Source organism: Sciurus vulgaris, assembly GCF_902686455.1.
Source record: "Sciurus vulgaris genome assembly, chromosome: 2".
Classification (NCBI taxonomy): domain Eukaryota; kingdom Metazoa; phylum Chordata; class Mammalia; order Rodentia; family Sciuridae; genus Sciurus; species Sciurus vulgaris.
In genome coordinates this window covers 96,656,806-96,800,984 of record NC_136462.1, presented here as the reverse complement: position 1 = coordinate 96,800,984, position 144,179 = coordinate 96,656,806, and the positions used below count along the sequence as shown (strand labels likewise).

Genomic DNA, 144,179 nt, shown 5'->3' with positions numbered 1-144,179 from the left:
CTTCTTTATTGTTGGAGGAGAGGAAGTCAAGAGTATAGTCTAGTTAAGTGGTTCTCAAGTACTAATGGCCTATAAGTCTTTTGAGAAGCTTGTGAAAAATGCAGATTTTTTATCCTCAGAGACTCTGGCTCATTAACTGTGGAGTTGGGTCTGAAAAATCTGCGGGTTCACAAACATCCTGGTGATTCTAAGTAGTTCGCAAATGAACCCTATTTTGATAAATACTGACATAGACAATTCAGCTCTGCTGTCAGGTTGGGAGCTATGGCAGCTGAAGGAAACTCTGAAGTGAGACAATATCAGGCAGTTAGGAGGACGGATTCAGTTGCGTTTGGTCGGATGGGTTTCTGACATTCACATTCAAAAAACAGATAAAGTCCAGAGTTTAGCTCAAGTTTCCCAAAGGCCTTCTACACACAAGGATTTCTCATTTTCTTCTTAGATTCCAACATTCCCAAATGGGATCTTAAACATAAAGTAGGTAATTTCTCAAACTGAAAGGTAAATTCTGAGTAATCAGAAGAGTTCTTTGGCTTTCAGTAAGAACAAGAAAACTACAAACCAATAAGAATAAACGCCATGGCTATCACAAAAGTGAGAAAATATCCTCTCAGGGGCTCATTGTTTTTCCCATATCCCTTTGCAAAGAATTGCAGGCCTTTGAAGATGTTGTCCTTGCACAGAGCCTAATGGAAGAGAAGGAGAAATTTGTCACTTATATCTATGCACAGTCATTTTCTCTAGGTGATTCAAACAAGAAGATTTGGAGAAAGATTAAGTGATACACAACATGAGGCACGAGTTAACACTGCAGTTTGTCATTCTTTATATTATTTGAATCGATCTTGACTATGTGGCAGACATAGCACTTGAGCCAGATGCAAACATTAACTGTTTCAGAAAATGATGGAAAATGATTGCCACCGAGAACAAATATTTCAGCTTGATCCACATGCAGTGGAAGCAGCAATAGGGAGAAGCACAGCTCTTGTGCCTGTATTACCTGGAACACTTTGGGTGCACTGACGAGGGAGGCCAGGGCAGAGGAGAGTGTTGCAGAAAAGATTCCAGCAGTGATGAGGGGACCAAACCCTGACACCATGCTCATGACCTTGAGAAGAAAGGACCAAGAAAGGAGACACTTCTAATAGATGTTTAAAACATTAACCCCATTTTTATGGAAATGATTCCCTCCACTTTCTGTGATTTGGAATCTTTATAAGCTAATTGCTTCTAAGGAGATTTTACCTCTTCTCTGCTTCATTCTGGAGTTCTTAATATTTACTTTTTTCAAAATGGAATCAGCATTTTTGTTATATGTAAAATAATAAACACCACAATATTTTCAGAATATACTAGAAAAAACAAAAAAGGAAATGGTTTCAAGGGTTTTGACTGCATTTTTCCCTGTTCTTTGTGGTCATATGACTTTTTTCTTTCCTATTTATTTTTTCAGTTGTAGATGGACACAATACCTTTATTTTATTTATTCATTTTTATGTGGTGCTAAGGATCGAACTCAGTGTCTCACACGTGCTAGGCAAGCACTCTACTACTGAGCTACAATTCCAGCACAGTTATGTTTCTTTGATGGTGGGAAATTCTATCCAGCAGAAAGTGGTATTTTAATAAGGTTTGGGGAGGGACCCAACTGTTTACCAGTCTTATTAGAGGCCTTTCTAGATTTTCCTGCACACAGAGCCTTTTCAAATCTTTGCTTTTTATGTGTTCACTAAACATTATTTTAGAGCTGAGATATGATGAGATTCTATCAATTTAAGTCATATTTTGGAATAATGACTTCGGCTAAGTTAATTTCTCTGCATTGGTTGTTGAAATAGACAAATGAAGACTTCACAGCCCATTTCATTCTCTCTTCTCACCAGTCATGCAGACAGTCAATGTTTCAAGTCCTACATATTTCCAACTTCCCTTGTTCCTTCTTCCTCATTTTCTCCTTCCTTTCAGAGTTTCTCTTTGCCTGTCTTTCAGGCATTCCCCGGAGCTCCTCAGAGGCTTTTCCTAAGCCAAAGTCCACAGATGAAAAGCATTCCAAGTGCCAATTGATCTTGGCTTCTCCCCTCCACTATGAAATCTTGCACTACTGATCAAAAGGTACATAGAACCAGGTGGTACTCAATCCTGGTGATGAAATTCATACCACTGCTATAGTCTCCCCACCACAGTAAATGTAACCCCAGGAAGTGCTACTGCATGATGCCTGTATCACTCTTTTACTTCCCACACAAATTGCTCCTTGCTTGCTGAATTCAAATCAATCAATAATCAATCAGTTGGATGTTCAGAAGTTTCACTATCCATAAGATTCTAAAAAAAAAACAACTAAATAAACATTTTATACTTATTATTATTTTTTTTTGGCAATTCGAACCTGGAAATTGTTCATCAGCCCATATTGACATGGTTCATGGCGACATCTTGAGAAATCATAGCCCAACCCACAGGCTGCTGACCCGTTGCAGTTCACCCCAGAAATGATGGTGTCATTCATGCTTCCGGTGGCATCACGGACCACACAGGCTGCTGTGGAAACAATTGGGGCTCATCATTTCTTTAGAAGGATTCTGCTTCTCTATGATTTTCTTCTGAAAACACACTAAGTTGACTTTGAGTCTGAAAAGGGCTATTCCCAGTCTCTGTTCATGGTCAATGTTTCTTGGGATATGGTCACTGGAGGCTCCCATCCTGTGAGTCCTGAGAGTGGCCCTGTCATTTTGACTGTCTTGGGTGGTTTAAGTTTTAGCTCTCAACAGCTATTCTAAGAGATTTGGGGGTTGAGACTGCCTTACTTTCTGATCTCTGAAAATGTACATGGCAATATTTTGCACATAGCATGTATTCAATTCATATTTCTGACTTAGTGCTACTGACCACATGTTTTTCAAACAGAAGGATATTATATTTTCTTGTCTGTGAGGGAACCAAGGGAAAGCATTATGGAATTAAATTTAATATTAATGGTCAAATGTTGTATCAAACATTTCTTTCAGTTAATCCATTTTATTATTTTCACACATTTGAATATTTATTTTCTACTACGAACATTCTATAATAAATATCTTAGTGTGTACATTTTTCTTCTGTATTTCAAAATATTTCTCTAGATTAGATTCTCAGAAATGGAATTTTGATCATTTTAAAGACTCTCGATATGTATTTTAATTACTGGCTTTCCTTATGAGTTTTCCTTGACTGTAGCCACCATTCTGTATTTGACAGGATTATTGAAATATATGAATATATGCGTGAAATATAATTGACTTTTAAAAATTACACAAAAGATAAATATTGTACAAACTAAATGCCAACCAATAAAGCTGTTTATTTTGCTTTTCGCACTTCACCCAGAATAGGTTCTAATTAAGACAGGTCCCAATGTCAGGAACTAATAGGAACTTTCAGCTTCAGTCAAGGAATTCACATTCTTTGAGTCTGGAAAAGACTTTAAAAAAATCACAGAATCTTTGAGTTGAAGGAGTCACTAATAATAATCAGTGTAGGAATCCTTCTTATCATAACCCTGGGAGGTAGCCTGCCAGCCTTGCTTAAACGGTCCAAATTATGGCTGTTGATTACCAAGCAAAATTATTCATTCTAGATTTTACCTCTTTGCATTGTTCATTTATGTCAAATTGACTTTTATGAATCATGTATTTTAACTTCTGCATAATAGGTCTCTCCAAATTCTCATAAAGCCAGGCCATGAGCCCTTATTTGCATTAACAACAGGATGTTGACTCTGGCTGCCATGGGAAGGGTCTAGAAATGCAGATTTTTTTTTCTCCCACTTATGGGGGCAAAAACTAGAAGAATCTCTGAAATCACATCTCTAACTTGCTCCTTCCCTCATCTTTATTGGGTCTAAAAAAAATGGAGAAATTTAACTTTAGGCGGTTTCAATGTCATTTAAAAATGTGTTGATTTTCTAATGCATTGAAACAGTCTCTTTACGTGTAACTAAATTTGGAAATGACACAAGAATACGTTTACCAGCATTATCCAATTTTCTCAAATAAGAGGCAGTGGGATAGGCAAGAAAAGATTTTTGCTTTTGTTTTTCTTTTTCTTCCAGAAACCAACTTAAGATATATGTATTTGCCTAGTTTCCCCTATAGGAAGCAGAGGACCACTGAGAAGTCCCCTTTGGTAAAATGGCCATCAGGCCTCCATAGTTGACCAGCCAGATCTGTATTATCTATTGTACACAGAAAAGGGTTTTCTTCTTTGTATCTTGGGAAACCACATTTCTCTCTCTCCTGGTATGGCCTAAATATGGGGCGGGTTGTGGGGGGGCAACCAGGAGTAGGTGTGACTGCAGGCAGCAGGTGGAACCAAAGTCATACTCAGAAACAGCAAGAAAATACACATATTTTCTGCTCAGTGAGCAATATGGGGGTTGGCCGCCCACACCACCTGTAGCTGGGTCTTGTTCTGACTTCCTGCCAATTGGTGACAGTGACATTTCCATATTAGAGGTGGCAGTACAAAGATGAGATACTCTCATAAATTCCACATTTTTCATACTTTTCTAAGGCCATTTCTTGTTTTGGTTTGGTTTGATTTTTTTGCTTGTCTCTATTCTTCACCTTCCTCCTGTGGCAAGGGAGATGGGTGCTGGAAGCTGAGGGCTTTTTGGCAGTGGAACTATCACCTATGGGAGCAGAATGGGGCCCTCTTTGGGTTCAGGCAGAATGACAATCTGATTAGCTCTGATCTTGTACTGACCCAGGATGCCTGCTTTACAGCTCAATTTCATTAAAACCCATAAAGGATCCAAACCATTAAGATTTAGGTACCCAAAAAGGAATTAAAATTGTTGCCTTAAAAAAACAAACAAACAAAAAAAAAATTCTACTTAGGATGTATTGAAAGCCCTCTAGACATAAAGAGTGAATGGGCTCCTTGTACTTCTGACATTCTGACACCAGAGACATACAACTTACCTACACAAATAGCAACCCCTATGTAGGCAACTGTGGTGATGAAAATGGCCAGCATGGTTCCTCTTGGGATGGCATCTTGGGGGTCCTTTCAAAAAATAATGTGGAGGAAAAAACAGGGCAGAATAATAAACATAGTTTGCTTGGAGTTATTTCAAATTTTTAAGATACCCTTCCTAAGACAAATTCTAAAGACGTGTTGGAGAAAATGGCAAAGTGGTGAGCTTCAACTATTTTGGTATGGAGATAAAGTGTTCAGGGCAAATAATGAATCCTGTAAAACTTTGTGCTGAACATAAGACATCTCTAACTGCCCCAGAGGGAAATTTCACAGAAAAGTACATTAGGTAGTTCATTACCAAGGCCTCTTCCTCTCTTTGCCTCCTATAAATTTGTGTGGGAAAGCATGAGGGGAAAATATACAAATACATCTGGCATGTTGATAATATCTTCGTATGTGTGTTTGTTTTATATTGAGCTTAGGCTTGCCTTTAAAAAATCACTTGTGAGTGAGCAGAAAGGATGGTCTACCAAATTCTCCAATCCCTATTTGGAATCTAGTTCAGAAATGATCACAATGGGAGATGTTTAATTTCCATAAGCAGGTATAAAGAAAGGTAAATTCAAGCTTATACCAGAAAATAGACTTCTCTCTTGCTTATAAACGTATATACATTCACTAAGCTGAGTTCACATCATATTTAATTTACCATTTTATATCCTATTTGGGGGCCTAAATCATATCAAATCAATTTCCAAGCAGCATATTGAATTATATTCAATTCAACTTAACAGGGATTATCAAATAGACATTTTAATGCATTCATTGTTTATACAGGACAGTGCCTGGCATATAGTAGGAGTCAATAAATATTGAACTGAGGGAAGTACAATTCCAGTAGGCATTAGTTTCCCCACTAGAGGACAAGAGACTCATCAATACAAATAAGCAATCAATATAGTCAAACAAAGTTTGAGCTTTTTTAAAAAACTCAAATATGCTAATCAAGTCCATCACAAAGGTCATAGTGACGGTAGATTCAACATGACAGCTGAAGTCATAATTTAACCAAGCAAACCTGCCCTCACATGGGAGTAAACCAGCCTGTGGAGCCACTCTGTGGTCACTACCCTCTACCCCTCCCACACTCTCCTAGGAATATCTGCACACATTACTGTCCACAACAGTCAGTGTGGCAGGTATGCAATGGGACAACTCATAGAAATAAGAAGGTAACTGTGGATTTTATGGGCCCCAATCTCCCTATTCATGCTATATTTCAAAATTTATTTACTTGATTAGAGATTTCTTGGGATATGAGTGGAATGTGAATTAAGTGGGAAGGAAGGAAATGAATATAAGGATAAGAAGGGTGAAGATGGAAGGCAGTTTTGCACCTAAAACATGAAGACTAAGTGTTTATTTATGACTATTACAAGCTCTAAAACAACAGAAGTTACATGAGGGTCAGACTTGATTTATATGTTATGTGTATTAACATAAAAATTGTGATGACACTATATTAATGTACGATTCTGTAAGATCAGAAAAAAAATGTGATTGTCTAGTCTGGTCACCTGTAGACAGGGCTTGCCACTTTGATAGATTCTTAGTTTTCACTCTAAAATATTAATTTCCTTCCTTCAGCAGTAACCCCAATCTAACCTTCTTCTACCATTTTTTATTAAACATATATTCTTTCTTAAGACAGAATATAAGCAATCTATTGCTGCTTTTTCAGTATGAAAACCACATTCTGATTTTGCATTTCTGAAATCACATCTTAACTCTCTTGATTAGACTTGGGTATTTCACAAATCCTCTCCCAGGTATATATTTACAGACCATCTATAGTATATTATTAGCAAATGAAAGACTCAGGATAAGAGCTCTGTAGTACCCTTTGTGCCAACTCTTTTTTTTTTTTTTGGGGGGGGGGGGGCCAGGGATTGAACTCAGGGGCTCTCCACCACTGAGCCACATCCCCAGCCCTATTTCGTATTTTATTTAGAGACAGGGTCTCACTGAGTTGCTTATTTAGCACCTTGCTTTTGCTGAGGCTGGCTTTGAACTCACAATCCTCCTGCCTCAGCCTCCTAAACCACTGGAATTACAGGCATGCACCACCGTGCCCGGCTCCCCCTTGTGCCAACGCTTGATGGGCCATCTTGAGAATTCTGAGTCTGAGCAGATGTGAGCAACAACTTGTACCTTTCTATAGAATAAATATTTACTCAAACTGAATCTCTTATTTTTAGTTTCACCTTCAGAGAGGAATAATATCTGTATATCTATACTGAAGGTCTCTTGTTATTTCCCAGCATATGGTCACCTTTCAGTACATAATGTACCTTTTCACTCTGGCTTTTGGCCACGTTACTATTTCTCAAGGGATTCCCCTCTTTTGACTGTCATGACCCTAGTTTTTCTTGGCTTCCCGTTCCTCTTAGAAAGCTCTTTCTCTTTTTACATCATGAATTTCTTTTCACCCATTAATTTGAATGTCAGTGTTTCCCTGAGTGCTGCATTGGACCTCTTCACTCCTCCCTCTTGCACATACCTGGGTGAGTTCATCCAGGCTGTGGCTTCTACTCCTGCCCTCTCTCCTTTCCAGAGTTCCAGGCTCATCAATCTAGCTACCTATTAGACATCTCCACACTGGTGTCCTCCTGCCATTTCAAACTCAATGGCCAAGTCTGTTTATTTTTCCTCAACTGCTATGCCATGAATTCAATTCAATAGATTCCACTAGTGCTAAAAAATAGAATAGAATAGAACTGATGTGAAAATATCAGGAGACATTATTTGCAATGAGGAACCATTTGGAGAAATTTTTTAAGTGTGCCTTTGGTTGTGATGTATAATGTTTTTTACTGTGGATCACTATGAAAACATTCTTTCCATTTTTTCTCTCCAACTCAAATTAAAGATGACCCCTTTGGTCCTTTTCCTCTGCCTTGGTCTTAATTCAGGTACTTAGTGCTAGCTAAGCTGAATTGACTACCAAGCATCTGATACAAACTGGTTTTTAAGGAATCTAAAAAAAGCATAATAATATTTAATTTGAAAGTATGCTTACAGTTGGCAGAAATTTAAATCAGTGACCTTTGATTTCCAGTGCTGAGAAACCAGAAGTTCAACATCCATAACTAAATTTCATTAGGTCGTTAATACTTACTACTTGAATCATTTTGAATATGCTTCTTGACTTTTCTGAGCTTCATCATAATCTTTTTTCTGCCATTATCTGTGCTCAAAGAATTTACCACAGCACTGTGGTCACTAATAAACAAATACAAATACCTTAAATCATTAAACTCAATAAATATTTACCAAAGCCTTAGTAGATTTGAGAATGCAACAATGAATAGTATGAAGGTAAAATAGTATGAAGGCTTGCAGGGAGTCAGTCACATTCTGTGGCAAGCACCTCTCCCTCAAGTCCCTTGCATAGTTGTTTCCCTTTGCCATGTAAGGTTATCCAGCCTCACCAGGGTTTACTGCTGTTGAAGTGTAAGAGACTCCTGTTGCCACAGTTCCCTCATGCCTGACCATTCCTTGTCTTTTCTGCCTGGAATTGCTTTTATTTCCTCACCAATAGTCAGTAACTACCCTTTGCTTTCAGTTCAGATTCAAAAGTCACCTCCTTGAAATCATCCCTGAATAACTGAACTTTTTTCAATACTTTTATGTCACAATCCACTAGGACAGTGCTAATGCTTTCCACTTATACACCTGCTGATGGGGCTGGGGATATAGCTCAGTTGGTAGAGTGCCTGCCTTGCAAGCACAAGGCCCTGGGTTTAATCCCCAGCACAGCAAAAAAAAAAAAAAAAAAAAAAAAAGAGCCATCTGCTGATGACTCTTGAAAATATCTCTAATCTTCTAAAGTTGATTACAAATTTATTGAGGTGAAACCTGAAACTTTTATTTTGCTTATTTGTGTGAGGTAAAACCTATGTCTTCTTTTTCTTTAAAGATACTGCTTATTTCCCCCTAATATCCATCCTCAATTTTCTCCTTTAAATACTAGAACTCCTTCAAATTTTATCTGGGCACATAGTACCCAGCTGAAGACTACATTTCCCAGGCTCCTTTGCAACTAGGGAAGGTCTTGAGACTAAATTCTAGCCCATGGAATGCCAGTAGAAGAGATACATGCAAATTTTGGGAATTGCTTGCCTTCTACTTTCTAATGCCCTTGCCTGAGGCCTGGAATGTGACTTTGGAAGTGATTGGTCATCTTGGACCTTGCAGATGAGGGCAAACCCTAATGTAATAGTGAAATAAGAGAGCTCATCTGAGTTCCTGGGCTACCTTTTAAAGCAGAACTTTCTTTTCTGATGAATGATCTATGAATTCAAGTATTTATGCACTAGAAAAAGAAACTCCTATCTTATTTTGGCCACTGTTAGTGATCTTTAATAAAACATTAAAACCAAAATTCTAATATAATGATTCTTACAGTATTTAACAGGATAATATGAATGAAGCACAAAGTAACTATTATTTTTGTTTTGTTTTGTTTATGCTTTTCCTTAAATGTTCCATTTTATTAATTATGGCTTGAAAAGATAAGGGATGGTTTGGATAGTTTCTCAATGAACTATATTCATTTTGTTGGAAAAATGACATCATGTCAATATACTCATTTCTTCTGATATCACTATTTGAGACTTTTGGAAGAACTATTTGGAACAGAAATCCAAATTTAGCATTAAAAGAGAGAACTTGTAAATAGCCAAGAAACCTTGCAGAAATTTTATAGTTTTGAATCTGTAGGGAAATGTGGTCACATTTAATCTCTGTAGCTCCTTGGGCTGCCCATCAACTGTACTACCATGAACTACAAAGCAGAGAAAACAGCATACCTCCAAATCTCCTGAAATATTGGCACCAGCAAGAATTCCAGTAGCTGCTGGGAAAAAAATGGCAAAGACAGAGAAGAAGCCTTCGCCTTTAGTGAAGCTGGGTCCAAAGTTTTCTGCAAATATTGATGCTACAACACAAATTACAAGAAAAATATCATGCAAACTTTTTAAATTTCAGAATAGAAAACCTTTGACTTCTATAACTCTAAATGCAAATACATCTCAAGAGTCTAACTGAAATGAACTCTCAAGAGTCTAACTGAAATGAACAAGTGAGATGCTATTGTACTCCTGATAAATCTGTTAGTATTTGCCAATAGTCAAAATGTATATCGTAAGACTTTAGATCTCTATGCTGTGTCTCTGAAAAATCAGTAATTTTTGTGTCAACAGAGACCCAGAATGTCTGACTTCTTTGAATCTTGAAGAGATTGAAAGAGAAGATGAAGAATTCTTTTATCATCATACTGGCACATTCACAAATATACCATACACATTCACACATACCCATGCCCCCCACAACTACATTCTCACATGCATAAATACCTGAAACAAGCAACACTCTGTTTTTTATGCTTTTAAATTTAAATGATAGGAGAACTTTGTGGATAAGGCCACTTTAAAATGTTACTACTCATTTTCTAATCTCTTTGCCTCTTGCTGCAGAATTTGGATCTTAGATACTTCTACAAATTCTTGTCCATAAAGTAATACTATCTCACAGGTTGCCATCATATTACTTAAGTGAAAGGAAACAATCTAGAAGAAAAACAGAGAGGAAAAAGAAAAGGAGGAGAAAATGATGAATGAAAGAATCAGATGCAAAAAGGAAAGAAAATTTAAAACATTGGAAAAAAATACCATATGAATGGGAAAGAGGGAAAAGAACAGAAAGGAAAAGGATGTTCATGTCCAAAGCAAACGAGATAGATAAACAAGATAGAGATACAGGAAGATAGAGGTAATACGATTTTTTTAAAAAAAGAAAACAAATATGGACAACTGAACAAATAATGAAGTGAAATACAAAACAAACTCAGCAGTGGATTCCTGAGTAAGTCAGAGTGGAAAGGTAGGAACAAGTGAGTGTTAGAGCAGATAGGAGAGGTCAGATTCCATGCTTGGTGATGTTATCACATGATGCTACACTAAGTAACCCTATAAATCTTCATGCTTGAAAACTTGACAGTGATGTTCAACTTAGTAATGCTATAGCAAGGTAAGATGCCAAAAAATATACTAGGAAGAAAAAAAAAATGTCTTTATTTGACTCTAGTGCTCTGCACTGGTTGAACAAATTGTTCAAGCTGTGTTCTCTTTCCGGGCATGTACTTTTTATTCCCAGTACTTGACAGCAACAATTTGTTCAGTATTTTAAGGATTACAAGACACTTTCATAACCACTATCTCATTTACTTCTCAAAATCCCCTCAGGAAGTTATTATTATTACTCACATAGTTAGCAGGAAAATCTGAGAACCAAACACATCAGGTGTCCTGTCCAGCTGATAAGCAAAGGGGTTAAATCTCAACCCTGGCTCTTCCAAATCTAACTTCAGTATGGTCTCTTTTCTGGGCTCTGCTGGATTTCTGATGACTGGGATTAGGGGATAAGGAAAGTGATGTGGGGAGCAATGAAGAAGCATGGCTTGAGGAGAAACTAATTTGTCACCTGTACCTTGGTAATTGAAGAAGCCTCTGGACTTCTTTTCATTGTTGGATGGAATGACAGTCCCGATGAAGAAGTTTGCAATAGCAATGAGAAGAATAATCAGAAGAATCACTTGAGCCTGGAATGAAGTGAAAGGAGATCAAATTAGATGTATTTAACAACTTTTCACATAATTGCATAAGTTATTGTCCACTGGAGAAAGACTATCTGCTTATTTGGTAAGGCTCTATTACCCACTGTCGGTGACAAGTGCATTCTTGTGGACTATCATCTTTATTTATTTTTTTTATTGAACTTTTGTTATAATGGTCTCAAAATTCTGTGACAGATTTTTGATCATGTTGTTTCCATTAAAAAGTACTGATTTTAAAAAATAATAACTTAAAACTGCCACACACACACAAAAAAACAAATGGTCCACAAAACATTCTCCTTTCCTTCTGAAGGTTTTATGATGCATTGTGATCATTAACCAGTCTTTTACTATTAAATTTAAATGGCCAATTGAGACAAACAGTTCTGAGACCGTTCTTCCCCCACTGATTAAGACTGAGGTGGCAGGTGTTAGGGGTAATATTCATTTAGCCTTCTGAGCTTTCTGGGCAGACTTGGTGACCTTGCCAGCTCCAGCAGCCTTCTTGTCTACTGCGTTGATGACACACACCCACAGCAACTGTCTGCCGAATATCAGGAACAGCAAAAAAACCCTGAGGAGGATAGTCAGAGGAGCTCTCAACACACATGGACTTTCCTAGAACCAGATTTCAAGAATTGGACTATCATTTTAATAAGCACTCTTCTACTTGGATGTAGATGCTGCATTTTCAGTTGGAGTATGTGCTTGGGTACTTGCAGGTGACACTTTAAGAACATTTCAAGTAGTAGGTGGGTAACTGCCACAGTGCTTTTCAGGAATATAACTGGAGTCGTAAGTTTTAACTTGTACAGACTTGAGTTTTTTTTTAGGCAGAGAACTTATTAATTCTTCCTCTTCTACTGCAGGTCTACCAGAAAACAGAATGGTTCATTGAATTCCCATGATGCCCTTAATGTCGGGCTGTCATTGTGTGCTCAATGTGCACAGTCTACCGGCCAAATGGTCTTCCTTCAGTCCCTCCAACATTTTCAACTGTGTACCGACTTGGCATCACCATATGCTGTTTCCTCTGGTTGGATCTCACCCTAGTCTTCTTAAAGGATGCAGGAAATAGCTATATTTCCTGCATCCTTTAAGTCTCCACGACCTCCTCAAAGAGCACTCTCCTGGTCACTTGATCTAAACTACTAGCACTTATGTTCTCTGAGGGCTTACAGTGTAACAGAGGAAGTTTTAAATTCTAATTTTGAGGGGGAGCACTGGGGATTGAACCCAGGAGTACTTTACCACTGAGCTGCATCCCCAAACCACACCCCCCATCTTTTATTTGTTGGGACAGGGTCTCACTAAGTTGCTAAAGTTAAATAATTTACTCAGATCACAGAGATATAAACCAGATTAAAATCTAGGCATTTTAGCTGCAGAGCTGGAGTTTGAAATACTACCCTCTACCGCTGTTGAACTACATAGTCTCCCTTGGGGCATAAGTAATCTAGAGTCAGCGTCCAGTTATTTCCTCCCTCCCTTGCTTGCTGCTTGCTTGCTTGCTAGTCTGTTTGTTTTCTTCCTGGTCCTAGGGAGCAAACCCAGGGGTTTGTGCAGACTAAGCAAGCACACTACTACTGTGTTATACACCCAGCCCCCTTGTTATTTTCTAATATCCCAGCATCCTGTTATTTCCTTCATAGTCTGTTACACCATTTACCACTTTCTATTTGTTTCTCTATTTATTTATTTTCTTACTCATCTATTCATAGACCAGATACTGAACTGGGGCAGGGATCGTGCTTATTTTGGTCAAAACTGAAGGTCCAGTACCTCGCAGAATGCCTGGCACATGGCAGACACTGTTTAATGTGTGAATATTGCTTAACTTGTGAGTGCATAACCCACAAATAGATGCCATGTTGGAATGTTTCCTATTCCCTTATGTGGGTGGGAGGCTATGCCTGTCCTTCCATTTCTGGTGACTGCTTGAGGACCAGTTACTGTATCTCCAAGCTTGCAGAATATTTTCAGTGGCACTGACCCCTGTTTGGAGTTATAAAAGAGGTAGAAGACATGTTCCGTGTCATTCAGAAATTTACTATCTGCTTTACTGCCAGTTAAATTCAGATATGTTCTGGTTCCAAAGCCTATGACACACTAAAATTTGCTGGTGAAATACTGGGTTTCAGAGGAAAATAATAGTTCTGTCTCTGCTACCTTTTCCCAACATAACGTCACTTCTTTTGGGTTTTAGCACCTATGGGCAACTTGAAAGGGAATACCAGGACTTGTGGTCAAGACATGAGCTTCCAGTGTGCACTGTGGCTAGGATTATAAGTGGTCTGTGCATGAAGGTGCAAGCAACTTTGGTGGCTATGTCATTGGGATGACACAAAGGGCAAAGCACAGGCCAATCATGTGACACTGTGAGGCATGATGGAACTTGGTGCTTTGTGGGCTTGAGGTTTCATCTAGCATTAAGTGGATCCTTTCACCATGGTAAGCAGCAATTCTTTTTGAATATGGGGTCCTCCTGATATCTGCAATTTGTTCACAACCTGATCCACAGTTGTTGATAACATGATTTTGAGAAATTCACCTTTGCTTCCCATTCCATTCCAGCTACTGAAATTCCTAAAAGAATCACCACTGTGATGGAGCCTATTATCCGAATGTCATTGGTTGGATCCACCATCATTGAATCACTCTCCTGGGGGGAAAAATCACTAATGATTAGAGATTAAACCTTTTGTATATAGATATTATTGTAACATTTAACAGTAAAAAGAGATTTTGTACACTAATGCCTGGGACCACTAGAAAAATGAAGGGCTCATACGTTTGAGAAAATAAAGAACCTATCATTTTTTTTTTTTCTGTGCTAATAGGCCTTGAATAATCAAGATTCAGAGTTAGAAATTTCAGAGATTCAGTCTAGTCATAGCTTTTAAAACTACTGTAACATTAAGTAAATGCACATATACATACATTGTGCTTTGTTTCAAAGAATGACTAATTATTTTGGGATATCAGGGGAAATCCTTGAGGAATAAAAATTAATGGGTTAACAATGTTAATATTGGAAAATTAAGTATTTTCCATTTAAGAATAGACAACACAAACCTAATAATGCATTTCTTGGAGATAACACGTCTTACAAAGCACGCAGATGCTCATTGATTCATCTAATTTTCAAATACAGATCATTTTATTGAGTTCAGTGAGCACCATTGTTACCCCAAGACAAAGATCCCAAGTTAGTTGGTTTGCCAATCAATTAGCATGCTTACACATATACCATCCTAAACTGGGCATCTAAAATTAGTTTTCTGCAACAGGTTATTCTAATGTTTGAACTTTCTTTTCCTTTGGAAATCTATAAGCATAATAGAAGCATGACTGCTGAATCATGACTATCTGATTTTTCATATTTTACAGTTTCACGTACATCATTTCATCTGATCTATACCACGCTACTGGGAAATACACAGAACAGTATTATTAGCCCATCGTATAGATTTGGAAAACACATTTCAAATGAATATTAGAACTGGTTCACAGTCTCTCAGTTGGCAAAGTGAAAGCTGGAACTCAAAGTCAAACCTTCTGAGGCCATGTCTGGGGCTTCTTTCCCCATATCCAACTCTTCCCCTCTCATTTTGCCATAATAATATCCCCATAATACCTAGGGTCCTGAAAAAGAAATGAATTATCTTGCTTGGCTGTATAAAGAAAGTCCTTACTTACCTTAAGAAGATCTACTACAGTTTCAGCAAATCCCACCACATACATAGCAACAGCCACTGCATTGGCAAAAGCAAAGATCAAGCCTATTGACCCACCGAACTCAGGCCCTAAGCTCCTGGAAATAAGATAGTAGGCTCCACCTGAAATAAGAGATAAACATGTTTTACACTGTGGAAATGCTAAGAATTTAATTTACATGATCAAATGATTTTGAATGTCTGAAAAATTTAAATGTTAATTATTCTAATAAAGCATGATAGTTTCCTAATAATTTTAGAAATTGTGTCATCATAATGAATAACTTAGCCATTCTTTGTACTCTGGTACTCTGTACATAATCTACAATAGAAGTACCCTGACTTAGTGAAATTCAATTTATTGACACCTAAATGTAAAAAAAATGCTACAAGTGAGAAATTTTATAAAAAGAATACTTTGTCTTTAAAAAAAATCACTGCAGTTTTCAAATTAATAATGTGACTAGGATAAAATAAAACCTTATATCCAAAAAATTTAAGAAATAAACAGACCTAGAAGAAAAATGAAGTGGAAGAAGTTTGTCTTTATTCTTTCAACTTCCTTTTGTGTTGCATAAAATTTTCTGGGATATACTTGCTGCATAAAACAAGGTATGAGTATAATGCTACATATTACTCATTCTAAAAATCAGACTTGGCTTTTGTTTTTAGCTCAACAAGGCATGATTATTGCCAAATACTATAACTGGGGACCAAGAGGGAGGCAAAGCAGGAAGGGTATGGAACAATTGCCTTTCCCTTGACCATGGTTGTGCCCTTCAGTGTACAGGAAAGACTGAACTGACTGGTCAACAGCTTGCATTGTACCTAGAGCAAGTTAGTGATGGATTTTTTTTTTTTTAAATGACTATATGAGACCCCTGATTATTAAAAAATCATTGCAACAACTTTCTACACTGAAGTAGTCTTGGAGGTAGGCACAGTTGATGTGGAAATGACATTAAACAAAAACACTGAACAAACAGCAAAACCACCTTCTACTGAGAAGGAGTTTCTTTCAATAGAATAACTAACTGCTTTGGGTTAAGTGACCAAAGTCTTCTCTGAAAATGTGATGTATTATCTGGGTGGAGCAAATCCACACTATTTCCTTAAACAAATTAGCTAACCAGTTACATAGGTAGGCTTGGTCAAAATAAGTCAGGCAGAAGTTGGGAGAGGAGGTGTTTTGTGGGTGGGATAGTGTTTTAGAAGGCCCTGAACAGGGAGACCTGGATAAGGTACCCAAAAGAGAGGACCCAAAAAGCCAAGGGGAAGAGGATGGGGAAAAAATGAAGTTAGAAGAACAATAATGAATTTCATCCACTTCATTTTCTGCCTAGGCCTACCTGCTGCTGGATAGATTGCAAACTTTTGTCTTTATTTTCTTTTTGATGATCTTCCCATGCCTGTTGGCCACGAGGAAGATTTAGTTTGGGGTGAACCTTGAAGGCTGGGCACAGGAGTGATTTACTGAGGGGAAATCATCAACCGTGTCAGCTAGAGTGCTATAGAATACCCATGCTAAGGGAACCTGATAGAGAACCAGGGATCTTCCATAAGAGACCTCATATTTTGCTGTATTTCATACTTTCTTACTAAACAGATGGTCTTTCTAAAAACAAACATGTTTCATCACAGGAACTAGGTCAAAGAGGTCTTTTTTGTAGATCCCCTAATTTTAGTTGAGAAGCATGTTGCCTTGCTGTTTAAATTTTGGTTATTTTGGTTTGTTTTAAAACTTTGGAGGCTAATTAGCAACAAGAAAATTTCACTTTCAGTATCAAACCAACTCTAAACATTACTCTGTAACCTAAGCTTTTCAGTCATAAGTAAATTAATTGACTTACCTCCTCTTACTACTCCATTTGTGCAAATAGCAGACATAGAAATACCTGTGAGTGTTGTCACTACCACACTCAGGCCAATGATGACGACTCCAAGACCTGCAAAATCCCCCAAGAAAGGTGTTTGGCTCCAGAACTGAGATAAGTCACCAGGGCTTCAGGATGCAGCCATCAGAGAAGGGTCAGTCTCCCCATGAAAACCTGAAATGTGCTAAAAGATCCCATTCCATGGAGGTCTAGGAAGGACCTGAAATGTACTAAACTTTAAAACTGAAGCCATATCAAGGAGTCCATTTCTAAGAAACACCAGCAGTAGGTGTGTAGATTGGCCTGCAAAATAAAATGTTCACGAGGAATCTGTACATCGGTGAAGCATGACCTGCAATGTGCCAGGGAGGTCCATTAGAAAGGCTACCAGAGCTGACCAGAGGAGACCTGGACTATACTCACCATACCTGATGCTTCCCTCTGCACCCGGATCCTCCAGACACTTGGTCAGGCTAGAGGATATAGAGCTATGTCCTTGTTCCAATAAAAAAGAAATATATAAAAAGTTTTTGCCTACCGGTAGCAAGTGATGAGGGTATTAGATATCTTAGAAATTTTACCTCCACGAACAAACCCGTTAGTTGCTATTGCAGAAGTTGACAACCCAGTAATAGAAGTTACCATGGTGGAAAGAAGAATTATGAGAACTCCAAGACCTGTTAGCAATGAAAGATAAAATATATTACGTATTACTTTTCTTCTTTGGTTTCCCTATTGCTGCAAACTATACAGCTTTTAATTTGAGTTTCCAGGTCCATGCCTTGGGCCCCAATGGGGTTTCTTGTGCTGAGGAGAAACTGGTATGCCTGGCATAAAGATCAAGTCAGAGAACCACTCATTATGATGAAGGATGGTTTCCAAAAGTAAACACAATCTAAAATGCAGCCCTGGAAAGGAAAAGTTGACTTATGCTGGTGTCCTGGGAGAGAGACTACCCTGGCTGTGAAAAGAGAAAACATGACATTTGACCTTCTCTCTTGTTTCAGAGGAACCTGAATGAGAAAGTTGGGGCTTTGACAAAGGTTAAATCCTTCTCCATTTTTCTTGCATCCCTTTGCCTTGGGGGAGGGGAAAAAAGGAAGCAACTTGTATTACCTTTGAAAACACTCCAGAAAGGTCAGTGGTGAGCTATTAGAGCCTGTGTTGCCTTTACCTTACAAATGATGTTGTGGGTCACAAGTTTAATTACCTCCTCTGACATATCCATTTGTGGCAATAGCAGAGGTGGATAAACCAGTGATAGCAGTCACTGTCACGGCTAAGCCGATGATAATCACACCAAGACCTCAGTTGAGAGAGGAAAAATAAAGGCAATTAAATGGTGGAACAATCTATTGGGTCATTTGCATAAAAGCTAGCAAACCTAAGGTCATCATTGAAGGACCACATTTGAGAATAACAAGTTGACCAGGAAATCATCAAACAGCAAATGCTCAGCTTTGAAGTTTTCTGTCAGTTTCCAAGAAACTCAAGCGCTAAAATGTGCAAAGCTATATTGCATGCAACTGAACAACCGAAACGAGTCAAAATGCAATGCGAACCCCGTGGTTAATGACATTCTAGACACCAATGAACATAAAAATGGATCTATACAATCCCAAGCTGTTAATATAACTGGAGATCAAATGTGATTCCTCCCAGGTAACTTTCTTTTTAGGTACATTTGCTCCTGTAGGGGTGGAAAATTACATACAGGATAGCAAACTGTTCATCAGACAGATGGGTAAGGTAGAAAGAATCAAATCGAACTACATTAACTATTGGCAGTGTGACCTCTGGCAAGTTACTTATTTTCTGAGCCAAAAATGGCAATTAAGTTAGAAAGAATGCATGTGTTAAGTTGCTACCATAGTGCCTAGAATGCAGAACATAATCAAGTGTACTACTTTTTCATTGTATGTACAACAGTCATAAAAGCTATTGTTTATTGAAAGCCTTCAATATATCTAACTGTGTGGTAGGTAGTGTGAGAACTTCAAGGAACAAGTAAAATGAAATGAAAAAAGTTGCCCTAGAGCATCTTACTGTTCAGAAGGTCAATGAGTACAATGAAACGAAGAAAGTGGTAGAGACAGAATTCAGAGGAAAGCCTGACTATTTAGAACACTCAAAGATGGCAGAACATGCCAGAATATACTGTTTTGGCATAATTTTTTTTTTCTTTTTTAGTTAAAGACACGTAACAAGATGAGGACACCAGAAAATTCTGTCCTTTCCTCTTTGCCTAAATGCAGGATATACATTTGTAAATGTCCTCCCCAGTCACTCGGAAGGACAGAAGCTAATGACCAGAGATAAAACTTCAGACTCTGCTCAACTTACAGAAGGCATCACAAGAATGCACACAAACCTTACCGCCCAGCCCTTATCTTCCAGTAGTTCTCCATTTACTTAGTTTCCTGCAGTTTGCCATCCCAGAAACTGAAAATCTTATTCCTTTGTCTTGCCACCTTCCCACAGCTTTATTGTTCTTTTGTTAAGATGATATATAAGCTCATGTTCTAATGATCCTTTTTGAATCACCTATTATTGGGTGCTCACATGTATGCACCATGAACATGTTAATAAACTTCTATTTGTTTTTTCTTGTTGATCTGACTTTGGATAGTTTAATTTTTAGGGACACAGGCAATGAACCTACGGTAGGAAGAGGGAAGCATTATTTCCCTCTCCTACAATCCCCGTGTCCAGTGGAGGCTGACCTAGAATTCAGGGAGAAGATTGTAGGATCACGGACGCTGCACTCACTCCAGCTCCGGCCTGGGCTGTTTGGTGTGTTCCCATACATAAAGCAGATGCTCTGCAATTGCTGACGGTAGGCTCTTTTGCCCCAGGAATGTCTTGGCTGTGATCTTCCTGGTGATGCCCCAATAAAAGGGGAAGTGAAGGGTGGTTAAAGGCAGAAATACTGAGATGCTCCCAGCTATACTGTGGATCAAGCAGGAGTCTCTAGGCTATTTTGCAGGATAAAGTGCAGTGGCAAGAGGTTAATAGTGGGGTAAAAGTTGCAAACTTGGATTATACTGCTTTGGCCTCTGTAGACTCTTAAAAGCTAGGGGTTTTAAGAAACAGTTGCACTAAATGTGTTGTGTCTATTGCAGGAATCCTGTGGTAAGCATCACTATGTGACCTCGGGTCCTCGCGCTACTAAATGTGATTTATTTTTATCCTCTGTACTTTATTTTATTCTTGACTTTGTTTTGAGGAAGTTTAAGATTGAATGTTTAACATACCCAGAAACTATAACTATATAAAGCCATATAGTTTGCATTTCTTGACATTAAACCTACTCTAACTTTTTTATTTTCCTATCCATATTTTCCTTTGCCTCTATTTTCCCCCAAATTCTTAATTTATCTTTTCACATTGTATATATTTCTGTAAGCCATTGTCCTGAAATCTCAGAACAATGCTTTATATTCTTACATAGAGAGGAATTGCTTCTCTCTCACCACACATAAAATCCCAGGGTAAAAGACAGCGTAGGGGAGTTCGTTGTTTTCTCAGAGTGTGGCCCTCCAACAGTCTGCTTCAGGAAATGCCTGGGGTGCTTATTAAAAATGCCCAGACCTACTGAGTTGGAATCTTTAAAAGTGAATCCCAGTATTTTGCAATTTTCTAACCTAACCTCTCAGATAATTCTTGCATACCCTACAGTAAGATGACTAAGCTACCCTCAGCTTATCTCAACTTGTGTCTGCCTGTTCAACAAGGTCCTTTAGGTTTATCTTCAAAGAACTGATTGAGAAAGAATTAACCTAGATCCCTAAATTTTAGATGTGAAGTAAAGCTCACAGGGTATAAGTGACTTGCTTCAGGTCGTGCTTGCCTTTCACATCCATCTCACCTGCCAAATGGGTAAGTTTATTGGAAACCAGCTTGCCTCAGCCAGTGTCTCCGAAACAGAGAACAGCTCGATGGCATTATCAGCCCTTCCTTCCATTTGCTTTCAGGAATAAAGCTGCCAGAACTCAGAGCTCCTGAATGGCTACCCCAGAGCTGTAGCTACTGTTGCTGCTGGTTCCAGATTCCTTCTGGCTTTATCCACAAGATCTGAGCTTGAATATTTTGTGTGAGGATTTCATCTCCAAACTACCCCCCAAAGCAAGAAGAAAGTCCTTGTATTTGTTTCTTTTCTGTCCCAGGACAGAAAACCCAAATGGGAATAAATGGTGACTTACTTATTTAACTTTAGGTTTACAACAAAGGCCAGTGAAACAGCATGGTTGATAAGAAGTTTCTACTACTCACTAAAATCTATTTTCTGAGAATTAAAAAAAGAAAGAAAAGGAAAAAAAAATGAGACAAAACAAAACCTGTAAACCTCCACTGAAAGGAAAATTCACTGAACAACCATTGGGTAGAACTCCAATCACTTCGAATATGTGATTTAACCACTTCAGTAAAGTATTCTTATTAAAACAACACTAATGTCTGAAAGTGTAATAAATCGTTCAGCAGAAAACAAGATTCTTCATATTTTACAATTTTGTAAGAAACTTGAAGTTGGGCTAACTGTGAAGAGTAATGTAAGATCTGATTAAAGTTCAGATTATTGCCCAAACATATGGCTGTTAAATAAGTTGCATTAAAAAGAATTACTCTTGCCCTTGGCTACTCTCACACCTCCAAACAAAGTAATGTTTCTTGATGATCTCAATAAGTTACTAAACTGCCCTTAAAAACCTAATTTTGCATGAAACCCTGAAGCAAAACCTTGGCAATATTAAGATGCAGATTTTCCATGGAACAGCATATACTTATTTTAGACCCTGCGGCTGTACGCATTCATTTGATATGCATCATAAAACCAGCAAGCAGCCCTTTGTCAGGAACTTAGCAGTTGCCAAACATGAAACATGGAAAAACTATGGGAACTGGTTCCACTTTTCAATTTACAACTTTGCTCTTTCGTTTTTTGAGTTAGTCTTCTGGTGGTTCTGTGTGAGTTTTGAGGAGCAAAGGCAGTAAAATGGTCACCAACTACTTTTTAAACATGAATTGAGATACCTTTTGGAGTAGTCTCTGAGAACACATCTGAACTTCTATGTTCTTTTTAAAAAAAAAAAAAAATTTTTTTGTAGTTGTAAATGGACAGAATGCCTTTGTTTTATTTATTTATATGTGGTGCTAAGGATCGAACCCAGTGCCTCACATATGCTAGGCAAGCACTCTGTGGCTGAGCGACAGCCCCAGTCCTGAATTTCTATGTTCTTGATACTCATGATTTATAAGTCTTCCCTCGAAAGTGAATCCATGATGTATTTCACATATACAGAATAGAACATCATTGATTTTTATTACATTAAATCAGGATCTTTGATAAAATATCAAGTAAGTATCAAATAAAATTTTTATATGAATTTTACTAATATGCTCTCAAAAAAAAGATTTGCTAGAAGAAATAATATTTTAAATGGAATACAGCGATTTAAAAACTTAAATAATCACTCCTAGAATAATATCCATGTCTTCCATTTTCCCATTTAGAAAAAAATAACATCAGTTATATACATTATTTTAGTCATTTCCTCCATCATTTTAGGCTTATATCTTATTAACCTTTGTTTTCTAACTGCTGGTACCTGAAGGTAACACAATTATTTTCTCTGGAAAATGTTCAGCAGTTCACATTTTCACCAGTCTTCTCACAAGTAGTTTTCAGGTATTGAAGTTTTGCTAATCATAACAAGAGGGACACTGTTCAGCAAATAAAGGGCAAATGTCAACATATCCCCAAACATGAATATTATTATCTAAAATGAATGTGCTTTTGTGTACCTGTTTTGCTTTAAACTCTATCAAAATATAGATTTACATGAAAATTCACCTACATGGCGATTTGGAAAATTCCAGCCTTGCAGGAGCTAACACCTCACCTGCCCTCTCCAACAAACACTGTTAAAGAGGCAAAGGAGCTCAAGCGTAAGTCATTTCTGTGACCTTCATCTCATAGTCCATATGAAAGGTGAAACCCAGGTGCTCCCTGGGTTTATAATTTACATCAAAAATTATTGAGGAAGAGAACGATGCTTACCAATTCCAGCTTCACCAACAATCCAGGAGAGGCGAATGAAGAGCATGACTCCCCAGATATTCAGCATGCATCTTACCTGTGAGTAAAACAAGGGGCATTGAAGAGACATGAGAAGCAAATATGGGGTAAAATTCAGTCATCTTTGTAATTCTAATGTCCAGGCCTTGCTGACACTGGATCCACTAGATCACAGAGTGGATGGGTTTCATTTGTAAACACAGGAGCTTTCTCACCAGCACACCTTTCACCCATCCAAACTTCACGACACCAGTTTTATCTCCTTCCTCCTTGTTTTCTGCTTGTTCGTCTCCAGGCATCCCGTCGCCATTAGCAACCCTGTCAGCTGAACCCGGGGCCACTGTCACATTCTGCATTTTCAGATAGCAAAAACATTGAAGTCAACAGATACATGATTCCATAAAACTTCCAAAGGCAAATCAAAACAATTCACATAAAGCTTTAGACAAGACAAAAACAAAAGCATTCTTCCGGTTATTTTTGTAAAATAACACTCCCCACAACCCACTCTCACTGCCCCCTGCCCAGCTGATGTGACTTTGGGCGTGGTTAAACCTACAGGGGCGGTGGATGGAACCTGGATGTCCTTCCACTAATGAGATTATGTCCTTAAATCTGTAATTAGTCGGATTTAGATGAGTTTGAAACACAAGAAGAACAAGGAGAAGAGATGAAAGAAAGGAAGCCTAGTAGGAGTAAACCAGAATCTTTTAGGCAGTTTTTTGGGAGGACCAGAAAATTAACTTTCCTCAGTATTGCAGAGTATCTGGAATTCTTTCCCCATACTCCATTTTATTCACCCAAAATAATGACAATAAAATGTCTCTACTCACCTCAGATGGTCTTTAAGAGAATTCAGTGAAAACAAAAACAAAAACACATAGAAGTGATTTCTTAAAAAAAAAAAAAAAAAAGTAGTTTAAAGTTTCCTCCAAAAGTTTAAAGGCATTATATAGCTATGTGAGTGCAGTTCCTATAAGACTACTTTGTTATAGGGTTGATGCGTCTTTGCCTGAGAATTGTGGAATGTACTAGCATTGTGTAGAAGGTAAAAAGGTCTCATGACCAACGAACTACCAGGAAGACTTGCTAAGAATAAAAAGTAAGTAGTATAAAATGATTAAAACCTTTATGCAGTTTTTTCGGTGACCTAATTTTGGGAAAGAAAAAAAAAAAAACAAAACCTTCTTTTTAGTGCTATAGTCTCTGAGTTCAATGGGGAGAAAATGTCTGTTTAAAGTTGAGAAAAGCTCTCAATCTCCATTTGCTCTTCTAGATAGGACTTTGAATAATTTCAGATGCATCTACTTAATTTAATCTATCTGGTACCTGCTTGGTTCTTTACTCAGTAAACTACATCTCACTCAGCTCCCCAAAAGCAACTTTTCCAGTAGGGTTTTGAAATCACTGAAGTCCCTTTGATTCAGCACTTAATTATCATTATTATAGGACAAATTTATTTTATTTTAGTGATCTAAATTTTTTTGGGGGGGAGTGTTTTCATGAATTGAACCTGGTTCAATTAACACATTCAGGAATGTGTTAAAATATCCATGAATTGAACCTGGGGGTTCTGTATCACTGAGCTACAGCCTCATCCTTTTTAATTTTATTTTGAGACAGGGTCTCACTTAGTTCCCCAGGCTGGCCTCGAACTTGCCATCCTCCTGCTTCAGCCTCCTGAGTCACTGGGGTGTGCCACCACACCAGGCTCTAAACTGGCTTAGACCTAGGACGCTATGTTCTGGCTAAGAAGAAATGATGGGACTGTTTTTTTCTTCTAAAATGAGACTGGTGTATAATAAACACTTAGTTTTTATTATAAAAACTTTATTTTGGAATAATTAATGTTCTCTTCTATCTTTGGGCTTTTGTATTCCATTAGCATGACTACTATAAATTAACTCTAATTTGGGCTATTTAATTCCAGAGACTTTGACTTGTCTCTTTTCTTCTAGCATGTTCTCTCCTTCATTATGTAAATAAGAATGTAGTTGGGCTTGGTGCATCTATAATCTTAGCAGCTGGGGAGGCTGAGGCAGGAGGATTGTGAGTTCAAAATGAACCTCAGCAAAAGCAAAGTGCTAAGCAACTCCCTGAGATCCTCTCTCTAAATAAAATACAAAATAGGGCTGGGAATGTGGCTCAATCCCTTGTACCAAAAAAAAAAAAAAAAAAAAAAAAAAGAAAGAAAGAAAAGAAAGAATGCATACCTAACTTTCTTCTCCCATAGACTTTATTCATAATACTAGTGTGACATTTAGATAACGAATCTAATATAATGTGATAGAAGTCACTCCATGACAACTGAATCAGAGGACAGTAGTGTTGGTTGCTCTTCAACATCAACCAACAGCCTATCATACAAAGGCACTAATAAATGATGTTGAATCCATAAAATGAACCTAAATGTCTCTGCTCTCCACCACATAGGAGCAGTTGTCTTAGTTTCCTATTCTTTCTTACCTCCTATCTCTTTTCTCTTCCTTCCCTCTAAGTCCATTTCCTCTGTGCAGGTCACATTTAAAAGAGAGAGGAAGAAAATAAATCCCAATTCAGTTCATCTTATTATTTTCTGACAGTATTGGTGAAGAAGTTGAACAACAGAGGAAATTGAAATTAACAGTTAAACCAGGTGTGGTAGAGCATGCCAGTTACCCCAGACTCCAGAGGTTGAGGTAGGAGGATCTCAGGTTCTGAGACGACCTCATCAATTTAGTGAGGCCCTAAGCAACTTAGCAGGACCCTGTCCCAAAATAAAAAAGAAAAGAACTGGGGATGTAGTTAAGTGGTAAAATGTCCCTGGGTTCAATTTCCAGTATCAAACAGTAGCAAACAAAAAATCCCACAAAACAAACAAACAGCATGAAAATTTAGTTTTGAATTACCTAAGTAATATCTTAATCTTAAGCATCTTCAATTCCTATTTGCATAGATAACTAAAAGTCAATAGGGCTGGGGAGATAGCTCAGGTGGTAGAGTGCTTGCCTTGCAAGCACAAGGCCCTGAGTTCGATACCCAGTACTGCCAAAAAAAAAAAAAAAAAAAAAAAAAAAAAAAAACAATATATTCAGACCAATGTAAAATTCAAAGAAATTGAGACCAGCCTGGCAGGGCAGAAACTGGTGGTCTATGCTAGCTACAAATGCAAGTTATGTATGTAACTCAAAATTTTCTAGTAACTACTTTTGTTTATTTATTCATTTACAATTGGTGTCAGGAATTGAACCCAGCACCTAGCACATGTTAAGCATGAGCTTTACCACTGAGTTACGCTCCCAGCCCCTATAGCTATGTTTTAAAGAGTCTTAAAAAAATTCTGAAAATGTATTTAACTCATATTGAAAATCATTTTATATTTCTAGCATTTGTTATATAAATATTTGTTAATAGTAGTACCTTGTGGAAGGGAACTGAATCATTGTTTTAATACAATATTTTATTTAATAGAATCTCTAAAAAGTATTATTTAAGCATACAATCAGTATAATAAAATATTCATGAGATATTTTATGCATTCTTTTAGTACTAAGCCTTTGAAATATGGTGTATATTTTCCATGACAACACATTTCAGCTTGCACTAGTGACATTTCAACTGCTCACTAGCCACATGTAGTTAATGGCTACCATATTATAGGACAGAAAGGATTTATACAAGGTAGTCAATTTTGGATGAAACATTTGATGCTATTTTCAATTCAAATAAAAACTATTTTCTCTTAATGAATTCTATATTGATAAAGCAGCTACATGAGTCAAACATAACTCTCTCTATAACTGAAATTTATAATCAATAAAGGCAGGAAATTCAGGAATGTGTTAAAATATCCATGAATGTTGAAGGGATTATTTGGTTAGAGGGTCAATTTATTTGACTTAATTTGGAAAAAACTTCCAAAAAAATTATCAGTATTCTAGTGAATCAAGATTCTTACGACCAGATCATCATCAGGTACTCATTCAGGAAGAAGGCAATTTCCTTTGCCTAGTTTAATTGGGGATCCCATGAGACATAGCCTCAGTCACTTGCTTTTTTAAAGACAGTTTTGGGAATAGAACCATGTTTTCTGAAACTGAACTCGAAGGTTTGGGCCAAGAAATTGCTCTGGTCTCTGATGAACACCAATAGTGAGTGTGACCCCTAGAGTCTAGATTAATGAGAATACCAATGACTGAAAAAAATACAAAGTAGGCTTACGGATGAATAGGGTAGTTAACATTTCCCTTAAATGAACATTTCTTCCTGATGGATGCCCTTTTTGGTCACAGTTTAGTTAACAGTTCTTTAATTTATCATAGGACTTCACAATATGAAGTAAAAAGAATTTTCTATGAGGACATGACAGAGAAACAACCACATGTGGAAGTCAGTAAAGCAATCATTTTCTAAATTATTCAAAAATAAAGCCAATGTAGGGTTTCAAGTCTCCTCTAGGTAAATATGTGGGACCTCCTGGAGTTTCAAAATTTTAAATACATTTATACTATGTATACTATGGGGGTGGGGGGAAGAACCTGAACACATACTTTTTTGCATACTTCCCCCCCCCACACACTGGTCAGGTTTGATAGTATAAATACAAGTACAGATGCCATTTCCATTGCTTACTCTAACGTTGGAGCTGAAAAATCCTACATCTTACAAACTAGGAAACTTGGAATCTAGCTTTGACAGTGCAATTAATTTAGGGTGTGTCCTCCAGTAAGTTACTTAATTTTTCTTGGAAGCTGCCAATGAGAATAAATTCAATGGGTTTTTCTGAAAATCTTATCTGGAAATAATTTACTCTGAGGCAAAATCATTTTTCTATGTTGGCCACCTTTCTGTTCTGACACGGCAAAGCAAACCTTCATCTCACTCTTTAATAAATGCCTCCTTTTTAGGTCAGAACAACAATGATAAACTCAGTTCATCATCAAAATACTGAACCTGACTTTGGGCTGAGGGTTTGTGGGATTTGATGACTATGAGCTGTGACTAGTGGCTCATAGACTCCTTGCTGATACATGCTCTTGAAACCAAAGTCTCAGAGATCAAAAGTTTTATAATTGCTCCCTGAAACCAGATTTTTCCTTTATACTTTGAATTAATTTGTTTGTTCACACTCCATTACCATAAATGATCATAACCTTTCATAAATGCATTTTAAATTATATAGCTTTAGGAAAAGATTATTTATTTACCAAGAGTTTTACCTGGGCATTAAAGATTCAGAGAAGTTTTTTTTAAGTGCTAAATGCACTTTAAAGAAAGAAGGAGCATTTGATAAAAGATTTTTCCTCCTTCAATATCGACAAACTAGTGAAGTTTCAATCACATGCAGTTTAAGGGGCAAATCACTAATGAATTCTTCCAGATAATGAAAGATTATTTTATTTAATATATAATGTGTTTTTTCAGATCCCCTAAAAATGTCTTTGTAGATATCATCAAAACAGAGGAAATTAAATATATTAATTCTTTAAGTTCCAACAGGTAAGTTTGCTACTTATACATGCTCTCTAGCTTTGAGCCTTTAATCTCAAGGTAATAGAATTCTCATAAATATTTAGTCCTAGATGATCTCCCCATTGTTTTAAACTTTCTTTTATTATTTAAATATTCAAGCATGTGAAGAAGTAGAGTATAATAAATCTCATGTATGTATTACTCAGTTTCAACAATTATCAACATATGGCCAATCTATCCCTCCTAAATCTCTCACTCTCTTACCACTGGATTAGTTTAAAACCAATCACAGTAAGAACCAGAGAGTCCTCAAGTTTCATCTCAGAATGAAAAACATATGATTTTAACTATATTCAATATCTTATTGAGCAATATTATTATGATTATACATTTTTTACTTGTTTGTGATAAAGGGGAGTTTCAAATGATGAAAATGAGAGGGTTTCTTTTTCTTGTTTTAACATACTATAAACTATGCCTATAAATCACCACTGATTGTCACAATTTATAATCATAGCATTTTTGCTGTATCTGAAAACACATATTTCATACACAGACTGACTTGGATTTTTGATAACTTAGGTGGAAAGTTAACTATATGCAATAAACTGGCATGTGAAAAGGAAAATTGAGAGTTTAAAAAATATTTTTCCAAGTATACTTTTAAGAGAACACTCACTTTACTCAATATTTATTACTAAACTATATGTATAAAATGGGAAATTAATCATATTTTGGTTTTTTTTCACAGATTATTTTAATAGCAGGAGTTCCTGGGGAACTGGCCTTGGATACTAAGAAACTCAAACAAATATCAGAATGAACTCTTAGTTGCAGAGTTTTACTCTAGCAAATATTTTAGGAGTAACCTCTGATCATCACTGACCTCTAAGGCATCAATTTCAATGTCTATTTTCTTTGTTCTTAATTTAGTGATATTTCTAATTTTGGATATCCCCAAGTTGAATGCTGAAGTTCCAAACTTGAATTTGGAAACATTTTTAGAAAAGATTATTTTCTAGGGAAAACATTTGTACATTGTTATTCATCTAAGCATTTAATACACTGATTTATGTGGTATAATATTTGGCTTGACTACCTGTCCTTTATTTTTATCCATAACAATGTCATTTGACTTATAAAATTCCAGAGAGTATAGGTCAAATCTCTTGGACTCACTTTACACAGCAGCTCTTGTAAATAAATGCCTAATAAATGCTTTTGATGACAATGAAAATGATTGAGATCTGTAATTAATTCAGTAGAAGTAATATTATCTGTTGGTACAAGCTAGAAACAAGGAATGAATTGGGGCTTTCTGGTCAACTCATCATGACTTATATAAGATTTTCTTCATTGTGCCTGAGTTCCACATTCTCTGTGGCAGTTGAATGAGCCAAAGCCATGTGCCACTGGAGAGCAGACTGACCCTTGACAGCAGTGACATAGAGCATGGACTCTGGAGTCATGCCACCATGGGTTCAACTTGTCAGCTATGTGACCTTGGTTTCTTGACCTTGGAAGTTTATTGACCTTAGTCTTTGTTCTCTTTTCTAAAAGACCCATAGCATTTGGTAAAACTTTTCAACTTCTCTAAAATAGCAACAATAATAGTACCTATCTTGAGGGATTGAAATAATTTTTTTCAAGTGTGAACATGGTGTCTGATATACAGGAAACTCTCAATAAAAAGTTGGTTATTATTACACTAAAGTTAATCTTAATGCTCTTATTACAAATTATTTTTAATTGCAAACAGACCAGTGTTCCAAATGTGAAGTCATTCCATTGGTTTTCATTTGGATCAGTTTGTATACGTTTGGCTTCCTTAAGAATAACCTTTTCATTCTAATTTTTAAAATATTATTGTATTCTGTACTTTCTGTAGTTGATTTAAAAGACGTTAGAATGCTTAATGGTTTTGCTGAATCCTTTAAAATTATATTTTACTGAAAAACTAACAGCAATGGTGGTTAGTTAGGCTGAAAAGAAGTTTCATTTAGGTCAGCCCTGCAGTTAGGAATTGTTTATGAATAGGTGGCCACAAGAATTAGGTTGGATAGTGGAAGCAGAATTCTCTTAACAAAGCAAAAATACTACAGCAAACCTTGCCAGATGTCAAATAAGCATTACATATGTTTCGATATGGAAAGATCTCCAAAGTATATTGCATGGTGAAAACAGTAGATAACAGAATGAGTAAAATAGGTCCCATACGTGTTTGAAAAACAGAATACAAACAGAAAGTCAGTTAGAAATACAGGTATTTATCGAGTTCCTGCCCACTGTGTCATTATGCTAGACTTTATATGCATATGAACATATTCATAAGCATTTTACAAGACAAGTACGAGTTATGTAGCTTGTACAATATTGTAGAACAAGTAATGGACAGGCTTTTTTTTCTCCACTTTTAACTAGAGTATTCAGAAATCTATCATTCATAGCTGCCTAGATGGGCATTTCACTCTTTACTACATAGAAAATTTAAAGGATTTTTTGCAACTATGATCTGAAATCATTGGGACTACAAATCTGTCAATATCTATCACTATTGGAGTTTCATTGGAGGCAGATACTTAGAATAATGTCTTTCAAATCTATTTTTCGTTTTGCCTATTAGGAAAACCTTTGTTTATATTTTTTGCATACAAAATCTGTGAAGTGTCTGAGCATTATAGAATGAACATAACACAATGTGTTCATTCTACAAATCATTTCTTGTTGTGATTTGAGGAATTACTATAAAAGTTTCAAGGAAGTGGCATCATAGATAAAATACATTGTAGGTATCTCTTATTTGAGGGAGAGAAAACAGGGAGTAAATAATCAATTTTGCTGGCAGGAAAGAAGAAAAGAACCTGAAGAAGTCCCAGATTGCTCTGTCTGTCATTTAAGGAGAGCCTGGAGCAGCACATGGGGAGAGGCATACAGGTCCACAGAACTTCAGCAACACTACAATGTCCCAGCTGCAGGAATGTGCCTACTGGAGATTCTGTGGTTGCATTTAAATTTTACTCCCTATTTGACTGTGTGGATACTTCTACATGACTTAATCAAGTTGAAATCTCCCAGGTGAGGGTAAAGTGCATCAAAAAGAGTAACTTTTTACTAGCTCAAAATGATCATTCAGGTTTGGGGATATAGCTCAGTTAGTAAGCGCAAGCCCCTGGGTTCAATTCCCAGCACTGCCAAAAAAAAAAAAAAAAAAAAAAAAAAAAAAGATCATTCAGGGCATTTGCAGTATCCCAAACAGCTATCAAATGTAGCTATAATATTTCTTATGTGTTCATTTAGATGGTTTGCTAAGGAAATAGTCCTTCAGAACCTTTTTTCCTCCTTAAAGTTTTACCTAAGCCGTGGCTTAAAGATTATAAATAAGCTATTTTTCTGTCTCTGGAATGTCAGTCCTAAGAACACGTGAGTTTACTCCATTTTTTTTTTTTTCTCATGGGGGCTAATATCTTATTTTCTTTTGTTGTAAATAGGAAAAGGATAAATGAGAATATTTAAATTCTGGTACCCACTTTAACAAAGGAAGCAGTTTTTAAAATTATGTGTATTGTAGTAGAGTATGGTGAGATAAAATTTCAGGTTTTTTGTGTGTCAGGGGCACATTAGTTCATTTTGTCGCCTAATATAAATTGAAATCTCTTGCCCTACATTTCTCTTTGAGCCCCCTCCACATCTTGGAAACTCTTTGTGCCGCCTTCTGTTAACCACTTTTCCTTTTCTTTCTTCCTCTTCTCTTTTCTGCCATTGTCCTTTCCTCCCCCTTCACACAGAAAAGGAAAGTGACACCATGGTTGGAATTTCAGGAGTGTCAATTACCTTCCTTCTCAAAATATTCATGGAGCTGTCATTTTGTCTGAAATAAATACATCGCTAACTTCTTTTGAGTAAAGTACCAAGTATTCCAAATAAAGTCTAAATCTTAAGTCTATGAAGATACCAGCCATTTAGCAATTCAATAATGGTACATAGGATAAATAAGGTTTGGTGGGGCTAGGGGAGAAGGGAGAAGCGTTAAGGACATGTGTTCCTCCTTGGGAAGCTGCGGGACTCAAAGTCAGGTATCTAAGCGGCTCAGGGAGATGTGTATCCCTGGGGAAGGAAGGACAAGCAGAAACTAAAAGGAGATCTCTTTTACTAGCATTTTTCCTGAGAGCAGTATTTCTAGAATCTCTAGAGTGAGTAATCATTTAATTAAAAGAATTTTTGAATGGACAAATATAAAAGGAACTGTTCCAGCTATTCTTTTTTCTTCTCAAAGCTTGAGCAAGAGTAAACTACCTTCAATGTCACATTGAATAAGTGACATCTAATTATTATTTTTATTAAAAAATTAAGTTCCATAAAGAATGATAGTCATTGCAAACTGTCTAATGGACGAGTAGGAGGGTAAAGTTCATCTACATATCTTAGAGCAAGTTTTGGAAGAGGAACTATACCAAGTTTCCAAATGATGTGCTACAAGTTTAGAAACAGTACTGCTTCATAGTTTTCGCAGATATGGGAGCCCTGGATATGTTCCTTAAATGATGAAAAGTTTAGTTGCTTCTGCTGCCTCTGTACTTAAATTGAATTTAGTTCTTTTTATATGTGTAGTTGCATTCGGGAGCCTCAGGCAGTTCTGAAAAGGAAGGGATAAATGCTGTCTTATAAATTTCTGCTCTTTCTTTAAAGAATATAAAAAAATAACTCATGCACACTGGAGGCTGGCACCCTCTAATATTAACTACAGCAACCACGGTAATTTTTCTTTTTTTTTTAACAATTGGTTTGGATGAATTAGTTCTAAGGTGTAAGCAGTTTAGTATTCAGTTTGACATGTTTAACTAAGTGTGAACCAAATAACTATAATTGTAAACAAGATGTGACGTATTGCCTAACTTTGAGAGTTAATTCTTTAAATCTCTATCCCAAGTCAGTAAACATTTGTGAAGCACTCTTTGTGCATTTGCTGGTTATGGGGAACTAGGGACAGTGTGTAAGTAAGATGGATGATTTGGAACAGACCTCTTCATTTGATTCTGTCACACTGAAGAGTATTACTAAAGAGGAGGAAATGACCTGGAGGAATACATAGGCAGGACACGCGCCTGTGGCTTCAAGCTTACCTTCGCCAGTTGCTCATGAATCTCAAGCAGGCTGGGTCGGTTGACCTTGGGCCCACTGACGCTGCCAGTGTTGCGGTAGTATTCAATCTTGGGCACGGCGTCCATGGTGTTGTGGCCGAAGGTTTGCAAGTAGTATGTGTTTGTGTGAGAATCGTAGGCATGAAAACTGGCATCTGTTTTAGCAGTTTCTCCATTTTGGAGGAAATTGTCATAGCACTCCTGATTTCCAGGCCTAAAGCTGATTCTCAATCTGTTCTGGGCTTCATCCCCAAAAGAGGTTTCTTCGTAATGTGGTGGGTCCCTGTTGTCATTAACTGCACTATTCTCATGGCTCTCATTTATGACATTGACTTGAAAGCGACTGGTATTACTGGGCACTGAATCCAGAAATACATTGGAAGAGTTGTTCAGTGACATCTTCCAAAATGGATTTCTTGGACTAAGCTATCTACTATACAGTTGTTTTTATTAAATTTCCGCCTCAAAGCAAACACCAATGTGGTTACATTAGGTAGCTCTTGGCTTTTGGTCTAGATGAACTCAATAAATAGATTCTTGATACGTTGTCTCCTATATAATCTTCAGAATGTTCTTCAAAGCTGTCATTGAAAAAGAAAATTAAACTTGTTCCAAGAAATACAACTATATTTGAGTAAGGTTGGGGAATGACGGAATGGTTTTCTTTTATAAGACATACAATCTTAAGTTCATTTCACTAAAAATTACTTGTGCAGAAACCCTTGTCACCTGAGCAATTAAATCCTATAATAAATAACTGGGAACTTGCTTCAGCAAACAGAATGTCCAATGGGGTCATTAAAATGTTACTGTGTTTGTAGTATTTGCTTGGATTTCATGCAGTTGGAGCCAGCATGACTCTTAGAAAAGGTAACTACCAGTAGTATACAGTAAGGACAGATGAGAATATTCTCAACCTGAAATATAGTTCATTGACAGTACTAATTTCTGAAACTATTGAGTATTTAATGATTGTTGAGAATATACCTTATATGATAAATAAAATGAGTATTGAAAATTTCTAAAAAAGGCATTCTTGCTACTTTATAAAAATCTGTACATATTCGAGTAATAAATTTGTCCCAGAAATATTTTGTTGCCTGTGCAACAAGAGAAAAATCACATTTTAGAACAAGAATTTAAAAAATTACAACCCTTCAAGATGATGTCTCTGTAAATTCTTGCCTCTTTTATTAACCTTCAGGATGTTTCATTTGCTCATATATTTGTTTGTTTACTTTTCAAATGCCATTATGGAACCTTTAAAAAATCCAGGTATTTGGGATAAGAGATAAGTCATAACTATTAATAAAATACTATGCTTTATTTAGTTAAAAATCATGCTCTTCTGACTTCCTTTTATGAAATATTCTCAATAATTGAGATATTTATATTTGACCATGAGATAAACAGACTACACAATAATTTTCATAATTCTACAGTACAAACCCACTTAAAACACTTTTTATAGAATAATATTTCTTTGACAATACCTTAAGTTTTGTTTTTTCACGGAAAGTTCTAGAAAGATGAGATAAATACAAAAGTTGCCTCTGTCATGCAGATATTAAGCCTATTTCTTTGACTAAAAAGAAGCCAACAAACTTTCAAAAAAATCTTTCCTTGTGAAATTATAAGTGATGCTGTTATCTTTGTCGTTTTTGCAGATCATCTCACTTCTCAAAGTCCTTGACACCCCTTTACTCCACTCCTCAGAATCTACTTATGACATAGTATTAAGAGCAATTTTTAATTCTGTCCAGAAATGTTTAACTTACCACCAAGGGGCTGCCTTCTGAGGAAGTGTAAACCTGTTCCAGCATCACACAGGCATATATGGGGCACTTAGCTTTCAGCCCAGAGCAAGAAACTTTTTCTCATTGGTTAGAACCTTTCTTGAAAGAGATGACTTTGCAATGATTGGTCTGGAATAATACTGGAGGCCCCACCCAACTCATTAGCCCTGAGGAACCTTAAGTACCACATCAACTAGTAACTAGTAGTAAACCATTAATCCTTTTAGACAGGATATAAAATAGTTCCTTTAATTCATAAGGAGAATTAGATTGCTCAACAGCAATCATTCAAAAAATATTGCTTCAGTTGTTTGGCACTAGATTAATTGAGTCCCGTGTTTTTTTATGATGAGTCCTAGAGACCTCCTATTGTTCAGCCCTCCAGAGGTAATTCCTATATTTTTGTAACTAGAAAATATTAGTTGAAACTATTTTATCTTACTTATAGTAAACATTACTTTGATTCTTCTTTGCCAAAGTATTTCTATCTAGTGGAAAAATTTTCAAGGAGAAATAGAGCTGTGGGTACACTCCCAATGGCACTACTAAATGGCCATTTTGTCTCCATCTGGGAAAACATTTTTATCAAATTTGTTTTTGAGTTTAATTGAGGAGAAGGTTTTACTCAAGTCTTGTGAGTTGGTGATTATTAAGACAGCACAAATAATTCTTCTTGCAGGTTCTGTTACTGGCTTTTAATCAAGTATGATTGAACGAGTCCTCCTTGTGTCTAATAAGAAACTGTCCAAGTTATTTCCAGTTGCCTGAGTAGCTTGGTTGTAGTGTAATATAGAGGTTAAGAGTAAACACTGGCATTAGAATGCTGAGTTTAAACTGGCCCTGCTACTTCCTATCTGTATGAACTAAGGGAAGTGAATCTCTCTGTGTCTTAATTTTTTTATCTGCAAATGTAGATGTGAATAATAATGATACCTACCTTGAAGTGTCATTATGAGGATTAAATGAGTATATTTCTGTTAGGGTTTAGAACAGTACATAGTCCTTGTTTTACTATTTTAGCAATATTTATACTTGGCTTGTGGTTTACTTAGTCATATCTGAGATTCTGAGGTTAATCATTAGAAGTCAGGATAGGTATTAAGCCTGTGAGAATAGAGGGAAAGGTAAATTAGTGAAATGATACAGAATTAGAGAAAGGGACCTTGAGACACCAAAGTAAAACCCCTTGGATGGTCCTAGAAATGTAAATGTCATGCTATTCAGTCAGGCTAATGCTATGAGGTTACATCAGAAATAGAAACAGAATTACAAGGATGTGAATATAACTCAATCCTCTCTTAAAGGTTACTAATACCAGTCATTTATCTGTTCAACAAAGGGTTCTAAGTTCAATGAAGAAAGCCTTCAGGTATAGAAATTAGTCAGATATCAAGGGCTGGGGATATAGCTCAGTTGGTTGAGTGCTTGCCTTGCAAGCACAAGGCCCTGCGTTCAAATCCCCAGTACAAAAAAAAAAAAAAAAAAAAAAAAGAAATTAGTCAGATTTCAGATTCAGCTAGATGGTGCTGGTTTTTTAGATCAGGACTGGGGACAACTGGGATGGAGCTGGGTCCCAAAACAATTTCTATTCATTAGACCAGGACAGAAGCTAGGTACTGACATCATTCGGTTAATTCCCACTTTCAGAAGACACTTATTTATTCTTTCTTTTTTGGTACCACGGATTTAACCCAAGGGTGCTTAACCACTGAGCAACATCCCCAGTCTTTTTTATATTTTTTGTTTTGAGACAGGGCCTCACTAAGTTGCTTAGGGCCTCACTAAGTTGCCTAGACTGGCTTTGAACTTGTGATCCTCCTGTCTCAGCCTCCTGATCTGCTGAAATTACAGATATGTGCCATAGCACCCCGCCTGCCTATTTATTCTTTAATCTTTTTCCTCTATCAAAAGTGGTGAGTGTCTCCAATCCCAGTCAATTTCTTTTTTCTCACTGTTGCCTGACTACAGTGTAAAGTGAATTAGTTTTAGTCTTGGTCTTACATCAAGCAGACATTTTCATTCTAAGGCTTTTATCTCTAACAGTGAAATGAACATCTTTGTTCTTTACTAAGGGAATTCAGACCTTCTAGAGCAGATGGGAGATAGTTTGGGGGATATGGATGAAATTATGCCATCCATAAAACCAACCTTGAAAGGTGAACCTGATTTAGACCTTTCTGACAGGAAAGTAGCAGGAGCCAGCCATCTGGAGGTATGTACTTCTATCTTCCCTCCCGTTCTCCCTGACAAAGCTCTTGGGAAGAGGTAGTAGGTGCTGATCCAGGTCTGACATTGGACATCTATTCCTAGGATTAATATTTCATGACATTTCCATATGGTATCCATGCTATAACTACCATTTTATATTTATTATATTAATCCTAGTATTATCTCTGAAAATACAGATGATAACCCCTCTTCTATTCCTTCAAATAAAAAAAGAACACACAATAGGCCATTAATAAAAGCCATGGGTGAAGACACTTTTGGTTAATCAATTTTTTCTTTAGTGGATTGAAACTAATATTGTGGTGAAGTTGTTATCTGAGAAGTTTGTGGGAGATGAACTTTTAGAAATAATTCACGTGCTGCATGAGGTTTTCTTGCCTTTTGTTTGGGGGACTATCTTCTTTTTTAAATGAATATCTGGCTTTGTTACATCTTAGAGTGTTTGGGTAAGTGTTTTCCCAGGGAGACAAACAGACACCTGGTATATGGACACATATCTTAGGGAGCACATTAAAACTTTGGGTCACAAAGAAGATGCTAGTGTCTCGATACATACAGCTTTCGGCAAGTTCAGCTGAGCTTGACTCAGTGAGGTGTTCTTGGGTTAAATTACCATCTGGCTATCATGTGTTCCTGTACAAAGAGGCTTCTTGAGGTGAGGGTTTGATCCAGAAGAGCAAAAGCCAACACACGTTTTAAATCTAGCAGGAGATGGACAGCATCAGGGAACCTCACTGAGACAGCTGGTTTTGAGTGCCACCGACCTGAGAAGTCACCATGTTCGCAAGATGTGGAAGAGTTAAAGACAGTATAAGGGAGAACTGCAGATGTTGATCTACCCAGGTTTAATTCTAAACACAGCCATCCCGTAGCTTGATGACCTTAGGGCATTACTCAATCTCTCTTGACTTCAGTTCCTCATCTGACAAACAGATAAAATGGAAATAATAGTCCCAAACTCAAAGAATTGATAAGATTATGAAATTAATGGAAAGCACCTAAATTAGTGCTAATTTTCAGTAAATATTAGTCTTATTCCTTCTAGGTATGTTTGGCTGTTCTGTGGTCTCAAGTGACACAAATTTTTTTGTTATTTATCTTCATTCAGCAGATTCAGTGTGGTATGACTGTAGACTATTCACCTTCATTCAGTGATCACAGTCAGAATTTTGTAAGTGGAAAGACTTAGAATGATGTCATTCTCTCTTTTCATTTTTCAAATGAAGAGAATGAAGACTGGAGAGGGTGAATAACTTACTCTATGTCATTGCTTCTTAGGGTTTGAGCACTTTTTTTACTACTACTACTCATGAAGATAGTAAACAATGACAGTAAGGGATGTTTAAACAGTGTTTTATGGTTTTCAAAGCACTTTCACATTCAATATACCTCATTGATCTTCCCACCATTCTTGCAGGATATGTAGGATGGGTTTCTTATTCTTATTTTGCATACTCAGAAAATAAGTTACCCTTAGGTAACTTTCTAGCCCAAAAAGTTAGTTCTTGGGCCAACATTAGAATCCAAGTCTCTAACTTTAGGTTCCTAATCTGAAAAACTTTTCAGGACCTCTTAAATCCTCATTCTTAGATCTCTGGGTTTCAAATTTTGCCCTAGGCATAAAATTAGACTCAGTTTAGTTTACCCTTGCAACATTTTTAGGGCACCAGGGACATTAACACTCTTCTGGATAGTTCCCAAACCAAGAACACAGAGGTAAGATGACTTGCTTAAGGTTGCATATAATGGTGGCGGGGTTGAGAGTGGACTTCTTATTCTGGTAGAATGCTCTTTCCACTGAACCTGCTGTAAATTCCCTTTAAATGTGATTTATCTAAGGGGTGGTGAAGAGAATATCAGTATGAGGCAGGTTCACTTTGAATCCCAAGCTATAGGACTTTATTGCAAGAGATTCTATAAGAAGACTAGAAGGGCCAGGACTCTGTGAGTTTTGGGAAATTTAGGGCCTGTGGATACTTTTAGGATTTAGGTGTTAGTGTTTTGATTTTTTTTTAACCTGTGAACCTTTTTGACTGATGGTTATTATTTTTTTTTTAAGAATCATATTCTGTTTATTCCTTGGATTGAATGTTCCTTATGTTTAAGTCCTGATTCTCTAAAGTTAAATTAGAGGTCTAGATCTGGAACGTGAAGAGGGTGTCTAGACTTTGCAGAGAAGAGGAAGCAGGGTGCCTCTAGCGTAGTTCACAAGTATATGGAAGGGAGCAGTGATTCAAGGCAAATGTTCAAGATAAGAATAAAGATAGTGGTTTCAAGATGGCGGCCTAGAGGGTGGCTGCATGTCATGTTGCTCCAGGATGCAGGATTCAAAAGAGGAGATATTGAGACACTTGGGACCAACTCAGAGCAGCCAGGTGACTCTCACCTGTTGGGAAGGCGTCCCGGATGGGACGGTGGTCCCGGAACGCAGGAAACTTTGTGAAGTAGAGCTGCCGGTGAGACGCCCCTCCCACCGCTGGAGCAGTGAACGCAGACAACTGGGAGCGCCGTAAAGGAGGCCGCTCGGCACAGCACTGGGACTCGGAGCAACCACTGGGGCTCCGGCAGCTGCCCAGGGGAGGAGTGGCAAGGAGAGCTGTGTGGACTCAGAACACCGGGGCCTGCCCTGAGGAGGAGGAGGAGGAGCGTGGCCGCTTGGATTCAGAGTGACTGCACCAGAGCTACAGGCGGTTGCCAGAGGAGAGGCTCCACGGCGAGCTGTTTGGACTCAGAACAACTGCTTCTGAAAACCGGGGCCTGCCCTGAGGAGGAGGAGGAAGAGGAAGAGGAGCGCGGCTGCTTGGATTCAGAGTGACTGCACCAGAGCTACAGGCGGTTGCCAGAGGAGGGGCTGCGTGGCGAGCTGTTTGGACTCAGACCACTTCTGAACACCGGGGCCAGGCCGGAGGAGTAGGAGGAGGAGGAGGGGGAGCACGGCGGGTCGTTTGGACTCGCAGTGACTGCATTAGCGCTCCAGGCGGCTGCTCAGAGGAGAAGGCGAGTGGTGAGTTGTTCGGACTTAAAGTGACAGCTCCTGAACACAGGGGGGCTGCCTGGAGGAGGAGTGTGGTGGGTCGCTTGGTCTTGAGTGGCCGCACCAGAGCTCTGGGCGGTTGCCCAGAGGACCCGTGCAGCGGGTCACGAGGATTCAGAGCCACTCAGAGTGACCGCTCCTGAACACCCGGGGGGGGGGGTTATCTGGAGAAGGAGGAGGAACGGGGAGGGTCACTTCGACTCGGAGTGATTGATTGCCCAGGGCTATGGGTGGTTGGTGGGAGGTGGAGGCATGCAGTGAGTTTCTTGGACTCCTAGTTACCGCACCGGAATACTGGGCAGCTGTCTGGAGGAAGAGGCGTGTGGCGGGTCTCTGGGACTCAGAGCTATTGTACGGGGCCCCAGGTGGCTGCTCAGAGGAGGGGCCGCATAGCCAGGCGATTAGGTGCAGAGCAGGGTCCCAGGATCTGGGAGGCTTCTTGGTGGAAGAGCCGCACAGAGACAGGCTTAGGGCGGAGCGAAGGTTCCAGGCCTGCAGGCAGATTCTCTGAGGAGGGGCAGCCTAAGGAGATTCATCTGCGAAGGGTGAGGCTCCCAGGCCCAGGAGGTAGGGCTGGGCCCCTGGGAACTTTGCAGAGAAAGGCAGCCCAGCCCAGGTGGTAGCTGTAAATTGAGGGGAACCTCTAGGAGGAAACTGACCAGCGAGACCTCCCCACCGGGTGAGTCTTCCCTGCCGGGTGAGGTTTCCCCACAAGGACGGTAAAACCAGAGACTCAGGCCCAAACAGGCCTTGCCTCAGCCCGCAACCTAGGTCCCCTTTGGATGACCATTGGTCAACAAGTGGAGTCACCTCTGCTCACTAGCAGGAATTATACCCCACCCGAAGGCCACCACTCCTAGAGAGGCAGCTTCCTTGTGGAGCACCGCATTATCAACTTCCTCCAAGACTTCAGCCTACTGAAGGCTAAGGGGGGATATATATAGAAATCTTCAGGGACATTGTAAGTCAATAGAGGAAATCTGCAATATCTCAGCAGTCCACTGATACCTGAACAATATGAGAAAACAAGGAAAGAAAATGCTGCAAACAAATCTAGATGTTACATCAATAAAACCCAATGACAGCATGGCAGAAGAAATGACAGAAAAGGAGTTCAGAATGTACATAATTAAAATGATCAGAGAAGCAAACGATGAGATGAAAGAGCAAATGCACGCACTGAAAGATGAGATGAAAGAGCAAATGCAGGCATTGAATGATCGCACCAATCGACAATTAAAAGAGCAAACACAGGAAGCAAAAGATCATTTCAATAAAGAGTTAGAGATATTGAAAAAAAAAAAAAAAAACAGAAATCCTTGACATGAAGGAAACAATAAACCAAATTAAGAACTCCATAGAAAGCATATCCAGTAGGATAGAACACCTGGAAGACAGAACCTCAGACATTGAAGACAAAATATTTAACCTTGAAAACAAAGTTGAACAAACAGAGAAGAGGGTAAGAAACCATGAACAGAATCTACAAGAACTATGGGATATCATGAAAAGGACAAATTTAAGAATTATTGGGATTGAGGAAGGCCTAGAGAAACAAGCCAAAGGAATGAACAATTTATTCAATGAAATAATATCAGAAAATTTCCCAAATCTGAAGAATGAAATGGAAAATCAAGTTCAAGAGGCTTATAGGACTCCAAATACACAAAATTACAACAGACCCACACCAAGGCACATTATAATGAAAATACCTAACATACAAAATAAAGACAGAATTTTAAAGGCTGTGAGAGAAAAGAACCAAATTACATTCAGGGGGAAACCAATACGGATATCAGCAGATTTTTCAATCCAGACCCTAAAAGCTAGAAGGGCCTGGAACAACATTTTTCAAGCCCTGAAAGAAAATGGATGCCAACCAAGAATCTTATACCCAGCAAAACTTACCTTCAAATTTGACGATGAAATAAAATCCTTCCATGATAAACAAAAGCTAAAAGAATTTACAAAAAGAAAGCCAGCATTACAGAACATTCTCAGCAAAATATTCCATGAGGAAGAGATGAAAAACAAAGAAGCAAATCAGGAAAGGGAGGAATTATCCTAAAGGAATTGTCAAATAAAGGAGGAAACAAGTTGTGTCAAACAAATAAATAAATAAAATTTAAAAAATGAACCAAATGACCGGGAAACCAAATCATATCTCGATAATAACCCTGAATGTTAATGGCCTGAATTCATCAATCAAAAGACATAGACTGGCAGATTGGATTAAAAAGAAGGATCCAACAATATGTTGCCTGCAAGAGACTCACTTCATAGAAAAAGATACCCATAGAGTAAAGGTGAAAGGATGGGGAAAAACATACCATGCACATGGACTCAGCAAAAAAGCTGGAGTATCCATCCTCATTTCCGATAATGTGGACTTCAAGCCAAAGTTAGTCAGAAGGGATAAAGAAGGTCATTTCATACTGCTTAAGGGAAGCATAAATCAGCAAGATATAACAATCATAAACATCTGTGCCCCAAACAGTGGCGCATCCATGTATGTCAAACAAATCCTTCTCAATTTCAGAAACCAAATAGACCATAACACAATAATACTAGGTGATTTTAACACGCCTCTCTCACCACTGGACAGATCTTCCAGACAAAAATTGAACAAAGAAAACATAGATCTCAATAACACAATCAATAATTTAGACTTAACGGACATTTATAGAATATACCATCCAACCAAGAGCGAATACACTTTCTTCTCAGCAGCACATGGATCCTTCTCTAAAATATACCATATATTAGGCCACAAAGCTAATGTTAGCAAATACAAGAAGATAGAGACACTACCATGTATTCTATCAGATCATAATGGATTGAAGTTAGAAATAAATGAAAGAGTAAAACACAGAAACTATTCCAACATCTGGAAATTAAACAATATGCTATTATATGATGAATGGATAACAGAAGATATTAGGAAGGAAATTAAAAAATTCTTAGAGGTAAATGAGAACAAAGAAACATCATATCAAAATCTCTGGGACACTATGAAAGCAGTACTTAGAGGGAAATTTATTTCATGGAGCGCATTTAATAAAAGAAGTAAAACTCAACAAATAAACGACCTAACACTATAGCTCAAAGCCCTAGAAAAAGAAGAACAGAACAGCACCAAAAGTAGTAGAAGACAGGAAATAGTTAAACTCAGAGCTGAAATCAATGAAATTGAAACAAAAGAAACAATACAAAAAATTGACAAAATAAATAGTTGGTTCTTCAAAAAAATAAACAAAATTGATAAACCTTTAGCCACACTAACAAAGAGAAGACGAGAGAAAACCCAAATCACTAAAATTCGGAATGAACAAGGAAATATCACAACAGACACGATTGAAATACAAAACATAATTAGAAGCTATTTTGAAAATCTATACTCCAACAAAATAGAAAATTTCGAAGACATCAACAGGTTTCTAGAGACATATGAATTGCCTAAACTGAATGAGGAGGACATAAACAATTTAAATAGACCAATTTCAAGTACTGAAATAGAAGAAGTCATCAAAAGCCTACCAACAAAGAAAAGTCCGGGACCAGATGGGTTCTCAGCCGAGTTCTACAAAACCTTTAAAGAAGAGCTCATTCCAATACTTCTCAAAGTATTCCATAAAATAGAAGAGGAGGGAACCCTCCCAAACTCATTCTATGAAGCCAATATCACACTGATACCTAAACCAGACAGAGACTCATCAAGGAAAGAAAATTTCAGACCAATATCCTTAATGAACATCGACGCGACGCAAAAATTCTCAACAAAATTTTAGCAAATCGCATACAAAAACATATTAAAAAGATAGTGCACCATGATCAAGTTGGTTTCATCCCAGGGATGCAAGGTTGGTTCAACATCAGGAAATCAATAAACGTAATTCTCCATATTAATAGACTTAAAGTCAAGAATCACATGATTATTTCAATAGATGCAGAAAAAGCAGTTGATAAAATACAGCACCCCTTCATGCTCAAAACACTAGAAAAAATAGGGATAGTGGGAACATTCCTTAACATTGTAAAGGCCATTTATGCTAAGCCCATGGCTAATATCATTCTAAATGGTGAAAAACTGAAAGCATTCCCCCTAAAAACTGGAACAAGGCAGGGATGCCCTCTTTCACCACTTCTATTCAACATCGTTCTTGAGACTCTGGCCAGAGCAATTAGACAAACCAAAGAAATTAAAGGGATACGAATTGGAAAAGAAGAACTCAAACTATCCCTGTTCGCTGATGACATGATTATATATTTAGAGGAACCTGGAAATTCCACCAGAAAACTCTTAGAACTCATAAGTGAATTCAGTAAAGTAGCAGGTTACAAGATCAATGCCCATAAATCCAACGCATTTTTATACATAAGTGATGAATCTTCAGAAAGAGAAATTAGGAAAACTACCCCATTCACAATAGCCTCGAAAAAAATGAAATACTTGGGAATCAATCTCACAAAAGAGGTGAAAGACCTCTACAATGAGAACTATACAACACTAAAGAAAGAAATTAAAGAACACCTTAGAAGATGGAAAGATCTTCCATGTTCTTGGATAGGAAGAATTAATATTGTCAAAATGGCCATACTACCTAAAGTGCTATACAAATTCAATGCAATTCCAATTAAAATCCCAATGACGTACCTTACAGAAATAGAGCAAGCAATTATGAAATTCATCTGGAAGAATAAGAAACCCAGAATAGCTAAAGCAATCCTTAGCAGGAAGAGTGAAACGGGGTATTGCAATACCAGATCTTCAACTCTACTACAAAGCAATAGTAACAAAAACAGCATGGTATTTGTATCAAAATAGAAAGGTAGATCAATGTTACAGAATAGAGGACACGGACACAAACCCAAAGAAATACAATTTTCTCATACTAGACAAAGTTGCCAAAAATATGCAATGGAGAAAAGATAGCCTCTTCAACAAATGGTGCTGGGAGAATTGGAAATCCATATGCAACAGAATGAAACTAAACCCATATCTCTCACCATGCACGAAACTAAACTCAAAATGGATTAAGGACCTCGGAATCAGACCAGAGACCCTGCAGATTATAGAAGAAAAAGTAGGTCCAAATCTTCACCTTGTTGGTCTAGGATCAGGCTTCCTTAACAGGACTCCCATAGCACAAGAAATAAAAGGTAGAATCAACCACTGGGATAGATTCAAACTAAAAACTTTCTCTCAGCAAAGGAAACTATCAGCAATGCGAAGAAAGAGCCTACAGAGTGGGAGAATATCTTTGCCAATCATACTTCAGAGAGAGCACTAATCTCCAGAATCTATAAAGAACTCAAAAAACTCTACACCAAGAATTCAAATAATCCAGTCGACAAATGGGCTAAGGAAATGAATAGACACTTCACAGAAGAAGATCTACAAGCAATCAACAAACATATGGAAAAATGTTCAACATCTCTAGTAATAAGAGAAATGCAAATCAAAACCACCCTAAGATTCCATCTCACCCCAATTAGAATGGCGATTATCAAGAATACGAGCAACAACAGGTGTTGGCGAGCATGTGGGGAGAAAGGTACACTCATACATTGCTGGTGGGGCTGCAAATTAGTGCAGCCACTCTGGAAAGCAGTGTGGAGATTCCTTAGAAAACTTGGAATGGACCCTCCATCTGACCCAGCTATCCCACTCCTTGGCCTATACCCAAAGGACTTAAAATCAGCATACTACAGAGATACAGCCACATCAATGTTCATAGCTGCTCAATTCACAATAGCCAGACTGTGGAACCAACCTAGATGCCCTTCAATTGATGAGTGGATAAAGAAACTGTGGTATATATATACAATGGAATATTACTCAGCCATAAAGAATGATAAAATTATGGCATTTGCAGGCAAATGGATGAAATTGGAGAATATCATGCTAAGTGAGATAAGCCAATCTCAAAAAGCCAAAGGACGAATGATATCGCTAATAAGTGGAGGATGACACATAATGGGGGGGAGGGAAGGGTTAGTGTTAGGGTTAGAGTTAGGGTTAGGGAGGGGGGCAAGTATGGAGGAAGGAAGTACTGTATAGAGGGTAAAGAGGGGTGGGAGGGGTGGGGGGAAGGGAAAAAATAACAGAATGAATCAAACAACATTACTCTATGTAAATTTATGATTACACAAATGGTATGCCTTTACGCCATGTACAAACAGAGAAACAACATGTATCCCATTTGTTTACAATAAAAAAAAGAATAAAGATAGTTTATAAGTGGAACCATGTTTTGTTTTATTCATTAGAAACCTTGATGCAGGGACAAAGGAAAGTGAGGAGTCCTAACAGTGGTTTATCATTTACACAGCATGGTGGATAAATCAATCACAGATGTTTATTGAATTGAGTGACTGCAATGAGTTTCTCTCCAGCATACACAGGGTAATTACAAATGTAGCCACCACATGTTCCAATAGCACAACCATGAAAAGCATAAAGCTGAAACTCATGCGAGTGCATATTCAAATGTCCCTTTATCAAACTCTTCAACTTCATCTTCCCATGTAGAGGAAGGCATGCTACTATATGGATCTAAGAGAATTTTGAAGCATCTGATAATTAGAAGTCCCAAGAAGATGCACAGAATTCCAACAAAAGCAAAGCCAGTTTTTTGCTCCAGAGTCAATGAGAAAGCTGAGACTTCGTTGACACTCATCTTAGCTGAAGAATTGCCACAGTAGGTACTACTCATTATTCACTGGCACATCATTGTGGCTCTTCAAAATTTCTGCTGCAGGCAACTTTTGGCCTAGGCATAAAATTGGACTCAGTTTAGTTTTACCCTTGTATTAATATCAGATAGGAAATCTTCATATAAAATCTGTCATATTTCAAACTTCCTTGATTTAACTGGCAAAAGATGTTTGACAACATTATCAGATATGGATCAGAACCAATTAGCATTGGAGATGAAGTAATTACAGAATTACTTTTTTGCATACATAAAACCATTCCTACATATTTAAATATAAAATCAAGTATGAAGGTGGATATTCAAGTTTAACCCTAAACACTTTTGATTAATTTCTAGAAGGTTTGTCATTGCTTTCTTTGATATGAACTGTCATATAAATTTCATTTTGATTTTGCATTATAGATAATACAATAAATAAGCACATACAGTGGTACATATACACAATGGAGTATTATTCAGTCATAAAGAATGAAATTATGGCATTTGTCTATAAAAGGATGGAACTGGAGATTATCATGCTAAGTGAAGTAAGCCAATCACAAAAAACCAAAGGCTGAATATTCTTTCTGATATGCGAATGCTGACTCACAATAGGTGGGGGAGAGAAGTGGGGTTCAAAGAATTGGACAGGGGAGAGTGCGGGGAAGAGCGGTGGGATGGGAATGGGAAAGAGAGTAGATGAATTGGACGTAACTTTCCTACGGTCATATATGAATACATGACCAGTGTAACTCCACATCACATACAACCACAAGAATGGGAAGTTAAACTCCATATATGTATGATATATCAAATCATATCATACATTATATATGTATGATATGTCAAAATACACTCTACTTTCAACAACAACAACAACAACAGTAAGTAGTAATGTTAACCAACTGGGTCCTGTGCTGGTATTGACTGTCATATTGCAATTAACTGAAGGCAACAGAGAAAATGGACGACAATTTAAAACTAACAGTTTTTTTTTTCTTAAACACCATTATTTTATTAAATGAACTTTTCAGCAAGAGTCTGAGAAATAATACCTTTAGAGACTGCTGAGCTTAGGAGGATAAAGAAGTTAAGCTTTGGGCTGAGGTTGTGACTCAGTGGTAGGCTTGTCTAGCACGTGTGAGGACTGGGTTCAATCCTCAGCATCACATAAAAATAAATAAAACAAAATAAAGGCATTGTGGCAATCTACAAAAAAAATTTTAAAAAGAAGTTAAGCTTTATTGTTGAAGTTATATGAGATTATTTTGAATCATTATAAAGAAGATCTATTGTGATTATAGACCTTCTAGGGGAAAAACATCTGAATCTAAAGTTATATTCATAAATGTATTTTGTTTGAAAATTTCTAGTACTTATTAGTGTTGTAAGTGTTCTGGAATAAATATGACCTGATTGGGGGTGGAAAGCGAAGACATATGCTATTCATGCTGTTTAAAGTCCACACTTCCAGGTTTATATTCAATGCCATTTTGCCTGATGCAAATCCCAACTCTTTTTGTGTTTGTTTGTTTGTTTTTCTGCAGTGTTGGGGATTGAACCCAGGGCCTTGTGCAAGTGAGGCAAGCACTCTACCAACTGAGATATCTCTCCAGCCCCCAATTCTTTTAAACAGATGCAGTTCTTCTTTCTCACCCTTTTAAATTTTATGCTTATGTAATTGTATTTTCTTATTCACTACCACGCCATACAATGTGAATTTCTTAGAAAACTTGTGTTTATTAAATTATGTTAATTCTAGAAGTTCCCAACATAGCCGCTTGCACAAAGCTGCAGTTGTGATGAGCCCTTAGCTACCTGCCCATCTTCCCCATTAACTTTCAGAACCTCCTAAATAAACATAAAATTCAAGTTAGACAGCATGTTTTCTCTACAAATTCAGCTTCAACCACTTCCCAGTCCTGACTATATTTCTACTCCTAAGCTCTTAGTATATTGAGATTCTAAAACTATAGCTGAAATGTTCAGAAAGTGTATGCAGAATTGGGGTTTCTTTCACATTTTACATCTTAATAAGCTAATCAAATTAATAAGTACAAAATAAAATTAGTTAATTACATCAAATGCTTACTAATGTACAACAACTCTTACTGCCCTCAAGAAAATTGTCACCAAATAGCTTGTCATGCAATAACTGAAAATGTTAGACTAAGTGTCCTCTTTTTTTGTTGTTGCTTCTTCTGACAGTTTTAAAATTATGTTTATTTTAAATGGCTGACATTAAGATGTTTTTGGACTCAATTTTGAGAAAACAATTGAAAGAGAACAAAGGGTGGGAGATAAGGAATGGAAAGAATAATAATGGCAAGAATTGTGGCTTTCAAAAGTATTTAGTACTTTCAAAAGTTTGAATTAAAAAAGAGCACTATCTTCAAACCTCAAGTTGCAGAAATATTCAATATTCTGGAGTATGCTAGTTATTTGACCCTTTGTTTAATAAAAGGGAAAGATTGAGTTAAACTCCTCTGTTGACTTTTCACTAAATCATTTTCATGCCCTGATAAGTAAGAATATCATGAAATTACTATATATATACATATTTATTTTTAAATTTAGATCACTTATGTGGCTCAGAATAATCTTTCTGAAGACCAGGTTCTTGAATTATCTGTCTTAAAAGGCACAGGAGAGTAGGCTGAATATCTAATGGCCCTGAGACTTAACAGAACTTTTTTTTCTGACTAATTCTCAATTTTTTTTTGCTTTTGTCAATTAAAGATATTTGTTGAGACACAGACACAATCTAGTCCATTTGTTAATGGATGGAGAAAATGAAAAGGAGAATGTTTCCACATGGAGATGTAAACCAAGCTTTGTCATATAACTGACTGAATGTTTTTTCATTAGAGTGAATTCTTACTATTTGATATTTCAGTTAATATTTCAGGGTATGTGTGGTAAGACGAGGCAATAAACCTGAATTATTTGTGGAAATTGTGGTATGCCCAATAGATTATCTTCAATGAAGGAATCATTTCCCAGCAGCTGGGAATGTTGCTAGCAAAAAGTTCTCAATTTTCTGTTCCTTTCATGGATTGTCTCAACCTGAGTCTACCTCACCTAAGGTCATGGCCTTTTCCATGGAAGACCACGTTCAGTGACTGATTGCTATGATAGTACAAAGGCATGGCCATCTTGACGCAAAGCAGAGTCAATGCTGAAGGATAATTCTAACTCCAGAGATCCACATGGGGTCAGCTGAGTCTGTCATTGGGTCCACATCACAGTTCAGCTTCTGCCCACTCCTGCTTAATTCTCCACTCTTCTACAGGAGTTGAGCCCAAGGGCTTTCCTTAATAAACCTCTGGCATACTAACTTCTGTCTCAGGGTCTGGTTTCTGGGAAACCCAGCAGGCAACAATTTGCATCATTAAAGTTAAACCACCTGGGTGTTTTAAAATATCAGTTCATTTTTAGCTAGTTCATTTTGCCATCATGTAGAAATAGCCTAAACTGACTATAGTTATATTAGTAGCTAAATTTATTTAAGTGTTTTTAAAAGATCATAGCATAGACTCAAATTCAGGGTCACTGAAAGAGTTAAATCACTGAAAGGGTTAAGTCAGTTATCTTTTGGCAAGTAATTAATCAACCATATTCTGTCATTTTAAGTATAACTTACCAACTGACAAAACAAACAAGACAACAAAAAGAAGCATTTTCTAAATGTAGCAAAAATCCACTCATCTTAGTTAGTTCTATTAAATTGAAGATATACCAGATAATACTCTATTCTTAGAGTCTCAGACAATATGTGAATTAATGAGTTATTCTTTCTGGGGGGGCGGGGCGTGGTACTAGAGATTGAAACCAGGGGTACTCTACCACTGAGCCACATTCCCAGCCCTTTTTTTAGAGACAGGTTCTCCCAAAGTTGCTTAGTGACTCACTAAGTTGCATTTTATATATGTGTGTGTGTGTATGTATGTGTGTGTGTGTGTGTGTGTGTGGTGCTGGGGATTGAACCCAGAGCCTTGTGCAAGTGAGGCAAACACTCTACCAACTGAGCTATATACCTAGCCCTCTAAGTTGCATTTTTAATGGAAAAATAATTATTTCACAAGTAGTGACTATAGTTCCTGTTACATTGTAGGTATTCAATAAATATTTGAATTTAATTTAAGTAAATACATTGCAAAACATAATACTTGATGAAATTATTGTTAAAAAATCAATGTAGGTCAGGAGTGGTGGTACTTGGCTGTAATCCTAGGAGCTCAGAAGGCTGAGGCAGGAGGATCTCAAGTTCAAAGTCAGTCTCAGAAACTTAAAAAGGCCCTAAGCAACTTAGCTAGACTCTGTCTCAAAATAAAAAGTAAAAGGGCTGGGATGTGGCTCAGTGGTTAAGTGTTCCTGGGTTCAATCCCCGGTACCCCACCACAAAAAATAAAATTAATCTAATGTTATAATATCCAGAAAAAACACACAAAAATGCATTTACTTTAAAATGAAATGAGTGAAAGAACTTGCATTTGATTTCAAAAATTCATCTTGAAACCCAGTATGATGGTGCACTTTTGTAATCCCAATGACTTGGGATCTGAGGCTGGAGGATGACAAGTTCAAGGACAGCTTTAGAAATTTAGTGAGGCCCTAAGCAATTTAGGGAAACAATGTCTCTAAATAAAAAATAAAAAAGAATTAAAAGTAACTACAGATGTAGCACAGTAATAAAGCACCCCTGTGTTCAGTCCTCAGTAGCCCCCCCAAAAAAATGGTCTTGAAGAGTCATATTAAAATTCAGCAACTTTTTCAGAGTTCAGTGTTTCTGCTCTTTTTTAAAAATCAAATTGATTAACATAATATTCCCAGAAATGTGATTTTTAGTGTTCAAAGGTAGAGAAAGTTAGTTTTTCCTAATAACTTTGTAAGTGTTGTTTCTTTCTTTCTTTCTTTCAGGAAAATATGTAGTCATCATGTTATTTTGGCGTTAATCTGTACCAGGCATTCTACTGTAGCAACTTTGGTTAGCATAGATTTCTGGCATAATTATACTTCCCTTTCTTTGCCCTGCCCTCTACAATACTTGACTCTTACCCTTAGGCAAGAGGATTATTGTAAGATACTTCCCAGGTTATTGGAATCAGGTAGGGGTATGAATAATGAATGAATATACTGAATCACCTAGTAAATGACTAAAGTTACTATTTTTTATTATTCCTTGGAGGAATAGATAAATGGCTATTTGATGACATTAAGTATATTTATAAGCACTGAATCTATTATTGGTATAAATAAAGAAAAAATGCAGTGTAACTAGGGTAAATGCTGAAAAGTGACCAAAAACTTTAAATGTGTTTCAGGAATTAAAGAGTTGAATGAACTTAAGGTAACATATAATATGTTTTAAAACTTACTCATTGAACAAATACATGTTGACTATGTTATGTGTCAGTGCTGTCCTTGGTGTTAAGTGTGGTGAACTTGATAACGATATATACCTATCATACTGAGTATTACATACCAGTGGAAAAGATGGACACTTTTTTTTTTTAATCTAACTCTGTATATCTTTATCTATACATTGTGCCATGTAGTCATAGTTGTAAATGTTGTGAAAGAAAGACAAGTTAAAAGGAAAAAAAATTGTGGAAGATGAGGGGCACTCCTTGAGTTTAAGAGGCTGCAAAATCTCTCTGGGGAGACAATATCTGACCTCAAACTTGAATGATGTCAAGGAAGGAGACATGAAAATATAGGGAGTGAAGAGCATGGAAGTTTCAGGAAACAGTCATTGCAAAATAATTGAAGTAGGAGGACAGATTTCATATGTGATATGCTCAGATCAAGACATTGGCTGATAAAGAATTAAATCCCTCCATTCATACAAGATAATCTAATGTACCAAGTGACAAAGAAAAGATAGAACTATTATACCTACTTTTGTCTTTTTAACCAATGTAGAATGATCTTTAAAAATGACAGAAAAATCTAACAATGTAAGGGCAAGAATGTAGTAGAATAATGTTTAGCCCCATTAAATGAGTTTAAATTCCTAGGTTCAGATGATATGTAACTTGCAAATATGCTTTCAAGATCTTTCAGAAGTTACTGACCATGAGAGAGCTGCCAGGTTTACAGGTGTGGACCTACAGATATTTCTATGTTCAAAAGAATTAAGGGGGAGCTGGGCACGGTGGTGCATGCCTATAATCCCAGTGACTTGGGAAGTTAAGGTAGGAGAAGCATAAATTCAAGCTCATTCTCAGCAGATTATCAAGACCCTAAGTAACTTAGTGAGACCCTGCCTCAAAATAAAAATTAAAAGAGGCTAGGCTGTAGCTCACTGGTAAAATTCCCCTGGATTCAATTCCCATACCCTTCAAAAAAAAGAAGTAAGGGAGAATTATGAAAATTGTATATTGATAATTTGCAATTAATCTAATTTGTCAGATTTTAAGGAGGTACTAAAAGTTAATAGGAGTTTAATAAGTAATGCGGTGTTAATCAGCTTTCCATTGCTGTGATAAAATACCTGAGAGAATCAACTTAAAGGATGAAAAGTTTATTTTAGCTCATTGTTTCAAAAGTTTCAATCCTTGTTCAGTTGACTCCATTGCTCTTGGGCAATAATACATAATGGCAGGTATTATCTGGTGAAGCAAAATACTTACTTCATGGTAGCCAGATAGCGGGGAGAGAGGAAAGAGAGACAGACAGAGAGACAGACAGACACTGGTGTCCCAATATCTCCTTTAAGGGCTTGCCCCCAATGATCTAACTTTCTTGCACTAGGCTCCACTTCCTAAAGGTTCCATTATTTTCTAATAGCTTCACCATGTGGCAACCAAGCCTTTAACACATGGGCTTTTGGTTGATACACAAAGTCTAAACTATAGCAAATGTCAAATTCACTTTCCTTTTGGAAAGTTTACTACTATCATGAATTGGGGAAATAGCATGAACATGACTTGGTGTTTTTGGCAATGCCCTTAGCAGTTGCCTACGATTTTTGTGAGGTATAAGGGAGATATTCTTGAATAATAGTATTTTTTATGTAGATTCATACTTCAGTGTACTACCCTAATAAATATTTGGTTCTGTAGTCATGGAGATAGGTCTACAATGTAGTATCACAAAGAACTATCTACATCCTCTTTAGTGTTTTTAATAGTAAGTAGGTTGAAGGCCTTTGAGTGATGTTTATTAAATTTGACACAATGCTTAGCTGAAACTATATGATAGCTCACAGAATCAGAACTCAAAACAATTCTGATGAGAATAATTCTGGGCAGAAACCAGAACATAAAATTTAACATTTCTAAAAATCCTGTGTTTAATGGAAGGAAGATGTACCATCCTTAAATGGGGGAGACATGGTGTGACAGTTTATGTGAAATAAGTCTGCAAGCTGCAATTAATCAAATACTAGTACAAATCAAAGCTGTGAGGTGATGACTTAAAAAGCAGATGCTGGCCAGAAGTACTGGCACACACCCATAATCCCAGGAGCTTAGGAGGCTGAGGCAGGAGGATTGTAAATTTGAGGAACTTAGTGAGGCCCTAAGCAAGAGCCAATCTCAAAAATAAAAATTTTAAAAAAGGGCTGGGTATGTAGCTCAGTGGTAAAGTGCCCCTGGGTTCAATCCCTAGTACCACCATCACCACCACCACCACCAAATGCTATCTTAAATTGATGGAGATGCAAATGATAGAAAGTAGTAATATTATTACGCATCAGTCAGGCATATATGAAGTAATATATATGCACTATACTTTTACCCAAAAATATTTATTGTGTTGCTACTATGTTGTACTAGGAAGGACACCTCTTACTCATAGAGATTCTGACCAGGAAAGGAGAGGAGCCATGCTCAAACAAGAATAAAACAATGTAGGTTTCTACCAAGGCAATAAAAAAGGGAAGAAAACTTGTATCTGATATAGACTATGTATCAAATAATGCCTTACTTATATTGTTTTATCCACACAACAACCATATGGGGTTGTTCATTACCCCAACATCTTGATGAAAAGAAAGAGATATTCCAAGAGGATAAACAAAATTTAGAGAGATTCAGGCACACTTTTGTAGTCCCAGCGGTTCAGGAGGCTGAGGCAGAAGGATCACAAGTTCAAAACCAGTCTCAGCAACTTAATGAGGCCCTGAAGCAACCTGGAGAGACACTGTCTTTAAATAAAATATAAAAAATGGCTGGGATGTGGCTCATTGTTTAAGCACCCTGGGTTCAATCCCTAGTACCAAACAAAACAAAACATTATTTTCTAATGTCTGGACACTAAGTTGAAGGGTATTTAGGCATGATGGGCAATGAGAATGGAGTCAGGTGATGGAGGAAACTTGACAAAGTAAGTTTTACTTGCACAAAAGTTAAAGGTGCAGAAGCTTAAATCATTAGATTTATCATTTTCAATAATAAAGACATGAACATATATTCAGTTTTCAATAGAAAAAACAAGCCAGGCATGGAGGTGCTCATGTGTATTCCCAGCTACTTGGGAGGCTAAGGCAGAAGAATCACAAGTCTAAGGCCTACCTATGCAACTTGGTGTGACCCTGTCTCAAAATAAAAAGTGCTAGAATGTAACTCAGTGGTAGAGCACTTGCCTAGTATGTATGAGGTTCATGGTGTAATCCTTAGAACTGCCAAAAAAGAAAAAAAGGAAAAGCAAACAAACAAACAAAAAAGTTGAGTACCTTGGGTTCAAAGGACTATGAAAAATTTTTTTAACATAAAATTGGGTTGGGAAAGAACAGATATTTTGTTAATACTTTAAGAGGAAAAATTTAGATTTCTATATTCATCTTAAAATTCTACTCCACACTAAAGATGAAAACAAAATACAGGTCAAGGAGAACAATTGAAAAAATAATATTCAAAAGTTGAAAAAAAGTCTGTCTATTGCTGCAGGCTGCTTCTACACAAACAAATAAAAGTTAAACACTTGCCCAATAATAGAATTAGCAAATAGATGGTCTTGATAGTTTAAAGACTATATGTAGCAATTGAAATACTGGTATTTGAGGCCTGAATTTTTCAAATAATTGCCCAAACTTTCCATTTTATTTGACTTATGAAATGAACAACTTGTCTAATTTCGGCATGAAGTCTAAAGGTTTTTTTTTTAACTCTAAGGATTTTGAGAATACATTACTAAGTAGGGTCAGCTTTGTGCCTTTTTTTTTTTTTTTTTTTTTTTTGGTTCTGGGGATGAAACTCAGGGCCTTGTGCTTGTGAAGCAAGCACTCTACCAGCTGAGCTATCTCCCCAGCCCTGCTTTGTGCTTTTCTATTGATATGGAACATAATAGAACATAAAAATACTGTTAATAACATAATACAATAAAAAACAAATAAAAGTCTTCAATTACAACACTGATTTCTTAAAAATTAATAAGGAATCCAAAGTATTTGATAACTGGAAGGAAGATACATTTTTACTTTCTCTAATTGCTGAAAGAAATTGGAAAGCAAAACATCATTAGGTTCTGCACAATAGACATTGTAATGCCTACCTCAGGAGGAAACATCATCTTAACATCCTGTTTACTAGGAAATAGAAAATGAAAGAAATATGAGAGAAATTTTAGATTATGAAGGAACAAAACCATAAATTTAAAAAATGAGAAAAAATAGTTGAGAAAATTTGATGAATAAAAAAGATCAAATGTAAAATTAAATAGTGGTAAAAATTATTTTAAATATGCTATACCACAAAAAATTGATAAAATTATTAACTTTGCATAGTTTAAATATCAGGGTTTCTATTTATATTGATTAAAATGTTTTAAATACATTTTTATAGTTCTACTGGAAATAATAAATTACTGCTTTGAGCCATATTCATTCAAATTAATGTTTAGGCACTCAGAAACAAGCAACTGGGTTGAAAGTACTTCATTTCTTTCATGGCAAATGTCAGGAGCTGACATTTGAAGTTCTGATGAGTCATAGGATTGGGCCAAGGGCATACCTGTAGATATCAAAAGGACCAAATTTCATGGATTCTGCTTCATAGTTGCAAATCAGCAAATGAAAAAACAAAATCCTATGATTAGTCATACTAATCATACCATTGTAAGTAGTCAAGAAATGTTAGTATTTGTATAGATATCGAGTCGTTCATATATGTGAATGTTGAAGGTGATATTTATTTCTTCTATGAGATATGTTTATGGATAAAGAAATTAAAATTTCACTTTTCAGAAACATAGGTATTAAACTTGCATGCAAAAATACATAATTGTGGAAGCCAATGGTGAAAGCATGGACCCATTAAAAAAAAAACCTCTAGTATTTTCATTTTAATCAACAGGTTTTTTTCCCTTGTTTATTTATTTAGTAAAGGCATTACAAACAGAAAATCTCAAATAGTTACTATTAGAGTGAAATATGATGTTCTGGATAAAAAGTTTTAGTACTGGTCATTATACATAATAATTCCTAATACCAATGACATGACATTCATAATTTCATGAAAGGACACATATAAGAAAACCCCAGCTTAAAAAAATGAGCCCTCCCATACATAGACACACACACCCTGCACCAAATAAAAAGGTTTTAAAATCCTGTTAAAAGTTAAGAGGGAAAAGAGCATTATTGAGGTCACTTTTGCACAGAGCTAGCTAATAATTAGTAATGGAATGTGTTGGAATCAAAGGAAAACCTTAAATTACAAACCCAGATGTCTTCATCATGGTGCATAAATTTCAGATTTTCCCAGAGATTAAACCTTAGGATCTTCCAGAATCCACCCCCAAACCCTTCAGATTTCAATCTTAAGAGAATTTTTCTCTTGAGACTCTTTTTGGATGGCTCCTCTGACATTCCTTCCCAAGCACTGAAAAACCTGATCTGAAAATTCTCAAAATGTCTCACTATAGAGAAACCTAGATCATCATTATTATTCTACGTTGTTTGTCTCCAGTTCTTTCTAAATATTAAACTGAAGAAGAATGGAAACTTCCTATCAAACATTATGGGAAAAGAATCAACAATCCATACACACATTTCTTTCTTTCTTTCTTTCTTTCTTTTTTTTTTTTTTAAACAAGAGGCGTCAGTAGCTGCAGAAGCATTAGGGCCCATTCCTCTTAAGAATTTGAACTCACCAGTCCCGCAGGCTCCCCCCACCCACCTCTCGCTCTCTTGCTTCAGAAAGGCAAGAGAATGAGGATATGCTCCTCATCTGGATCTGTACTGGAACCCTGTCAGTTAATGCGGGGAGAAGGAAGAGAAAGTTACTTCGCAGGCAGCAATGTCTCACCTTCCATGCTTGTTGTCATGGAGATGAAATCCAGCGAGTAGACTTAAGTGTTGGCAGGTTTGTCTGTGTTCGCTGATCGGTTCAGTAACAGTGTAATAGACGTATTCTGGGAACCTGCGTGGAGTCACAGGACCGTGGTTAGCGCTTTCCTGGCCTAAGTGTGTAAATGTCTGTGTCTGTCGGTGAGAGAGGACGTGGGCGCCCGCCGAAGTACGTGTGTGCGCGCATACGGTTTGTAGGAAAATGTGTTGATTTCTTTGGTGTGTCACTGTAAATATTTGCGCGCGCGTATGAATGTGAGAGCCTCTGACTGTATGTGTGTAAGACTGAAAGGAGGTGGAAAACCAGAGGGGGAAGGGCATCAGCTACAGCAGCAACAGGCTCTATTCTTCAGGTCTGCTAAAAAGAAAAAAAAAAAAAAAAAAAAAAAAAAGGAAACAGGCGCTCATGTTCGCGCATATCACACCCTGAAGATTAGCAATCAGGGTTCATCATCATTTTGCTTCCGAGGGCCGTGAGATTTTCGTTAATTTATTGTGACAATCCTTGCTTTCCTCTCTTTGCTGCATCCCCAGATGTGCCGCGGGCATTTTGCTGCGCGTGATGACAGCAGCCTCCGCCGATCAGTAGGCTCTAGATTTCCTTTATCATCGGATAAAGGAAAAAACGGGAGTGAAAGGTGTACTGGTATAGCTGGGGACTGAATGCGTCACTTGGAGTTCTTTACCCCTATCCTTTCCGTTTTTCTTCGAAATAAACCCAAACGAATCCCCTCCCATTCCAGGAGTAGGCGCCTAGGCGCTGTCCGTAGTCCTGAAATGTTACATAGTGAGACCTTGCTCCTAAATATCAGCTAGAAGAACGCTCCAATAAAATCTTTAGGTAGCTGCGAGGCAGTTTTCTAAACAGCGTTGAACATGTAGCTTGCAACACACCGCTTTGAAAACAAAGCAAAACAAATTTAAACAACAGAAATCTTCTTCCTTACCTCTAATTTAGGGCTCTATTTTTTTTTCTCCAAACTCAGTTTTAAGATTTCTGATTCCATTCATGTTTTGATCTATATCCAGAACCTACAATTTGCAAGCACCTGTAGGTTTCCTACAAATTATTCACCCGATGATCTAGTAAATTGTTGGTTTTGGGGGAAGATACAGATACAGAATTAGGACATCGTCCATTTTAATAATAATAATTCTTTAAAAAATTGAGAACACTTAATGTGTGACAAGTTTTAATAATAAGGTGAATAGAAATGTGATGGTTATTTAGGGTATTTAATAAGTTAGGAAATGTAATGACCTTGAAAAGTTGGGCAAAGTATACCTGGGAGTTCATAAAAAGTCATACTGGAAAAAATTGTTCTTTAATAGTCTTAAATGAAGACTATTAAAACATCCTAAAAAATAGATGATGTCATTGCCTATTATGAAAGAGAGAGGAAGATGTATCTTCTTCTAGTGACATTTTTCTCACTATTGTTTTACAAACTTGTTAAAGGCCACATAATTTATTAGTACCGTGGGCTAGAACAGTGCTTCTTGAAATTTAATGTACAAATGAATCCCCTGGGGATATTACTAAAATGCAGATTCTAATTTAGTAGGTGTGGTTTTGAAGTCTCAGATTCTTCATTTCTAACAACACTGTAGGTGTTGAAAAAGGTTGCTAGTCTTGGTGCACTTCAACTAGCAAAGTGCTAGAAATTGTATTCTGGAAACAAAGTTACTCATATAGTGTGAAAAGGAAGTAATTTTATTCCATCTATTTTTTTTTTCTTTTACATTTCTAGACTGTTGCAAAATAATCTGTTCCAATCAGTCCAGAAGTTAATTATGGAAATATTTTGCTGGCACAGCATTAACAAATTGTTTATGAATTTGATTCATTGGATTTAAAGATTTTGACCCTGCCTGGACCCATGGTACAGTTGACTTCATTCTATACTTCCATACTATGATCTGTAATCATCCATTCTTTTTGGAATTCTAGCTCAAGGGAACAGAACCGAGTTACTTGATTCTGCTGTTGATATATGGGCCCCATTCCAAGAATTTGTTATTTTGGTTAGGGATTTTGACTTATCATTCTATGACTTTAAATATGGCCCCAAGGTAAATGATCATAAAGCTGATTTTTAAAATCTAGAAGTTATAGACTTAATTCTTACATGGTTTAGAAAGAGGTATAGGGCTAGTTTTTCATAGATAATTTGTATGAATGTTGATTTGTTAAGTCACTTACATCATATGCACATACATAGATTTTGAAGGTTGCTCTGAATAGTTTTGTGTTTTTAAAAAAATCTGTACAAACATCATTTTATATGGTGCTTCCAGTTAATAATTTTGAATGGGTGCCAAAGAAAAGCTTTAACTATAAATTAGGTCTTGGTGTGTGTTAGTGCATGACCTTCACCTTTTTCAAGCTGTGTAAAAGGTGACGATGTTCTCAAACATCTGCAACGTGGCTCATTCAGGAAAGTATAATGGATTAAGAAATTCATTATGTCCTACTTCTTTTGCAAGGTTCTGGGATACAAAGATAAATGAGATTTGTTCTTTGCCCTTGAGATACATTGTAAACCTACATGGCAAGTTTTACAAAGTTCATAGAAGCACAGAAATTAATATGCAATTTATATTTTATTCTCCACTGCCAAATAAGTGAAGAATTGTATAAAGATAAAACACAGAACACTTGCTTGCATTTCAAACCCTTGCTCAACCTCTATAAAAAATTTCCGAGAGGTATGAACTATATGAATGTTATTCTAAAACAATATGGTTTAACCTATACTTCCAGAGACTCCATGATTTATTTTCAGAGCAACATAAATTATTAGAAAGGTAAATATGTGAGTGACATTATTTATACCTTTCACACAGAATCATCTTTCTTCTTTTTTGTCGTTACATTCTTATTTTATACACAAATATTCTACATAAAACAATTCCTAGTTTATACAATCTTCTCTATGTCAACAATATGGTTGTCATTAAATCTTGTTCAACATATCACTTACTATTATGATTTGGATATTAGGTGTCCAAGCTCCCATTAATGCAGGAATAATAAAAGGTGAGATGATTAAATTATAAGAACTGCAGCCTAATTAGTGCATCCAAGTTCACATGGACTGACTGACTGGTAAATGTAGGCAGTTGGGATGTGACTAGAAGAGGTGGGTCACTGGGGACAGCCCTGGAATGGTTGTTCTTCCTGTGGTCTTGGTCTCCTCTCTCTCTCTCTCTCTCTCTCTCTCTCTCTTTCCTTCCTTCTGTCTTGAAATGAGCAGCTTACCTCCACCATGCCCTTCCTCCATGATGTATTGCTTTACCTTAGTCCCAGAGCAATGGAGTCAACTGTCTATGGACTGAGAACTCTGTTTCCCCCTCTAAGTTGTTCTCACTGGGTATTTTAATCACAGGGACACAAAAGTCAACTGAATCAATCTAATGCTTATTTGACTTTAGATGACATTAAACAATTAGCTAGGTCAAAAAGTTGACTGCTTATTTTTTTGAATGCACTCCTATTTTGACTGTTATTTTTAGCTATCCATGCCTTCTTCCTATCTAAGTGGTTGTAATCTTTTTTTTGGGGGGTGGTGGGGGGAAGGATTAAAAATGACTTTGAAATTTTAATAGGAAATACATGCCACCTCTCTAAAATACATATATGCAAATGTTTTGCTCACAACTCAGGCATTCATGGACCTCCCGGAAGTTCATTTCTATAATCCAACATAATCCCTAAGGAACACTTCAAAACTTCTTCTATAAATGAATGAACCATGATCTTAGTGCCAGTTTTGCAATTAGATATTGAGTGGTTTAAAGTCCTGTACTTTTAAAAATAACTCTATTAGTTTTAAGTTTTTCTTCTTCATTTTTTTAGAATTTTTCCTCTAGGTCATTTTACCATCTTATATCTCAAGAGTAGCCAAAGAGTGCTGAAATAGGATTAGAGAGGGTGGTAATAGAATGATTAGATTTGATTAGAAAATGACTGTGCTGGATTTTGTCAACAGTGAAGAAATTATCTAAGTGAGAAGACTCATAAGTGAATTGAGTATGATGACACTTCAGTGCAGATAATGATCTAATGCTGGCCTATTTGATAAGTCCCATTGAAAATGAGATTTTATGTTTTGCTGGTAAACTTTTCTGCAAAGAAAAATGCCCTAAGTGTTTCAGTTCTGAATGACCTATTTAAAATAAGTTTCATTGATTGGTTGTAATTTTACTACACATAAGCCTTAAATTGTTTCCTAAAAGTATACTTCAAACCCTGTGCCATATTTACTGTTGAATCTAATTCATATGATAGAGTATCTTGAGCTTAGTGTCCACAAATGTGTGAGTTGTCACGTAGAAATTGGCTTAAATTATTTTGCTTGGTTAAAGAAACAAAAGCCATTTTTTTACTCTGTTACAACATATGCTTCTGTAATATGAGTCAGTTAATACATAATTGAGAAATAGGGATGTCAATAGAATGTGGAAATCAATTGTTTCATGCACAATTTTCCCCGTGTGTTAATGTTTTGATTATCAAGCAGCAGTAACTGATATTCAAGTCCACTAAGACGGCTGAATGCAGTAAGTTATGGAGGAAAGCAGCCTTGTACCCAATGTTAATTCACCTCCCTTTTTATCTCTTAGCACATGCTCTTTCTTGAAAATATATATTACATGGTTCTTCCTGATATTTGTTTATTTGCCCTTGTTCTCATACTCAGTATTTCCTTATATTTTCCTATAATTTGTTCTTTTTTTAAAAATATCTTTATTATTTTATTTTATTTATTTATTTATATGTGGTGCTCAGCATCGAACCCAGTGCCTCACACATACCAGGCAGGCACTCTACCACTGAGCCACAACCCCATCCCTCATTTGTTCTTAACTAAAACAAATTTGAAAAGTTTTACGTATAGTGTAAAATATTTCTGAACTTGTATTCTTTTTTTTTTTTTTTTTTCTTTGCAGTGACTAGGGATTGAACTCAGGGCCTTGTGCTTGCGAGGCAAGCACTCTATCAACTGAGCTATCTCCCCATCCCTGAACTTGTATTCTTAACTTTGCTAGCACTTTCAATAGGTGTGTAAAAGTTTTTGGGTTGCTCTGGTTGTGATGTTGCATAGCTTTTTCACTGTTTGTTATAGTTTGGATGTTAGGCGTCCCCCAGAAGCTCACAAGTGAGATAATGCAAGAAGGTTCAGAGAAGAAATGATTGGATTATGAAAGCCTTAACCCAATCAGCAAATCAGTCACCTGATGGGATTAATTGAATAGTAACTGAAGGCAGTTGGGGTGTGGCTGGAGGAGGTTGGGCATTGGGGGCATGGCTTTGAGGTATATATTTGTATCTGACAAGTGGAGTCTCTCTTTGCTATCTGATCATCATGTGAGCTGCTTCTCTCTGTCACAGTCTTGGGCCATGATGGAGCTGACTGTCCATGGACTGAGATCTTTGGACTGAGATCTCTGAAACCGTGAGACCCCAAATAAACTCTTCCTCTTCTACGATTGTTCTGGTTGGGTCTTTTAGTCACAACAGTGAAAAAGCTGACTAAAACATTGTTTTTTCCCCCATCATGATTTTTCCCCCCAAATCTTTTCAGTTATTTTATAAATTGAATAGACTTTAGTTTTTAGGTCAGTTTTATGATTACAGAATAGTCAGGCAGAGGGATAGAGAGAGAGTAAGTTCACATATATCTCCTTTCTCCTTCCCTCACAGTTTCACCTATTATTAACATCTTGCATTCGGGTGGTATATTTGTTACCAATTAATGAACCAATACTGATACTGATACATTATTATAAACTGAATTCTGTGGGTTATGTTATTCTTTATGTTGGTCAGTTCTATGGATTTTGATAAATGCATACTGTCATGTATCCACCATAATACTGTTAGGCAGGGTAGTTTCACATCCCTAAATGTGCTCTATTCATCCCTTCCCCTCTTGAACACCTGGAAACTATTGATCTTTTTCTACTGTCTCCACAGTGTTGTCTTTTCTAGGATGTATTTCTAGAGTCTCAGAGGTTCTGTTGCATTTTCAGACTGGCTTTGTTCATTTAGCAATGTGCACTTAAATTTCCTCCATGACTTCACAGTTTGAAAGTTCATTTCTTTATATTACTCAATACTCTTCCCTTGTATGAATATACTGCAGTTTATCCATTCACCTAATAAAGGATGTCTTGGTTGCCTTTTTTTTTTTTTTTTTGCAGTGCTGGAGATTGAACCCAGGGCCTTGTGCTTGCAAGGCAAGCACACTACCAGCTGAGCTATATCCGCTATATCCCCAGCTTGGTTGCTTTCAATTTTCAGCCATTATCAATAAAGCTGCTATAAACATTTGTGTGCTGGCTTTTGTTTGGACAGTTTTGAACCCATCTTGGTAAATAAAAGAGTGATTGCTGGATTGTATGGTAAGATTATATGTTGCCTTATGAGAAAGTGTCATATGGTCATCCAAAGTGGTTGTATCAGTTTGCATTCCTGTCAGCAACAAATGGATGAGAGTTCCTGTCACTGCACATCCTCATCAGCATTTGGAATTGTCAGTGTTTTGGATTTTAGCCATTGTAATAGGTATGTAGTGGGATCTTGCTGTTGTCTTAATTTTCAATTCACTAGTGACATATGAGATTGATGATTTTTTTTTTCACATATTTTTCATCTGTACCTTTTCTTTGATGATGAGTCTGTTTGGATCTCTTTCTATTTTTTAATTTGGTTGTTTGTTTTCTTATTGTTGAGTTTTAAAAGTTCTTTTTGTATATTTGGAATAAGTCACTTATCAGATATGTATTTCGCAAAGAATTTAATACCAGTTTATGACTTGTCTTCTTATTTTATTGTTATTTTTAGTGCATGATTTTGTAGGATATGAGATTTTTTCCTTCTTTAGGGCACATGTTGTTAAAGGAGAAACATCTGAGTACTTGAAATCATTTTTCTAAAACTAAGCTAGCCACATAAAACTCACACTTGTCGTATTTTAGGCAAAGTTAAACTACATGAATACTTATCTAGTAAGACACAAAATTAATTGAGGTAACTATAGAAGGCAATTAAAAAGGCCTAAGAAAGGGCATCATTCAATATTATCTAAAAGTCAGTATAAAATAATTTGAAGTTAGTGGCTATTGTTTAAAAGAGCATTTAAAAATATGGCAATTTTAAGGAGAAAATATAAACCTAATGTTCTGAGCACTGATTAATTTTTATAACTGTTATATTCTATATTCACAGTAGTTCTTACATGACTGTCCCTGGAACTTCAGATGATTTTCAAAGCAATAAAAAGTTGGAAAGCAAAAGGTCCAAGATTTCAGAAATCTTTTTTTTTTAAAGTTACTTACTTATTTTTAAATTTTTTACAGACTGCATTTTGATTCATTGTACACAAATGGGATACATCATTTCATTTCTATAGTTGACAAATTACTAATGCAGATGCAGAGGTCTGGTTTCAAGTACACCTAACTTTTCTCTGTGACTTTGGGGCTATCAGAGCATCTATTCTACTAGTGCTACCATGCAATCTCTTTAGGAACCTGAAGGTATTGTAGGCAACTCATACTTGAGATTTGTTAGTGCACTTAAGAGAATAGTAGGTCACAAATGTTGTTACATGTTTTATCTTATTAAGAGGGGCAGGCATTTCTAAATCTAACAGACATAATGAATGAATGGGAGACTGTAGCAAAGTAAAATGGAGACCAGGCTTGAGAATCCCTGGAGAAGACAAAAACAGTTTGACTTCCTGAACAAAACATTACTTAGGTTGTTTCTTATAAATGCCTCTGATAATCATAAGTGAAACGTCTTTCAAAAATGCATAACAGGATCACTTTTAACCAATCTTCTACCATCTGGTAATACCCAATCATTGTAAAAATTGAAAAAAACTTTCTCAGGCTGGGGTTACAGTTATGTGGGAAAGCACTTGTCTAGCATGTGTGATGCCCTGGGTCTGAGTTCCAACACAGCAAACAAAAACAGAAATGACAAAAATTTTATATTATTTGTTTTATAAACTAGCCTGCAATGCTATGCCTCTGAGCTTTCAGTTTGAGGTCTCCAGTTTGCAAACTGATCTCTGTTTGCACAATAAATTTAAATATTTTTTGATTTGATCTTATTTTATTTTGGCAGGATGAATGAACAACTGAATGAGTAACTCTCCCTTGTGCTTGAATACCTCAGAAAGTATGCTAAATGACTTAGGAACTGTGCCAAATGCTACTTGTTGATACTCAACATGATCCTTACACTTCCAAGCTTATGGGACCTTTCTCTCTTATGGGACCTTTCTCAAACTTTGTTGTCAGTTGTATTCCAACCTAAATTCTGCCAATGAGAGACACTGTTGCAAAATTTGGGAGGAGGAAGAGAAGGAGAAAACATTAATTTCAGTTGCAGTCACAAGTAACTTTGTGGGTATCAGCAAATGGCAGATGGGATGTTCTGCCAGCCTCTTCTGGACATCAGGAGTCCTGAGACCTTCCTTGCTGCCTCTGGTCACATGGATTGATGTTGCTGGTTCCTTGTAAGTCCTGTCTTTCCTAAGTTTTAAAAAATCTAGCAATAACTCCTAGACTGTGGTTCTTCCAGTTCTACTAATTGTTATTAAAAAAAAAAAAAAAAAAAAAAAAAAACTTTTAAAACATTGTATATTAAATCCTTTCTTACATGAAACATCTAAATGTTTGACCAAATTTAAAGGCACACCCCCAAACTACTGAAAAACTTAGAAGTGAAAATCAAGGAAATACATGTTATTAAGTTTGTTTCTATACATATTGCCTGTATAACATGTACTTTTAACATGTTTAAACAGTTTGTGAATGGAAATATATTGACATGAATTACTTCAGTTTATACTTTCATGATATATTATGACAAAATGAATCACATTTATATACTATTGAAAAACCATTGCTTCCAAAATCTAGGTGATGAGCAGCCATCAGGAATGGTGAAGTTCTTGCTGAAAAGGGCTATAATAGAGTAAAGAGTTCACTTTTCTTGGAATTGAAATAACAGAAATCCAATGGCCGAAATCCATTGCCGAAGGACAATGGAGGTCATTTTTCTTTCCAAACATGAAGTTTGGTTATGAGCAGTTCAGGACTGGCTCTTTGCTGTCATCAGTTTTTCAGTTTCTTATTATCCTCTCTGTCATCCTTAGCTTGTTTGTCCTTATATTGGTTAACTCAAGGTCTTGAGATGTATAATCCAGCTTTGGGCCTCACAGGAAGGCAGGCAGGCAGAAAACTTATTAGAAAAGCAAACAACTTCCCGAATTCCTAGTATATTACTCCTTACAACTCATTAGATTTGTGTCTTGTGGTCACTACTGGTATTTTAGTTAGGCACATTACTACTCTAAACAAAATTGTGGTTCTGTCAGTAAGGAAAATAAGGAGAATTGCTGTAAGATTAAAAATTTGTAGTGTTCTACAGCACAAAGCAAAGGAGCGAACAAAAACAAATGTAAATGATGTCTTCAGGACATTTATTTTTTTCTTGGTACTAGGGATTGAGTACTTCACCACCAAGTTATACCAGTCCTTTCTACTTTTTATTTTGAGAGAGGGTCTCACTAAGTTGCTGAGGCTAGCCTTGAACCTGTGATCATATTGCCTAACTTCCCCAGTCACTGGAATTACAGGCATGGGTCACCATACCTGACTTCTTCAGGACTTTTAAAAAATAGTGTTTGTATGACCACAGCATAGAAGAGAATATTAGGCAAATCAATTATTTTGATTAAAAATGATGGTCATCAGAATTAAGTTCAGGTGCGTATAAGAAAAACCATCAATCCAAACTGAACCAGTCTGGGGATAAAAATGTCAGGGTTGTTACTGTGGTTTCAAGGTGTCATCAGAGACCTGGATTGTATTTTTGTCTACCATCATCAGTACTTAGCTTTCCATTATACAATAACTTCATGGTCCAACCTGGTTGCTGTTGCTTACAGACATCATTTCTCTATTCCAAGCTAACAGCAGGAGGAGGCAAAAGAGGAGAAAGGGGTTGTTCTCAAAGTTAACGTCAGTATCTTCCAAGGCACTTCCTACATGGTCCTCACAATATTTCTGCTTATATCTTGTTGCCAAGAACATTGTCACATGGGCAAGTGAAGCTAGGAATTATGGACTTTAATAATATTCATTGCCACTATAAATAAATTGGTTTCCCATTACCAAATAAAATGGGAAAGATTGTGTCCATTATTTTCTCTATCATCACCATTATAAGATTATCTTCAAATATGCAGAGTGCATGTAGATTAAACCTTATTAATCTATCACTCTAAGAAATCTATTTTCCCTCTCAAATGTTGTAATTGAAAATTGAGAATAATGTTGCTAAAATGTGTAATTACTTAGGTTAAAAACAATATTTGACATAAAGCAATATCTTAATGCTCTTTGAGTTAGGATACTAAACTGAGGATAGTTAAAAAATACTGCTACGTAATATCCATGGCTTTGAACAGAAAATGTCTAATTCAAGGAATTACTAAGGAGGAGGGAGTAGCTATGTCTATAAGAAGAAAAGTAGAGCAGGACTCTTGGAAATTCATTCTTCTAATGGAGTTACTAGGGTGAGACTGAGAAAAAGGCAGGATGATTTAAGCTAGGAATTGGAAAGTAGTTAAAAAATTGAGACTCAAATAAATATCTAGGAATTTTGGAGTCCTTAGTCTTCAGAGAAAAAATTATGTACTAATATTGTTTACAAAAATCAAATGTGAGTCTCTCACTGGGTAATGATGCTAGGATTATAAATTTGAAAACAAAACAATTACCTAAAGAATTCAAGCAAAATCCTTGGGATCCTCTGAAGCACTTAATAATTGAAGTGAAAATGGCTTCTGCCCAGATTATTTAGATGATTGTCTTAATTCTAAAATAATTTGGCTGGTAGAGACCATTCTACAGGATGTATGTTTGGAATAATAAGTGTTGAAAAAAGAACTAAATTAAGCAGTGTGGTGGTGGTGGAATGATGAAAAGAGAGGGAGAGAAAAAAGAGAGTTGATTTTTAGAATAAAAATTCTTTCTATTGTTATTATTCTTTCAATAGCTAATATCCACATTTTTATCACAGAATAAACTTCTTAGAAGAAAAAAGGAAACATAAACGGGTTTCAAATACTCCCCATAGTATTTTTAAAAATTATGAAGTCTTTTTAAAGCTTCAGGAGTCTTGCCACAAAACTGTTTGCCAACCTCCCCTACAGCTGAATGTGTCACTTGACTATATTCTAATCCATCACTGGAAGTGCTATGTTAGACTTCTATATAGGGTGCTTTCTTTTTATTGGACAATTTCTGACCTAAATACAGACAAGATGCCTGCATCTCCAGCAGCCATCATGGATCATGGGGCTACCTTAATGATGGGAGCCTTGCAAGAAAATGGTGAAAGATTAAGAAAGTAGGAACCTGGGTCCAAGATGGTTATGGAGTTGTTATACCTTCCCTTTGGTGCTCCCTCTGTACTTCTTTTTACTACAGAGAGTGATAAAATCTTGTTTAAGACTCTCTTGTTTCCAGTCATTGTTGCTAGCAGGTGAACAAAAATCCTAAATGATGCATATATTAAGGTCTTAACTGAAAAGATTTTGGAATTTTAGGGTTAAATTTCTTGATAAATGCAATAATTTGTCTCTCTCATAAGCACACATTTCAGTTTGTAAGAAAGAAAAGCAAATTGTTAGGTGACATTGTACCAGAAATACATTTGTGAAATTGTAAAGGAAAATAATTTTGTAACGGGAACTGCAGGAAGATAAAAAAGTTAAGCATTATTTAAGAAATTTCCAATGTGCACATGTATACTAAAACAACAATGAAACAGGGTGGAGGGGAGGAAAATATAGAATTTGGATTCAGCAATAGATTATTAATAGCTATTTTTCTTTATCTTTTGCAGATATCGTTGAGTACAATATTAATAGCAAGAGAGGAAGGAAATCAATATATAAATCAATGTATACAGCAATTTATCTTCTCATCAGAAGCTGCCCCTATTCTCTCCACCTTTCAGGAGTCGGGTCTTCTAGGAAGCCCTTGGTGATCCCACAGCAGGAACTAAACTCTGCTCTTCGTGCATTTATCAAGACCAGGACTAAGGTACAGCAAGTACAGTATTTATCTTAGGCACAAAATTTAAAGGGAGTGCCCCAAAGCTCAATAATCAAGATAAATATTTGAATGGAATATTTTAATTGGCCCACTATGATATGTGGTCCAGTCTCTTGCTTTGTAAACAAGTTTTTAATTGTACTTGGCTCTTGTATCTATTATATCACTCAAATAATACTTTTTATAAAAGCCCTCTCCTGGGGCTGGGTTTGTAGCTCAGTGGTGGAGTGCTTGCCTGGCATTGCTGAGGCGCTGGGTTCAATCCTCAGCACCACATAAAAGTAAATAAATAAAATAAAGGTATTTATCTACAACTACAAATATTTAAAAACAAACAAACAAAAAACCCCCAAAAGTCCCTCTACTCATTTTGTGTTCCTTATGTATCTACAACTCTGTTTTAGGCATAAAGACCTCTTTAAGACTATTGAATTAAATTGATTAAAGGAGTTTTGCAAGAATCTACTGGACTTGGGACTGTGAGATTAAGTTTCATTGTTAACTTCAACTATAGCAAAAGCATAACAGAATTCTGACTATTTAGAAAGTATTTAAATTTTAGTATTAAAAGAATCATTACCTGGCTTCTTCTTGACTAAAACACTGCTGGAGCCTTAAGAGATAAAAAATTGTAATACACAGCACTTTGCTCTAGATACTTTCTTTTAATTCTCATCTTAATCCTGCAAGGCAGGTATTGTTGTCCTAATTTATTGTGAAGAGAGATTGAGAAGGAGTTATAGGCAGAAATGGCAGAACTGGGACTTGAACCCGCATTCACTCTGCCAAAACTCCAGTGCCCTTTCTTCTACTCCAAATACTTTGTCTCAGAGATGACTGAGGAGAAACAATTTTTGTAGCAAGTACAATAGCATTTGTTGTGTTAGTGAAACAATGTAGGCGGTACCCCAAGAGCAGTATTTTACCAAGCATTCTAATAGATTAAAATGTTGTGATTGTGTGCCTGTGAGTTTCATGAAATAGTTCAGGCACAGGATCTGATGTTTAACCATTAAACATCATATATATATATATATATATATATATATATATATATATATATATATTCTTTTTTTTGGTAGAGGGCAGGTACCTACATATAGAGGAAATTAAGTGTTGAGTATTAGTTTCTAGTTACAACTTCGCTAATGTGTGTGTGTAATATTTTGCAAAGCACACAAATTGTATGTTCTTTTATGAAAGGAAACATTTGGGAAGGTCTTTGAACTTTTCAGCAGAAAAAGGTTATTTTAGTGCGAAATATAATTATAGTACTCAAGAGTTAGGAATTAAGTTTAATGGGTTATCTTTCTCATACTTAAAGGAAAAAAAATCTATGACTATATTTTAACATTTCACATGGTAATTAGATTTAAGAGCCTATAACTGCTTCACATATCATTTCCAACAGCATATAATAAACTGATAACCAAAACCCCAAATGTCCATTATCATCCAATGTAGAAGATTTCTTATGAAAATTATGAATTCCTCCCATTGATCACCGCCCGGAGAATTTAAAAAAAAAAAAAAAAAAAAAATGCCCCCAAACCAAAAAATTTCAATCTTCTTTTTTTCCAAGCTGAAACTGAGTTCCAAAGAAATCTTTTCTCTCAAGAACAACCAATCCTCAAATTCAAAGCTATTCAATTTGGTGAATTGCAATCAGTCATCAATAACTACATATTGAATATCCACAGGGTGCTTGGGCATTGAAATGATAAGTGATTTATTTGCATCATTCAAAGGATTTTCCAAGGGGACTGAAGATATGCAGATGTCTTTAGAGATGGTGTGGTGTGCTTCTCTAATTTAAACTGCCCCTACCCGGAATGAATTGAATTATCTGGGTGTCGAGGTTCAGAGGCTTCTAATCCCGTTTTGTAAGCGAGGACACCACTGGGTGCCAAGCGACAAGGGGGATGGTGGTCAGAACCTGCTCCCCTAGGGGCTTCGGGACCGGTCAATTCCTTCCTGCAGGTGCAGGGCGGTCCGCTGCAAAGGCAGCCCTGACCCCCGCCTCATTCCATTCTCCCCTCCCCTCTTCCCCTCCCCCACCGCACTCCCACTCCCCGCACCCGGCTCACACAGTCTCCCAGTCGCCCAGCCTCGACCGGTTCTCGCGAGATCCGGGCAACTGAGCGCTCGGGGCCTTTTCAAATCGGGATCCGTTACCGCTTCCCCCGCCGCCGCCATTGTCGCGCTCGGAGCCCCTCAGCGCAAGCGGCCGAGGCGGAGCCAGCGGCGGCGGGATGGCGGACGCTGACAAGCCCGAGGTGCTCGGGGCCGCTGGCGACGATAGCCCGCATCAGCAGCCCGCAGAACCTCAGGGCGAACCGCGGCGAGAACCGCACCCCCCGGAGCCGGAGAAGCAGCCTCCGCAGCACAGCAGTAGCTCCAATGGCGTTAAAATGTATTGTCTTTTCCTCCGGGGGCCGGGGCGAGGTGGGGGGCGGGGAGGCGGCCGGGGACCGGAGGCCGAACTGGGCCTGGATGGGGAACACCCGCCGTTTGGGCCCCGGCCCGCCCCTGGGCCGTCGGCGGCGCGAGGAGCAGGTGCAACGGGCCGCGCCTAGGCCCTTCCCTGCCCCTGGGGCCCGCAGTTCGCGGCCCAGGGAATTGGGGTGGGGGCCGCGCCCCGCGCCCCTGCCGGGTTTGTCTTCACTAACTTCGCCTGGAAAACCGTTGAGCAGAGCTCGGTGACCACGGGTTTGCAGGAAAATGGTCCCCGGCTTAAAGGCCAGTAGTTACTGTTCATCACTAGGGAGTATCTAGGGGTGACATCATCAGACATTTCCTCTTAACCACAGACAACAAATTTAAAAGGAATATCCACTCTCTCCGGCCCCATCCCGAGTTTTACAAGTTTAGTGATTATTGTTGTTTTCTAAAGTGCATATTCATTTCTGAAATGTTATGTATCCAGAGGAAGTTTAATAATGTGCTGTTATACTGAATCCATTGTGTTAACCCTGGAGTTGACTCAAGCTGCTTTAAAGGGGAAATGTGCTTCCCTGCCCACCTGGTGATGTTTGTCAACTGTGCAGGCTGTTTTAAAAAACTCAGTGTGTGGTGGCCTTAATTTTGGTAAATAAATAATGGTAAAATGAGATTTTTTTTTTAGTTGAAGAAAAGCCACTACTTTAATGTTGCATCTATCATTAGTACCTATAAAGAATTTAGTTGATTCAACACCACCACAGTTTCAGTTTCTCAGAAAATGTTACAGAGGCAGGCGTATTATGCTTACCTCTTGTCATATGGGGTGATATGGAAGTCAAGCATTTATTTTCATATACCTACCTCTTTAAATCTTAAGTTGTAAGTGTGTTAATAATTTAGTGAAAATGCCCTTTTCCTTCTCAGTTCTGCCTTGAGAGTAGAAGGCAGTAAATACGCTCATACTAACATAGGAAAGGTAAATGTCATTCTGACTTTTTTTCTTTTGTGTGAAAATGTTTGAAACAGTATGATCCTACTTGGACCAGTTTGTATTAGGTTGATTGCAGATTAGATGGGATAGCTCTCTCCAGCTTCATTATGGCAGTCTGACAATTAAGTGGGTTTGAATGGGCAGTATCTTCTAGGCAGAATAGAGATGGCAGATGTAAGAGACTGGAATTCTTGAGCAGGCACCTTGAGAAACCATAAAGTGAGTGAATCTCGTTCTGTCATACCTGGCTAAGTGTGAACTGTCAGGTGCTGGCATTAAAATTAGAATTGAAAAAGAATGGAACAGTAAACTTAACAGTTGGCACTCAATATTTTTGGGTTCTGCCTCCACAGATTTAACCAATGGTGAATTGAAAAGTTACTCCCCTCCAAAGAAATGTGTCTGTATTGAACATAGAACTTTTCTGGACATTATTCCCTGAACAGTATAACAACTGTTTATATCGTACTAGGTATTATAAGTAATCTAGAGATGACTTAAAGTATATGGGAGGTTTGTATAACTTAAAATACAGGGCCATTTTATGTTAGAGATTTGAGCATCTCTGGACTTTTTAATCTCTTGGGGTAGGGTGGGGTCTTAGATCCAGTCCCACTTGGATATTGATGAATGACTGGTAAGTGCTGTTAATTAATAGCTAAACATGGATGTGCCATCCCTTCTTGTCTTAAAGTAAAGCCTTGAATTAGAGAGTAGCCCTATTACACTTGGGTAAGATTAGTGTTGTGTTGATACCAGTGAAACTGTTTTCCAAATCTCCATTAGATGTAGGACTGTAATCCCTTTTAAAGTCTATTGAAGGGTAGGAAAAGACAGAGGAGAGTTGGGAAAAAGAAGCCTTTTCTAAGTTAGGAAGAGGAAAAAATATATAAAAAAGTACAGGAAGTACAGGCCAATTTCCTCTATTTCTTTCTTTTCTTTTTCGTGGTGCTGGGGATTGAACTCAGGGCTGTCACACATGTTAGACAAGTTCTCTTCCACCAAGCCACATCCCCAGCCTGTTCTAAGGGATTTTTTTATACCGTCTATTCCATAAGAAGGTATGATGGTTTATCATGGATCATTCACATTGAACAACTGACTCTGTGAACCTGTAGAATTTGTTAACAACACATTACCATGTTTAAAATTTTTTTAAAGAATTTGTTATCTTCTTTAAAATTTTTTTTTTTTTAATTGTAGATGGACACAATACCTTTATTTGTTCATTTATTTTTATGTGGTGTTGAGGATTGAACCCAGTACTTCACATGTGCTAGGCAAGCACTCTACCACTGAGCTACAACCCTACCCCCCATTACCATGTATTTAATGATTAGAATTTCTTGTGTTGATGTTAAAAATGACCAAATATTGCCTTACAACTATCTGTTTAGAAATGAGAGTGCGTCTTGTCATCAGAATTTAAATGACTTTTGCTTATGTTAATTCATGGTCATTGAGGGTGGAGCCTACTCTCTTACACACCCATGTGCCTCACGGTCTTACATTTAAAGAGTTTTAGTGAATGTTTGTTGAAGAAATGTAGAAATGAACTTTTATGATCATGAAACTCATATTTAATTGGCATGTTCACATCTTTAGAGAAAAAAAATTGATGTTATGTTTCCCCAGGTTTATTCTTCTTTCTTTTGGCATAAGCCAAAATGAAATATGAGCTTTCCTTTTCTTAAAAGTGAATTGGAAGGAAAACACTGATATTGTTGTAACTCTTCATTGTGTAAATATTTTTAAGTAAAACCTGGGAGTATATGGAGATTTGTGAGTTACATTAAAGTACTTGTAAAATATTAGGTATTTGGTCAAGGTGAAGTGTTTGCTAGTAGAATAACAATTTTTATCATATTAGGATTAAAGACTGGAATTGGGATTAGTTTTTTCCGACCTTTGTTGAAGCATAATTGAAAAAATAAAAATTGTAGTTAATGATGTTTTGATATACTATGTGATGTTTTGATATACTGTGAATACATTGTAAAATGATTATCACAAACTAACATGCATCATCTCATATAATTAGTATTTCTTTTGTGTGTGGTAAGAACACTCATGATCCACTCTCTCAGCCAATTTCAATTATATAACAAGGATATTAACAACTATTGTCACTATATATTAGGTCTCCAGAATTTATTTATTAATCTTGTAACTGAAAGTTTGTACCCTTACACCAACATCTCCCATTTCTACCCACCTCTGATGTCTGGTAACCATCCCTCTACTGTATGAGTTTAAGTTTTTTAGATTGCACATATAAGTGATGTCATGTAGTATTTGTCTTTCTGTGTCTGGCTTATTTTGTTTAACATAATGTCCTCCAGGACATAATGTTCAACTAGGTTACTGCAAATGACAAAATTTCCTTTTTTAAGGCTGAATAATCTGTTTGTGTTTATATATGTGTGTGTTTACACACATTTTCTTTAGCCTGTCATCCATCAGCAACACAACACTTAGGTTGTTTCCAAATCTGGCTATTGTGAATAGTGCAGATAACTCAAGGAAGTGCAGATAACTCTTCAAGACAGTGATTTTTATTTCCTTTGGATAAATACTATGAAATGTAATTGCTAGGTCATGTGATAGTTCTATTGCTTATTTTTTGAGAAACCTTCATACTGTTTTTCTGTAATGACTACCAGTACACTTTCCCACCAACAGTGTATAAGGTTCTTTTTCATCCCATCCTTGCCAGTACTCGTCATCTTTTGACCTCTTGATAACAGCCATCCTAACAGGTGTTATGTGATTCCTCGTTGTGGTTTTGAATTGTATTCCTCATTAGTGTTGTTGGGCACCTTTTCTTTTACCTTTTAGCCATTTGCATGTCATTTTGGAAAAATAACCTGTTTAGGTTCTTTTTTCACTTTTTAATTAGGTTGTTGTTTTGCTTTTATTTTTTACTTTGAGTTCTGTGAGCTCCTTATGTTTTTGAATATGTGGTTTGTGAATACTTTCTCCCATTAGGTTGCCTTTTTGTTTTGTTGATTGTTTCCTTTGCTGGTTGGAAACTTTTTTGTTTGATATAGTCCACTTGTTTATTTTTGCCTTTATTGCCTGTACTTCTGGTGTCATATCCAGAAAAGTCATTGTTAAGAAGTGTTTTTCTCCTCTGTATTTTCTTGAGTTCCATGGTTTCAGCTGTTCCGTTTAAGTTTTTAATCTTGTTGTTTTGATTTTCATGTATGTTGTAAGAATTCAGTTTCATTTTTTTGAACGTGGATATCCTCTTTTTTGTCAGGACCATTTATTGAAGAGAACATCTTTTCCCCAGTGTTAAATATTAGTTGACTATATATGTTTACATCAGTATGTATGTATATGTTTTTATGTCAGTATCTTATTGTTTTGATTACTCTGTCTTTGTAATATAATTGAAATCAGGAAATGTGATGACTCTAGCTTTGTTGTTCAAGATTGCGTTAGCTACTTAGGTTCTTTTGTTGTTTCATACACATTTGAGATTATTTTTTCTATTTCAGTGAAAAATATCATTGGAATTTTAATAGGGATTGCATTGAATTGATAGGTCGTTTTGGGTAATATGGATATTTTTATAACATCAGTTCTACTGGTCCACGAACACAAAGTCTCTCCATTTATTTGTGTCATCTTCAATTTCTTTCATCATTGTTTTATAGTTTTTAGTGTCTTTCACCTCCTTGGTTAAATTTATTCCTAGGTGGTTTTTATTTTTTGTTTATTGGTGCTATTATAAATGGGATGTGCTATTAATTTTTTTGATAGTTCATTGTTGGTATATAGAAATGCACATTCATTTTGGTGTGTTGATCTTGTATACTATACTGAATTTGTTTATTTTAAGTCTTTTGATGGACTTTTATTAACACATATTCTACAATTTAATAGGTTTCACTGTGACATTTTCAAACATGCGTGTATCATGCATTTATCGTGTCCACCCTTCTTTTCCCCTCTTTCCCCAACTGGTTCTCTTCCCATTGCCTAATAGTCCTTCTACTTTCAGCATCTTTTTTTCTTTTTTTTTGTGGGTGCTGGTACTGGGATTGAACTCAGGTGCACTCGACCACTGAACCACATCCCCAGCCTATTTTGTATTTTATTTGGAGACAGGGTCTCATTGAATTGCATAGAGCCTTGCTGTTGCTGAGGCTAACCTGGGGATCTTCCTGCCTTAGCCTCCTCAGTTGCTGGGATTATAGATTGTGTGCTGCTGCACTGGCTCTTTTTTCCTTTTTCTTTCTCTTTTTGGTGGACTCTTTAATGGTTTTATATATTTAAGATCACATCATTAGCAGACAGATAATTTTACTTCTTCCTTTCCAATTTGGATGCCTTTTTTTTTTTTTTTTTTTTTTTTTTTTTTTTTTTTTTTTGCCTAATTGCTCTGACCAGGACTTTTTACTAAGTAGAATAGAAGTGGTGAGTGTAGGCATCTTTGTCCTATTCCTGGTCTTAGAGGACAAGTTGGAATTTCTGAAGTGCTTTTCCCACACCTTGTGAGGTGATCATTTGTTTTTTAAAATTCATTTTGTTAATGTGTTATACCATGCTTTTTGATTTGCATGTGTTGATCCATCCTTCATCCCTTGAGTAAGTTCCACAAAATCATGGCATATTATCCTTTTAATGTACTGTTCAATTCAGTTTGCTAGTATTTTGTTCAGGATTTTTACGTCTGTGTTCATCAGGGATATTGGCCTATAATTCTCTTTTTATACAGTGCCTTTGTCTGGCTTTGGTATCAGAGTAATGTTGGCCTTATGAAATGATTTGAAAGAGTTCTCTCATTCAGTTTTTTGAAAAAAATTTTTTTGAGTGTATCTTAGAATTCTCCCATGAAGCTGTCAGGCAGAATTTTTCATTGATGGGAGATTTTGAATACTGTCAGTTTCGCAGTCTCCATTCTCATTATTGGTCAGTTTCAGATTTCTTTCTTCAAGATTTTTTTTGATAAGTTGTATGTTTCTAGGAATTTATCCATTCTAGATTTGTTGGTATATAATTGCTCATAATAGGTTTGTATTATCCTTTGTAGTTCTGTATCATCAGTTGTAATTTCTCTTCTGTTTGATGATGATCCTTCTCTTTTTTCCCTTAGTGTCTAACTTAATATTTGTCAATTTTATCCTTTTTTAAACAACTTTTAGTTTCATTGAGCTTCTGTTTTTCTAGTGTATTTATTTGTGTTCTGATGTTTGTTATGACCTTTTATTAACTTTGGGGTTACTTATTTTTCTAGTGTCATATGGTGTGAAGTTGAGTTGTTTTGAGATCTTTTTTTCTTTGTGTAGGCATTTATCACTTAGAATTTTCCTCCAGTATTTTTCTTCTAGAAATGAGATTAATTCTGGATCTCATTATAGCATTATGCTTTTAAAAATCACACATTAATACTATGTTTCTTTCTTTCTTTTTTTCTTTGAGGTGCTGGGGATTGAACCCAGGGCCTTGTGCTTGGGAGGCAAGCACTCTACCAACGGAGCTATCTCCCCAGCCCCACTGTGTTTCTTCATTTGATGTTAGATATTGATTTTTTTCCCTAGAAATTTGTTATAATTTTGGAAGTCATAATTTAGTCTTAAGAGCAGATAAAATTTTTTTCAACCATTCTGGAGTTTTGTTTTTTTTTTTTTTGGGGGGGGGGATTGGGGTTCTTTTTTATTTACTTTTTATTGTAAACAAATGGGATACATGTTGTTTCTTTGTACATGGAGTAAAGGCATACCATTTGTTTAATCATAAATTTACATAGGGTAATGTTGTTTGATTCATTCTGTTATTTTTTTCCCTTCCCCCCCAACCCTCCCACCCCTCTTTTCCCTCTATGCAGTCCTTCTTTCCTCCATTCTTGCCCCCCTCCCTAACCCTAACAGTAACCCCTCCCACCCCCCATTGTGTGTCATCATCTGCTTATCAGTGAGATCATTCGTCCTTTGGTTTTTTGAGATTGGCTTATCTCACTTAGCATGATATTCTTCAATTTCAACCATTTGCCTGCAAATGCCATAATTTTATCATTATTTATGGTGGAGTAATATTCCATTGTATATATATATATACCACAGTTTCTTTATCCATTCATCAATTGAAGGACATCTAGTTTGGTTCCACATACTGGCTATAGTGAATTGAGCAGCTATGAACATTGATGTGGCTATATCTCTTTTGTATGCTGATTTTAAGTCCTTTGGGTATAGGCCAAGGAGTGGGATAGCTGGGTCAAATGGTGGTTCCAGTCCAAGCTTTCTGAGAAATCTCCATACTGCTTTCCAGAGTGGCTGCACTAATTTGCAACCCCACCAGCAATGTATAAGTTTACCTTTTTCCCCACATCCTCTCCAACACCTATTGTTGCTTGTATTCTTTATAATCGCCATTCTAATTGGGGTGAGATGGAATCTTAGTGTACTTTTGATTTGCATTTCTCTTATTACTAGAGGTGTTGAACATTTTCTCATATCTGTTGATTGCTTGTAGATCTTCTGTGAAGTGTCTGTTCATTTCCTTAGCCCATTTGTTGATTGGATTATTTGTATTCTTGGTGTAGAATTTTTTTAGTTCTTTATATATTCTGGAAATTGGTGCTCTATTTGAAGTATGAGTGGCAAAGATTTTCCATTCTGGAGTTTTTTAAATATATTAAGAGGGAGGTCCTTGTCAAAATGAATAGTTTGAGAATTAGAACATGGAATTCTGAATATAGTGCCAATATTCTGGTAGCATCATTTCTTTAAGAATTTTCACATGTTTTTAAAATTTCTGTAATGTATTTATGACATAAAATTCAGGTCTTGTGTAATTATGGCTTAGTTTCTTAATAATCACATGACCCTTCTAGCCACTAAACTGTTATGCCTTCCATAGATAATTTATGTGTCGTGGATGAACAGTTTTGTGTGTTTTTTTTTTTTTTTTTTTTTTTTTTGTGCTGGTTGTTGAACTCAGGGGCACTTGGTCACTGAACCCTATCCCCCAACCCTATTTTGTATTTTATTTGGAGATAGGGTCTCACTGAGTTGCTTAGCACCTCACTTTTGCTGATGCTGGCTTTGAGCTCATGATCCTCCTGCCTCAGCCTCCTGAGCCGCTGGGATTACAGGCATGTGTCACCTTGCCTGGCCAGTTTAGTGGCATTTTAAAAGATGCTGAGAATTGGGGAAAAACTATAGAAATTGCTCCCTCCGGCTCTCCATTAAGTAAATATTTTAAAGAAGAGACATAATATTACTGCTTTTTAAATGGAATTGTTAGATTATTGTAAGCAAATGTTTAGCACAATCAAGTAACCTCCACTCAGAATAGAACATTATATTTCAGGACTTAATGCATTTTCACAATTGATTTCCTGCTGAAAGAAAATAGACGGGGTGGGGAGGGAGGGGGATGGGAGGAATGGGATATTGATCTAGAGATGAAATGGATATCTGCTTACCTGAACAGAAACTTAGTTATTTTACAAACATACATTGAATTCAGCCTAAGCCTATTATGTAAATGGGTTCTTTGGGGGATTAAAATGAAGGGTTTGTTGTTTCTTCTGTATCCAGGAACCAGAGAAAAAGCTTTTGGCTGTTCCTTTTGGCTGCTTACTACCTTTTTCAGAAGTCTACTGTGTTCTGACAGGGAGGTACTTTTTGGAGTTGAACAGTTGAGAAGACCTCTTCTAGGCAATGCCATTGTTCCCCCACACCTCACATTTTTATTGGTGAATTATAGTTGTACATAATGGTAGGATTTATTGTTACATATTTGTGCACACATACAATTATATTATAATTTGGCCAGTATTTTCCCTCCATCCCCCACTCCCCCCCCCCTTTTTTTCCTCCCTCTCTAGCTTCTGTGTATGAGAGAAAAGATAAATAGGTTGTGCCATTTCTGATGAGGGAATATGTTTGACAGTGAACTTATCTCTGTCAAGGTCTGAAAAGGTGTCGAAACAAGTTTGGTCCTAATGTCTCTTGATTTTAGCGACTTTTCTGGTAGATGGCTGCATCATTTGTGCTCTGAGTATGTATTCTTTTTTTCCCCCAATACTGGGGAATTGAACCCAGGGGTGCTTTAACACTGAGATACACCCCAGCTATTTTTTATTTTTTATTTTTTGTTTTTTATTTCAAGATAGGGTCTTGCTAAGTTGCTGAGGCTGGCCTCAAAATTGCCATCCTCCTGTCTCAGCCTCCTTAGTCGCGGGGATTCCAGGCGTATGCAACCATGCCCAGCCCCTAGAAATTTTTATTAGTATGTTTATAAAAAGTGCTTTAAAATAGATGTTTTGTTAATTAAATAATTTTAAATTAATCAGAGTAATGACTTAAATTTATTGTAACTTCTGTAAAAAAGATCCTTTTGAAAAGTAAATTGCATTTTAAAATATAAATCCTGATTTGTACCTATAGAGTTTGCCATAAGTATAATATATCTTTAAGTTTGGTGTGTAGCATCATAATAGTTGCATTGTGATTATAATCTCATAAATGCTTTTCCAGTTAGGCCTTATTAAAAAAGATTTATAAATGCTGGCTCATTTTTGCATTCAGTGACTGCCTCTTCTACCCTATCCCCTCATAGTAGGTAATCTTACTGATAAAAAAAACCCTCACAATTCTATGAAATATGTATCCTATTTAACTGTTTAAAACCCAGAAAAAAATTTCAGCATGAAGATGTTAGATACCTTATAAATTTTCTGTTTATCAAAGTTGGGAATAGAAAAATTTGAAACTAATGTGAATGTATAGCATGTAGATATGTAGATATATAGCATAGCTCTGCATTTTGAGGAAGGAGAAAGTTATGGGAAGAAATTGTTAACTTTTAAGAGGGAATGTTTCTGGTACTATTTTTAGAATTTTGAATGAAGCCAGAAAGTTAATTTTCCACTAAAGGTGGAAGTTTTATGTACTGTAGAATCCACCTCCCTCATAGAGTCTAATAACATTTGTGAAGTATTAGGGGAAAATTGGGTGATTGATTGATTGCAGCTATTTAGTAGGGGGGGGAGTGATGATTGTTGCCCTCATGCCAAACCCTTGCTTTGAAATGTCATTGGGTAATATCAAAGCTATCAGGCTCATTTTCTAGCTGCTTAGCTGAGTTCTAGCTTAGTGGAAAGTTTTATGAAGTGATAAATATGAATTTTTAATATAGATTTCCATTCATAGACGCACAAATGAGAGTTTTTTTTTTTTAATTCTTAGGGAGAATGATGAAACAGTGAAAGAAGAAAAATCTGACTTAAAAGAAAAATCTACAGGAAATAAGAAGGCCAATAGATTTCATCCTTATTCAAAAGACAAGAATTCGGGCACTGGAGAAAAGAAGGGTCCAAATCGTAACAGAGTTTTCATTAGCAACATCCCATATGACATGAAATGGCAAGCTATTAAAGATCTAATGAGAGAAAAAGGTAACTATCTCTGAAATAACCCACTGCTGGATAATCTTCATGTAGGAAGGGGAGGAAATTATGCAAAACTTTTTTATTCCTCTTAGCCACACAGACTCAAAAAAATTTTTATTTCTTGACGTATGAATTAATCTTTTCCTCTTCTTTCACTTGACACAATTTCATTACACGCTAGTATGGATAAAAGAAGTTTTTTTTTTTTTTTTTTTTTTTTTTTTTTTGCCATTTTAGTGGGATAGTAGTGAGCCAGCATTTGCATGCCACCAAGAATTTTGTTAAAGCGATTGCTTTGTCTAGTTGAAGTTTTTATAGATTTTTAAGGATTATTGCTTTAGTTAAGTAATACATTTAGCGTGTTAATGTATGAATAATAAGGTCTGATTATTTTTTTTTCCAAAAGCTGTTTTGTTATTATCTTGATGGAGTCTGGAATCTGGCTGTGGAATTCATTTTGTTTGCATTGTCACGACTGCCATGATGCTGTCTTTGCAGTTCTATATTAAAATTGCGTTACTGCTGTTGCAGTTTTGTTTTCAGAATAATCTGAAAACCTTCATCTTATATACATGGTTGGTTTTGGGGAAAAATAATTTTAATACTTGATCTTGTAAAAGATAGTTCTGTTATCTCTTGAAAATTTGAGTTTCAACAGTCCTGCAAATTATGTACTTGGCTTTGAGGCTGATCTCTTCTAATAAATTTAAAAAAATTGCATTGGTGTATTATCTGTTGTAAGGTGACAACTATTTGATTGGTTTTATTCATTGACTTTATTTAGAAAGTGTGTGGCTTGCTGTGAAGCATGACTTGTAAATTTAGTTTACTGATGGCAAACATGATTGAAGACATTCAGGTAGAAAGTCACCTTAAAACAGCTGTTGTGTGTAGGCTGATCAAAGTTATTTGAAAAGTGCCAATGTTGATGTTTTTTAATATGATAGGCTAAGGGGCCATTTGTATGTATATGTGCATTTGTTCACCAACTATATCATGCTGGCCAAAATATGATCTGTAGTATGAATTAGGTTAATATGGTTGTTAGCTTTTTTTAGAGAATGTGGATGATGTACATTTCTGAAAATTAGTTAAATTTACATAGCCATTTGAGGAGGTATGTTGGTCTGGTTTTGATTGTTGGTGAATAATAGGTGCTTTTCTGTAGAGTTGTGCACAGGTGTGCAGTAAAGCAAGATATTGGTGTTTAAATGTATTGTTTCTTGGTATCTTCCTTTTGTATGTCTTATGTAGTTGGTGAGGTTACATACGTGGAGCTCTTTAAGGATGCGGAAGGAAAATCAAGGGTAAGTGCTGTGGGCAATATCTGCTTGAGGTTTAAAAGTTCCTCAGCAGTTTACTTTTTGTATAATACTTGTACCACTTTTTGGAAACTTAAGTTTCATTTTGTTTTACTTTATTACGCAAGAGTTGAGGCTTTATCCTAGCAAGTTTGACACCTATACCAACCAAACTAGCTGCCTGGAAGGGATGGGTAAATGCTCATAAAGGGCATTCACTTTTTCTAATGCTCTTAAGGTAATGCTTCTTCTTAGCCAATAAGATTTTAATATAGGATTTTTTGTTTGTATTTCAGTGTCTTCAAGGATCTTTTAAAACTCACTAAATTGATAATATTCCCTAAGAGATTTATGAGAGAACTATAGCTCAAAGGTGTTAAATTCAGAATGTATTTTTGAAACTTATTGAAAAGCTTAACTTGGTAGCCTGCAGGACTACATAAGAGGCAGTGCTCTGACCAATCAGTATGAATGCTGTTGATGATTAAATTGACAGATAAGGATTTGGTTGATAGTAGATTTTGATTTTTAGCAACAAGAGTGCAATATGTAGAAGAATACAATGGAAAGCCCTTAAGAAAAAAAACATGTAAACTTTGTCATTACGATCAAAAGGCACTTTGAACAGTAATGACAAGGAATTATTTTAAAAAATGATTCTCTTCAGCATAGGTGATTTTTAAAAAAAACGTATTTACTACTGCATACAATTGTGTAGAGCCAATTTTAATCTAATAGAGAACTTTATTAAAATTATTTTTCATTTGCAAGTTTGTGATTAGAGTTGAAAAATATATTGTGTCCAATATTTCTATTGAAAATATTTTGGACTATGTCAGGTCATATACATGGGAACCTTGAGTTCCTTGAATTACTGTTGATTAAATTTGCACAGTGATATTAGTTTTAACTCTAAAAAAGGTCCTCTACAAGTAAAAGTGTATCCCAAACTTTTATATGCATTCTGTTATTTCAGTAGTTGGACTTAAAAATTTATAGAAACTTTATGATCACTTGCCTATTATGTATTGGTGGTGTAAAAGATGAAAAGTGATTGTATTATTATTTTTGGTGACTTAAATGTTAGAATCTGCCATTAACTTCATCTACTGATTGAAAACTTTTTTTCTTTTGCATATATTGACAAATCTACCTGGATATAGGGTTGTGGGTAAGAATTTTTTTTTTTTTTAAGTATCTTAAGTCAAATTATACTTCTGATTGGAAGCAAATCTTAGTACATAAACATTTCTTATAAATTTTTCCCCATTAAGTGTTGTTGAATTCAAAGATGAAGAATTTGTAAAGAAAGCTCTAGAAACTATGAACAAATATGATCTTAGTGGAAGACCCCTTAATATTAAAGAGGTAAGATTTCTTATTTTTGGAGTTGAAACATTTGACTATAAGATCATGCTTTCTTTGAATTTTCGTTTTTGATATAATGTATTTGTGTGACTAACTTTTTTTAAGCATAGATGCTTATTAAAGCATCGTCATATATTACAATAGTTTTACCTGCATATGACTTCTTTTGCCCTTAGGTAGTTATATGTATTAGAATTATCTCAAGTTGTTATAGAGGTGCATAATTTTAGAAGAATTAGGACTCAGAAATTTAAGCATGACAGACTTTAGGTGCTGACTTTATTTGGTTTAGACATTTTCAATTTTTAGATTATGTTGTTTCATTTGGGAAATAGAATAGATGTTCTTATAGTTGATAATTAATTCTTGCTTAATAATGCATACTTATGAATTTGAATAAAATTTTCATTCACTTTTTAAAATGGTTTTATTAGAGTATTGTAGTTATACATAATAGTGGGGTTCATTTGGCATAATCACATATACATGCAATATAATTTGCTCCATTTTAGTTCTCAGACACCCCCCTCCCCTGCTCCTCTGTGCCTTCCCCACATCTATTTATTGTTTTTATAAATTAGTACTTTGTAGGTATACATACATGTGGAATTCAGTATGGTACATTTACACATGCACACAGCATAACCTTATTGTGTTGTTCCTCCCCTTTCCTGTGGTATTTACTGTTAGTAAAATTTATTTAGAGATTCTACCATATTAAAATTTAAGAAGAATTATAATTCTGTTATTGAAACCTAAACTAGCCCTACAATGGAAAATGTTCTTTTTTGTAGAATTTAGCAGTATAAATTAGTTGATAAAAGAGTGAGCAAAAGATACATTGCTACTTATAGGTAGGTGTAAGTGACCTTGGGAATAATTAGCTCACATAGCAGTCATTTTCATGGATTCCTGTATTTTATATTGTTAATTTGTCCTGATAGTTTGAATAGTTCTTTGTGACCTAAAAATTCTCTACTAACACTATTGCTAATCATTAGTTGGCTTTGGACAAGATAGAGTCCCAGCTTTATCGCTCTGTATCTGGGTGACTAGGCAGGTCTAGCCTTGATAGTTGTAGTAGTACTATTGAAAATACTTAATCTAATAGGACTTTTATGAGGATTAAATGAAATACATGGTAAAAGACTCAGACTCTGGCATTAGAAAGCCTATGGGAACCCAGGGCAAATGACTTAACCTCTGTATGTTTCCTTATCACAAGAATGGGTGTAATACTAGAAACTATCTAATAGTGTTATAAGGACTCAAAACAATTAATGTATGTGAACTATTTAATTAATATTAGCTATTTATTTATACATGTGATATTATTATATAAAGTCCTTAATGCAGTACCCAGAATATTTAACTATCTCATAAATATTAGCTGTAAAAATAATTATAATTCTTATTATTCCTGTTCAGGGCTCATTGGTCTCATGTTCTTTTTTGTTGGTTTCTTGTTCTTGAGTATAGCAGTGGTTTGAAATTAAAGGCCGTGCCATGAAATACATAGGGGTATCCCATGTCCCTTTGTTGGAATTTGCTTCCATATTCCTCTAATCTGTTTGAGCCTAGAGGTTATTATTTTAAAAAAAATTTTTGACAGGGGTGTGGAGAATTGATAGAGAAGGTTTAGATTTTGTGGTTTGTGCATTTATTTGGTGGCTCTTTTGCGTAAACCAATCTCAGTGCTTCAGAAATATGTCGGCATCCTAAATAATTTTCCTCAATTTGCTGTTTGATTTTTCTCTATCTCCTCAGAGGACAAATATGGAATCTCAGTGTTTTTCTGCTTTTAATTGAAAAAAAATAAATAAATATATACATATAGGATGCTAAAGCAAGTTCATGTTATTGTGTTCTTTTAAATTTTAGCTTATTGTAAATCCTCAGTATATTTCAGAGACCCCCAGAATAGAATTATATGATCCAAGTTGATACAGAATGCCTTGATTTTTTACTTTCTTTTAAGAGGAAGAATGATCAAATTTCGCCTCACTAAGTGATGGGGAATTTATTTAAGTTTTTTAGATTAACATCACTAAAGGCAGTCCCTCTGATTATCTGATTTACAAATGGATGGCTGGGGTAAGTGCTTAAATGAAAATCTAAGACAAGTATATATCCAGTATTCCTTAACAAATCTGAAAATTACATTTTTTCCTTTTAATTAAAAAGAGATTAGTTGCTGTTGTAAATGCATTTATAGACCCTCTGTTAGCAATAGCAGTTAGTGACTGGCAGGTTGACGAGAGGAAAAGAGAAATAAAAACCAAGTTAAGTAGTAGGTGATTTGTTTTATATACATATATATATATATATATATATATAAATGAATCTGTTTTGTTTAATCTGTCGTATGTATGTGACAGATTAAAATATAGCCATATGCTTTATTAATGTTAAATGTAAGCAACCTAATAGTTCAAGAAGCATCTTCCTTCCTCTTTTATTATCCTTCCCATGTAGGTAGCCACTATTCTAAGTTTTATATTTGTATATTTTTGACTCTTTAAACCTGACGCATTTTCTAATTTAAGTTTTATTAGTATTGTTTGATAACTTTTCTTTACTTTCGTAATCCTTTTTATTTTTTAATAGTGAAGTCCATTGAAAGCCAGAATAATTTCATTCTTGCATTTACCTTCTAGCCATCCTAGAGAATTTATTAAAGTCATCCAAATTTATTTTTATTAATATTTTCAGACTGAGGCCAGCAAAGTAGAGTTGATGGTTGTTTAGCATAATCATTTGTCTTTGCATATGGTAATCTATCAGTGTGTTTATGTGGTATTTTGTTTTGGATGTTTTTTGCATCCTACTTAGTGGGATGAGTGAGAAGTATTTTTAAACTTCTCATTTTGTTTAAAGATAGGATATCACTCTTACAAAATTAATGAATTTAAAGAAAAGGTTTCTATCATTCTTTAGTGGACACTAGTCTTCTTTTACTGCTCCCATTTCAGATCATAATCATTGTTGAGGAAGGTAAGAAGTTAGAAGATAGATACTTGTATTTTGTTCAGGAATGAAATTTGCCAATTATAGTATCCTCCCACCCTAGTATTCCTGAGTTTTATAAGTCTGTTCCACTACTGAAAAGCTTTGGATTGTCAGTTTGACATTCCATTGGTCATCCAGTGGTGAGACTTCACCATGACAGCATTTTGGAAAGAAAAGAACCATAGTAAGTATTTTGCTTCTCTTTGAGTTACATGCTTTTATGTGTATGATGTGTATGTGCCATACTAGTACACTAAAATGAGGGCAAAATTAAACTAATTTCAAGTTCTCAAGTGACTTTAGTGACTGGAAAGAGGTATTTAACTGCCATTCCTGGGACTGAAATCTTTTGTCTGTCTACAGGTTTTTTATGGGACTCAGTTCTCTGGATGAAAAAGCAAAACAAAATCTCACTTCTCAAGAGGGTCAATAATTTGAGCCAGATGGGTTAGCTGATGTCAAATTTGAAGTTGTTATTTTAATTATGTAGATTTACTGATGTATTCAGTGGCATTTAACATTCAATGTGTGTTATAGGATCCTGATGGAGAAAATGCTCGTAGGGCATTGCAACGAACAGGAGGATCATTTCCTGGAGGACATGTCCCTGATATGGGATCGGGGTTGATGAATTTACCACCTTCCATTCTCAATAATCCAAACATTCCTCCTGAGGTTATCAGTAATTTACAGGCTGGTAGACTTGGTTCTACAATTTTTGTTGCTAATGTAAGTTTTAGTCTAAAATTTTATTATTCAGACGCATAGTTCCAATTATCAGGTTGTTTAATTAGATGAATGGGTTATAGATTTATAGAACATTGTGTTTATTTTTAACTAAATTAAGTGAAGTTAATTATTTTAAGCTCAAACCCACTTTAAGTCTACATGTTTGTGATTAGCCTAAATACAGTTTAGAACTTTTTACACAGAGAACCGTGGAATTTATGAACATTTGAGCAGTTCTTGAAATTATATAGTCTTATTATATGCCTTTTTATTTATATTGGTAAATGTGTTTTATTCTTGTGGTCTTGATATTTGTGAATGCATGTCACAGTTGGTTTTTTATTTGTTCTGAGCCTTTGAAAGTCAGTGACATGGAAAATAATTTCAAAATCTGAATTTTTCTTTGTAAAAGTAGATGTACAAGTTTCATATGCAGAAAGCAGGATTAAGCAGTTGAGAGCTAATTTTGGGAATTAAAATAATAAGAATATGGAATAATGTAGATGTGACTGAACTGATTTTAAGCAACTTGTTTTTTATTTGAACATTATTGGTATACTATTGAATGTGAATTATAGTTTTTTATAGTTTGGAGAGTTTAGAAAAGATTCTTTTGTATTTATAAATGGGGAAAGGGATTTATTAGGTGTGTAACTTTATACAATTTTACGTTAAGCTGGACTTCAAAGTTGGTTGGAAGAAGCTAAAGGAAGTGTTCAGCATAGCTGGAACAGTAAAGCGGGCAGATATTAAAGAAGACAAAGATGGGAAGAGCAGAGGAATGGGCACTGTCACTTTTGAGCAAGCAATTGAAGCAGTTCAAGCAATTTGTATCCTAATTCTCACTTAGCATTATTTAATGAAGTTGGAGAAGCTTGATACCATTTTGTGAAGGTTATGGAATTTAAGATTGTTCAGCTTAGAGATTTGTTAGTCTCCAGCTCATAAAATCTTTACTGTGTCCAACTACTAAAGTCACTCTTAAAACTTGAATTAGCCAATATTGAACAGGACTGGTGTGACCTTTTTTTCTGCTGTCCCTTCCTACCACAACTAATTGTATGTATATGCATACCTATGCTTTTGACAGTTATGTACTCCATTGTACATTAATGCAGTTGATTTAGATAAAGCCTTATTAATCTTTTTTCAATTAAAAGAACATCTTATTTATAGAACTAAAAGAAGTAGAGTTTTCTTTGGCAGAGACTAGTATGAATAAATATTAGAGACATTAAAATGTTAGATATAGTTGGAGACTTCTTTACTAAAATAATTAGTTTGTGTTCAAGAATAATTTTACAGTCATCTGTCTTTCCTTGACTGAACCAACAGCTATGTTCAATGGGCAGTTTTTATTTGATAGACCTATGCATGTGAAAATGGTGAGTTCCTATTTATCACTTTAAAACCTCTAACCTCTTCAGTTCTTTTATCTGTTATGCTCACTGTGAACAGTCCTTTTTTTGTAATATATTAACCATATAATAAACTTTTTTGCAATTAGGATGACAAGTCTGTTCCTCATGAAGACTACCGTTCACATGATAGTAAAACACCACAATTACCACGTAAGTAAAAGCAAATATTTATATTTGCAAATATTTAGAAACAACACACTCCATTGTTTTTCAGTTTTGTTATATGCTAAACAAAACTTGGTTTTGGGGTCTATATCCAGATTGTTCACTTGAAATTAGTTTAGAGTTTTAGAGATAGTTTGGTGAAATTGATTGGGAAGATTGAGAATGTAATGTTAGGGTCTTTTTTTTCCCCCCTATTTGGTAGTATTTCCTGACTATATAAAAGTATTTAAGTTCATAAAAGCGAAGGTAAAAACTCTTCTGTAATTTTTACCATGTTATCACCTATAGGTAGCCACAAAAATATTATCATTTTTTAATATTTTCTTCCACTCTTTCCATGTATATTTTTTTAGATACTTGAGAGAATCACTGTATAAATTTTTTTTGTTGTTTAACAATAAGGTATAAGCATTTTTCCATGAAAATTCTTCCCAAATATTTTTATTGGCTGTTAATCTGTCATATGATGCTCTATAACTGTTTTACTGTTACATATTTTGTCTGTTTTAACTTTTATTTCTCTTAGTAACTAACAGAGTAAAATGTGCCTTTTTGTGTAAAGATCTTTGATATGCTTTCATTTATTTCCTTGAGATAGGTATCTTGAAGTAGATTTATAGGTGTTCAGTTGAAGACATGCCCATCGTTTAGTGTTATCTTGTTGTTTTCCAAAGGATTATAAAACAGCAGTGTAATATACTTAATATCTGTGTCTTAATGGCCTGTTTGAACAATGGGGCTGATGTTGTAGTACCTTCTTCGGGGGTGGCATAAGTAGCATGTGAGTAATATGTATAAAGCACTTAGAATAGTTCTGACACAAGCTAAGTACTCAAAAATACTATTGTTCTTATTGTTTCACTATACCTTCTTTAGTTATTACTAAAGTTTTTAATATAAAATATACAGTCAAAATAAAATGATTCTTGTGGCTGTTAGATGCCGTGTGTGTGTGTGTGTGTGTGTGGCACTGGAGACGGTATCCAGGACCTCATATATACTAAGCAAGCTCTCTCCACTGAATAACACCCACAGCCATAGATTGTTTTTACCTAAATAAAATTTTTTGAAGCTTATAGTTTCCCTCTTCCCTAACTTCCTTCCAGCATACACCTTGCCTAAAGGAAATAACTTAGGAAAGCCATGTTTACCGTTTAGATTTTAATAATTTGTTTACACATTTATATATTCAAAAGCATATAGAATTGTTTTGCTGAATTTAAAATTTAGTGTGATTTTGGTGCTGTTGATAGGAAAGACTAAGATAAGTGTATTATGTTTTTTTTCTTTTTGGTAGTTTTAAAAATCATTGTATAATTTAATTCTGATTTTTTTGTTTAAAATTGTTTTTGAGATTCTTTTTTATTAATAGATGTAGCTCTAGAGTCTTCATTTTTAACTGTTGATACCACATCTTATACATTTTTCTGCTTTTTAGATTATTCTAATTTTTAATTATTAGAAATAACACTGAGTTGGGGAGTTTTTGCTTTTTTTTCCCAGTAGATTTACCTGTTCTTAGTATTTGCAAGAAATTATGAGTAAAACTTTCTGGCCTTCATATATTGTTTGGGAGAAGATTTTTAACTACCGGATCAAATTTTATGCTTCTTCTTGAATCAGCTTTGGTAATTCCTGTTTTTCTTGGGATTTTTTTTCCATTTTAAAGTTTACTGGCCTAAAATTGTCTCCTACTAAAGTTTTGCTATATCCATAGTTCTGTGTCCTTTTGAATTCTGAAGATTCATAATTTCTCTTTTTCTGTCTCAGTTTTACTAGAGATTTGTCATTTTTAATTAGTATTTTCAAAGAGTAGAATTTGTTTTCAGTATGTTTAATTTTTCCTCTTATCTTTATTGTTTCCTGTCTTATATTTTTGCAGGGGGTTTAGTCTGTTACCCTAACTTCTTAAGTCGAAGGCTTAATTCAGTAATTTCTAGCCTTTCTTTTCCAATATAAATAGTTAGAATTACAAATTTATCTACTATGCAGGTTTTGCTGTGGAGTATTTTTTATTGTAGTTCAGTTTTTAAGTATTTAAAAATTAGTGTTGTGACTTCTTTAGTCATTTTTTAATTTAAAAATAGGATTTTTTTAATTCCAAATGCATGAGTTTTTTTTTTTTTCTTCTAACTTCAGTGTGGTCAGAGAGCATGGTCTATATGATTGTGATTCTTTGAAATTAATTTGGACTTACATTATAGATGCTCTACCATATGTCCCATTTTTTAAATATTCCAAGTGTATTTGGCGGGTGCAGTTTTCTTTGTCCATTAAATCGAGTTTATTAATCAATTTAATTGTCTTAAGTCCTTACTGATAATATTATCTGTCTGTGCTATCAGTTACTGAGAAATGTTTTGTCATAAAATCTCTCATTAGGATGACAGTTGTCTGGTGTTTTTTTGTTCTTAAATGTTTTGAAGCTAACTTAGTTACTTCCAAGATTAGAACTGATATTTTTCTTAGTGAATTAACTTGTCATCATAGCGATTTTATCTTTAGTAATTACCTCTAAGTCCTCTAAGGTAAGTGTAGTAATTTTGTTATTTGCCTGTTTTATTTTCCTTTTTATTGTTTACTGTTTTAGATATACCCTTTATAAGCAGTATCTAGGATTCCATTTTTTAGAAAATTAGTTTGAAAATCTTTTCTGTGAAATTGAAGAATTAACTTATTCACATTTATTAGTTCATTTGGATTAATTTCCATTATTTTGTGTTCTGTTTTACGCATACTAATTTTTCTCCTGTCAGTTTGTAAGTGGCTATTCTGGATATTAATGTGTCTGTATAAAGCCTGAAGTTAATTTAACTATCCTCTAAGTTATAGAATGACCTTAGAATACTTTACTTCTAATCACTTTGAATTATATGCTATTGTTGCTCAGTATTTTGACTATATATTTCTTTCCCCCCCCCCCCAATTCAACAAATTAGACAATTTTCCATTTTCTTGTCTCATCCTTGCTCTGTTTTCACGGACCCTGGAACTAAATTTTTCCCTTGGAAGTGTATATTTTACAAGTTTCTTTAGTGAGGATCTTTAGCAAGTTCTCTTAATTTTGGTTTGCCTATAAATGTCTTTTTGTTATGGAGTTTAAGATTGATAGTTATTTTCCCTTAGCACTTTACAAAATTTCCATTCTTATGGTTTCTATTGCTACTATTAAGTTTGCTCTCTGTTGAATTATCCTTTCTTTGTAGGTGATCTATGCTCTTCATGGAGATGATTTTAGTTTTCGGTGGCAGTTTTACTACAGTATGGGTCTGGACAAGTGTTTATTGGCCTTTCACAATCAGAGCATAAGTTTTTAAAAAGTAAATTCTGGAAAATTCTCAGTCATGTATCTTTGAGTATTATCCCTTTTCTTTTTATAGGGCAGTCCTTCCTCCAAGTTTACCTTGTCAGTCAGATGTCATCTTTCAAGATCCTGGTTTTGTATAAGGGCTTCCAGTTCACTTTTCCATTTTTAATATTCTTGTTTGTTTAGATCAAAAATGTCCTATTATGTTCATACTTTAATATTGTCTCTGTTCTTTCAGGGACTTATATTTTTATATACTCTTCTCTATTAATATAATGGGAACTCATACATTGACAGAATCCCTTTATTTTCATTAAGCTAATTATCATAAGGCAAGGGGTGGGGGCATTCCAGGTTTGTTTCCTCTCTTCTACCCTTCCTTTTGCTCTTTGTTCAAATCACTGTGATTTGGCAAGTGGGAACCTCCTCATTCCCTGTGCTTCTGAAAGCCTTACTTTTTGATAAGAACAGTTTCCCAGATTTATTCTGATTTTTCTTGTTCCAAAGAAATGAGATGGGACTCCCTTCAAGAAGTCCTGGTTCCTTTTAGTGAAGAATGACATTAGAGATGAGAAGATGATGTATGAATAAGCATTGGTGAGGGTCACATGTGCTGTTGATTTCAGGTAGACCATTTTTTAGGGACTGAGTAGGAAAAGGATAATTTTCCTCATTTTGGTCTTTACAATTTTAATATGACATGCTTCTGTACTCTAATTTTAAAAAAGTAAATATAGCATATGGTTTTCTCAGACTTACTAATTGCTACTTTGGCTTAGCAAGAACATTTTAAAACCGTATTAAGACTTAGTAGACTAAAACAGTCCTCATTCAATTGCTATTATTGTTTATGAGGTCATCAAATTATACTTCTTAAAGTTGATTTCAATTATTTAAGAGAGGTAGTAGAAAAAATCCTGGATTAAAAGAAAGAAAACTTAAATTCTAGTCTTAATCACATCGCTAAATGAAAATGTGTAAGTAACTTAAAGTTTTAAAAAATTGCTCATCTCTGGATAATAGATATGAAAACTTTGAGGTACCATATACACATAATATTTATGTTGAAGATAAAACCAGGTAAATTTTGCTTTATTCAATATTTTACTTTCATGGTTCTTGACTTTTTTTTAATGCTAAGATTTTAAGTACTTACACAAATTTGGGTAAGATGCTTATTTTCAGATATATATGCCATTTATAAAGTGATATTATTCAAAAATTCTTTTGGCATTTTTGTTGTCCTTTATGTATCCCTTTAAGTGAGATACAAGCCGAACCTGCTTCGTAAAATATTTCTCGTTAATAAATGATACAATAGTTGAAATAAAAACAGAACCAGAACTCTTATTTACAAATTTGCAAAATTTTAGAGATACTACTATAGGTATATAGCTGTTTTTGAATTTTTTGTTTGTACCTATATGTATATACATAGTGTATGTATATATGTATGTGTGCATATATACATGCATTTATATATACATGTATACACACATATATATATATTTATGTAATATTCTTTTTTTGGTACTGGGGACTGAACTCAGGGACTCTTGAACACTGAGCCACATCCCCCAGCCCTGTTGTATATCTTAGTTAGAGACAGTCTCACTGAGTTGTTTAGTGCCTTGCTGTTGCTAAGGCTAACTTCGAACTAATGATCCTCCTGCCTCAGTCTCCTGAGCTGCTGGGATTATAGATGTGTACCACTGCTGTCAGCTTATAAATAATATCCTTATTTGTGTTTTAGGTGGTCTTGGAGGCATTGGAATGGGACTTGGTCCAGGTGGACAGCCTATTAGTGCTAGCCAGTTGAATATAGGTGGTGTAATGGGAAATTTAGGTCCTAGTGGTGAGTATTCTTTCTTTCTTTTTAAATCATACATTTGCTGTATACTGTAGCTTATATTTATTATTTTTGTCATAATGTTTAAAGGACCTTTTCTTGCTATTTTGGATGTCACTTCAGTGTGAAAAAGAAATGAGACCTTGAGAGCAGTTAACATGCAGAAGAGTAGGCAAAGTTCAGAAATGCTCCTGTGAGACCAGTTATGTTATAGCTATCTTTTTAGCACTGTGTTATTGAAATACCTTTAAGGCAGAAGGAGAATTCTCAACATAGTGTCTTGTATATGATGAGTATCCGGTATTTGTGCAAGGGCTAAAATGCTGTCATAGGCCGTGTAAATTTGTTTAGGAAGGTAACATTTTAGGTAGCTCTTTGATTGCTTTATCTGGGCTAACTTTTGTTTGTCTTTAAAGAGCGTTTTTCAAACTTTTTGGTATCAGGACCCTTTTATGCTTTCAAAATTTGTCAAAAACCCCAAAGTGATTTTGTTTATGTGACTGTGTTTCTCAATATTTACTGTAGAAAACCTAGAAATTATAAAAATTTTCATATTTGTTTAAATTAGCAATAATTAACCCTGGCTATAAATTTAACTTTAAAGATTAAATTTACCATATATAACATATGTAAACATAATATATAATATAGCACATATTTAACAACTCTTTCCAGTACATTAAAAAAGTGAGAAAAGTGGCATTGTTTTGTTCATGTTTATTAACTTAAGACAACCATGCTATTATATCTACTTCTGCATTCAGTTTATGATATATATTAATCTCTAGAAATTTACATCTTTTCTTGTGCTCATGAGAGAATGAGAGTAAAATAATCAAATGATGTCAGTATTTGATGACTGAAGTGGTTTTGACAGAATTACTTTTATTTTGATGGACTAATAATTGCCATCACATTCCTACTTTTGATGAGATGATATAATTACACTTTAAATTATAAGGGTAGTTATGGTAATCATTCTGATCCAGATTTTCTCCTTTACCCTTAGGCTATCATACCCCCATCTTCCTAAACACATCACTATTTGTATTCTTTAATTTTTTTTTACCATTAACTATCATCTTTAGAGGAATCCTTACTTCCTGATCTGATCTCTAAATCTGCTATGTAATATTTCTGTGTTATGAAAAAGTGAATGATTTCCAATTTGTAGATTAACCGAATGTTTTAGGAATGACCAGTGAATTTTGATTTCTTGTATATTGTTCAAAGAGGCCTTTTGGAGACTCATGACTAGGTATCTGCTCTTGCATAGCACTTTCCGTCTTTTCTGTATCACGCTCCTTCCCTAGTGTTCCATTGTGACTAGACCAGTGGTATCTGTTTTGCTATATGTCACTCTTAGTCATAGAAATAAGATGCACTGAAAGTACATACTGTGTATTTTATTTGAGGTATGGGAATGGATGGTCCAGGTTTTGGAGGAATGAATAGAATTGGAGGAGGTATGTATAAGTATTTGTTTTTTGCATGTCCTCATGACCACTTTTAAGAAACTAGAAACTGTGTTGAGAATTCTAAGAAAAAAAAGTCACAGTTTATTGTTGGCTCATGTCCTAAAGGGTGCTAGCAGAAATTGAGTCTGGTATATACTTAAGGGAAGGCAATCTATTAAATGAAATAGCTACACAAAGTAAGACAGATGAAGAGTTTATGGGTGAGACATGACATTTACAGAATGTACCTTTCAGCTATATAACTGACAGTCAAATCTTAGAATTAATCTTTATTTCATAGGAATTGGGTTTGGTGGTCTGGAAGCAATGAATAGCATGGGAGGATTTGGTGGAGTTGGCCGAATGGGAGGTAGGTAAATGTATACAGAAGGATGTGTATACTATATTTACTTTTCTTTATTATTAAAATACCCCCTCCCTTCTTCACTTAGGAATGGGTGCTATAGATGTCTTCAGAAGGCATATGGGCACTAGGGGATAAGGACAGGCATGGCAGGAATGGGGATTATATGTGTGGTATGTGAGGTAAGTTGGGTAAATCATAGACTTCTATATTTATGACTTTTGTTGTCTTTTCAGTTTAGTTTAGATGTGTTCCTGAATGGTTTACCATGTGTTGATATACTTGAAAAAGGGTTAATTTGTTGCACAATCTTTTCAGAGCTATACCGTGGTGCGATGACTAGTAGCATGGAGCGAGATTTTGGACGTGGTGATATTGGAATAAATCGAGGCTTTGGAGATTCCTTTGGTAGACTTGGTAGGGCTGGCTGCATACTTATCTTTTCCTTTTTTTCAGGTTATATTTTTTAAAAATGGTTCTCTTCATATTTGTGAAAAATGAGAAATTTATAATATTTTATATAATTTATACTAGCTCTCTTTTCAGTGTTATATATTTAGAATCTATTTCTGGAAGACTTTATACTTTTCAGTTATTGTACATTTTCTGAGAGCATAGTACCTTAGGAATTTTAAAATGATTATTTAAATTAATTAGTATATTATCTTTCCATCCTTGTTTAGGCAGTGCAATGATTGGAGGGTTTGCAGGAAGAATAGGAGCTTCTAACATGGGTCCAGTAGGATCTGGAATAAGTAGGTTTAAATTTTACTAGAATTTATTCAGTAATATTTGAGTGCTTACAAAGACTTTGCAAGAGTTGTGATTATAGTATAGTAATACTTTGTTCTTATGTTTATATGTTCTGTAATTTGAGAAACTTTGATAATTAATAAGCTAATAATAAGCCTTGCTGTTTGATCACTGTTTGAAATTTCTAAATTAAACTGTTTAAATTTTACTTCTTTGCTGTCTCTAAATTAACACCAGACTATGTGTTAACTATAAGCCAGTTCAAGAATCATCTTTTCACCTAAGGAATATGGGGTTTTCTCTGTGTATCAGGAACAATTTTTGCTTTAGTGTCAACCTTGCTTGCATTTTACCTTCTGTAATGGCTATTAGTTGGCTAACTTATTTTATCTATAAACATCTGTGTCTTTTGGTAAATGCAGACATAATGCTTTTAGAGATCTGGGGTTGAGGGCTAAGGTTTAAGGAGATACTTATTTCCTCTTTTCTTAAACCTTTCCCATGATAGAATCAAGAATAGTGGCAACACTGGAGAATGCTGAATCTCTCCCATCTGTTTCCATGACCACATTTTAGGCCTTACAGTATGCCTTAACACATGGCCTGTGGCTTAGTCTTTTTTTTTAAATGATTTTTTATATGGAACACTTTACAAATTTGTATGTTATTTTGTATAGGGACCATACTGTTTTTCTGTTTTGTTCCAGTTTTAGTATATGTACTGCCAAAGCAAGCACTCTTTTTTTATTTTTTATTTTTTGAGGTGCTGGGGTACCAAACTTAGGGCCTTGATCTACCACAGAGCCACACCCTCAGCCTTTATTTTTTATTTGGAGACAGAGTTTCACTAAGTTGCCCAGGTAGCCTCCATCTCCTCCTACTTCAGCATCCTGAGTTGCTGGGATTACAGGCATGCACACCTCCACCCAGCAGAAGCTTTGTTTTTGAACTGTGTTGCTGTCTGGGCCATGTATCTCCGAACCCTTCATACCTTATTAACTTTCTTTAATTGATTAAATTTCACATACAGAAAATACAATCTACTTGACCTATTCTGAGTGAATTTTTAGTCCAGTCAGCTGAAGACATTTACGTCATTGTACCTTTCTCCTCATTTTATTCCTTTTTTCATCATTTTTTAGCTTTGGCCCTTTTCCTGTTAATTTTAACTTCCTTACCTTCCTCTTTTATCTCAGTGTTTATACTTTTGTTTCCCTGATTTTGTACTTGCTGCTAACTAAAAGTCAACATGAAGGTGATGTTTTTAGACTTCATGTGTGGGGATATTAGGTACAAGAAAGAGAGGATAAGTTTTAAGAATGAATGAGTAGAATAAAAGGGCAGTGAATAAAGTCAGTGTGGAAGAATGAAGAAGGAGTGAAACTGGGAGTTAAATTCTCAAGCTTTGGTTAGAAGGAAACAATTCCATTTCTTGTTCTTATCACATTTTCTGTATAATACTGAAATTGAAATCTGTTTTTCTGTATTGAAATTCAAATTGATATTAAAAGAGCAATTATATGAGAAACAGGTGAAGATACTGAGATGAAAGATAAAGAAAATTATGTAGGAGAATATAAGACCAACATGTGCTGGAATTGCAATAATTGAACTTATCTCCTTAAATCTTTGTTCTAACAGTTGTTCTTGGTATGATTGGAAAGTAAAAATGAGGAATAAGAATAATATCTAATAAAGTGATAGAATATATAATTTATATGATACTTTTACGATCAGAATATAATTTTATAGAGATATATATGTAAATGTTTTTATGTGGTAGTTAGAATTAAGATTTCTCAACTAATCAGATATGTACCAAGTTAACTTATATTCCTTTGAAAATTGTTATATTGTCTGTATGAAAATAATTTTGTTATTATATAAATGAATTTTTCTCTTCCCTTACTCAAAAATGATTCTCTTTTTTCCCTTCTTGCTTTTTTTTTTTTTTTTTTAATAAAAACACAAAACTCTCAAATCCTCCTGCCCTTCTTGAAAATCCAGGTGGTGGAATGGGTGGCATGAACAGTGTGACTGGAGGAATGGGGATGGGACTGGACCGCATGAGTTCCAGCTTTGATAGAATGGGACCAGGTATAGGAGCTATACTGGAAAGGAGCATCGATATGGATCGAGGATTTTTATCGGGGCCAATGGGAAGCGGAATGAGAGACAGAATAGGCTCCAAAGGCAACCAGATATTTGTCAGAAATGTAAGCAAATAAATGTAAAGGATACTTAAAATTCTTTTTTTCCCTGTATATGTGTTACTAATACCTCTTTTCATTCTAGCTGCCTTTTGACTTGACTTGGCAGAAACTAAAAGAGAAATTCAGTCAGTGTGGTAAGTATGCTGATGACTGCAGATATGTTGATATTTATTGTTAAGGAAAAATTGGTTTGAAACTTTTAAACATTGTATATAGACCTTTACCTGACCCAGTGCCTATTTCTGAATGGTGTGGATAGTGTGCCAGCTCTAACTTGACTTCAAATTAATTTGCTATCTTCTGACTTAAAGAAGTGCAAATTACTGGTAAATACTGAAGTTTAGTGGATAGCCTGTTGTCCTGTCAATAAGAAGCCTTTTTTTTTAGTTACCCAATTTAAAAAAGTTTAATATATCATTGTTTGCATTAAAAGGGTTTTTTCCTCATATACTATATTAATAAGCAGTATATTAATTTCCCTGTTTATAGTGTAGTGGATTGTCAGCATGACCCACTGAGATACTGACATCCAGCTGATATGTAGTTAATAGGTGAGAGCCATTCTGTACACACTCTTTCTACAAGACATAGGAAACTTAGCTGGTAGTGTTGATCATACTGCTAGTAATGCTGTAGACACTGTACATTCTGGGAGCTCTTTTTAAAATCATTCTTGGCTCTTGAGATACTACCTATCCAACCTTAATGTATTTCTCAGTCTATAGAAGATTAGGTGGTTTATTACTTTTAAAAGAGGGCTTCTGTGTTCTCACTTTTTTTGTAAATGATGAAAGGATTAGTGCAAGTGCCACAAAGAAATAGATTTCCTGATGTTGCGTGAAATCCCAGTATATATACTCCTAATAGTAAGACATAGCATATAATGAAGAAAAAGGGCTAAAAATATTTGGAATATATCTTTAATTATTTTTACGGTCATGAAGGGATAAGTTTAGTGTACTTCCATAAAAATAGCCTTTGTGAGCCACTTGCAGTGATAATAGTATCTAGTGGGTTTTTACAGACCTTTATAACCTAACTCTGATACAGCTTTTATTGTTTTGTAATTATTTGTTCACATTTTCTTCCTTTTTTTGGGGGGGTACTGGGTATTGAACTCAGGCACTCCACCACATCTCCAGCCCTATTTTGTATTTTATTTAGAGACAGGGACTCACTGAATTGCTTAGGGTTTTGCTTTTGCTGAGGCTGGCTTTGAACTTGAGGTCCTCCTGCCTCAACGTCCCAAGCTGCTGGGATTACAGGCATGTGCCACTGTGCCTGGCCATTTTCTTCCATTTTAGATGGAGATCTTGAGGGCAAGAACTGTCATCTTTTTATCTACCACCTTTCATTGTCTCTGTACATATAATAAGAGTTTATGAAATGTTTATAAGTTAAGCATTCTGAGCAGATCTTCCATTTATTATTTATTTATTCATTCACTCTTTAAGCCTGCAAATATATTTTGGCAGTCTGCTAGGCATTTTGAAGGTGAAAAAAGTCATACCCCAGTCCTCAGAATGTATGGTGTGAATTTGTCCAGGATGTTCTTTCTGTTGGCTCCCTTTGTTGGTTGTCCTTTTATTTTGCACTAATTTTGAATTCATGGATGGAAACTTATTTTCATAAAAAAGTTGTTGAGACCAAATCAACTAGTAAATACAGCCAAGAGGAAGCAAAATAGTGAAGTTTTTTTCAAGGTGTTCATAGTCTTTAGGAGTAAATACATGTACCAGAATGAGTAAGTAGCTTGTGGTGGTGAATCCCATAGACCACAGAGAAATGAACATATTAGGGCCTTAGTGATTTGAGGAGCAGTGGTAGCAAGTATAGGTAATCTCTGTTCCTGTATTTTCAGTGAAAGTAAAGCAAAACCAAAAAACTCTAAATCAGATAAGGCATGTTAAGTAGTAGAAATGAGTAATAAGATAAAGAGCAAAGAAAACATGGCAAAAAAAGAAGTGAAAATGTAAGCAATATTGAGGTGACTGTTCTTTATCTTGTATAGACAGTTGTCCTTTTGAGGTCAGGTATAAACAAAGCTTCAGAAAACTTCTGGTTAGAGTAGCATTGTTTTGACATGAGAACAGCAATTGAAAGACATTTCCTGAGAGGAGGAAGTTTCCAAATCTACATTAGAAAAATTTTTGTGGGGCTGGGGTTGTGACTCAGTGGTAGACTGCTTGCCTGGCATGTGTGAGGTGCTGGGTTTGATTCTCAGTACCGCATATGTATGTATGTATGTGTGTGTGTGTATATGTATGTTCATTGATAACTAAAAAATATATTAAAAAATTTTTTTGTATTTTGGCTATATATAAAATAGTGATTAAATGATTATTTCTTGTTTCATTGTTTAGCTCTATTCTTCTATCCCTGTTTGATTAGTCTGTTTATAAGACTAATGACTTTCGTATTTTCAATTCTTTTCTAAGAGCTTCTGATATTTCTATTTTATTAAGGTAATACCACACTTATACAATTCCCTAGCATCTCCCCTATTTTTAACCTTAAATTGCATTGATAGCAAAGAAAATAAGTTATGACTGTCTAGAGTTAAATGTACAGATACTGACAAAAATAGATATTATCTGGCTTGTTTGAACCATCCATTTTTCTGTTCTCTTTTTTACTTTATATAAATCTTAGAGTTTTCCATTCTTAGTATGAAAAGTTTTTTTTAACTTGATACAAGCCAGTAATGGCCTCTTTGGCTTTAAAAGGCAGGGTTTTTGTTGTTTTCCAGAGCTTAGGGTGAATAAGTTAATACTTTTGCTTGCTTCTGAAAAAGAGACTATTCTTCCAAAGAATATCTTATAGTAAATGAACCCACTGGCAAGCCCCTCTGCTAATGAACTGTCTCTAGTAGTTAACTCACCTTGATGGAGCAATTATAAAGGCGGAGAAAATACTATATTATGGGTTGTATCACCTTCAAGATATCATTTTCTCAGCCTTTATAATTCAGGAAAAGTTTTCAGATCTCAAATATAACAGGAGGAGAAATAAGTAAGTCTAATTGCTGTTTCCCAGTTCCTCCTCCTAATTCCAGTAAGCCCTCAAAGGTCATGTTATTTACCCTGCCTTATGTAATGTGCATTTTTAATGAAATGCATAAGAAAGTTGAATATCAGTAAATTAACTGACCTATTCAGAGTTGGACCTCACATTAGTTCAGTTTGTGCACATTGTTCAGTTCACGTCGTTCAGTTAATGAGGTTAAACAGGTAGTCTTTCAGACTTGTTCCCCTGTTTCCTATATGCTTTAGCCATATTTTTGCCTTTTGCTCAGTATGATGCAGGACTCAAATTTTAGAACTGCAGTGCAGGGAAGGCCCAGTCTTAATTTTTTCCTTCTAGAAACCATGTAAACAAATATAACTTATTCTACAGGTTTCCATTGTGGAACATTTCTTTTTTGTGCTGGTTAATTGCATAGAATGGTGACTTGTGGTAGGTTTTACTGACTGCAACACTTACTGCTTCCAGAATGATTAGTGAACTTTGACTGTAAAATAACAGTAATAATAATGTAATAGTAAAAATAATAATAGAGAAAATTCATTGGTAGAAGCACTTTTCTTTTGTTGTGAAGAAACACCCAGTGTTTTTTGTGCCTTTTATCATGAATTGTGCTTTCTTATGGAAGAATGTCTGATTTCATTTCTTTCTTCTGTGGTTATATTATTGCTTTATTTATTCAGTAGATTTTATTGAATTATTTATTTATTTATAAATGCCTTAATTTGATCTTTTTTTAGATATGCTTTGATCAGCAATTCTGAAAGTATACCCTATTGATGTTAATAGACTGGGTTAAATAAAGTAGAAATTTCTCTTAATGTAAGATGAATAATGTTTATAGCTATTGTATATAACAGCAATGTGTTTAATCATGTTAAACACATTGATTTCTCTAGGCATACTATTTTGTCCTATACTCTTGCTAAAAGTATCAGTTTTTTTTTTTTTTTTTTGTTAAGTCCTCAGAGCATTTAAAAATTACCTGATTTCAATCAATTATATTTGAATTAAGTTTTTCTTTTGAATTATTTAACTTTAGAAAATACCTCAATTAGCATTTTTTTATGAGTGGAAAGAAAGTTGGAAAACTTAAACCCTTTTTGCTTCCATCCTACTCAGATTTTTTTTGGGTAGTCTTAACTGTGACACAGGTATCTGTGGGTCACACTAGATAACTGTAAAAAGGTTCAGCTATCTTAGCCGAGGGGTCTTGTCATCTAGAAAAGTGTCAAGATCATTTTGAGGTCATTGTGTGGTTCCCAAACTTAAGGGACACAGTTTAAGAGAATTTTTAAAAAAACAGAATCTTGTCCTGGAGGTGGAGAAACCGATTATACAATAAATAGTATATATTTTCCTTTGAAGTTTTCAAGATTTCTTCTTTGATTGAATACTACTGTTGCTTAAAAAAAAGTGTGGAATACCTAGGTTTAGAAAACCCCTTAATTTTTAGGTAAATTATAATGAAGAAGATTAATCTTATAGCCCTTAAATTCTCTACAATCCATTTCAAAATCACTGTAAAGAACTGCTATTTTCCAAAGTGTGCTTCTCTAATTAAACTTGTTTTTTTTCAGGTACAAGCTTTCAAGGTGTTATAAGGACTCGAAATTATACTGCATCTTTCTTAAAGATATTTGAATATATATTTATATATATGCTTATATGTGTATATGTGAATGTGTGTACATACACACACACATATCTGTTAAATTTATCTCCAAGTTTAATTCTGTATTCACTAGAAAGTGTGATTACTGTTTTTTAATTTTAAAAGATTTTTTTCATTTTACCAGTTGTAGGCTAAATATTATTTGGACCTACTTTAACCATTAAAATATGATTTCTCTGAAGAGTAGTCTGTTTTATAAAAACTTTGAGGGCACATCTAAGAATTATCTGACCTGTATTATAAGATTATGGTTTTAGCTTGTATGACTTTTTTATTATCTTAGACCATTTAATTAGTGCCAAGAAAGTGTGCAACTGATGACCAGTTGGATGCACCATCAAAAAATGTGGAAAAAGTTTTTTAAAAAATGCAGTGGAAAGGGGTGGATAAAAAAACGAAATAAAAATGTAGTTTAGGATGCTATAGATAAGGATCAAGATTTCAGCAGGAAAATAATTTTACCCCTGCATTAAGATTAAAAATTGATTCTCTCATCTGAAAAGGGCTCATGTAATTTTTTGAAAGGCTCTCTCTCTTTTTTTTTTTTTTTTTAAACCTTTCTTCTTCATTTTTGTCCCTTTTTAGAATTAAATATGCCTGGCTCACTGTTTTGTTGCCAGATTAAAATTAACTCATCGCTATAATATTTGAAGTCCTCTAGTTTGTTTTGACATATAGGTTAAGGGGAGGGGAATATTATTGTAGTCATATCCTAAATTTATGACCTGTTTGGATTGGGTCATATGCCTCCCAAGTTTGCCTAAGTATAGTCTTACTTTACATTTTTAAATTTATGTGTAATTAATAATTTCCCTCTTTTACTTTCACTAGTATTCTGGTTTAGATGATGAATTTCATGAATACTTTATATTTAGATAAAGGATATCAATTTACTTCAAATGCCACTTTAAAAAATATTTTTAGTTGTAGAAGGACAAAATATCTTTATTATTTTATGTGGTGCTGGGGATTGATCCCAGTGCCTCACACATACTTGGCTAGTGCTTTACCACTGAGTTGCAACCAGAGCTCTCAAGTGCCACTTTTCAGAATTAGCAGTGATATTAACTGTGTCAGGAACAATTGTCAAATGTCTGGTTTTTCTCCTTTTTTGAGAAACTTCTCTCAGGTTCTCTCTCCTTTTTATTAAATACTTCATTGTTTTTACTTTTATTAAATTTAATCTGTGTTCTCTTCAATAACTGCTTCCATAACATATATGATGCCATTCTTGAGATTTTTTCCTTGAGTTCAAATTGTGTTAGTGAATAAATGACTTTGGCATTGTGGTAAAAACAGAATTAATGGGGCTTTTTGTGGCCTGATAGAAATTAGATTTTTCAGCATTTACTTTTATTTGCATGAGATGAAGGAGCAAAATGAAGATAAAAGAGAAGGAAGATTAAGAATATTGGGCAGTGAGCAACTGTTCTAAAGACAATTTTGATTAAATGTATAGGTTTGTTTGGGGTCATGGTGAGTTGATACCTCATGCTAGCTAGTCTTTTTATCGCTTTAAAATTCATTCTAGGAATTAGGAATTTAACCCAAGTAAAACATAATTAAGTCCTAAGGATATTTATCCCAATTCCAATTTTTTCTGTACTAATATATGCATATATTAGTATACACATATTACTGTATATTAATTGTATTCAGAATATAAAATGAGAATATTATGATCATTTCTTTATGAATTGTATTATGTTCATAATATAAAATAATACTCAAGATTTATTTTTATATCATTAATGTTAATGTTTTAAGCCACATTACTCATCACTTCATTGGCTGAGGAATTTCAAATATGTATAGTAAAATGGAACCCATTTAAACTGATTAGTAATTCTGTAACTTTTCTTTTACAGGTCATGTAATGTTTGCAGAAATAAAAATGGAGAATGGAAAGTCAAAAGGCTGTGGAACAGTCAGATTTGACTCCCCAGAATCAGCTGAAAAAGCCTGCAGAATAATGAATGGCATAAAAATCAGTGGTAGAGAAATTGATGTTCGCTTGGATCGTAATGCATAATTTCAAACCACGGTTGGAACATTCCTTCATCTGTTTTGCTGAATCTACTAGTAAAAGTCAATTTTCAGTAATACTGTATGCTTACAAAAGCTGTAAAAATGAACTTCTAAAATTCCCACCAGCTTTTAACAGTATAATGTTAAAAATATACTGTGATTTTTGTTAATCTCAAGTTTGGGTTTCTAAAGACAGCAAGTCTGGTCATTCAGTTTAAATGAATGGTTATACTGTTTTTAATGAAATAAGCCATTTTCTTGTTGTTTTCAGTATGACATAGTAGTATTTGTTCTAGTTTCCCTAGCCTTTATCAGCTTATTGTAAGGTAAATGATAAATGGTTTTTTTCATAACTTGTGTTTTACAATATGTAATTATTCATGAAAAGAAAGGGCTCAGACAAATTAGGATGTGATTTTGGTTGGTTTTAAATTGCTTTTCTTTGGTGATAAAGAATTACTGTTAAGTAAGTTTTAGATTCTGAAGTTTAGGATGTTTTTATTTGACTTAAATGAAGAAATGGATTTTTCCTTCTCTACCACCCCCACCATTCACATTTTCCACATTAACACTATTAAGAATATCAATCTCCACAGCCCCTTATTTTATTATTTCCAATAATTCCGAGTTCATATAGAACTGATAATGAAGCAAGCCCCAAGTATAGTAATAGGCAGACAACTCCCAATCTTCTGTCTAGTTTCCAACCATTGAAGTGAACTGCTAAAAAAAGAAAAATAATGGAAATGTTTAGAGCGATGGTTATGTAAGTGAGTCCTCTGCTGTTGACTTCTACAGGAGCTGATTCATTTATAAATGCAGTTTTAATAAGCCAGGGAACACCTAGGCATAGCATATCAAACACATTGGATCCCACAATGTTAGACATAGCCATGTCTCCTTTACCTGCAAAAGAAAAGCATGTTGTTAAAATATGCATACAATACTGTGTTTCATTAATAATCTTTATAAGAAAAAAAACACTGGATACATTTTTGTTGTTGGTAGTTTTGGAAAATTGTTGTTAGAGCAAAAGTCTTACTGAATTTGTATTTTAAAATTTTTCTTGGGTTAGTATTTAAGTTTTAACATTTATTTAATAATGATTATCTTTATTTATTAAACCATTTTTCAATAAGATGTAGCTTACTTGTTGCTTTTCATTTTAATTTAACATAGGTAATTACCATTTAGTACACAATTCAGATAAATCATTTGGGGGATTAGATTGAATGAAATTAATTTGCTTTTAAATAATAAACTTGTCCCTTGAGTCACTTTTCTTTTTTTCTTCAAAGTATGGTACCGAAGAAATAAATATTTTTAACATTACCTTGACTCAAGTGTATTAAGCTAGGCTTAAAGAATGGGCACTGCAAGCATTAAGGACCCAGGTTTTACCTTTTCTTGCAACTAGCACACTTGCAACTGTATCTGGTATGCTTGTTCCTGCTGCTAATAGAGTAAGGCCCATTACTGTGTCTGGAATTTCTAGTGTTTCCCCTGTAAGAAATATAGATATTGCAAGTTATACATCTTACAGATTAGCTAACCACACTCTTTAGATATTTCAGCTATTTCCTCCTTGTTTAAAAGCAAAATAGGCATGTTTACATTTCTGAGCCAATGTGTATTTACTTAGTTTTTAGCTATCAAAATATTTGAATTGAGTTGGTAATTTGGGTAACCCGGGTAGTAGAGATTTTTAATGACATTTGTAAAGATATTTAGCAGCTGAAATTCTACCAATGAGAAATGTCCCCCATTTGGTATTTTTATAGAAGTTGTAGATGTTCACTGTTATCGGGGTTGTTGCTTACTTAATATATGCTAATGAGACTGATCATTTTCTTTTTTTAAAAAATATTTTCTTAAAGTTGTGAGAGTTAAGCCAACTATTTATAGTCATTTTTAAGCTATAAATGTGTTAACATGTATTTATTTTAAAAGTCCTACTTTAATGATATACCTTAATTTGGTGTTTTCTTTGGAAAAATCCATAAATCTTAGAAGAAAACAAAAACTTTTTGTTTTCTACCTCTTTCTAACAAAAGGTCCCAACTCATGAATACTTTTGTTATATTTGATGTCAGTTTAACATTTTTCAGGAATGTGCTCATTCTAGGAAACAAAACCAGAGGGTAGTTAAAATGTAACTAATTGAAAACAGTTTAGAATATTTTTTTCTCTTTCTTTTTTCCTCCTTATAATGCCAGTTAAAATAACTTAATTAGAAAGTAGCCTATTTCTTGCATGCTTATATTCTTGGTATTGGAATTGGTTGTTGATTTTTTGTTACTAGCTTTGCTTGAGTTCATATGTACGTAAATAACACTATTATAATCTTAGGGGCTGTTTTGTGATTGTTTACTTGATTTTGCTTTCTTCCTGTTTTTCTTTTATCAAATATGTTCTGACTGAGAAAATTTGGGTACATTTAATATGTAAGATAATTGGAGTTTTTCATTTTCTTCATTAAAAAAAGAAAAAGAAATATTCTGCTTTTTGCTAACATACTATTTTAAGACATACTAATTTGGATAAGTCAGGGGCAGCAAATTTGGGGTGTGGAAGACCCAGGGTAATTATTTAAACTATTCAGGCTGTATGGTTTCCATTGCAGTTATTCATTTCTACTAGTGTAGTGTAAATGCAGTCAGATGACATGTAAACAATGGGTCTGAATGTCTTTAGTAAAATTTTACTTATAAAAATAGGCTGGGTGATTTTGGCATACAGGCAATGGTTTGTTCACCTTTGCTATCAGTCAATTCAGATTAACTTTGTGGTTTTGTTTTTTGATTTTTTTTTTTTTTTTTTTTTTTTTTTTTTTTTTGGGTACCAAGGATTGAACCCAGAGGTACTTAACCTCTGAGCCATATCCCTAGCCCTTTTAATTTTTATTTTGAGACAGGGTCTCACTAAGTTTCTTAGGGCCTCAGGAAGTCGCCGAGATTGACTTTGAATTTGTAATCCTCCTGCGTTAGCCTCCTGAGTCACTTGGTTTACAGTGTTTGTCACCACACCTGGCTCAAGTTAACCTTTTTGAGAGACATTCCTAATATTTTGTCTGTGTTTATATTTAGTTCTTCATTTGAGAACCAGAGCAGATTATGGCCAAGTAGTAATAGTTAAAGTCTTAATCATGGAGATTGTAGAAATTTAAAAAGAAACTTCATTTTATATCCTTTCTGTCATTTTATGTTTAAAAGTAAAATAAAATATAATCTAGTAAAATAGCATCATTTTCTCAAAACACTGGATCTTTATTTTTCATTATGGAATAGAATTCAATATAGTTTACTGTGAATTCCTTGTAATGTGATTTAATTATTAGCATAATAGATATCCTGTTAATTTGGTTTAATTTATAAGATAATTTCTTGAACTATACCCCAAGCTTTATAGTAGTAAGAATATAGTTGATATGTAAGCTGGAATTCACAAAACCTGGATGATCCTGTTGTATTAATATTTAATCTCTCTGTAAATAACACTTATAACTCATTAATCTTGCTGACAAACAAGTATGCTTCCTAGAGTACTTTAAGTGAACATATGTAATTTGTTTTTACATGAAATTATTTTCTTGTGCTATTATACTTAAAATACATACCAGTTATTGTGACCATCCATACCAGGATATATGTAAATGCAGATATCCATAGTGCAGACATGAAAAAAGTTATCACAAAGTAGTTTTTCCAAAACTTTCTTCTGCAGTCTGGTGTTGTTAGAAAAAGTAATGTAATAATTGGAAGGGATAATACCCAAAATATTCTTTTTAAGTCTGCTTCAGGCATGTTGAAAACACTTGGTGGATCTGTTGTGGAAAAATTAAACAACTTTGAGTTTTCTCAAATGGCCAATTACATTGGAGATGCCTATTTAGAAAGCAATATTGAAATAAATTAGCTGTATCAGTTTTTAAAAGGCTATTTAAAACATTTGAATATCTCATTACTGATATTGCTGGCAAAAAGAAACTAACTGAAAGTTGAGGGCAGACAGTGATACTCAGCATTTCTTGATTTAGGGCTTTAAGTCCATCAAAATATCTTGGACAGTTCACTAAATATGTCAGAGACAATGTTTATAAAGGGGGAATTGGACATCTCTTGGTTTTCTACATTAAGAATTGTCCTCAGGGACTTTTTTGGGGGATTAACCTGGCTTCTACCCCTGCTATTTCATTTGCCTCCCTTTCTAATATTGATCTTGCCTCTGGCCTGCCTTATAATAATGCTTACTTAGGAAGTATAAAAATATTATAGCATAATCTTCTTACTGAGTTGTATGTTTTAATTCTTATTTTAAGTGGGTTTTTGGGTCCTTTTTGTAACTTACTAAATTTTGACTTGCCCACAATTCCTAGAAAAAAACCTTAAAAAGGGTTGGGGAGGTATTTTCATATGTATGTATATATGGAGAGAGAAAAGGAATTAGTATAAAATCTACAATGTAACAACTTACAACATTTGAGTATGTTCTTTTGGTCACTTTGTTTTAAGTTAGTGGAAGACAAGGATAATAATATATTGAATAAAAATGAGAATTCACTTTGAAATCATTGAAAATTTGTATGGCATTTACAAAATAATGTACTCAGAGCAAATTGCATTAAAATTAATGCTAGTAAAACAGCTCATAAAAACATTTTACCAAGCTTTAACCAATGTGGCATTAAGTAATATTAGATATAATTTCAATGTAATAAAAGAATTTGGACTTGTTCTTTTGAGTTTCTTGTTACAAAACTTAACTTAGAGATGTATATCTTATACCTTGAAGACTAGAAACTATAGTTTTTGTAAGAAGAGCAAGAAGTCACGTTTTATTTTTTTTTAAATGTTAGGATAAGTTCCCTTTAATCACTTAATTAAAATTAGAATCTGGTTTGTATAACCCCTTTTTAAAATAGTAACTTAAAATTACATATTTGTGGCCACAGCTGATTTTTACTATATGTAAAACATATACATATGTGTGTGTACATATACATTAATGTAAATGTTTCGCTACTGCTTCACATGACATGTTTAAACCTCAACAGTTTTTCCCACTCTAAACAAGCCTTTTTCCTGAATTCCCCCTCCTGTTTTTTTTTTTTTTTTTTTTTCTTTTTTTTCTCATTCAAGGTGAAAATCTTGGAGTTATCTTTGTTCCCTTTTCTGGCCCTATATAGTCCCTCTGTTGCCAAGTCTTAGTGAGACTTTTTCTACATTGTCTCACATCTGTTCTTTTATCCTTACTGCCCTGTATGTAGGCATCTGTTAAGCATGTCAGATGTTGTAATAACCTCTTAAACACCTCCCTAATATCTCAGATTTCAGTTCTTCTGTGAACATTATTTCAGTATAATATTCCTAAAGTACAGTTCTAATAATTTCCTTCTCAAACCTTCCAAGGTACAATGCTTACACAGCATTTAAGACTCTTCCTACCCCTTCTTTTCTACCCCATTTCTCATCCTACCCTAATCCTTTCTATCTACCTTTCATCTGTTTCCTTAATATGTACATACTTGATCAGACCTTTTGCTAATGTTGTTCCTTTGGCCTCAGTTCATAGAACATACTTCACTCTTCTCTCTACATCACTTATGTAATAAAGGTTTTAGTAGTTAATTACTGGTTATAAGATCAGGTCATTGAGTTAAAAATCTTACTTGTCCCATGAGCAATTTAAATGCTTTTTTCTTTGCTAATTTCCTATCTAGCCTCACTGAATTTTATACAATCTGTCCAGTTTATGAAACATGGTTATTTTTATGTTTGTGGTACTCGGACCTTCATTTTGTAGCTTTTTTTGGGGGGTGGGGGGTGGGATGTTTGTTCTTTAATTATGGAAGCTCCCTGAAGGCTGGGACTTTCTTTTCATAATTTCTGAATCTCCAGTGTTTTTTTATATAATAAGTACATAATACTTGCTAAATTAAAATGAGATTCTTAGTTTTTGTTTTTTGTTTTTGTTGTTGTTTTTAGTGGATAGACTTAATAATGGGAAGAATGTAGTTATTACCTTCAGAAACCTGACTAAGACCATGTAAACTTATAGAAAGCTGGGAATAACCAGAATCTTCATGAAATATTCCACTGTCAGTTCTTGATTGCCGACGAATGAACAGTTGGCCCTCATCTTCCCATTCCATCAATGTCTCTCGTTCACTTTTCTCTTCTAGAGCTTTGGCAAGACAAGTACAGCAACGACTGCATTTCTTTATAATATATTGGTTAATTTTAATATCAAAACACAGGACCAAAACATATAATCCATATACCAAAAGCAGTAAAGTTCCTTCATACCTATAAATTAAAAAGGAGAAATTTGTACTTTTAAATTAAAAGCAGAAGTCATTTTAGACCTTATAACTTCTGGTCAGTATCTTTTGATAATTTTCTGACAAAAGCAGCATAAGCACAATCAAAGATACTAGATATATTTTTGTAGATTTGTCCAAACTTGGTTTTGAGTGTTACAAATTCTTGGATAAAAGTCTTGACACTTTCAGTATTTAAAAAGGAGTATACATCTATTTTCTTCCAAATGTTAGGCATAAAAAATGCCTTGAAAATTGTCATTGGAGATCTTCAGAATAAAATTAATGAGTACTATTTTCCACCTCAGTTCATTGACAGTACATTTCCCCCAAATATATAGCAATTATAAAAGAACATAACATTTGTTAATTTATTTCAAATGTTCCAAATCAAGTTTTCTGGCATAGGAAATTTGGCTGGGGCTTTTCAATTTATTATGTAGAATTTTTTTTTGAATGATTTTAATGTATCTGAATTTGGCTTATATGCACAAGAAAATATAGTCTCTAAAACATAAGAGTTGTTTCCCTATACATGTGTTTCCTGCTTAACTGTGTTAATTCCATCACACTTGAACCATGCATTTACTTTTTATTTCATAAACCATGATCTCTTTATGCTACAAATGAAGGACCAGAGTTCTGGTGTCCCTAAATGAGGGAATATTCCTTAGCTTGCATAGTTTCACAATTCCTGTCCCTTGCAGATAACTGCTGAATTCCAGAGGATCCCTATTATGATATCAGGATGATTAACTTGGAAATTATCTTCTCTATTAGATTGTAAGTTTCTTGATAGTAGATATCATGCTGCATTGTAGTACTCTAGAGGAGCACCATTAACCTTGTTTTGTGTTTTTTTCTTATACTTTTTGGGAATTACACAATGTACATGTGTGGCCATGTGTTTTACATTTCTTTCTTTTATGATGCCTAGCATAATAATAAATCCTAGTAAATGCCTGGTACTTAATTTGAAAAAGTTTATAGCTGTTCAGTAAGTCACTTTTTTTTTCTTTCTCCATTTTCTTGTACCAGCTAGGCACAGAGAGATTACAGGGAAACAAATAATTTTTAATATTGACACCTAAACATGGTTGGTTCTTGGAGGAAGAAGCCTAAATGAACTGCTAAATGAACATCGGAGAGAAATTTGAAGGAATAAAGGAATTTTTATTTCCTCCATCATCTTTCTCCAGTCTTTTGTAACCATGGCCACTTCTATCTAAGGCTAAGTAAGCAATAACCTAGTAGAAGAAAAAGCCAGAAGTTGGGGCTTTTTCAGACAACAAAACTCGAGGTAATTAATAAATGTCAGCCAATGAGAAGAACAAAGAGTGGTGGTCTCCAGTGACTAGTGAGTGAAACAGGGAGGTTATGAGGTGACCAAAAAGAACTTGCAAAAGTAGGAGAACCCATCAGCAATTGTAATGAGGAAATTAGCCCAGAGACTCAACTGGAGTATGGTGTGGAAGTAGATAAATGAGAAGTGACTGACATGACATTTCTGAAAAAAATATTACTGAAGCATCAGATTTCATGAAGTCCTCTTTGTAATTGTTTCACATAAGAGTAACAATTATTTCAAGCTTACCAGTAAACTTGGTTGTCAAATATTATGCCAAAAACTGCTGCTACACTAATTGCATATGCTGCACAGTCTCTGAAAAGGGGCCAACATGATAGCGTTGAAACCTGTAAAATGATAGTTTGATTTACTGTTTTCATTATATTATAAGTAATTCAATTATAATGCCTAACATAAAACTAAAGCTGTTTGTATATTTGTAGTTATTGTTACCTTTTGCATATTGCTTAGAGAGAAAGGAATTTTAAAGAAAAATTGTTTCTAAACCTATACTGACTTTCATAAATTTGATCAAAAGCTAATTGTGGGTTAACTAAATTGAATAAATGTTTTTCTACTGATTAATAAATTTGATTGAATGCATTACTAATGCCTTGTTGTTCATCCCAGACAATAAAAAATTGTTTTTAGAACTTGTCAAGACAATTTTATTGAATAAAGTTTTCTTACGTACCACATTAGATAGCAAGCCACAGGCTGCACAGATGCCAAGGAGATTATAAATTGCAGATCCAAGAATGGTGCTAATGCCAATATCTCCCTTTGTGATAAATACACCTATGAACAAGATAGTGTAAGTTAGTGTTAACTTAAAAGAATAAAGTCACACTGAGTAAGCAAAAAGTATGAGGAGCAATATTTACCTAGGAAAGCAGTAACTAATTCAGGAGCTGAGCTACCCGCTGCCATGAAAGTTGCGCCTGCAACATCTTGAGACAATCCAAGGGCTGAAGATAAATGAAATTATTATTATGCCTGGTAAAGTGACAAATGAAAGGTTTAAAGCTCTAGCTTCATATAAGACCAATACTGATTTAAGCTGGGAAAAACATGCAGGTTTAGAAAATAAAGGGATCCACTGTTTTGCATTTTTTATGTATAACTTAATTCTGTAGAAGGAGTAAGAAGATCAAGAGACTTATTAGGAGGAACTGTATTGCAACTCAGTTTGGGGCTCATTTCCAACCCAGAACAGATTCTAGCTATAAGGGTGTAGGTAAGTAGCAGCAACAAGACTTTTGGGTGGTACTGGGAATTGAACCAGGGGAACTACTACAGAGAAACATCTCCAGCCCTTTTTCTGTTTTAAAACATGGTCCTGCTCAATTGCCCATGTTGGCCTTAAACTTGGGATCCTCCTGCCTCAGCCTCCCAAGTTGCTAGGATTGTGTGTGCCACCATGCCCAACCAAAGGATTTTTTAAAAAAAGTTTGAAAATATTCATCAAACTTGAAACAAGATCAAAGATAATAGTAGTTTTTAAGACCTATAAATGCAGCTTATTTGAACTTGTTCACAAGTTGACAATGTCAACATTGTCTAATTACAAATGAGAGGAAATTAAAAGCTCAATAAATAAGATTTAATACTGTTTAAGTATAGTGTATTGATTTGAACATGCCTGTTAAAACTTTAAGCAATATAAGAAAATACTATCATTCAAGTAATTCATGTGTATCCTTGATACTTAAAAACATGTCGGTCTATTAATTTGATTGACAGGATGAGAGTCTCAAGACAATTCTGACCTTTTCAGTGTTGCTGAGACACCTATATACTATGGTAAGGAAAAGAGAAGGCCATGATGAAGATTCAACAATACCTCCTTTGCTTTGGGAATGCTAAGATAATGCTTTATAGGTAAACTGAAAACTAGTCAATGCTAGATGTTAAATTAATCTTCCTAGGTTACAAAGCTGGTGTCAGTCAAAACTAGAATTCAGATTTCTTAGACGTGATGCTTACTCTTATAAATTCTTGATGATCTTAAATTAACTTTGTCTACTAAACCTGTAGGTTTTTGACAGTTGAGTTTTCCTGGAGCTCATATTCTGCTATGCTTAGTTCAGTCCCTGTCAGTATTTCCTTATCTGTGGAGACCATCACAGATTGTCTGCTCACAGCTCCATGTCATTTCTTTACTTCTTTGCTGCACATTGACATTTGACCTCAGAGATTCCTTTTTTGTTTGTTGGTGTGGCAGATTGAAATGCACAAAAATAAATTTCCATTCCACACGTCTTTCTAATTTCCACTTTCCTATTTAAAAAAAAAAAAAAAAAAAAAACCAAGGAAAAGGTAAAGTCTGTCTCCTGCTGAACTTGAATGTGTATTTATAACTGCTTTGGCTAATGGGGAATGACCATGGCAGAACCATTATATTTGAGACTTGGACATTAAAGATGATAAAATTTCCTCAGTTTCCTCTCTTGAGACATTTACTTTATAGCCCTAAACCTCCACATAAGTTCTTGAAACTCCCATACTGGAGTGACCTCATGAAGAGCCCATATAGAAATAGAGGTTTCATCCCCCGATTTGGAATCTTCCCAACCTAAGCAACAGATGTGAGCTTTCTAGATGATTCCAGACCTATTCTGACTACAACTATATGAGAGACCCTGAGAAGAACCACCTAGCTGAGCCCAATAAATTCCCAGAACTGAGAGGTAGTAAAAATGATTTAAGGTCACTAGTTTTAGGGTGATTTTTAAAGCAGTAATAATCACCTGGCTGTTATTTGTTCATTTGTTATATTTACCAAGTACTTACTATGCCAGATGCTTTTTTTTATGTGCTAGGAATATGGCAGTGAACAAAACAGACAAATGTTCCTGTTCATGAAGTTTTAATAGTAGAGGAAAGAAACAAGTTAAATATATGTTATTTTAGCAGATAAGTAGCAAGGAGTAAAGACAGGATAAGCTGAAAACTAGTCTGTGTCATTGAGGAAGGATTGAAAATTTAGATTGGGTAACCAGAAAAGACTGAACCAAGAAGGTTACTTAAGATTTTAAAGTGAGGAACCTGGCCACTTACACACTGCAATAAGAATATGCTCAACAGAATAAGTAGCTACAAAGGTTCTAAGGTTGAATCTATGTGTTAAAAAGAAGTTCAGTGACTGGAAGAAAAAGTGGGAAGAGAGTGATAAGTGAGATTAAAGGTAATGGATAGAACATGTAAGTCCTTGTGGATCTGAGTGAAGACTTTTATTCTAAAATCAATGGGAAGTACATGAAAAGTCACACACAAACTGCCTGCTGATACCAGCTCCATTCTTTAATTTTTATCCCTTGGGGTTATTTAGTCTCAGAAGCTCAGCCAGTTCTAGTCTGAGCCGTTTCACCACTTGATAAACTTAGGTTGTGAAAAGCTCTTTCAAGATAGTTGGAATTATCTAATTCAGGCCTTCTGATCTATTCTCCACTATTTTTACCTTTGACCAGGTCATTTGGTAAACATTTACCTGCAATAATTAATGAAGGAAAATAAATATTTGTGTAACATATTTTGCACTTCATAGCATTTCTTTTACTGGTTAGGGTGATAATATACTTATGAACCATATGTAATGCCTATATATAGTTGACCTTCCATTTCCATAGGTTTATATCCTCAAATTCAACCATCTGTGGAACAGACATAGTCAAAGAAAAAACTGCATCTGTAACAGAATTTTTCATCAATATTCCCTAAATAATAAACTGTAACGACTGTTTTGTATTAGGTATAAGTAAGTGATTTTGAAGTATATGGAAAAATGTATGTAAGTTATATGCAAATACTAGGCCATTTTATATAAGGGACTTGAGTATCCTCAGATTTTGGTATTAGAGGGATCCTAGAATCAATTACCCATGGATACTGAGGGATGACTGCATATCTTACATGTATATAATCACTCTAATCAGTATGTGTATATCATATATACAAATGCATATATTCTTATTATAACTCTTTGATGTGTAGTATGACCAACTGGTCATAAAATTTTGACAAAAAGACAAAGATTGCTTTGTGATTAATTTTTTTGAATGGAGTAAAATCTTATGGTATATGATCCACTCATACATATTATCAACTATGTTTAGGTGTGAGTGGTGGAATTTTTGTTTTATAGATAAACAGTTCTAGGGGCTTGGAATGTAGCTCAGTGGTAGATAACTTGCTTAGCAGGCATGAGGCTCTGGGTTTAATCTCCAACACTTCGAAAGATTGTGTGTGTGTAAAGAGAAATGGAGAGAAAGACAAGCCTTGATGACTGTGTGACAAAGGAGGTCACAGCATTCTAGATGGTCTGTTGGTTATTGTGTTTTTGTGTTAGCTTTTTGTTGTGACCAAAATACCTGACAAGAACAACTTAGTGGATGAAAAATTTATTTCAGGCTCATGGTTTCAGAAGTTCAGTCCATGGTCAACTGATTCTATTCTGAGCCTGAGGTCAGACAGAACATCATGGTAGAAAGGCATGGCAGAGGAAAGTTGCTCAGCTTATTGCAGCCAGGAAGAAGGTGGGTTGGAAAAGAGAGAGAAGAGCCAGGGACTAGATGAAGTCCAAGGCCATGCCCACAGTAACCTATTTCCTGTAGCTACACTTTGCTTCCTAGTTAGCACCCAGTAGCCCATTTAGATTTTCAGTCAAATGGATTAATTCACTGATGAGGTTACAGCTCTTGTAATTCAATCTTTTTACCTCCGAACATCGCTACATGCCTAACATATGAGCTCTTCAGTGGACATTTTTAGAACCAAACCATAACAGATTGCCCAATGACAATTTGGTGGTTGTGTGCGTTTTAGAGTTTCTGCTGAAAAACAGATCAGTTTTTATTAAACGTGAAAATATATGAATTAAAGAAATCAAGTCATGTCTCTGTTTCAAATACAAAAATAGGTATGGATGTGTGTGTTTTTTAAGAGTGAAAAAAGAAATAAGAAATGCTTGGAGCTCAGGACTCTTGATTCCAAAAGGGTCTTGTTGGGCAGGGTAGCGTAGGCCTGTAATCCCAGCTACTTGGAAGGGTTAAGGCAAGAGGACTGCAAGTTTGAGGCCTGCATGGGCAATTTAGTGAGACACTGTCTCAAATTGTTAAAAGCACTGGGGACGTAGCTAGGTGATAGAGTGCCTAGCATGTGGAAGGCTCTGGTTTCAATTCCTGGTAGCAAAAAGAAGCAAAAGTCACAGGGATAGTAAGGGTCTTAAATGTAGGGAGATAGGGCATAAACCCTGAGCCTATTCATTTTTATTTCACCATAGAAATCCAATATAAGAATGGTGCTTAGGCAGGCCAGTTATAACCTAGTGGGTGATTGAACTATTTTTTTCCCCCCCCGTTTCATAGCACTGGCACCATAACTGTCCCTATTCACTCTTTTTCTAGGGGGGGAAATGAGTGTCAGGAATACTTTGGAAGTTTTCAAGTATATTCCAGAGAATTTGTAAATTTATTGCTACTAGTTATTATCATGAATTGTCTTCTTTAATCAATTCAGGGCTAGATAATTTGTAGATGAAATTGAGAAATAAGACACTTTTTCTTGAAGTAATGGTCCAAAGTTGGTGCAGTTAAAGACTGATTAATCTTTCTTTAAGGCTAGCTTCATTAGAAAAATTGAATTTCAAGAGAGAGAAAAGGTGATCTATTGGGCCATTGCAAGGCAGGAAAATAGGAGACCCATTAGAACACTTTCAGTCTCAAAAGGCAGTAAGAATAAAGATTGTTTCTATTCACTGGGCTCTAATTGAATTATGAAAGGAAAGATTGTGTATAGATGGATGACTAAAACTTCAAAGATATTTTAGCAAGTTATATCTTAAGGTTCTAAGAATATTTTGTAAAATGGTTTATACCTTTGAACTTTAGAATAGATTGGCTTTGTCTTCCTCGACCTTTGGGTAGCATTTTTCTCTGCTATAGTTTATTATTAAGTATAAATTGTTCTGTTTTGTTTTTTTTTTTTTTTCCGCCTCCATGGCTATTACTCTTTTCTCCCCCCACTCCCACTTTTACTGTAAAAGGATAATCAAATTTCCTTCAAGATAAGAGTAGATAAAGTTTTCTTTATAGGTTTAGATACCAACACATTATTTATATAAAGTACAACTTCATGGTAATGAGCTGATTCTTAAAATTCATCAGACTTTCTCTTAAGAAGTGTGTCCTCTTCTGTAATGCTGTGTTGGAAAGTTTGTAACAGTTTTTGAAAATCTCCTTCTGTATGATATAGTGGATAAAATATTAAACTAAAATTAAGATGTGAATTCTGACCCTGCCAGTAATTTGATGTGAGATTTTAGTTAAGTCATTTAGACAAGCCTCATATTTTGCTATCTGTAAAACAGGAAGGTTGTATTACACAATCTTTAGGTTATCTTCTAATTTTTTCAATCTTATAGATTGAAATGCACTCTATGCCCTAAAAGTATGCCTACAGTTTGTTTATCGTTAAATTCCATTTATGATTAAAAAATCTAATGTCAGATTATTGAAAATTTGAAAAATGAAGGGGAACAATGGAGGAAGAATCATTTATACTATTAAGCACTGTGTTTTAACCACTACTATCATGTATTTTCAGTCCTTTTAAATCATACATTTTAATATAACCATACGCTACACACAATTTGGTATCCTCTGGTACAATTTCAAAAAGCCTGAAAACTTTCATGCTCTATAAATGAAGTAGAATATTGAAAACAATCAAAAGTCATTCAACTTCAGTGACTTTAATGTATAGTCATTCTGAGTAATTCTATCTAATGTCCAAATAAAGTATAACAACAAAACGTATTTTTTTAATGTTTGGCAGAACTAGTTTTGAAATTAATTTCAAATGTATTTCTATAAATCTTTTTTGTAAGATCAGCATCATTGGTACAAACACCTGGCTTCTCAATAATATATAATTGTGTGTGTATACTCTCTGGTGTTTTTAACAATAAATAATAATAGGATTAACATATTTACCATCTCATATTTTGTGTGAGCTATGCAGGAAGTAATTCTGAAACACCTATATAATGCTTTTAAAGTTATAAGTCCACTGAAAAAGAAGGCCCTCCTACATACAATCCAACAGCTATAACATTACAGTGGATTCACGCCTATCCCACCTCTGCCCTTGCTCAATCATAAAGCACACAGAAAACACTTTGTCTCCAGTCGTCACTGGAAACTTGATCTCTTTGACACCAAAATGCTTTTTTTTTTTTTTCCTCTTCATTTGGGGCAACAATGATTAATACACAGCTAATATTACTGTTAAACTAGCTCTGAATATTTTGGTAATATACCTGACTACTTAGCATTTCGATCTATTCTCCTGATATAGATTCAGATGCAATCAAAGGGACTACTATTTAGATCAGAGAAAAAAGAACAACAAAGAGAATGAAATGCTCTTAGGACGCTGAGTGCCCATGTAGCACTGAAGAAGCACTATCCTTCGTCTTTGTTCTTTGGGAAAGCTTTTGCCTCTGTAAATATCATGAGGATTAAGAATCAAACAATCCCCTGAAACTGTAGGCTATCCAAATGTCATAGTCATAGAATTATTTGACTCTCCACTTTATCAATTTAAAACCAATTCTGGAATTAAATCTTGCATTTCTTATTGTCTGTTTTTGAAACACAAAGTAAAACATAAGCACACATTATTCCGCTCTCCAAAGATTCTCCACATTATCACAGATGATTCAGCAAGCACATCATCACAAAGATTTAGAAAAATGTGTGAAAAGTCCCGAGTCAATAGTACCACATATAAGGTGGTAACAGTACCACAAGATATTGTGACCACCTTCACAAGCCACACATGAGAATCTTAGATAAAGTTTCAAAAGTCAGGCTCATGTGAATAACCTTTTCTTCCTTGTCATTTGGAATCCTTAGCACTCTATCTGGCTCTTACACACGCATACCTGCTCCTCAGAGTATCCACTAACTAACGGTCTAGAGTAGCACAATTGGTGGGAATGAGGGAGGTCCTTAGGGTTTTTCCTTACCCCATTGCCTACCTATTTCTAGGCTCTTGGCTCTAACTTGGTCTTCCATAATGTCCTTCTCTGATTGCATCTTCTATCTCCTTTTCCAAAATCTGTGTCTTATCTCTAACCACAGAAGCTCGTTCTTTTTGCCAAAGTTAAAACACTGTGGACAACTACAGTGTGATATATTTTTTCCTCTACAATGTGGAGTAATTTCACTTTAACCCTCTGTGTTCAAAGAATCACCATCAGCTTTCTTTCATACAGAACCTAACTGAAAAAAGCAGCAGTAGAAAACAGGATTGGAAGAAAAGGAGTATTGCAAGCAATAGCATTTTTTTTTTTTATAATGGTTTCACACAATTAAGATCATGGCAAAATAGTCTGCCCAGCAGAGATGGGCAGCATGCTTTCCGAGGGTTGAAGTGTGAAGGAGAGATGGTGTGACTTTTTTGATCATTAGTAAAGAGAAGAAAAAAATTCTTGCTGGAAGCCTCTAGTGGCAGTAGCTCAAGGAGAAATTGCCAGATAACCATATATAGGTTAGAGCACCTGTGTGACTGAGCTGGGGCCCTGTCAGGGTGTCAACAAGAACTTCTGCCCTCCACTATTTTCGGCTCATCCCCTGCATGTAGATTCCATTGCTGAGCCTCTTCTAGTCTTGCCTTTCTAAAAGATTCTACTTCACTGCTGACAAAATGAGCCATTGTGATGGTTGAGGAGGAAGTAGTGGGGTGGTGATAGGGCGGGTAGCACAGGGACCTGCTAATTCTTCCATTGTATTCTTGGTTGAAACTATTATCATGTACCCCCACAGGAAATCATTACTTCAAGTGATGATTAGGTTCCACAGTACCGTACTAAGATCTCATGTGCATTTTAGACAAAATATTTAGACCTGGGAACCTAATTATTAAGAGGTGTTTATAATGTAATTTATAACCCTGTTCAGGTTGCCAAAAGTCTAAACTGATTCTCTTAAATAATTCAGTGTATTGTCTTTATTTTATATTGTATTTCCTCTGTTCTTACAAAGTTTATTTGATATATGTTTTTGTCAAAATTTTCAGTGCCCTTGGGAAGAAAACCCATTGTAAGGTTGTTCAAATAGAACAGGTCTTCTGAAACAACCGTTTTACAGAGGCTAATCTCAAACAAGGATGTGTAGAATTATATCACATAGCAATTGAACTCATGCTTGAGTTTTGACATTAGAGAGATGAGGACTCTGCTGCATATTGGCTGTGTGGTCTTGAGAAATTACCCATCCTCTCAGCCTTGCTTATCTCATCAGTAAAACCAATATGTTAGTACTTACTCTGTAAGGTTTTTGTGAAGGCTGAATGAAACCATAGCTGTTCACACATATATGCGTACATATTATGCTGGATCTTCCGTAATTGTATCATAATAAATAGATGACTAACGACATTCCAGTAAATTGGGAGACTCTTTAGTAAACTGTTTTGAAGATTATATTAATAATTATTAGGTGACAAAATGGATGAAATTATTATGACTCAGTACTCATTAAGAAACTATGGGGACATGTGACATATTTGCAGACTTCTGAAGTGAGTTTCTATGGATGTAAATAAGTTGTAGAGGTTTGTTATTGCTGATGTCATAATTTGAATGAGGCCATGCTAGGCCTCGAAAAGAGAAATGACAGAATTAATATATAAGCATTTAAAAATGAATTGAGCGAACACTATTTCTATTTCAGTTTGTTGCTAGGATTTTCGATATTCAGAAACCAGGGTCAATTCTTAATGACTGAAGAAGATTTGGCAGTGGTATCAGCATCCATCAATCACACATTCATAATATCTACTATATTTTATGGCAGTGATTTGCTTGAGAAATGCATTTTTACTGATGGTGCTTCATAGTAATTCCACATGTGGTATGATGAAAATCATTTCACAGACAAATCTTTTAATGAAGATTATTTGAAGACATAGCTATATTTTAATGTAGTGGCTTCTTCTGCATGGCTAGCAAAGTTTTTTAAAAAAATTTTACCACTCCTAAAACAATTTTTTATAAATAAAATTCTCAATTTTTTTGTATTCTCAATTTTTTTATAAATAAAATTCTCAAAAATTCTAAAATTCTTTCAGTTCTGTCCTTGCTGAGTATAGTCATTGTTTAGCATGCATGTAATACATTTTAATTTAAATTACTGTGTTGTATGCAATTAGCATTTTTAATTTTTACTTTTTTATATTTTTCTAATGTGTTGTACTGACACAAGAATGAACAAAATAGGCTATTAGAAATGAGTTGGGATTACAGAAAAAATATATGCACACTCAGCACACACATACACTCTCACTTATATTCTATAGCAAGAGAAGTTTTTAGTGGAAGAAATAAATGTAGAAAAAAACTACAAGAAGAAAATATGCATGATTTTTGGAATCTAGGATTAAAATGATTTAAATGTAAAACCAAAAGAAGAATCATAAAAGATGTACAAATTTAAAATATTTAATTTTCAATGTGATAAAACACACAAAATATAAAAGCAAACAATAAACTATGGGAAATCATCTGATATAAAATTGTACTAGAAAAAGTTTATATATGACTTGGGCATGGTGGTGCACACCTGTAATCTCAGCAGCTGGAAGGCTGAGGCAGGAGTACTGAGAGTTTAAAGTCAGCCTCAGCAACTTAGTGAGGCCCTAAGTAACTTGGCAAGACCCTGTCTCTAAATAAAATATAAGAAAGGGATGGGTTTGTGGCTCAGGCCTCTGGTACCCCAAAAAAACCAAAAAGTTTATATATGAAATATCAATAATAGACAAATACTTTCCAATAGAATATGGGTAAAATACCCACAAAACAAGACCACAACTGTCAATAAGTGTATAAAATACTCAACCCCATAAATAAATATAAATTTTTAAAGATAAAATTCTACCTTAATTGACAAAGATAGTAAAAGTGATACTCATTGTTTTCTGGAATGGATGTTATGCATTATGAAAGCTTAAATTGGCACACCATCTGTGTAATACATTTTGGCAATATAGATCATAAGTCTTAAAATATGTATAGCTCTGCTTCCTAATCAGAAAATGGTTAGAGAATGCAGAGAATTTCTAAGTGTGGGCATAACTTTATTTAAAACAAAAGGAAATTTATGTCAAATCAAATCTTCAATGAGAGTGATAGTTTTAAAATGATAAATTTCTACTGTGTGTCTACAATAAGTAAAAACCATGTTTGGTGCTCACATCATTTCATAGAATTTGGATTGTAATGCTACCATTGAAAATCATGTTTTTGAAGTATAGAGTGAGGAAAAGACCCCAAACTCTGTGTGTGTGTGTGTGTGTGTGTGTTTGTGTGTGTGTGTATTTATAAAGATTTAAAAGATTGAAAGGAAATACCTTACAAGATCTTGGGATAATGGAAATATAAGTGATTTTACCTTTTATTTCTATATCTCTTGTATTTTATTTAAGTAAAAACAATTCATTAAAGAAACTATAAATGTCAGTGTAAACTGTAGCAGAAATGTAAGAAAATACGTATTTGCATCTACTTAGGTTAAATAGTAATTGGAATAAACTTTTTTTTTTTTTTTCATTAAACAAATAGGGGTTGTAGTGCTTCTACTATTGCCAGGCACTGTTTTAGGTCCTAAGGATACTGCTCTACTGCAATAAACAGGAGAGAAAATAACTTGCCTTGCAGTTCAGCAGGTGTTAGAGATGGGGCAATGGGAAAAGGGAGAATTTACTTTCATGCTCTTTCCCTGTGTGAAGAAATGAAATGGTAGGTCACAGGATGTGCAGATGCACATGCACCCATGTGTGTGTGTGTTTGATAAAGGTAAGGATGCTGTTGTTGTTTGTGCTGTCCTATGAATATAGAATAGAAAACTCATCCCTTTGCTGTGATGTAAAAGTGCTTCACATATTAAACTAACAAAGCAGGAGACTGGAAATGCTGTTAATTTTGTTTATATGGTATTAAACATCACTGATACCCTGATTTTAGAGATGAAGGTCTATACTCAGGATTCTGGGCAATGTACACTGCTGGAGGAATAGAACTCAGGCTTGGACTAACTGATTTTATTTTCAATAGCCAGTAATGAAGGCAACTTTTTAATAACTGAATTCACAATTATCTGATGCCTGAGGCCAGGTTACATAGGATGCAGGATTTTTTTTATTGGTTCTTAAATAGCAGTTCATTTTCTTAATGGAAGGATGCTGGGAAAGGAAGAGGGTGAGGGTGGTCCATAATTATTTTGTTTATCTTTTAAAGAAGTTATAGTGGTCTTAGAGTAAAAATGAAAAAAAAGTTTTCTGAAGTTTAAATGAAAAGTATTAGGAGTTCCATTTATTTGCAGTTCACGCCAAGTACATAGATGTGAAAGCCTGAAACAGTTGTTGTAACAGCCAGTCAGGCAGTGTAGTATATAAACAGGAAGTTTTTATAGATAGGCTGTGTAATAGTAACTGCTAGGTACTAACTCTGCTTTCTGCTGCATGTAACTACCAGTAGAAACCACATTTGACTAGTCGCTTAAAAAGCAGGACCCCATGACATAGAAGTTAATGCTCTGCAACCAGTTGAGCCTGACACAATGTTTCTGGAAGGTCCTAAGGGAATTCTCCAGTCACTTACATTCACTGATGATTTCCAGGGAAGGCAGGAAGTACTCGTCACAGACAATCGACACGGCCATGAACATGTAAAGGATAATCAGGAAGTAGATTATGATACCTCCATCTGCACGCTCTTGTTTGGTGAAAAACCCTTCAGGAAACTCGGACGATGGAGAAACAACACATTGGGTGCCATTTCCTGGGAAGGATTAAGGAGGTGAACATTTGAAGAATGTTAGAGTCACACATCTCAAGTCTACAAAAAGCATTTCCTTAAGAAAACTGGGATATTGGTGTGGAATTTTAAGAACCCAGTGAAAATGCATAAAACACTTCTGAATATGATGTAGCTGTGCATCCTTGGAAGATTAGCCTTTGGATTGGAAAGAGATCCTTTAAAGACATAAACTGATGACGGTGGAAGAATTAAAAGAAATTATTAAATCACTCCTCCATGTCTCTTCCTAAGAGGGATTTCTGAAATTTTCTCACTCCCCAAGTAGAAACCGTGCTTCTGATGAATAAATATTTCTAATAACTGTACAATTTCATTTTTTTTTGTTTCAGAGACCAAGTTGTCCTTGGGCCTCCAAAGAATCCTTTATTGTTGCCAAGAGTGTTTTTAGGATGAAAGCTTTTTGTTTTTGTTTTTTCATGATGAAGTCTGACAATAAAAACTGGAGGCTTGCCTACTTTTTGATCTCTGTGAATTACTTCAGAGCTATCTTTAAGAACTTATTGGAGGAATCAAACATATTTGATATCCTTCCAAATGCTAATAATCAGAGCAAGTACAGGGATGCATAAGCAAAAGCAAATCAAGGGAACATTTTCCTCCCTATCCCTTCACGTAGCTGTGGTAGCAGAAGCAGCAGGGGTAACTGACCGCAATGTCCACCTACCTGTGGCTCTTGGAAGACGCTGGGGCAGAGAGGCCCCTGGGAGAGGCCGGTGTGCAGTGGCCCAGATGATGCAGAGCAGCAGGGTCCTTCTTGCCCATGTGAAGCCCCCTTTTGTCTGCATTTCTGTAGTGCTTTTTCTGCAGTGTGCAGCTTTCGGAAGGGAGAAAAGGAGGATTATGCTGGATCATGTGAGGACTCTCCTTCCTGCCCAATGCCTGCCCAGGGCACATCTCAGCAAGGCCAGCACAGAGGGTGATGGGAGCCAGCCAAGCTTCTCTGATCAGGAGACACGAGCCCCAGGGAGGCTAGAGGAGGTAGGCAGGAAAGCAGATGAGCATTGTCTGCAGCTGTTCCTGTGGCCCACACTCTCTGAAGGCAGACCCAGGCAGCCTGCACTTTATGAAAATACACATTTTTATTTAATATTTTCATAGTGGTACTTCTTTTGACTTTCTCTAGGTTTTTAAAGACCTGGTTTGCTTTTGCTTACTCCTCTGTCTCCTGCCACTGCTCCTACAAGTTGTCGAGGCTGGTATATATACATTCTTTGTCTAACTTGGCACCTTTTTGTATTTGTTTTGGCCTCTCATCCTCACTTCCGGTTAGGGCTAGAGGCAGGAAAGTCAGGAGGTGTCTGTAAGAATCAAGCCAAGAAATGATGGTAGTTTGAAGGATGGTAGGGGCAGTGGGGATGGAGAGAAGCCCATAGCTTCAAGAACTATTAAGGAGACAGAGTGGATGCTACTTGATCATTGATTGATTGCACTTTCTGCCAAAGGGAGCTATCCAAAACACAATTTGGACAAGCCAGGTCATGTTCAAATAGACTACTGGATTATTGTCCTCCCTACTCTGGCATTTCTAAGGCTTGCCTAGATGTTAAGAACTTGTGCAGTGTAGTAACCTGAGGCTAATAGCACAGGCTGTGGATTCAGACCACATGTCTTGAGTCCTAGCACTGTTGTATTTGCTAGTTATGTGACACTGGGCAAATTATTTGACTTCTCTGCTGCTCTGCTCCAGTGTCTGAAAGACAGGGACCACTTCTGTTTGGAGTGTGGTGAATGAGCACAAATGAATGCATTTAATCTGTTTAAACAGTTTCTGCTACCAGTGTCCATCTGTTAAGCAACCAATCCCTCAATTATTCTAACTCTTGATTGGGATACAAGCTTTCTTGGTCATAAAGAAATTTCGTAATTTTGCAGCTTTCATGGTTCCTTTGCTTTGCACGTAAAGTTCAAAAATTGATGTCCTTGCCAAGTTTTAGATTTAGAAAATGGGTTTATGTGGTGAAAAGAAGTAAGCTACTTCCTGATGTTTGGGATCTAGGGTGGGTCAAGGGGTGTTCTCAAGTGCCCTTTTGTTTGGCTAGGAATTTCTTACCATTATCAACCTCTCTGAAATTGTCATTTTTAGGAACTAGATATCCAGATGTGTGGTGTGGTGGTGACAGTAACAGCAGGCTCCCTGCTGCTCTCAACAAGCAGAGTCCCAATGCCAACATTCACAGACGTAGCACCTGAACTGCTAGGCTGTGGCCTCTGTGCCAGCTGTGGCTAAGACAAGGCAAGAGGCCACTGAGTTTTGCGCTGAGTGGTTATGTCTTTTGGGCTGCTCCTCTTCCAAACACAGTAAATTCATACAGTGAAGTATCACACAAATAAAATGTCAACAAACAGCAAAGCCTCAACCCCACAGTGAAAACTTCTGCACCTTGTCAATCAAGAAAGGGAGAAAGTGTCAGAAAGTACAAACCAATAACAGAAGTGCATTATACACAGTAGATGCTCAATCAACATTTGTTGAATGAAGACACTGTAATGTTTCTTGAAAACACAATCCTAGATTGTGGTCTAAACAAACTATCCAATTAAATATGGATTTACCAACAAGAGAATGCACGAGGCTAAATACTGTTGCTTTATACATTCTTCATTTTACAAAACGTTCTTAAGAATCTGTAAAATAAAGCAAATTTAAAGATATACAGTTTGTTGTTATTTTATAAGATGAATGTCCTATAAAAGCTCCACTTTAAGAAATAGAATTTTGACCTCCATTCTAGATGCCCCTTCATGTGCCTCAGTCTCAGCTTCTCTGTTTCTTTAAAGTAACCACTCTTGTGTGCATGTGCATGTGTATGTGTGTATGTAATAGTCTAGCAGCCCACCTTTCATTGGCTGCATCCTTAGAATGCTATAGCTAGTCTTGCCTTGATAAATATCTTTTAAGTTTCTTTTAGACTATAGGTCTCCCCTCCTTCCTCTTCTTATAACTTAGCTATTGGAGACCCCAGGGCATTTGATCTGTGCATTTTCCCACAGTCCTGGTTTTGACAATCAGGTCTTTGTGGCATAGTTCAATATGTTCTTGTGTTTACCATATCTTTGTAAAGTGGCAACTAGCTGCAGAGATTTTATCAGACTCTGCTCTATCCCTTCAGCAGACTGTAGGTGGTGTGTTCTTTCACAGAAAAGCACACCCTGCCTGCTTTCTGTGATGTGAGCAACTGTTCACATGTTCATTACCTACCTGGTCTTATTCTTGGGGGCTGCAAAATGGTGGCATTCTAATGCAATACTTTCTTCTTCATTTATTAGTTGAAATGTTTTGCAAAGAGATGATTTCTTTTTTGTAGCACTAGGGATTGAACCAGGGGTGCTTTACCACTGAGCTACTTTCCCAACCCTTTCTATTTTTTATTTTTGAGACAGGGCATAAGTTGCCCAGGTTGGTCTCAAGCTTGTGATCCTCCTACCTCAGCCTCGCAAATTGCTGGGATTACAGGTGTGTGCTGCTGCACTAGCTTCAAAGAGATGATTTCTATCATTTACTTTCAGTACCTAGAAATACCCAGTTTCTATAGGAAAGGTAAGATTCATGCTTGATTCTTTATAGTTATTTACCAATTCTCAATACACTTGGTTCCTTATTTTCCTCCAAAAATAACCAATTAGATTAAAAAGTTATTATAAATTAATATACTTAATTATATTTGATGGGTTCCAATCAATTGCAATTATTGTCCTGTTTTTGAAGCTCAAACTGTCTCATCTTCAGCCTCTGGGAGTCTCTTCAAAGTGATTCTGTGCATCTCACCATGATCTTAATTGTCTTTGATAGCTTCCTCATCATCTGGTATAAAAAATGTTCCAGACTTTTATACACAAAATGTTTCTCCAAAATGCTTCTTTAATTTTTTTCAAGTGGAAAGCATTTCAAGACCACACTCTAAGTATCTGGGTTGCTGGAGATACTCATTGTTACTGGGTTGGTCACTGTCTGTCTGTCTCTGTCTCTCTACACACAGGCACACACATACACACACACACACACACACACACACACACACACACCTCTTAATAAAATAACTCAAGGGATCATATGATATTTCTCATTCAAATTCAGAGATATAGCTTTTTTATTTTAAATTGAACTTTCTCTATATTAACTCTGTATCCCTTTTCTTTCATACCAAGGGTTCTGGATGTCAAGAACACAAAGTAAATACAATTAAAGTTCTAATATTTCATAATTGCTCCTTTATTGGTCCCATATTACCTATATAATAATCTAAATATAACAATCCAGATATCATCACCATCAATATAATTACTGAGAAGAGTTAAACATTTTTGCATATACTCTTCCATTTTCTCTTTATTCCTTTTAAGATCTATAGTCTACCTATATTGCCTAAACATATAGTCATTAATGTACTGTTTCTCCCTTTTAGCCCTTCCTTTTGGTCTTGGGTTCTATAGGTCTACATATATGTTTAACGCTCACCACTAGTCCTTGGATGAATGTTTATTTAGACATTTTGATGTATGAAACTTATTGTCTAGTAAATTCTTTGAAGGACACATGGAACAATAATTCCGGAGTTCTTTTATGTTGATATTAACTTGTTCATGGTTTATACTTGAAAGTCAACTTTGCTGTATACAAAACCATTGGCTCACATTTTTCCCTTGAATATCTTAAATATGTCACTCCATTTTCTTCTACCATGAACTATTGTTGCAAGTTGATAATTATCTAACTTTCTTCCCCTAATAAATCACTTTCTCTTCTTTTCAGGATACCTAAATGATCATTTCCCTCTTCTTTAAAGTTAGTCGATTGTACTAGACATAGCATTGTGTGGGTCATTCTGCATGAGTATTCTTAAGTATGTAGTTTGCTCTTTCTCTGTTTCATTTCTAAATTCTGGGACTGTTGTCATGAATTATTGTTTTTAGTATTTATTCTGTTTCCTTTCTTTGGATTTCTTCTTTAAGAGATGTCCACGATTGCTATGTTAAATTTTCTTCAAGTATCTTCAAAATTGTAAGTTGGCCACAAATACTTTTACCTTTCTCTATTTCTTTTTTGATTAAAAAAAGTTTTCCCCTTCTATTTCTCTTAAAATGTCATCTGTTTTGTTTATTACTCTTGTTTCCTTTTAATTTAATATTCAGTTTTGAGATTTTTTTCCCCTTTGGTACCTAATTTTTTTCCTGAATGCTACTACTTCACTTCTGAGTTTTTTTTTTTTTTTTTTCTACTTCTGATTGATGTTGTTCTTCATGTCTTGCATGATTTCCACAATGTTTTTTTGATTTTTACAAGGTTATAGTTTTGATTTGATCTATAAGCATGTCTTCCCAGCATGTTCTTTTGAAGGGATGTTGTTCTGCCCCTTATTTCTCATTTATTGTGACAATAACTTTGTGTGGGATTTGACCTCTTCACATTTCTTGTCTTGTTATTGCATGAAATTAATTTTTCCTGAACTTTTAGAAGAAGGTCTTGTTTAGTACAGTTTTTTTCATTTCACAGAGCTTCCCCTTCCATTGTTTTTCTTGTCATGTTAAAAAATAACGTGCTTATTTTCTAAGATTTCCTGGCTCAGTCCTACACCCTCTGGATACACGTTTTTTCCCCCTCTATTTTCCTTATCCTGCTCATATTTTATTCCATCACTAGCTTCACTATGTAGTTTTAGATTCTATTTCTTGAGCCCCATGCTGGAAGAAACCTGGTTGATCAGTTTTGAGAGTTCTTATGACTCAGAGCTTACCGTGACTCTTGTATTCTCCCACTATTGGAATGAGCCAACTTTTTAAAAAGTTTTAACTACTGTTCTCAAATTGTTTTATTGTGTTTCAGCAAATAACTGTCATCAATTTTGGGGTCTCTAGTTCTCATGTCAGTCAGATTCCCTGTGCCTTTCTTGTACTTATTCCCTCAGGAACTGACATCATGCATGTTTGGTGTTATGAGTGCGATTTGTCCCTCCTTATTTGCATTTGGGGTCCACAGAGATAATCTGACACATTGCACTTTAAATGTTGTCCACGTGTCTGGTTTTGCTATATGGCTGCTTTGTTTGTTCCTATGCAATGATTTGTTGAGACTGAAAAACCATGCCACTGCTGTCTCCATCTTCAAAAGCTTTTTCTTTAACCAAAGGGATTCATAGTTGTATCCTTTATCTAGAAAGTTCTTTTAGTACATTGAACATAGGGTTTGTTTTACAAAAACTCTATTTACATACAACCCAGTAGGAAACCCATCTATTGTGCAAAGTTGTACACAGTTAAATTGTTATATAGGTTCATGCTGAGACCAAACAAAACAAAACTGTGAACCTATTGGCTGTTTGAGCTTGGGAAAACCACTTCTTAGGACTTTCTTGTTCTCATTTGCAAAATGAAGGGTCTGGGCTAGGCAAATTCTTTATTCTTTTATTAGCACTTGATAGTATTTAACTTCATTAAACTCTGATGGTTTGTTCTAAAAATGGAAAGACAGAAAGAAGAAGAAGCACTAGAATAAGATGACTACTAGTTTGCTATTGTACTTCCAGTATTCACAGAGCCAAGTGAGCTTACCAATTAAAATTATTGCATTATGATTAAGTTATAGCTATTTTTTTCTTTTAAGAAACAAAATCATCAGAATTATCCTCAGCTCTCTCTTGCTCAATGACCAGTTTCAGATTAACAATCTTATCCCAGATACCTCTGTGATTAGACAGCACTTGTTACAACCGGTAAATCAAAGCTAGGTATTGAACATTTACTAAGCATGAGTTATTCACGTGCATTATTCAAGCAGTTCTCCCACCAACTCAATGGAACAAAGTAGTTGTTCTCACTGGTTTCTCAACGGAAGTACCTGAAACTTTTAAAATTACTGATGATCTGGTGCTTACCTAAACTATGGTGGTGCCAGGGCATGGGTAATGTTAGGAGAGTGGAGACTTATGGGGTGAATTTTGCTATCCTTGCTTTATACATGATAGATTGAATCAATTGCCTAAGATTTAAGGTTACATAATTCCTACATGACAGAGTAGAGATGTGATTTGACAAAGGCCTGTCTAATGCCAAAGCACATGAACATGCTTAACCACTAAGTTGAGCCAACTCTTTGGCATGTGTTTCATGAGGGTAAAACCATGTCAACTAGTTTTCTTGCACTTCCAGTATTCACAGAGTCAGGCATAGGTAGCATCTAATAGATATTGTTGAATGAATGAATGCACAAAGGAATGAAATAGATAATGTAGTTTACATGGAATTTTCCTTAAAAATATCCACAGGACCTGTGAGAATATATCAGGTCTGACTTTTTGTCTCATCCAAAATGCTATCTGCCCAGTTCTCCGAGCACTTGTTTGAGATGTCCCCTAACCCAGCGCCACAGTTAACTCTTGGGCTCCACCTGCTGATGCATCAAGTAGATGTCGGACTTTCCCAGCTTTCTGTTGTAGGGAATATAGGAATATGTACTACTAGGAGCCTTGTGAAATCTGTCATTTGAAAAGATAATTTGAATCTTACATGCAATGAGAGCTAGGATTGCTAGTCACCCCTGCTCTTTATTATCTACACCCCATCCCTGAAACACAGGTTTTCATAGCCCAAGGACTCTGAGGACAGAGGAAGTTAAAGGAAACAGTAATGGCTATTCCGATGCTCTGACTCCAGCTCGTTAATACTACCTTTTTATTTTTAAATTTTTCTTGGAATATATAACATACATATGTAGAAGTACATGCATTGCATTTTGCAACCTAAACATGCAGATCTAATACCCATGGGTAACCTGTAATAAGGCGAGTGATTATCTAGTGATAACAACCTGAGAAAACTGGAGTAGAGTGAGCATTGAATATAAATGCATTGCTGTATGGAGCCTTTGGTGACTCTATTGCTGCTTTCCCTTGAGTGACTTTCCCTCAGGCTTTGAGTCAGAGAGCAGCTTGGGCATCAGGATGACTAGAAGCTTCAGCTTAGTCTTCTCAGCTCCTTCACTTTTTGTCTCCAACTACCACACAAGTTGCTACTCCAGTCACAGCCATGGTTCTGAGTTGAGCAGCTGTTATGGTTTGGATGTGAGGTGTTCCCCAAAAGCTCGCGTGTGAGACTATGCAAGAAGATTCAGAGGAGAAATGATTTAGGTTGTAAGAGTCTTAACCCAATCAGTGATTTAATCCCTGATAGGAATTAACTGAGTGGTAACAGAAGTAGTAGGGTGTGGCTGGAGGAGTTGGGAATTGGGCATGACTTTGGTATATATTTTTATCTGGCAAGTAGAGTCTCTGTTTCCTGATCACCAATATGTGAGCTGCTTCCCTCTACCACCCTCTCCTGCCATGATGTTCAGCTTCACCTTGAGTTCCAAGGAATGAAACTGGCCTGCCGCGGACTAAGACCTCTGAAACTGTGAGCCCTCAAATAAACTCTTCCTCCTCTACAGTTGTTCTGGTCAGCAGAGAAATAGCTGATTAAAACAGAGGTTTTGTACTCATGTTTCATCTGTTCCCAGACCTTCATCCTTCATGGAGCTTACCACCAAGGCCGAGCTCTGAAACTGGGGTTGAGCACTGATATAAAGCACGTGTGGACATTCCCAGTTTAAACTGGTCTCACTGCACTGCTGTGTGAGTCTGAGTGATTGACAATTATTTAAAACATTCCCAATTCCTGCAAAGCCTTCAGAATATTCTCAAGATTTGTACTTTTTTTTTTCTTTAATTGGTGGAGCATAGTCTAGTCCTCTGAATAAATATGGAGTTCAAATTACTGGCTAGTATTCAAGTCCTGTAGATCAAATATTATTTAAAATAAACAACACTTTAGAGTGAAAAATAATTGTAGAATTAGCCAAACCTGGGATAGATTTTCCTTCTCCCATTCTTTCTGAAATGGTAAATGGGGAAAACACCACATACTTTTTGAGCTGTATGATTAAAGGCTTAGAACATAGATATTAGTCCTTTTCCCTCTGCACTGTAACTCCATGAGAGCACATTTTATGTGATTAAAACTTGGCAGAGTGTTTAGCTCTCAATGAAATTGAATGCACTGGGCAGATCATCAACTGGGGGAAATTATCAGATAAGGAATTTTCATCAGCTATATTTACACAAAATGGAATTTGTCATTTTTGATTCTTGTTCCTTCCACTTCTTTTGAGCTAGCCTTCCTTGGTCTTAGTTCTCAGAGTTTAAATGAAAGCCCTCCATTGAGTGCTCTAGTACTCGGTAGTTCAGTGAGTGATCTGGAAAAGGCCTGCCTCCAGCTTGGCTTTATAGTTTTCTCCTCCTGCTCTATTTCACTGGGGTGTCCAGAGAGGGTGGCAAATGAGAACAAGAGGCAGAGGGGTCCTGACGCGATAGAGTGTGAAGATTTATTTTCTTCACTTTCATATAATAAACCCCCTCAGGGTCTGAGTTAGCATCATGATTTTTCCTTAGTCTGCGGAGTGAAGGCTGCCATCCCCGTGTGGGGAGATTGATGCCTCCTTTACTCTAAATAATCGGGATGAAGGAATTCATCAGAGAGTCCTCAAAATTTGCTGGGCTTAGAATTTCTGCCCTAGGCTTGAAAATCAAGAGTCATAGAGCTCATTAGGACTGAACATAAGAGAATTTGGTCCTGAAGAGAGAAGGCCAGAGAATGCTTTATAATTCTCTTCCTGCTGGGATAGGCTGTCCAAATTACTTAAGTTACTGTGAAATTCTTCCTTAGCAATCAGAGATGAAAGTTGTCATATCTTCGTGCTTGTGGGGGATACAGAAATGAAGAAGTAGGGGAACTGACCAGAAAGGTGTCCACTGTAATCTGAGCAACTTAGTACAACATGTCACACAGTCTAGGACTATTCCTGGGAGTAGGACCGCAGTCACTGTTAGTAAGTTCATCTCTTAAAGGCATGGCCTGCAGAAGTCTTTGCAAAAAGAGCCCTTGTGTTCCAGACAGTTGGGATGCTCAGTCAGCTTTTTGGGGGGTTAGATTCCCAAAGAATTAAAGCTGTTTTACTTCTTTCTATAACTTGAGGATACACAGATTCCCACTTTGCCCTTCTCTTCTGTATTTTCCAGTTCTTCCTCAAATTGGAAAGATTCTGTGGAATACCTGGACATGCGCCCTCCAGATCCCCTGGAGTATGGAATGTTTCCCCAGTAGTCAGAGTGCCGGTCTCCCAGTGTCCAGTTCCCAGTCCCTTCATTCTGCCTGGGTTGCGGAATGTTACTCTCTCAGGTCACACCATCCACAGTACTGCCTGGAGCAAGGGAAGGCAGGGACATAAAGCCCTCCTGACATGAAGAGGCTCCTGTTGGCTCTTCCTTAGACTTCCCTCAAAGGTTGATTTCTCCTACTTTCCAATCCTCCTTCCTCCTGCTTCCTCTCACAGGTGCCAAACCCCAGTATATATCTCAAAGCTCCCACTCTGGTTTCATGATGGCTTTGGGAGAATCTAGATTGGGTGACTAAGTCTCAGTGATGGGTTCTAGCCTGGGACCTGGGCAGAGTTCTGAGCTCATATCTCTGGACTTTACTCTTGATACTATCAATAGTGAGTTCAAGACTTAGAAAATACATTTTTCTCTCAACAAATATTGGCTCTCAAAACTGTTGTCCTCTAGGAATAGAAGAAAAAAAAAAATGAATTTTAAACTCGAATTGAGGAGTGTTTTGTTCTAGGACGAGTCTGCCCTTAACTTGAAGCAATAAATGCCATTGATTCAATGGGCAAGCAGCCACAAGGCAAAAAGAAATGGAAAAAAAAAAAAAAAAAAAAAAAAAAAGTAAGAGGCTTTGTAATCTCTAGGCACCAGGCAAGGACTGGTTGTTTTTTATGGGTGAGCACTGTCCTTCGGTCATGTTGCTCAGAACCTCTGGGCTGGCCTCAGCAGACTTCATTGTTCCAGGTGGCTGGGGAGGCTGGGGTGCGTAGAAAGGAAGAATCAGCAGCCATGATGGTAATCTAGCTGCAGTCTTTTTATTTCAGTGCCGCTCTATTGTGCATCATGTTTGTGAACTTTCAACTCACTTGCTTGTTTTTGAGGCTCTGGCGGATACTCAGTCCTGAGGCTTTAAGATCTTCCTTCTGGATACAAAGGGAAGAAGCAGTTCAGTTTCAGAGGGCAGCCTTTCTTTCAGTGCCTTCTGTTGGGATGGCACACCATTCATCTACCTGCCCATGGACTGGTGATTATGTCACCAGAGGGAGTGGCCACCAAGGAACCTCAAATGAACAGCAGCCTTGGATTCCTTCCTGAAAGAATGTGGCTTAACTGCACCATCGAGCATTCACTTGGCTTCCAGCCCTTATTACCCTCGGCTTCCTCTGAGGTTGGTTTCATCAAGAGAAATGTGAGGGGCGCTGCCATGGAGATGGAGTCTGACAGCTGATTGCTTCATGGGGTCCAGATCTTTGTGTGCCCAGGTGACTGAAGCAAAGCTCAGCAGTTCTAGTTTTTTGGAGACTTACTCCCTGAAGACTTTCTGTTTTCTTTTTTATAATATCATACAAGTCATTTGGTCCTTTACCGTGACAAAGCAGAAGTTCCTGAAACAAATATAATAAATAAAAAAATATTTTTTAGCATCTATTATGAGCCATGCACTGTTCTAAGTCTTTACAGTTATTACTGTATTTAATTCTCATAATAACTGTAAGAGAAAGTTGCTATGGATATCCCCATTTTACATACCAGGAGAGAGGCACAGAAAAGTCAAGTGAGAGGCATCCATTCTGGTTCAGCTGAACTATTCATAAGGTGCTAATGATGTTTTCTTTTCAGTTGCTGAGAAACTATTCACAGAGCACCTGTTGTGTTATGGTTTAGATTTAGTGTCCCCCAAAAGTTCACATGTGAGACAATATGAGAGGGTTCAGAGGGGAAATAATTAGGTTGTAAGAGCCTTATAATAATCAGTAAATTAATTCCTGATGGGATCAATTGAGTGGTAACTGGAGGCAGGTGGGGTGAAACTGGAAGAGGTGGGGCATTAGGGGTGTGGCTTTGGGGTATATATTTGTATCTGGTGAGTGGACTCTCTGCTTCCTGATCATCATGGGGGCTGCTTCTCTGTGTCACATTCTTCTGCCACGATGTTCAGCCTCACCTGTAGCCCTGAGGAATGGAGCCTGCTGTCTATGGATTGAGACCTCTGAAACTGTGAGTTCCTAAATAAGCTTTTCCTCCCCTATAATTATGCTGGTCAAGTCTTTTAGTCACAGGAGCAAAAAAGCTGACTAAAACATGTTGTGTGCCTGGTGTGATACCAGTGTTGGGGGACCAAGTACAGAACAGGTGTGTCTTGGCACTGCTGGAAATCAAGGAAAGTCATAGTATGTAGTTTTGATGAGCAGTACCTCCTTTTGGAGTGTCTTCCACCTCAAAAAAATAAACCTCAAACCCCTTTCTGCCCAATTCCACTTAAAAGCTCACTTGGGAAAAAAATAGGTTTTTGGAAAATTTCTGAAGGACATATTCTACGCATTCCATCTTCTTTCCAAGTTCCCAGTCTCAGTGAATGACACAACCCTGGTTGCCATCCTTGACTCCAATCCTCCTCTCCCATCTCTTATCACATCTGTCAATAACCAAGTCCAGATAACTCCACTCCTTACACACCTTGAGCCGATTCACTCCTCTCCATGCCCATTGCCACCATCAACTGCCGCCCAGAGTTCTGTAACAGCCTCCTTGTCACCTCCCTTGCCCTGACAATTTTTTGAGCCCCATAAGTAAAGATGTTTTCCTATTTCTTCATTCAAGTGGCCTGGGCTCAACTTTAGCATATATACACAAAAGGTCTGGTATCTATTACTTAGGAAAAATGGACCCTTTGCTTTATCTGCTGAACTTTTCATGATTCTTCCTCTTGATGATTTCTTCCTCTGCTTCTTTTTCTACAGTCTTTTAGAAAATACAATGCTAAAGTGTGTTTCTCTAAAGTTTAGCTGGGCGAGATGTGTGGGGTCCACCCTAGAGCCCACTGGCCTTTCACACCTGTGTGTCAAGTAGGCAGTTGGATGCAGGAGTACATAGCTCAGAGATGTAGGCTGACAGAAGAGGAGGAGCTGCCACATAAATTTCAGAGAGGATCACGGAGGTGGGTGGGAGGACACCCAGAGGAAGGTGGTATTGCCAGAATAGGAGGTTCAGTCAGAGGTTAAGGTGATCTACAAATCAACCCATTATATCTGGCAATACAGAGATCATGGGCATCCTTAACAGAGCAGTTTCAATGGAGTCCTGTAGATAGAAGTGAAATTGAAATAAACTCTTAAGAAGAGGTAGAGATTTTTAAAAGCTGTATAAGGAAGAGAAATTGAATAGCAGCTGGGGGGAATATTGAGTGAGGGAGGTGGTTTTTTGATGTCTGTTCTTTAACATGGAAAATTCTAAAGTATGTTTACACATTGGTGAGAATGATCCAATAATGAAAAATAGAACATGTGGCAGAGAGAGGGGAATCCTGGAAGTGTTGGGAACCAGAGTTCTAGAGGAGATGGGCCTGTCTTGGAGAAGCTGGGGCCGTCCCACTGAAATGGAGTGAGGGAGATAGGTAGAAATGAAGGTAACTTAGATTTGCTGGGGAGGAAGATACGTGCAATCTTACCTGATGGCATCTACTTCTAAAAATCATAATGAACATTTAAAAAATGATTTTTAATTCATATTGAAGGGGATTTGAAGAAAGAGAATATAGAAGGTATAAAATAATCATTTTGAGACTGAAAAAGGTAATTTATTAGAGAAACATAAAAGGAAGTTCTGTTGATTTGTTTGAATTTTAATCATGAATTTAAAGTGGAATTGGTCAGCAAGATTGTGTGTTTCCCCCGCTCCCAGTAATATTCAGCTTTTCAAATGCAAGTGCCGACAAACTGGACTTAGGCAACTGGGTTTTAGTCTGGGCAAGAGTGACAGAATGAGCGGGAAAGGAGCAGAAGTCTTTGAGAAAGTAATTATAAGGATAAACTAACCACCTAAACAAATAGGAGACAATTTAAAAAGAAGTGCTGCCTGGTGGATAATGAGAACAAGGTGGGTGGTTTGGGGATATCAGATTGTGTCAATGAGTTGGACTTAGGAGAGGAGGTGGGGTCAGAGATTAGGTTTTTTTAATACAGGTTTCTGGAGGTGGTGCTGATTTCAGTAAGAGCAAGGTAGTTTGTGACCGTAAAACAAGATAAGCTACAAGGAAGCAAAGGAAAAAGCAACTGCACCAGAGAGAGCCATGGAGCTGAAGACCAAGGGCGTACATGTTCTGCCCCTGTGTACACGACCTGATTCTGTGTACACATCGCAATGCTTTGTACTTGTTGAGCTATTTTTACAACAAGTCTGTTCTCTGCTGGAAGGGACTACATTTGTCTTGTTGCTGCTTTCTCCCCAGTGCCCAGCATAATCCCTGACCCATAAAAATACTCAATAAATATTTATTGAGTGAACAAATAAAAGTCCATTCTTTAAAAAAAATTCTACAAGTTATTCCTGAATTGAGAGCTGCTTACTGGGACTCCATCCTCTCAACTCCACATGGACCACGTTTGTGAATGCCCTTTGGGTAATGACATTTACTGCTGCTGCGGATGCTGTTAGAAGCATTCCTGTTGAACTCATCTTGATATTTAGCATAGGAGGCTGCCGGGGAAGTAGTTGCACAATAGTCCCTTCATTAGGAACCACTAGGGAAATTTTTCTAGGTTTCATTTCTAGGAAGTCCTGTGATTCCCTTAGATGAGGTGATACTGTCTGTGAGTCTCATAAGTAAAAATATTTTCGTCTTTGCTTTGCTCATTAGAGCCAGCTTTGCGGTCCAGAATTAACTTCAGCCAATATTCAGAAAATTTTAGTATCTATTTTTTTTTTTCTTCAGAAATGATTGAACTCTTTGTTTTATCTAATTATCTTTTCCTGACTTCCTAACATTAGTGATTTCTCCTTGTGCTTCCTTTTCTGTTCTAGAATCTTTCTCAAAGGTAAGTGCTAAAATGTTTTTCTAAGATTCAGCTGGGTGGCATGTTCTTTTGATGTTCTTTTGACTCCATCTGGTACAAGTTTCTGTTATC

At 35.8% G+C, this 144,179-nt stretch overlaps 4 protein-coding genes across 15 annotated transcripts in view; 1 reads left to right on the top strand and 3 right to left on the bottom strand.

The window, feature by feature from the left end:
* SLC12A1 (solute carrier family 12 member 1) overlaps positions 1-35,784 on the bottom strand; it is an 82,309-nt gene extending 46,525 nt beyond the window's left edge. The window contains exons 1-13 of one of the 3 annotated variants that reach the window (XM_079126143.1): positions 35,672-35,784; positions 33,876-34,474; positions 23,520-23,654; positions 23,287-23,362; positions 18,439-18,534; positions 15,338-15,477; positions 14,190-14,300; positions 11,512-11,623; positions 9,834-9,961; positions 4,965-5,049; positions 2,393-2,544; positions 1,004-1,111; positions 563-686 (exon numbers count right to left, since the gene is read on the bottom strand). In XM_079126143.1, the coding sequence (XP_078982269.1) occupies positions 563-686; positions 1,004-1,111; positions 2,393-2,544; positions 4,965-5,049; positions 9,834-9,961; positions 11,512-11,623; positions 14,190-14,300; positions 15,338-15,477; positions 18,439-18,534; positions 23,287-23,362; positions 23,520-23,654; positions 33,876-34,292 (1,684 nt within the window). In that variant the 5' untranslated portion in view covers positions 34,293-34,474; positions 35,672-35,784. Of the gene's footprint in view, positions 1-562; positions 687-1,003; positions 1,112-2,392; positions 2,545-4,964; positions 5,050-9,833; positions 9,962-11,511; positions 11,624-14,189; positions 14,301-15,337; positions 15,478-17,204; positions 17,301-17,809; positions 17,906-18,438; positions 18,535-23,286; positions 23,363-23,519; positions 23,655-33,875; positions 34,475-35,671 lie in introns of all 3 variants that reach the window. The other 2 variants (XM_079126141.1, XM_079126142.1) reach the window with 2 other exon arrangements.
* An 11,414-nt stretch (positions 35,785-47,198) lies between these two features.
* CTXN2 (cortexin 2) lies at positions 47,199-59,454 on the bottom strand. 6 transcript variants are annotated; one of them, XM_079126158.1, is made up of 4 exons: positions 58,903-59,207; positions 57,149-57,182; positions 48,557-48,595; positions 47,199-47,725 (listed from the first exon to the last, which is right to left on the bottom strand). In XM_079126158.1, exon 4 carries the CDS (start codon positions 47,666-47,668, stop codon positions 47,423-47,425), a length of 246 nt encoding a protein of 81 aa, XP_078982284.1. In that variant the 5' UTR covers positions 47,669-47,725; positions 48,557-48,595; positions 57,149-57,182; positions 58,903-59,207; the 3' UTR covers positions 47,199-47,422. The 6 variants fall into 6 exon arrangements, with proteins under 6 accessions (XP_078982284.1, XP_078982286.1, XP_078982283.1 ...); XM_079126160.1 differs by lacking the exon at positions 58,903-59,207 and adding an exon at positions 58,317-58,443; XM_079126157.1 differs by lacking the exons at positions 48,557-48,595; positions 57,149-57,182 and adding an exon at positions 59,369-59,454 and having other exon boundaries at positions 58,903-59,016.
* Positions 59,455-73,232: 13,778 nt separating this feature from the next.
* Positions 73,233-108,599, top strand: MYEF2 (myelin expression factor 2; the record flags this gene model as incomplete). Of its 4 annotated transcripts, XM_079125996.1 has the most annotated exons (17): positions 73,233-73,503; positions 83,730-83,938; positions 85,187-85,239; positions 86,397-86,404; positions 86,508-86,601; positions 90,148-90,339; positions 91,016-91,169; positions 91,675-91,724; positions 91,847-91,910; positions 96,986-97,087; positions 98,497-98,547; positions 98,840-98,908; positions 99,221-99,319; positions 99,586-99,657; positions 101,663-101,871; positions 101,951-102,002; positions 108,436-108,599. In XM_079125996.1, exons 1-17 carry the CDS (start codon positions 73,343-73,345, stop codon positions 108,597-108,599), a joined length of 1,803 nt encoding a protein of 600 aa, XP_078982122.1. In that variant the 5' UTR covers positions 73,233-73,342. The 4 variants fall into 4 exon arrangements, with proteins under 4 accessions (XP_078982122.1, XP_078982123.1, XP_078982124.1 ...); XM_079125997.1 differs by lacking the exon at positions 98,497-98,547; XM_079125998.1 differs by lacking the exon at positions 99,586-99,657.
* A 578-nt stretch (positions 108,600-109,177) lies between these two features.
* On the bottom strand, positions 109,178-130,182 carry SLC24A5 (solute carrier family 24 member 5). Of its 2 annotated transcripts, none has more exons than XM_079125994.1 (9): positions 129,807-130,182; positions 128,924-129,103; positions 117,147-117,230; positions 116,957-117,060; positions 116,509-116,609; positions 114,617-114,900; positions 112,212-112,418; positions 109,997-110,098; positions 109,178-109,501 (listed from the first exon to the last, which is right to left on the bottom strand). In XM_079125994.1, the coding sequence occupies exons 1-9, from the start codon at positions 129,925-129,927 to the stop codon at positions 109,179-109,181; spliced, it is 1,506 nt and encodes a 501-aa protein (XP_078982120.1). In that variant the 5' UTR covers positions 129,928-130,182; the 3' UTR covers position 109,178. The 2 variants fall into 2 exon arrangements, with proteins under 2 accessions (XP_078982120.1, XP_078982121.1); XM_079125995.1 differs by having other exon boundaries at positions 129,023-129,103; positions 129,807-130,180.
* Between the last annotated feature and the right edge of the window lie 13,997 nt (positions 130,183-144,179).

Bases quoted from the DNA above. Each gene is read 5' to 3' on its own strand.
- SLC24A5 (XM_079125994.1), bottom strand. From the start codon at position 129,927: ATGCAGACAAAAGGGGGCTTCACATGGGCAAGAAGGACCCTGCTGCTC. The intron at 117,231-128,923 runs GTAAGTGACTGG...ATTTATCTTCAG, and splicing joins CCTGGAAATCATCAGTGAAT to CCCTTGGATTGTCTCAAGAT. The intron at 117,061-117,146 runs GTAAATATTGCT...TCTTGTTCATAG, and splicing joins ATTAGTTACTGCTTTCCTAG to GTGTATTTATCACAAAGGGA.
- CTXN2 (XM_079126157.1), bottom strand. From the start codon at position 47,668: ATGAGTAGTACCTACTGTGGCAATTCTTCAGCTAAGATGAGTGTCAAC.